The sequence below is a fragment of the Falco cherrug genome, chromosome 2 (assembly GCF_023634085.1).
Source record: "Falco cherrug isolate bFalChe1 chromosome 2, bFalChe1.pri, whole genome shotgun sequence".
In the NCBI taxonomy this organism is placed as follows: Eukaryota; Metazoa; Chordata; class Aves; order Falconiformes; family Falconidae; genus Falco; species Falco cherrug.
Genome location: NC_073698.1, coordinates 75,998,518 through 76,109,700, shown reverse-complemented (window position 1 = coordinate 76,109,700; position 111,183 = coordinate 75,998,518). Strand labels below are relative to the sequence as shown.

The 111,183-nt window shown below is 45.9% G+C and overlaps 4 protein-coding genes across 19 annotated transcripts; 2 read left to right on the top strand and 2 right to left on the bottom strand.

Annotated features, from left to right (window-relative positions):
- The first annotated feature begins 17,042 nt into the window (after positions 1-17,042).
- Positions 17,043-35,921, top strand: KCNE1 (potassium voltage-gated channel subfamily E regulatory subunit 1). 4 transcript variants are annotated; one of them, XM_027804479.2, is made up of 3 exons: positions 26,175-26,416; positions 27,678-27,900; positions 33,148-35,921. In XM_027804479.2, exon 3 carries the CDS (start codon positions 33,200-33,202, stop codon positions 33,578-33,580), a length of 381 nt encoding a protein of 126 aa, XP_027660280.1. In that variant the 5' UTR covers positions 26,175-26,416; positions 27,678-27,900; positions 33,148-33,199; the 3' UTR covers positions 33,581-35,921. The 4 variants fall into 4 exon arrangements, with proteins under 4 accessions (XP_027660282.1, XP_055559235.1, XP_027660280.1 ...); XM_027804481.2 differs by lacking the exons at positions 26,175-26,416; positions 27,678-27,900 and adding an exon at positions 17,043-17,327; XM_055703260.1 differs by lacking the exons at positions 26,175-26,416; positions 27,678-27,900 and adding an exon at positions 17,374-17,506.
- A 5,340-nt stretch (positions 35,922-41,261) lies between these two features.
- SMIM11 (small integral membrane protein 11) lies at positions 41,262-77,135 on the bottom strand. 13 transcript variants are annotated; one of them, XM_055702190.1, is made up of 6 exons: positions 76,808-76,960; positions 75,767-75,826; positions 73,725-73,938; positions 71,655-71,739; positions 69,805-69,984; positions 41,262-45,142 (listed from the first exon to the last, which is right to left on the bottom strand). In XM_055702190.1, the coding sequence occupies exons 3-5, from the start codon at positions 73,808-73,810 to the stop codon at positions 69,817-69,819; spliced, it is 339 nt and encodes a 112-aa protein (XP_055558165.1). In that variant the 5' UTR covers positions 73,811-73,938; positions 75,767-75,826; positions 76,808-76,960; the 3' UTR covers positions 41,262-45,142; positions 69,805-69,816. The 13 variants fall into 13 exon arrangements, with proteins under 13 accessions (XP_055558165.1, XP_055558169.1, XP_055558168.1 ...); XM_055702194.1 differs by lacking the exon at positions 41,262-45,142 and adding an exon at positions 49,535-49,774; XM_055702193.1 differs by lacking the exon at positions 41,262-45,142 and adding an exon at positions 51,659-55,580.
- On the top strand, positions 52,011-60,073 carry C2H21orf140 (chromosome 2 C21orf140 homolog). The gene is given in 5 exon segments (XM_014279436.3): positions 52,011-52,406; positions 58,482-58,533; positions 59,298-59,482; positions 59,484-60,029; positions 60,032-60,073. Coding segments are annotated over 5 exon segments (1,221 nt in total).
- A 1,721-nt stretch (positions 77,136-78,856) lies between the features above and the next one.
- On the bottom strand, positions 78,857-80,243 carry KCNE2 (potassium voltage-gated channel subfamily E regulatory subunit 2). Its single transcript, XM_005438540.3, has one exon. It carries the CDS (start codon positions 79,464-79,466, stop codon positions 79,089-79,091), a length of 378 nt encoding a protein of 125 aa, XP_005438597.1. The 5' UTR covers positions 79,467-80,243; the 3' UTR covers positions 78,857-79,088.
- Between the last annotated feature and the right edge of the window lie 30,940 nt (positions 80,244-111,183).

The following is a 111,183-nucleotide window of genomic DNA, read 5'->3' as shown; positions in this document are numbered from 1 at the left end:
ACATAGACCAAGTTCAGAAACTCACTAGGTCTTGGGTTCAGTTGTTGCATTTGTATCATCATGGCTTTTATCCTGGCTTACCCGACACACTTTAGAAGCATTTAGCAGAAAATTACTCCTGCTTAATGCTTTTAGTAATTCATAATTGGCTGTCTAAAAAGAAGAAAACACCAGTAAAAACAGATAAGACACCCCCCAAGGTACTGTACATTGTGGTCTTGCTTTAGTTGCTTAAAGGTGAGTTGATTAATGAGTAGGTGACAGGATGAATCTGGCAGGATTGAATTTATCTTCTCTGACAAAATTTCCATTGATAAAGTAGTGACTATTACACTTGAAGCTTTTTTGACACTTACCTGGTCTGTATTTATATACCTAAAATTATAGCATCTCTGTCATCTCGCCTTTATTTTTTAAGTAACCGCCGGTTGCATTTTACTGTGGTACACTCCATCTGAGGTATGAAAAGAAAGAAAATGATGGGAGTTTAAGGTGAAATGTTGAACAGGTGGAGGAAGAGACATAGGCTCCAAGTGGCACTTCGTCACTTCATGCAATCATGTCACCTGTTCAGTTTTGGACTTTCTGGTTCTCAAAGACCAGCTCAGGAAGCTCCAGTTCTTCCTAATGTTGCTTCCTGCTCTCACCCTGCCCTTCTTCCGTATGTTATTCCATGTTTCCTGAAGATCGAAAGTCCGAGGTTTCCAAGCATTTCCTAGATCTGCTTTCTGAAATAACTTTTTCTGTTATCCAAGGGTAGGCACAGCTCAGTGTGTGTGGCTTCAGAACGTTGCTACATGCTTTACAAAGGTTTTGTAAAGGTCTTGTATGCTGGTAGCACAGCATGGGGGGGCGGGGTGGAGCACCGATGGGAAATTTTTCAGTAGTTTTCAGTCTGGTGCTGCTCCTTCTGCTAGATTTAGAGTCTGTCAATAACCACTTCCGTATTTAGAGTGATTATGTATTTATAGCTTGCACCTCAATAGTCTCAATCCTTTTCATAGAATGAATTTGTTGAGGTGGGGTTTTTTGGTAGTTTATATTTTTGTCCCATCTTGAAATCTTTCTTCCACTTTACCTTTTTTTTGTCCTTCTTCCTACATATTGGAGTTTGTTGTGTGCCATCTACCAAGCAGGTCCTTTATGTCCTTAACTTTTATTTTTAACTTTGTGTGGACCTGCCTACACTTTGAGTGTCTGCATGTTTTCTTGCCATTGAAATTGTACCAGGAATTTGTTCTGGTTGCAGTTTCATTACTACCACATCCTGCTTGAACAAAACCTCTAAGTGCAACTAAGGACTTTTCCTATATCCACCTAATGCCCAAGGTGTGTTCCTTAGTAATCCTAATGAAATTATATCTGATTTTCTGTTTGCTCTGTGTTGCATGTCTCCTACTGTCACATATACATGATTATACTTCATTTATTTTACTGATGCAGATTTTGTACTGTGTTCTGATGCCGTGCATCTGTAACTCTGGCCAAGCCATAATCAATTCCCTATTTTACAGGGTGTGTTGTGATACCTTCTGTAGGCTTGGGAACAAGTCAGACTCAGTGCAGTGCTGGCTGCTATCTACTATTGTCCAAATCTCCAGAAATTTTGGTGGTGTCTGTAGTACTCTACCATTTCCCAAGTCCAGTGAGGAGAAGCTCGTTCAAGGACAAATATACAAAGAGCCTTAGAGTACTGGAACGAGTTTGACTTGTATCTCTCTCTTTTTCTTTTTTCTTTTTTTTTTTTTAATGTGTATCATTTATTAATTACTTTTCAACTTGTTAGTCAGGATAGACTCCTTATACCTCAGAGTCCTTGCATTTGATAATGAGGATTTTGGTGGGTAGCTGGTGTTTTGCTTACAACTCCGTTCTCTCCAAATCAGATTTCTTCAGTTTCATATCTGAAGCCTCACTATTCAAGTTAAAGTTTTGACAGAATAGGGCTTACGTTTTCTACCTCTTACTCCACTTTTTTTGCAGTACCTCAGTATCTGTCTTTGAGTCTTTTTGTGCCACTGTATCATTATATCTCTTGACTGACTGAATATTTGGAATTACTCCAATACCAAGCCTATAAAAGTGCTAAAGAGCTCCTTGAGATGTCTTTCAGGTAGATGTTACCATTATTTTATTTTGATTTCTTTTGTGGGAATGTGTTGTGCTTTTTGGGGTGCCTAGGGGTGCGGCTAGATCTAGGCATGTTGCGAAGTTCCCCTTGGAGCTCTCTGCATTTCAGTGATTGAAAGTTTATGCTGTGATCTGCCAAAATCCTGTCGTTACTCTCCCCTCTCCATTACATCATACACTTATGTCCCCTGATCCTTAAGATCTTTTCAACCTTTTCTGTAACAGTTCTTCTAAAGCTTTAAAACGCGTCTTTCAAAACCTGACAGCCTTTTAAATGGGTTTTGGTGAAGTCATCTTAGTGTTGTTTCCTTATAGTGTCTCTTGTCTGCAAAATGAAATAAAATGGTCTGATTTTCTCACAAAGTGCATCTGTCCTATTAAAAAACTAAAAGATGACCATCTCATAGTGAGTGGCCATTGTTACAGTGTTACAAGTCTTCGGGTAACTTTCACAGGAACTTAGTTTTTAAGCTTTAGAGACTTTCATGCTTTGTATTTTGTGATTCACTGCAGAAGTGAAATTGTATATGGTTCTCTGAGCTGCTAATTCATATCGAACTGTTCTAGGAGGTCTGCAGAAGTTCTGTAAGCTGGAGATCTTGAATTAGGTTGTAGCTTGCAAGTCAACTTTTGTTTGAGAAAGCGATCAGAATTGTGACTTTAAAAAGTCAAAACACTGCTTAATATACTAGAACTTGGTTTAAAAGAGTCAGTCAGTAGGAATGCCTTGGAAAATAAGGAAGTAATCTTGTATATTGTCTAAAATGAGATCCTGAATCTTTGTTTCATTTCTAAGGTGCAGATTTATGGGTTGCTTTCTTTTCCCCGTTTTCCCTTGTTCCCATCCTTTCCATTAACCAGTCTGTGTACTGTATGTTTTCAGTAATAACTTACGTCCTAACCTGAATGCAGTTCTCAACGGAATTGTGCAGCTACTTTTTTCTTTCTTTGGGGGTGGAGGATAGGGGAGACTTGCATGATTACAGCCTTAAGGCACAACTAACTTGTTTGATTTCAATGAATGGAAGAGGTACATGGAGGTGCCCGTAGGTGGAGCTAAATATCAAGCAATGTCATTGCATACTACTGAGTAAAACTGAAAACGCAGCCTCCAGCTGAGGCTTCCATCGCAACAGCAGATGTGGAAAAGAAATAATTTCACTATTAGATTGTGAAAGTACGGTATTCCTTGTCTCTGATCCCTTTGAATGTAGTTGATTTGAAACATATCTGTGGTGTATAGGAAATTTTGTCGTGAAATCCTATTAAAAGGTAATCATGAGCTGTGAGTTGCGGTGTGGCACACTGTGCTCTGCTTAATTTCATTGATATCACTCATGAGAAAAAGTTCATATATGCAAAATGTGCCCGCTAAGAAATCTTCATGTTCAGGGCAGGTTAACTACTGGAAGATAGCTAGCAGTTAGTTTCACAGCTCAACCTGTTAGAAGGCCACAAGGATGCAGTACAGGTTTTAAAGACTTTTGTTTCTGTTTGCGCTGTATAACCTCTAAAAAGGACATGGAAAGTGTAGCCAGTATTTCACAGCAATGTTGCTTCCAATACTTGAGTAACTTTGTGGCTATCCCTGTATGCAACTGAGCATGCATACTGTAACATGGGGTTAATCCAGATGATAAAGCATTTTGTATGTGGGCTGTTGATGCTGGAGTGCAGTGGAGAGAAGTTTTTCATCACTGAAAAAAGTCATCGCTGCGATGCTCACGTAACAGGGAAAGCAAGTTATAAAAGGCTGGTATGCGTTGCAGGCTTGCAGTGATGGTTAATGCTCGTAATTTTGAAGATATCTTTATATCATACCTTTTCAAACCAGTGTTAATCCGACCCTCCTATTTAAGCACACCAGCTCAAAGCATAACCAGCAGTAAGCTATGTGTTAAAAGTGGGGTATGATTTTATGCCAGAGGACAGAAACTATCTGGGATGTCCTGTTGGTATGGCATTATCATTCACTCTACCAGCTGCCTTGGACTAGCTTTGTGCCACATAAATGCGAGTAAAAATTGCTAGCCATTAGATACTTTGAAATTTTTCTCATAATACTTTAAAAATATTTTTGTCAACATTTCTTCTTAAAACCATTTGCTTTAAAAGGGTGTGTAGGATGCACAGTGAACAGTAGCTGGTTACAAATTTAAAAGGTGAAGTTCAGATGCCCAGCTCTTTGTGGCCAGTATATAAAGTGATGCTAATTCACAGGGTATATTTGACTTAAACAGGCAAATTCATCCAAAGGCATCTCTTAATTGTAAGTTAGTCAGGCAAATACAGGGAGGAGCAGCTACGTAAAGTGCCTTTAACTGCAGTATGGAATTTTCTTGGCCTTTTCCAGAATTGGAGCTGAACAGTGTTGGTTTGAGCCTTTGTTACGGTAAGTAAAATAACAGTCAATGTATTTAGGTTATTTGAACTGGGGACACATATGACGACATAAAAAGCAGTTGCACAGCCCTTTGTACCTCTTGTTTTCCACTCTTTAAGATTTTGTGCATTCTGTGAAGTGGTTTAATCATGCTTGCCTGGCATGGCTTGAAGCAGCAAGGTGCTGAGGCACTTGTTACACTCAGCACTGACTGAAATGGTTCAGGTGCTGAAACGCTTCTGTGTGGTAAGGCAGGGGGACTCACCCCTGTTTTGGCTCATCCCCTGCACTGTAAGGACAAAAAAATCAGCAGTCAGCTGGCACTTTACCAGGGCAAGTTTGTGGAGATTTTGTGTGTGTTTATTTCTCTAGAAAGCATCAGATCTTTCAGTGTTTGTTAGTATCTTCTTAATTTCCCTCTGGTATCTTATGTCCTGTTCAGAAGTTTCTAAAAATGCTGTTTCTGGTCTCTCGAGAATTGCAGAAACAGACAGCCAGTGAATGCTAAAGGCTACAAGGAAATTTCCGTTCAGCCAAGTAATTATTTCTCAAACATGTATTTTGGATTCGTTGTGTGTACTCTGTACCTCCTTCAAAGGAGGGAGAGTCTGCAAAGAGAATACACATGCTAATATAGGTCTTGAGAGGGAATTGCAGCATCATCCTTGTTCTGATACTGAAGGTGGAAACAGTTGCATGTCATAACCTGCAGTATTCTGGCTGAAGGCAAATGGGCTACTTTGTGATAAAGGACACCTGGAAGGACTTTTTTCTGCGGGGGGGGGGGGGGGGGGGGGGGGGCGGGGGGGGCAGGAAAAAGAAAGAAAAGCTGCAAGGAAAAGCCTTGCCTGTAATTTCTTTTCCAGTCTGTGTAAGGTGGCTCCGTCTGAAACAAGGTAGCTGCCCAAACTGTCTTAACATACACTTATACTGGAGTTATTCTAAAGGCTGAAAGGGTCAGGCTTGTATTTCCTCAGCCATGCACAGGATTTCATTCAAAGAGATGGAAGAGGCTTTCAAGAAGAGCTTTTATATGAGGAAGCCCATTGCTCCAGCTGTGGGTTTTGTCATTAAATTTTCTATTTTGAGATTTTAAGGAAGAGCAAGGGGCAGTCAGACTGAGGCAGAACACAGAAGATGCTGTGGCATGCTGTAATGGGAAAAGGTGGTAAGAGGCAGAGGGAGGGCAGAAGGATATCCTAGGAGCAGGTGAACTGATTTGGAATTAGGATACTAGGAGGAAGCATGAACACAGACTAGCTGTCACAGAATCACAGAACAGTCAAGGTTGGAAGGGGCCTCTGGAGATCATCTAGTCCAGGGGTCCTCAAACCACGGCCCGCGGGCTGGATACAGCCCCCCAGGGTCCTCAATCTGGCCCCCGGTGTTTACAGATCCCCCCCGTCCCGTCCCCCCTCGCTGAGGGTTGGGGGGGGGAAGCCAAGCAGCCGCAGATGACTGCCTGCCACTTCATCCACGTGCCGGCCCCCTGGTTAAAAAGTTTGAGGACCCCTGATCTAGTCCAACCCTACAGGTTCACCTACAGCAGGTTGCACAGGATCATGTCCAGGTGGGTTTTGAATATCTTCAGAGAAGGAGACTCCACACCCTCTCTGGGCAGCCTGTGCCAGTGCTCAGTTGCCCTCAAGGTAAACAAGTTCTTCCTCATATTCAGATGGAACCTCCTGTGTTGCAGTTTGTGCCCATTGCCCCTTGTCCTGTCTCTGGGCACCACTGAAAAGAGCCTGGCCCCATCCTCTTGACACCCACCCTTAAGATATTTGTATGCATTGACAAGACCCCTTCTCAGTCTTCTCCAAGCTAAACAGGCCCAGCTCTCCCAGCCTTTCCTCATAAGGGAGATGGCCCCAGTCCCCTCATCATCTTTGTAGTCCTTCACTGGACTCTCTCCAGCAGTTCCCTGTCCCTCTTGAACTGGGGCACCCAGTGCTGGGCCCAGCACTCCAGATGGGGCCCCACCAGGGCAGAGCAGAGAGGCAGGATCACCTCCCTCGACCTGCTGGCCACGCTGCTCCTAATGCCCCCCAGGATCCCACTGGCCTTCTTGGCCACCAGTGCACACTGCTGGCTCAGGGGCAGCTGCTTGTTCTCCAGGATTCCCAGGTCCTTCTCCGCAGAGCCACCTCCCAGCCGGTCACCCCCAGCCTGTGCTGGTGCATGGGGTTGTTCCTCCCTGGTGCAGGACCTTACACTTGCCTTTGTTGAACTTCTTTAGGTTCCTCTTCACCCAGCTCTCCAGCCTGTCCAGGACTTGCTGAGTGACAGCACAGCCTCCTGGTGTGTCAGTCACTCCTCCCAGTTTTGTCATTGGCAGGTGTCACTAGTGTCTTTTGCTGGTTTGCTGCTGTACTTGAGCTGGTTGTGTGATCTGTGACCTGATCCATGACTAGATCCAAGCTACTTCAAGAACTGCAAAGCAGGTGTGTGGGGAAGAAGTGGGTGAGCACAGCAGGTGCACTGTCCCTCTGTCTAGTCTGTGGTTCCCAGGTGAGAAGATGGCCTCACCAGACCACACCTGGGACTCCGCCACCATCATTTCCACTGACCGGGCTGCTCAGCAGGGTGGCCAAGTGTCAAGGGTCTCAGGTCACACATTGGCTTCTGCTACACTCTCACTCTGCCATTGTCCTAACTGGGATGGCCAGCAGAAACTGCGCTTGTTCTTGGTCATGAGAGGGTCACCTCACAGCTTGGAGCGCGAGGCAGCTGGATGCCTGCGCTGCCTCCTTGGCTTATGCCAGGCCTGTATGAATTCATTAGGAAAAGGAGAGGCAAAAGATTCCGCAGGTGGAGGTGAGGAGTCTGCATATAGGAAAGAACCAAAACAGGGGGAGTTTGACATAGGCACTAAAGCAAGCTCGGCTCACGTTTCTTCTCCCACCACTCTGTGCCTTCACACATGCCTCCTCACAGTGGACGCAGGAGTCTTCCAGGTTCTTCATACCCACTGGCAATATAATGTACTGCTGTAGGAACTGTCATACTGATCCTGTTTGTAATAATAGCTCTGATCCAGCAGCTGGACCTGTGCCCCAGCACTTCACCTTCCTCCCCCAGAACACATGCCGGGTTGGTCATGCATCACCAGGTACCTCTCAACTCCCTACCCTTTCCTGATTTTTGAGGTTCACAGAGAGTAAGCCTCTATTTTCTTATGCTCCAGTTGCTCATCTGTAATTCACTGGCCTTCCTTCACCACTTGAACTTGAACCAAGGGGACAGGTCTAATGGCCTTATCAGTCATGGTGCTGCTGATCAGGATCTCTGTGTTTCAAGGTTCAACCAAGGACAACTATGGTATTATTTTTAAACCATGAGCGAATATAATTTCTTAGATTATTTTTAAAGCTAAGAATTTAGGCATTTTCTGGGAAGTTTTTTTTTTAATGCTTTAAGGAGAATACACAATTCAGTCTGATAGCAGGTGCACATGCACATGTGTTCTATACTATATAGCTGAGCTCATCACCTGAAGGATGGTGTTACTACACCATGAGGAAGTGCATTGAGAAGCAGTGTGCTCACAATAAGCAGGGAAAAGGTAACCTAATTATTCTGGATGGCTACTAGTGTAAGTGAAGACTTCTACTGCCTCAGATCTCTTGAGGAAAGATGAGATGAAAAACTTCAGGCTCATGAAAATACTGCAGTTTATGCTGTAGGAAATCTTCGAGAAGGGACATGGGGCTGTTGTACCTCCCAGTAAGGTCTTGAATTTATTTGGGTGTGTCACAACTAAGTATTCAGTCTGAAGTCTCAGATATACAAAACAATTTAGATTATTAAAAAAATATATTTTAAAAATTGCTAAATAAAACCCCCAAGCAATCTGATGAGTAACCATGAGTTTTCTAGGTACCTTCAGCTCTGGATACTCTCTCCTTTCAGGGCAGCATTACAGAATGGAAACTTTGACGCAACCTTAATTATAGGTTAGTGCTGCTATAATACAGTTCCTGTAGGTGGGTCAAAAAGCTTCCCGAGCATAGTGTGGTGTTCCAGCATGTACTTGCTGAGGAGCGGTTCTAATGGCTTGCTGCTGATTAAGGAGAGTGGTTTAGCTAGCCGTCAAAATTTTTACATGAGATTAAAAAGGTGCAGTACACTATGCTGCTAATCTCTCTGCCAAACTGTGTTGTGTGGGAGAGACATTTGGTAAGAACTTTCCATGCTTTGTCTGTGGAACCATCCAGGGAATGAACTAGCACCATTCTGGGGGAGTGTTTTGCTGGTTAGTAGTAAACACCCTATCTGTCCTCTCCATAGAGCATGGCAATGAATGAACTCAGCTACATGTCCTGTAACTTCCTTCTGTTCCCAAAGGTTTCCAAAATGCATTTGGGTGATAGTACTGCTCATACTTGACCTTTCTGCCCTTGCCTCCCTTATACATCCAATGCACTGCCAGAGGTGTTTTGGGACTCATTTTATGCATAGCACAGTTTCCACGTCAGAGAACGTCGATACAGAAGCAAGGTGTTGCTGTGTTGTTTTAGGGGTACATTGCTCATCAGATATCAAGAGTTGCTGAGTGTTGTGGCAGATGTGTGGGCTCTGAGGAGGAGGGAAGAACTGCTCAGGTTAAAAGCTGTGACTAACTGTCGTTCACCAAAGTTCATGATGATGCGTGTGCTTTGCAAACACCAGGCTCCAGAAGGTCTCAGTCTCAAGCAACTTTGAGCTACAGTGTGAGCAGAGGATGAGACACTGAGGAGACCAGTCAGAAAGAATAAGACACTGAGCAGAAGTGAGGTGTTGACAGAAACAGCCCTGGTGTGTGGCTTGGCTCCGAGCTCCCCGGTGTGGAGGAACCTTTCAAAGCCTATGTAAGAGAACCCTTTAAAAATTAAGTCCTACAGGAGATCAGTTTCTTATACCCTAGAGCAGATGAGAATTGATCTAAATTCTCAGAAGTTGTCACTTCTGTAGGCTGGGCTGTGTGAGGCGGTGGTGAGTGGTAAGAGCGATGGTGTAGGCAGCAGATGCCAGCATGCTGTTCCTTTCCTCGGCAGTAGATGCCTTCATCGGCCAGCTGAGTCATGCAGAATTGTTTGTACATCTAAATAGGTGCTGCGGCTGGCAGAAAAGGAGATGCACCGATGAGATGCGTTTGCTCTGTTAGCCACGGGGTAACTTGTTATAGCTGGAGGACATGCCAGTGGAGCTGTCACCTATTGCCTAGGATGAGTGGGAAGTGAGAAGGGTTGCCATTTTGCGACCATTAGTCAACCTGAACAGCAGCACAGTCCCCAGTCATCATAAAAACAAGTGCTTCCTCAGCCGACATTGCAAAATCACCGAGCCTGGATCTGGAAACGGCAGACTTCTGCTGATGACACCACAGCTTGGCTGGCTATGAGGCTGCTTGCTATCTGCAGATGCTAGCTATTTTGCTTCCAAACTTGATTACACACTGCCAGATGGCGCAGCTAATTCTGCACCAGCTCCACAAACAAAGTCCACAAAGAAGCTTCAGATGGAAACCACATGGAGAGCTCATAGTGCAGGTAATCTTGCCATCTGGCCAGGTACATGGGACTTCCATGAAAAGGTGATAAGTCAGATGCAGGAGAGATGCTTGCTAGTGCCTCTAATGATGGCAAAGGAATAAAGAGACCAGAAAGTTGATGTGGAGCTTGGAAGCAAAATGAGGGAGGGAAATGCACACAAGAATTGTCTGGCCTTCCTGGAACACTTCTACCATTTTCTGGATTTTTTTGGAACACCAAAAAAATCCAGCTGTAGAATGAGTAGTCCATTGGAAAGCAAGTTTCCTTTGTCCTGCTGCTTGTAGAACAATTGGCTTAAACATATCTTATGGATAAAAATGGTATTTTTTAGTGATGAAGCTTTTAAAGTGCTTTCAAAGCATTTGGTAGAAATGTAGGATGACTTCTTGATGCATGTACAAGGTCTGTTCACAGATGTCTGAATTCTTTTCAAGCTCTGTGTCCCAGTCTGTCCAACATGGCATTAATATTTCCAGGGTATTACCAGAGGCCCATAAACACATCAGAAAACTGACTGCGTTAAAACACCTGAGTTCACCTACTGTTGAATCACACCCCAATAGCAGTTTGGTGACACAATAAGCTAAATTTTCATTTGAGTGAAGCCCAAACCTGCAAGTGTGTGAGCATCCAGCCTTTTGTGATCATTTCCTTTATCAGCAAACCAGACACCCATGTTGTGTGTCTTAGAATGGGCGTCAAAGCTCTATGTGGTGCAGCAGATGAATCCGCAAGCAGAAACAGCTGCTCTCAAATTTTCTTTTTCCATTATCTCCTAAGCAAGCACATAACTTTCCCCCTGGGGAGGAGAGTCTGTATACTTTGCCAGGCCCCTGGCATGTTCAGATTCCCTAGCTAGCACTTTTAACCCACCAGGCATTAAGCTCTTACAACTAGAAGCCGTGCTCACAGCTGCTGACAAAAGTTTTCTGGCAGTGGAAGCTGAACTGGACTGCTTGAAAGCCTCTTAATTGTAACTTGCAGATTTGGAGCTGCAAAGTGCTACTCCCCGACCTTCCCACCAGTGCAATCCAATGCTATGACTATTAAAAATGGAATTAAAAAGTTGTTTGGATAATTTCATCTAAAGGCTTTTCCAGCTAGGGAAACTCTATTTCCTTTGTTTCTTAACACTTCAAAGGGTCAGGGCTAGAGCCACAGGATTTAGCCCCACCTTCTTAACTTCAGCTGTGATGTCCTGACTGCCAGGTGAAAGAGTGTACTGAGAGCATCTTAATGGGAATTGCCTCATATCTTTGTTTCATTTTTTCTTCTCTCTACAATTAGTAGGTACAGAAAATGGAGCAGAAGAGATGTTTCTGTGCATGTGCAACCACAGAAATGGTGATAGACGCATGCTTGGGTCCTTGTGTTCCAAATCAACATATTTCCATGGGTTTAACCTCAGTTAACAGCGTATTATCAAACAAACTGAAATGCCAGGGGATTTTGCTTCGAAGACAGAACAGAAGGCTTTTGTGTTCGGTTTGTTCTGGGTGGAGTTGAGGAGGGAAACACTCTTTCCCCTTTTTAGCTGAAAAAAACCCAATTATTTGCATTGGCCTTGCTCTGAATGCAGCTTGCTTTGCCAGCCAGTTGCTGTTTGGGCATGTAGGTAAATTCTGAGCCACCTTGAAAGAAAATGTAGCTTTGGTTTGACACATCTGACCGGCATTAGCTGCTGGAAAGCTGGCCCAACAGACACAGACTTGGTGTGTACTCTACGAAGAATGGTGCGGGGTGTCAGCCTGCAAGCTGCCTCGTGCCAGAGGCTGGTTGGTGGGTGTGCGAGGCGCTTGCTGAGGGAGGTGTAGGTTCATGGAATGGTTTGGGTTGAAAGAGACCTTAAAGGTCATCTAGTTCCAACCCCCCTGCCATGGGCATGCCTTGTAGCAGGTGGCATAAGCACACAGCTCAGGGTTTTTTGTGTGGGTGGGGGGTGTGTGTGCGGGAAATTTGTATCTTGCAGACTACTGTATTGGTTTGTACAAGCATGGTGTAAAAGGCCCTTGCTGTCATTTGGAGGTACTTAAGCGCCTAGTGTCCTGCCTTGTTGAAAGGTTCCCCTTGTACAAAGAGAGCAAAAAGATCATCTCTGTTCAGGAAGTTTGGTCATGCCATGTTTCCTTGCTTGACAGTTGCTTTTGCCTTGTGGTGACCTTTATTTTGGTGGGAGTCATGCCTACTGGCAGCAAGGTAGCTCTCACTGAGCCCATGCTGAATGCAGCAGCTCAGAAAGAAAATCCACTTAAACACTCACTCGTTAAATGTATCTTCACAATCTGTAAAACCTGATGATAGTCATGCAGCAAAAAGGAAACTTTTAAACAGGAGGACTAAGCCATGTGAAAATGCTCAGGCAGAATTGCAGCAGCTCTTGGGACCGTGTTGCCTCAGTGCTGGGACCAACGTACACTGGCTCGACCCAGCCTGGAGTGGGAGATGTGACAGGATGGGGTTCTCACCATCACCAGCCATCTCAGATGTGGAGAGCTTATTGCAAAGAGAGTATCTGCAGTCCCCTCAGTGTGTGGTTGGTCTTGGCTTTAATATCATTCCCCTTAGCAGGTGACCTAGGACCCATATATTCCTTCCAGATATCCAGTGCTTCAGTTTTAAAAACAAAGCCTGCAGAAAGCTGCTGACCTCAGAAGTAGGCTAAAATACGAATTTTGTACTACTGCGATGTCCAAATAGTGATTTGTGTTGCTACCTGACGTGGCATGTCATTTCTTCTGTTTAGTTGTAAGGGCTTTTTCAGCTGGTTGGTTTTTTGGGGGGTCATGTATTTTCTTACACGTGTCAATGTTTGCAAGGCCATTTGACATTGATCTTAGTTAAAACAAAACAAAAACCCCAAAACAAAACACCACAAAACCCCCGCAACCAACGTAAAAAACAACTTCATGGAAATGCAAAAATAACAAAAACTCCATTTGACCGAACGTAGGGAAAGTCATGCTCATCAGGTTTTCCCCTTCTGGTTATGGATGCTCCTCTTGTTAGTGAAGATGCTTCTGTGAGTTACTGCAGTGCTGTCTGGTGCTGCCTGGGAGCAGCGATAGCGAAAGCAGTGGTACAGGGATCTCCAGATCCATGGGGCTCCCCTGAGCATCAGGGACTGAAAGACCTAGCAGTGCCTCCCCCCCCTTCCCATCTCAAGCCCTGCATATGCTGGAGAGGAGATGGAGGTAGAACAGGTTTCCCACGCCATGAATCTGCCCTTCAAAACTGTCAGGGTCCCCTGCCTTGCAGAGATGAAACCACCTCTGCTGAAACCTGCCTGTGCTGCTGCAGGAAGGGGGGAGGTCTGGGCAGCCCTTGCTCACCAGGGGCTTATTTTGTGGAGGGGAGGGACTCTCATGCATGAGCGGAGTGTCTGGTAGGGCATCAGGTGATGGGGTGCAAAGGATGAGGAACATCGCTGGTTTTGTTGGCTGGGTGTTGGGGGAGGAGCTGTGGTGCTGCATTTGCAGGGCACCCAGCCAAAGAGGTCGTCGGTCCCACTGGAGGGTTTGGATGTTGCAGCTTTAATTAAAAAGGAAAGCGTTGATATCTTGGTTATTTTTCCATGTGCCAGATAGGTACTTGCTCTGTCATTGTTACTGGAGGAACTGGGTCAATTTGAATTATTTCTTGTTACTTTTAAGCAATTTTGGTGTCCTGGTTTATTCACTAGTGTGATGCAGCTGCATTTAGATCATGAACACCTATTGATGATATAATTGTCCATATTACTTTTTGGATGAGATTCAAAAGGAAACAAACCATGGAAACATTTTTCTGTGGAAACATAAGTGGTTAATTTTGAACTTGAGATGAAGTGACAAAATGAACTGAGGTGTGATAGAGTAGGCAAAACTATTGTTTTCATGCTACTGCTTTGTCCTAGAAAGCAGTACTTTAAGGTACACTTTTCTATTTTACTTTTTTCAAGAGGTTGTCTCATCTCCAAAAATTAAATCAAGGCTGTCAGCATGTTTAATTAATTTGCCATCAGAAGCATTATTACGTTTTGTGCAGCACAAGAAACCCTAAAGATATTAAAGATCAACTTTGCTAAAGCAGAGCTGGGTGGAAAAGGCTTTACAAACAGCAGCCTCTAAGCAAAGTAATTCGGGTATTCATCCACCTCCCAGCTGTTACCAAGACAAGCCCCTCGTCATTCCTGATGCCACAGCGTGGGAACGTGGTTAAGGACAGAAAGGCAAGGGGCAATGCACAGCAAAGACCTGATTTCTCCTTCTCTGCAATGCTGGGTGAGACCTGCTGCTTCTGGTGCTAGAGGGGCAAGGATAATCCCAAGGCCACCTGCCTCTGGTCGCACAACAGAGATGGTACTAAGACTCTGAGTGGTGGCTGAGCTGGTGAGAGGTGCCTGCAGCCAGAATGGGAAGTGGGGTGGCCACCCCACGATGCACGGCCTTGGGGGCAGCCTCATCTGTCCCGTGCATCAGGGCGTGCATGGTGCTTCCCAAAGACTCACCACAGGGCATCTCAAACCATTTCATTTTTTCTCTTCAATGTACCACGGAGGAAAACCACCCAGAGAAGCCCAGCTGCTGTTGGGGTGGTGTAGGATGGGGACAGGCAGCTGGGTACTCACCTGCAATGCTCTGCAATACTCAAACCAAATGCTTTTGGTTCATGTGAAATACCCCAGCCTAAGGTGCTCAAACTGAGTAGTTTCCGGTGGTCCTTGCTGTCTAGAGCATTCCCGTGATGCTCGCAGGTAGCGAATCTCTGGCAGTTAAAACTCACAAATAGACAAGAATCCCACTTTTTAAAAAAGCATTTGGGTTAAAAGGTGATGCTGTGCGGAGCTTTTTGACATGAGTGTAGCTTTGTCATAACACCGGGAAAAACATCCCCTTGGTGAGATCTGCTGGAAACTATTTGGATGGTAAATGTGTTGTATTAATATAGTTTGAGTAACGGATGGCGTTTGGAAACGAAACTTTCCAAACAGAAGGAATAACGTACTATATCTGGTGCAAGAGTTGAATGACAGGAATTCACATTTTCCATTTCCTAGTGTGGAACAAACAAAGTAGGCTTAAAATTAGTAAATCTGTTAGTCATTGCATTATGAACAGCATGGTCTAGTAATGCCACTGCTTGGGGAAAATGTTTGTTATAACTATATACAGTTTTTTAAATGAAATGAACCTGCTGTTTGGCACATGTATCTCACCTTAGTAAGACGGAGCATTTGGCATCTTGCACTTGAGCATCTTTGTGACAGAGGATTTGGGCTTGGACGACCAACAGGAGTCAACAACAAGGAATCCCTGGATTTTGCTGCATTGGGGTGTGTCTGCAAAAGACATTGCAGGCTGAGCCCAGGACGGCACATTGCTGCCTGGGATGGCTGGCCAGGAAGCTAACAGGGCTCAAACGTATTGATGAAGATGGTGCTTCTGCAATGATGACTTTTTCAAAACTCACAGATTTTGTAACAGTTTAGGTTTTCAATGAAAGAACTGCTCTCATAGTAAGTTTGGGTCTTCCCAAATGTTTTTGTCTGGGTCTGAAACTCTATTATTAGCTATCAGCTTTTCATTTATTGGCAACCCGTTTTCTGAGGACATTTGCTTTTCAGTAATGAGAAGGCATAGGTTCAGCCAGGAATTTTTAAAAGCAGGAAAATAGAGTAGTTTTTTCAAGTATCTCCGTAATGAAATCCAACCCTTCTACAAACACTGCAATTAAGGTCACCTCACCATTTGCTTGAGGTGGTGTTATCACTGAGCTGCGACTGAGTGTGCCTTACTGCACGCAACAAGCAAAGCACAGGCAATAGAGGTTGCTTTTTCAGCCTAAACAGAACCAGTGTGGGCTTCAGTCTTGCTTGTTGACCGAGAAAGAATGGAAATTATAAGTTTAGCAATAGTCCCTTATTTAAAGCAAGAAGAATGCATGGCAGCCTGGTTTAAGGAGGGGCGGTTTCACTCTGTGTCTAGCTTATTGTTTTGAGTGGGAGGGAATTTGAAAACCTGGGAAGGCTTGTTTGCCTAGGAGGAAAAGAAAGGCCTAAAGTAATGAAAATATGCAGTCTGTGGAGAAAATGTCTCTGTGTGCATACTTAAGACATGTTTGTATAAATATACATATAAAAAGAAAACCAGGCAAAGAGGAGGAGTACAGAGTGAGGGGCCTGAGCAAGTGGTGGCCCTGGTGAGCCGGGCTGGTGAGCACGGTGGGAAGCCCACCAGGGGTGGCACCCAGCCCGCTGATCCACAGCATCCATGCTTGGCCGGCGGGTGATGTGGAGGTGCAACGTTTCTGTTCCCTGTACACATGTTTTTGACTTAGGTTTACTTTTCATACAGGGGGAAATTTTATAGATGGTGAAAGCAGGACAAAGCTTTTATTGTCCAACAGTTCCCCTCTTCAGAGATGGTAGCACAAGAAGATTCTTGCTTTCTTGCTGGTCTAGGAGCTGATGGTGTAGAATAAAAATGTTTCATGGTTCTGAGAAAGCCGCCAGGTTATGTGGGTGTGCCTTTCACGATCACAACTGTCAGACAGTCTTCTGAACTTCAGAGAGTTGGTTCTTTCTCCCGAGCTTTCTGCTGAACTTGCACAACTGATAAATCTCTGTCTCCCTTTCTTTCTTTCATGTCTACACACACAAAAAAATAGGACAGCCCTGAGGGGCTGGGTTTTCAGGGTGGCAGTATAGATACTGTGAATCATCAAGGCATTTATTTCAGTGGACTAGAACGAAACTTTTGGGCTATGCTTCAGCATTACTCTCCCCATCACTGCCTTTGACTACTAGCCATGTGAGTTGTTAACTGATATATTCTCCAGCTCTGTCTTTTTCAGTAGCCTTGGGCTCATGTCTCCAAATGACTGACAATAAAAGTTTGACTGGAGTGCTGACAACCTATCTACCACAATTAATCTCTTCCAGCATGCATCTGAGGTTCGCTTTTAGCAATGTCATTAGGTGGAGCTACAGCCTCTGGCGCTTCTGGGAGGTTCTGTCTCTGTCATTCATTAAATGCACTGAAGACAGATGATAACTTCAAAATTAATTAATTATTATCATCATTGCCTCTAATTACATCACACCTAAACTCTCTGAGAGGTTTTCTAGGTAATCAAGAGATGAGGTCTCTGCCACAAGGAAGTTGCAGTTAACACACGATGCTGATGGAGATAAGGAAGAGAAGGACTTGCCTTGAAGAACAGAGCAGTCCAGCAGCAGACCCTCTGTGTTAAGCTTTATTTTGCTGCTCTCCTCCTCACCTCAGTGTTGCAGGCCCTGCTCTGAGGTAAGGATTTAAGTGCTGATTAATTGAGTTTGCATAGCCTCAGCCCACAGCAAGGCTAGTTAAGCCTCATGTGTGCAGGCAGGCTGCTTCCCCCCAGGCCAGCATGTTCAGCTCCTAACCCCCCCACATTGCTGTCTGCAACTGAGCAGTCTGCCGGGAACTTGGGGCATTAACTGCAGGTAGGTGTTAAGTAAAGATCTGATTTTATTTGAAAGGAAGGAGAATTAATTAGTGATTTTTGGTAAACTGGGATTTCTTGTCCACTAGTTGAGCAGGCACTGGCTGCTCAAGCCTCTGCAGCATGTATTTCTCCTCCAGACCAGAGGACAAGCTGGGTAGCAGCCATGTTAGTATAGCTGATGGTGCTCAGGTGCTGTAGGGATGGACACGGTGTGAGATGCTGTACGGGATGGATCTGAGCTCAGAAACAGCTGCAATAGGAGTAGAAAAGTCTGTGGTCACGGTCTTCTCATTTTCAGTGCATTTACAGTCCAGAGGTACTGCGTGATACTGAACGAATGGGCTCAGCACCACAGCAAAGTAGGAGTTTCCAACCAGAATCATACTAATTCAATGCTACCTCTGTTTTGTTTTCTATGCATATTTTTGGTTAAGAAAAATGCCTTGGGTTTTTTTTAATGTGTTCTTACTTCATGTAGGTCACTATTGTCTCTAATTTCAGCGAGACATAAAGATTTGTCTAACAACATGTGGTGCGGTACAAGGAGCACCTGCTGTGGCTGCTGGTAGCTGAGAGGCTGTGCCAAAGGCTGCCTAGATTGATGCTAGCTTCTCACAGGTTCTGCCTGAACGGGTGCTCTGGCCACCTAAGATATTGGGTTAAATGGAATTGACAAGTTATGGCTGTTTGCATGTCGGAGCTGGTCAAGGTTTCCTGGAACAAATGCAACACGGCTTGTACCTTTGCTTCAAGGCATTTCAGGTGGTGAGCGCAGTGTCTGATATTAGCGTCCTCTGAGTCAGCCCACACCCTTTCGCTTTTTCTTCTGTGAAATGTGCGTGAAAGCCAAGACGAACGTGACAGAAAATGCTGGCTCCAGGTGGAGTAAAACCACTCTTAGGTTGACTTTTCTGTACTTTCTGTTCCTAAGCTGCAGGATTTAACTTCCTTCTGCTTGGTTGTGATCAGAGAAGAATGTTCATCTGTGTGTACTAACCTCACGTACTAACCAAGGGTTGATCCTGCCCTTCAGTTTATAAGGCTACAAAGAAGTTGTTACACAGCCTGAGCAGTGGTCCTGTGGCCCACTTCACAGGACTTTATTCACACTTCACTCAGGGCCCTGTGGGATGACTTCTTTTGAAGAAAATACGGGTGATGTGGCTCACACTTACTTTGGGTGCCTGGTTTAGTTTACAAATACAGAAAGCTTTTCCTGCTTAACCCACAGAAGGATTGAGCAGCAGGCAGTTTTGTTGCTCACCTCTTCCACATCGCAGGGATGAGGAACCCAGAGCTGTGGTGTGAGAGGTACCAACAGGCTGTGGGGTGCCAGGGTGGCCGGAGGGTCAGGCTGTGCCCGGCACTCACTCGAGGCAGAGGAGGGCAGGACAGATGCTGAAGAGCAGGTGCTACACCTTTTTGTTGTGCAGAGCCTTGTTGGGATGTTGGCAGCCAGGTTTTGTGCTGGCTGAGCTGTCGGGGTGGGGTGATGAAGAGACCTGCTCCACTGCCTTGTCCTTGCCAGGCTGATCATCTGGTTCCTCTGCTGCTGCTCAGAAAGGTATTTTGGGAACGACTGCAAAAGCTCTGGCTGCACCCTCGAGGTGATACACAAGGTCTGACTTTCCTTACACTGAACTGGGAGAAAATTTACTCATGCAAATGTGGTGAAACCCATGCAAAATTGGGGTAAGGAGAGGATGAGATGCTCAGGACAGTGCAAATCCATGCCAGTGTGTCAGTGAAGGCTGCAGGGGCATAGCTACACATCCAGAGAAAGTGCATCCCAGGGGTCGTCCTGGCCCTCTTGCTCTGTCATGGGTCAGTGGACCAGAAACACAGAGGATCTCAAAAGTTTCTGAAGGGTGGCAATTTGCTCGTACTGCTTGCGCCTGGTGTTTGCTCAAGGGGAAAAACAGCACACCAGGAAGATACGTGAGGCTGCTTCTGGAGTAAAGCTTATCTGTGCCTCACACTGTTAAACATGCAGCTTCCTTAGAAGAAGAAAAGAGGAAAAAAAATCAGGAATAGTGCTAGCTCTGAAAGACTTCCTTGACAACACAGGCAAAGTTGGACCTCATGTGATGTGCAGGCACAGGAAGCTGTGGGTTGCATGGGCGAGAGTGTGATCATATAGCTTTTGTTATTTTAGCTAAATTAATGGAAAGGTATTCTTCACTTTTGTTTCTCAGGATACAAGGTTTTCCTCCCCGCATGATCTGGGTCTTTTCCTGAATAGGTGCATTTTTGAGAATGTCCTTCCTAGCACAGAGAGGACCCTTGTTTTCCAACCTTACCTAGCAATTTAGCAAAAATTCCTGGGAGATTACAGTGGGCATTTGGTCAGCTTCCTCTTTCTGCACCATTAGGGGATCTTTGATCTTTCTTTCTTCTGGCAGTGCTGCCATTGAAATCTGTTTGTTAGCATAAAGCATCTCTGCTTCTCAGTGTATTGGGAGATCTGCTGATAAAAATGTGGGTATAAAATGTTCTCTGAAGTGGTTGGATTCAGTGGAGGAAAAGCCAAAGGTTCAATGTTATTTTTGCTTAAGCAACATACTGCCAAAGGATAACAATGCAAACCTGTTAAGTTTTCAATACTTTAAACATTGGGAGGATGAATGAACCTCTAACAGTGTGGTGATGCTGTGGTGGTTTCCAAAAGCCCTTCCTGCCCAATGCCATGGTTCTTTGTGCGTCACTGCCAGTACAAACCCTTTGCTGCCCACACAGGTTTGGTGGATGGGGGTGGGGGGGTGTGTTGTTTTTTTTTTTAAGATTCTATCATGTAATGGCTGTAGGCTTTTCAATACTGGGGATCTTGTTTGATTAGGTGGGCTTTGTGAGTATAACCCTTGAATTTTGCCACCTGCCTGAGTCGGGATTGTGGTTTATCAGGCCCACATTTCCCCCTGCAAGGGGAGGGGATGGGACCTGGGCACTGTGGAGGGACAGGGTAGTGAGGAGGGGCATCGTTTGGGAACCCACCACTCAACCAGGGGTGCTGCCCTGCTGTAGGGAGAGGGGACACCAACCAGTGACCGCTTTCCTGCTGCACAGATGTGCTGTGTCCTTTTCGGTGCTAAGATTGGGTTGTGATGGGCATGGAACAATATCTGACAGCCTCTGACTTACTGCTGCAGCAGAGGCTGCATGGTGAATTGCAGATATAACCTTATATCTAAGCAGGGAACAGGGTTTTTTTTGGGTTTTCCATATTATTTTGTCCTTATGTGGTTGGGTGGAACACGTGACAATGAATCCTGCTCACTTATATGCTCTCATTTTTTACTTAGTACCTCCTGAAACTTGAATCTCTGTGTGTGCTATATTTGGAAAAATGCCATTTTGATTTCTCAATGGAATATGACATGTATTTCAACTTCTGTGTACTGCAAAGGAGGAAAAAGTTTACAATATTTTCCACTCACTAATTAGTGTTAGCATGACCCTGACATCAAAGTATGGAGGGGTCTGTGTTGCTTTTCCATTGCATTGTTTTCGTAGGTTCTTTTCTTATAGTGTTTTATTTTTATGAATATATAGCTTTTGTAATTCCACTTGGTTTAAGTGAGATCTTCAGACAGCATCTTTAAATTCTCCCCCAAAATACGTCTGAAGTGCTATTTTAGCTGTACTTTGCTCAAGATAATTGTTTATTTCAAAAGATGCATATAACCCCACCTTTCTGTAATCCTTGACAGGACACAAGTACCTAACCCCTTAGACAACCCGGGAAAAAAGTGTGCAGAGACTCTGAAGCAGAGGGCTCCTTCTGGCTGTGCACAAGCAATGCAGACCTCCACAGTGCTCACCCTGCACACCAGTAGAGGAAAACGGGGCCTTCTAGTGTGCTTAACCAAAATGGTGATCCAAGTGAGCACCGCTGGCTCCTGCAGAGCCTTGGAGGTGGCCAACCCTGGCCAGGGGCTTCCCGAGGAGATCTGCTGCTGAGCGCACTGGCGTGAGCCAGGAGTTGTGCTCCTGGGGAGAATATGTCTGAGATTCTCACCTTCCCCCTCTTACCTAAATCTCGGAGATGTGGCCAGCCCAACAGTACTGCAGGAGCTGATAAACATGGCTTGCTCTCAGGAGGCGTAGTCTGGAGTGGATGTGAATTTGTAGTTAATGGTATAGCCTTCCCACAACACCTGGTGAACAGTCAGAATAAACTGCAGCACTGGTCACTGCTAAACTGAATTTCCCGTCTGGCCATTAAAGCAACGAGTGCTGGCTGATTGGAGATGACTCATCTGAATCATCATCATAACAATATAACACTCCAGCCTTTGTGCTTCTGCCGGCATCCATGAATTACCCTTCAGTAAGGGAGCTGCATTTAACCTTGTTTTGGGGGTCGGAAGCATCTCCATCCAGCATTTCTTCCAAACGCTGCAGGTGTCAGCACATTTTTAATTTAACATTGTGGGGGTTTTCAGTCTAAATTGTGTTTCAATGGCAGGCTGCAAACCGCAAGCCAGTTTTCCCAGCTGGTGTAAATCCACACAGCTCTGTTTACTTTGCTGCAGCTCTGCCAACTTGTGCCAGCTGCATCTCTGACCTGTGGCATCACTCCTGCTGCTGCAGCCAAGCAAACCTTTATTTTGTGGCTGCATAATAGCAGAGGTTGTGCAAATGTGGGGGAGCAGGTGGTCCATGTCCTTGCTTTTAGGAGCTGGGTGTGCTTGCATTAGTGCTGGGATATCAGCAAGTGAATTAGTGTTATCCTCTTGGCCAGGTTTGCTGAATGTAATGGGCAATTCTGAAGTGCTTTTATTTTTGACTGTCTGACTCAAGCTTCATTTGCAGAAAGCCAGTGCTGTAGTTTTCCTGAAAGCCCATCCTTTTTAAGGTGACTTGGATAACCAGCAGTTCAAAGTCACTTCTACAGCATTTGGGCTGAATCAGACATCACATCCCAAAGGGGCCAGCCAAGACCTTTAGCAACATAACTGTTTGGTGGGAAGACATTCTTGGGATGGGGGATGGAGCTGGAGTCAAAGCCCCAGTCTTCCTCCCGTCCCCTTGGCTTGGCCTTAAAGAAGCAGAGGCAAGTAGGCAGCCACAGCTTGGTGCCTGCCATAAGGTTACCAGCTCAGGTCACTGTGGGACCAGAGGAGACCAAAGGCACCTTCTGAGTTACTTCTCTCCCCCTGGGCTGCCCTGAGCAGCCCTTTTGTTTCATGCTTGAGACCCCAGCAAAACTCTGCAAGTAAAGGTTTTCATAACTTTCTGGTGATCTCCCCTGATCTTGAGGGATTAGCATGACATGTATGGGAAAGTGCCAAAGATCATGATCTGGGCAGAAACACGTTAAACTTCATCTATTTATGTGCAAAACTCACAGCAGTAACCTTTCCGAGAAAAAGCAGCAATTCATTGAAAGACTAAACTATATTCTCTACTCCCCATACCTACTTCAGTATTTCTTTCCTCAAAAAACCCCCCAGTAAAACCAATTTTAAAAACAAAAGACCTCTCCACACCTCTACCAGGAATATGGTTTCAAGAGATCTGCAAGCTCCTATGCTTGTGAAATGTCCCTTATCACCTTCCAGAGAAAACCTGCGTTTGTTTTCTGAGGGATCCCGTCACTCTACATGTCGTCACTGTGCTGAAGAAAATGAAACCTTCAGCTACTGACAGATACGGGAGGGCAAAAAAACCTTCTTGCCTGGAGTCATTTATCCAGTGCTGAACCTAGCCTTTGTATATTGCTATATAAAAACAATAATCTCCCTGTCAGATGCACTCTCAGGTCCCACCAAAGTCAAACAGAAGTTACATGGGCACTTCTAGAAGAATGAATCCGCTCTTGCCCAACGAAGACATAATCTTCCTCTCAGCTGCAGCGGGGCCGTGCTGGTGTGATGGCAGGGGAAGTGAGGTCTCACACAGACACTGAGATCTTTTAAAAATCATCTTTGCTCTGGCTTACCCAGGCACACGGCTTACCCCCTCTGCAGCTGCATCAGCTGGAGCAGTTTCACCAGAGGTCACCCCAGCACTCAGTGGTGCAAGGACGCCACAGAGCAAGGGAAAGCAGGGGTTAGTCACTGTATTACATTTTTCTTCCCCATCAGAAGATGCTAGCCAGTGGGATCCTGTTCATAGATCTCTTGCTGATTTTTAGGAATGTGACTGTGAATACCTGTGATATAACAGGAACAAAGCAAGAGGCACAATGGTGTTTCTAGAAGGTCTAAGGGACACCCTGCAGAAGGGTCATTCCCTGCTAGGTGCCCATCCTACCATTTGGGATGGTAGGTTGACACCCCACCCTTTGCCTGCCCAGGTGGTGGCAGGGGGCTCGTCACCCACCAGCTGCTCCTCCCTGTGATGTGCTCCAGCCTTCCCCAGGGAAAATTGTTTTCTTGTTTCAGCGTGGGTTTGCTGATGCTGCCCCAGCGTGGGTTTATGTGATGTTTCTCAAGTGCCCTCTGTGGCCTGTCATCCTCTGTGCCAGTGGAGAGCCCTGCCTTTTGGGGAGGGGACAAGACATGGGGCTGCTGCCACTAAGCCTTGGCTCAAGGTGCCTTCCTTGGGTGCCAGTGCCCAGCTTGCCAGTACCAGCCCTCCCCACGCCTGCCCCTCTACCAAAGGAAGGATGTAGCCACCAGTTCCACACCAAAGCGATGCTCTTCTTCCCCACCACGTTCCTGGGTATTCAGCCATGGGAAGGAAGAGGAAGGCTGAGCCAGGAAGCGATATGATCTAATTTTGTCCCATATTCACCCTATGAGGAAGAAGCAGGGCCTGACTGCTCCCTCTCTGCTGTCACTGACCACGCATGCTCTCCTCCCATCGTCGTCGTCGTCCTCCTCCTCCTCTCTCATCCCCTTTTAGACCCTCTCCAGGTTTGAGAGGCACTTTTCAGCATGCTCAAGCTGCCCCAATGTGGTGCGAGCCTTTGCTGCCCTAACCCTATTATTGATCCTTCTGCATTGCTGTAGGTTTTAATCGTTTTTTTTAATCGAGCAGTGCAGTTTTCCTAAGTAGCCACAGCCCATTCTTACCACAGCATCCTTTCCTGGTAATGCTCATGTTCGGTTAAACTCTTGGGACATCCTTCTGCAATTTGGATGAGATCATGCACCCAGGCACACAATTTCTTTTTATTCAAGTGTTTTGGTGTCTGTACTCAGCTTCAGGCTGGTGCCTCCTGGGGAAGGGAAACACCTTCCTCTGTGCTGAGGGAGCAGCCCCACTCTGCCACTGACTCCTTCTCTGAACTTGGGCCATCACTTCAACTTCTCCGTCTTCCTTGGCCCTACAAGCACCATGCCTTGTGGCGGGCGTTGAAATGCAACTAAAAAATCTCAAAGAAGGATGCTCTGTGGGTGCTAGGGCGTGCATGAAAGCAAGAAGTACCAGATCTGGCTCAAGGCTTCCTAGAACCAAACTGAAACTTAATTTTGCTGCCCTGGAGGAAAGAAACTGAGCATGCAGGAGCTGGACCAGAAGCAAACTGGATTTTGAAGCTGCTGGTGCTGCCCACCCCCTCCTCTAGTGCAGTCTGCTGTTGTAGGTATCTCTGCCTACAGCCAGCCTGGGAAATTATCCTGTCTGGTTAACAGCCTGCTCCCTCATTTGGATGCAGCAATGTCATGGGCAATGAAAAAATGGGCTACATCTCCCACTCCATTGAAAATACAGAATAAAAATCCTGAAAGTGGGCATGTAAGAAAATATCAAGATGCTGTTGTCATCCATTCATTTCAATGCCTCAATCACTGTCTAAATTCTCTCCGGCAGCTGTCCTAGCAACAGCACCAGTAAAGCCAACGAGGGGCCATCCTGTCCCAACTTGCAGCGGGCTGTTGACAGTCTTGGGGCAGGGAACTGCTGGGGGCCACACAACACACTGGTGCAGATCTGCCACAGACCCCAGGATGCTGAGGGCATGCTATCCCACATCACTGGCATCCTCTGAATGAGTTTAAATGCAGCTTCCTTGCAAAGCTAATAAATTAATTTTATAAGTTCCAGGTGGGCTTTAACGAACCCTCCCTTTGGCTAACTGGTGACATTTTTTTTCCTAATGAAAAATAGGTTTTCAGGTTAGTTTTGTGGGTTTTGTTGTTTTGGCTTTTTTTTTTTTTTCCCTTTTTACGTGATGGATAGGAGTTAGCCAGTGCCACCTGTAGCGAGCTGTTTGTGTTGGGTTCAAGGGACAGCCCTGGAAATGGCTCACCCCTTCTTTCTCAAACTCCAAAGACTGTAATGACACTGGAAGATGGGACCTTATCTTACGTCATCACAGCTCCTAATCCCAAGGGGTTCTGCTGGCATTATTGCTGTTTCTACAAATGTGTCCATATATGCCTACTTGCACAGCTTTGGTCCCTCGTCTAGACGCAAGGACGCGTGGGGCATGGTGTGTTTGTGTGTGTGAGCTTGCAGGGCAGTGGGGAGGGAAGTGCCAGGGTGCAAGGGCAGCTCACGTGGGGTCAGGACAGCAGGACTGGTGATGCCTCGACACCCCAGCATCCTCCTCCTGCCCCCCCTGGGCTGCCCTGCTAGCACCCTGCCGTGCTGGGGCCCGTGGCACCCACAGGTGCCAGCATGGGAGCTGCCCCCGTGCCCCCTCAGCACCTCCCACCTGTGTGCCCAGGGCTGGACCCGGCACCTGCAGCGGGAGGCCGGCTGACGGCACCCACGCCACGGGCTCCTGCCCTCCCCCAGCCCGGTGACTCTGGGTGTTTTCCTGTTTGGCTCCTACCTTTTGCACTGATCCTGGGGACTGGGGACAGTGACAGCTCAGCTGCTGTCCCTGCAGGAACCAGCCTCTGCCCACTTACACCCCAGAGATATTACCCTGGGGGCTTTCCAGGGCTCACATCTTCCTAATTCTCTCTCCCCAGGAGGGGCTGGAGCCCTGCACCCAGACGTGCTTTGCTGCCAGGTCTGTACCCACACTCGGCACAGAGGGGCTGGGGGTGAGAGTGGAGGGTAGCAGGGAATTGTGAGGCTGCAATATCCACGGAGCTGCCGAGCCACAGAGCTGAACTGATGGAGGAACAGGGGGAGCTGGGGCTCTGCCTGCCGGGTTTATGTGCTGTTAAAGATGTGCCAGTGTTTGCCTGCTCTTTTGGGCTGAGTATGAGACCAAGGAAGCTGCATCTGGGAGGATAAACTTGGTTGCGGATTGTTTGGGGGGCACTGCTGGATTTTCCACTTCAAAGTAGTATGATACATATACCGTGCATGTAAGAGGACTAAATTTCAGTCTTGTCATCTGATAAAACTGATGCTTTTGGGCAGAAATGAGTGTGCCTCACTGCATGAGAGTTGCTTTTTAAAGTGGCACAAGGACCTGAAGTGGCTCAGGTGGGTAAGAATGGATAGCCCTAAGACTGGTTGGGAGAGGCTACAGGTTTTCTAGAGAAAGGTGGTGACTGTGGAAGGTGTGTGCATCTTGCCTATAACTTCAAATTTATCCATACATCCCTGCTTGCTTCTGGGCTGCGCTGTTGTCCAACCTCTGACAGGATCACAGAGTCCTGGTTGCTGTGCTGTTCCAAAAGTTCCAGGAGCTGGAAGGAGGAAACGGATCTACCTTGTGCAATGCTCTGGCTTCCAGAAAGTTGTCTGACCTATTCATCCCTGTAACAAACAGCCAGGGAAATGAGCCAGGGAAGTCAGCAGATTCATTGCTTTATGGTGGTGGAGAAGCACATTGTTGGCAGAAAATGTGGGGAGGTGGGCAATGTGCTGTGCTCACTTTTGCTACTAGCGTAGCACAGGCTTTTTTGTGTGTCATCAGTTCACGAGAAGTGGCTAGAGTACTGTATATTCTGAAGGTATGTATTCCTCTAGGCTCCCTTGGTTTCTGGTGCTTGGTTACTGATGCTTCTGGCAGCAATGTGAGAGAGAGATTATTGGAGATGTTTGCTTAGTATAAATTAGAATATAGGTCCTTTGATTTGTGAGAGCTGGGAAAATTGTGTTAGGAGATGAGCATCTGTTATTTAACATCCACCCCCATTTACATGATAAATATCACATTTTAACCTCAGCAGCGAAGAAAAGTATAGCTAACCAAAGCAAATCAGTTTGATCACCTAGTGGTTGAGGAAAAATTCCCATTGAGCTCCAAAGATGAGTATCACACCCGTAGGTACATTACATGACAGAAAATTTCCTCTTTTCTTTTTAAACCCCAGCAGTCGACTGGGACCCAACAACATCTTGCAGTGTGTGCTTCACTGAAGATCAGCTGTTGGAAATAAACCCAACTCAGGGGCAGAAAGGACCGTGCTGGAGTTGGTGGCTCCAGCTAGGTTGGTTGCATTCCACTGACAGCAGCATCCAGGCTCACGGAGGAGCCCCCAGCCTGCTTTTGAGCAACAGACCCCTTCTGCATTGCCTTTGTTGGGAACCAGCCAGGTATAAGTCACTTCTGATATTTATAATGTAGACAGCAGTTTTATTAAATGCCAGATGCTTTGCAGCTGCAAATTGCTCTATTTGAACTCAAATGTCAATTTACAACTCTGTAGTGATATCCCCGTCATGGTCCTACTCCCTAGCAGCAGTTGGTGCGGCTGCCTCAGCACCCGGACACACAGAGATGCTCTCCAGCAGCACAGCTTGGCTTCTCTTCAGACCCAACCAGGGTCAGATTCCGCATCGCACAGGCAGTGTCATGGAGTTGCATTTTGCAGTTCTAGCTCTAGTTCAAGAGATGAGGATTACGAGTAGGGCTCTCATATCATGGTCATACTGGAGAGACACGGCCTCAGCCATGCTCAGGGATGGTTTCTGAGATGGCAGATAGACACAATGTGCATGGAGCCCATCCACACCACTTGACCGTGCATCTCCATCCTCCACCAGTCCCACAGTATGTCCTGCCTTATAGGTCCAGGAGTAACTGGGTCTTCCCTGAGCTTGGCCATCACAGCCCTCCATCACATGTCCTTTTTTAAACCAAGGGACCTTAGTGGCTTAAAGCTTTCTTCCCTGATTCCCTGTTAACTGTTAAAATACAATCATAACATTCTTTTCCTTCAGAAGGTGGCTCTCAGGGTTGGTGCTGTGCCAGTTTTCCTTCCACCCCAAGAGACAACATACTACCATGAACAAAGTGGCTGCCAGAGGTTTATTTTTCACTTTTCCTTCTAGAGACCTGTTTTCCATCTGTAGGTCTCCCTTCCCTCAGCTGTGCCCCACAGCTCTTGCCCAAGCCACAGAGATTTGGCGGAGCAGCAAGTACTCCTATGGGGGGTGGGGGTTGAGCAGCGTGAGCACACTCTGGTGTGCTTAGGAATAAGCAGAGTAGGACTCATTCTTCTCCATGCAGGGGCCTTTGGGGAAAGGGGTGGTGGGTTTTGGTTTTTTTCCCCACCGGTTGAGTGTCACTATTGCAAGGAGCAGCTCACCTGTGTAAATACTCCCTAAGGAAACTTTTACATAGAGCAATGTCCAGGTTAAAGGCATCCCAAGCAATGACAGCCAGCTGACAGAGAAAATAAAGCACTGACTAGAATCCTTGGATCTTCACTGAAGTTAGATCAAATGCATGTTTTTACACCTGCTGAGAACCTGTTCCTGTATAAGCAATGTTTTAAAATGCTTTGGAAGGGGTGGTTAAGCTGCCTTCAGATGCTTTTCCTCTCTTCACTGACTGTAGAAACTGTAGGCCATACCTATCTGACCACACAGAAACACTTATGGTGAAGATCTGTCTCCTGGAGTCCTGCTTTTGTCTGTTCCTCAACTCCAGAAACCTGCCTGTGGCATCTTGCTTGCCATCCTAAACCCATGCTGTCCATGAAAATATCGCTCAAAGGAGGTCCCTCTCCACCTCCCATGAGATTCCCATGGCACAAGAGAGAGCAAATGACAGATGACAGTGAGGAAAGGGTCAGTGAGTGAGGGCCGCCTCCAGTGGTGCTGCTCAGCACCATGGCCCACGGCCAATGGAGCAGTGGTTCAGGTCATCATTGACACTTGACATAAGATGAGTTTGGGCGATGGCAGCAGTACACCTGCACTGCTGGGAAACCCATGTGCTGGAAGGCAACTTGCACTGAGCCCATTGCTTTTGCATTGGAGATCTGTCACTTGTACTTAGTGTAATGGACGGAGAAGCAGCAATGCATCTGAGAGCTGGATGTGGCCCAGGCTGCTGACCACATTAGGGAATTCCCTCTGAATCACTGGCCAAGGAAAAAGTTGCTGAACTATTCAGTTTTGCCCCAGGTAATTTTTAACATGGGACATTCACTGCTGAGTGCTTGCTCCTCCCAGGAGAGGTAGGAGAGGTCACCTCCTGGCGTGCTCTGAAACCTCCTGTGGGACAGTGTAGGATGGGGACCATCATCCCAGGTGAGTTCCCAGCTTATCAGGTTGTAGCTTGGGTAAACCAGGATGTTGATTTTGGGCTGGGCATGATTTTACTAGAGGTCCTCAGGCGAGCCCCGCGAGGGGGACTGATGGTAATTGTCAGCCCATCAGCAGTTGTCTGGGGAGGTAGTGGGGAGCAGAAAGCTACTGTGGTTATGGTCAAAACAGAGAGCTTTTGGGATAGTGAGATGTGACTATCTGTCATGGAGTATGCCAATGACACAGGTGGCTCTTCCCAGTCCCGTGCACTCCAGCTCTAAACTGGTCCCAGTATGTGTAGAGGAATGAAGGCAGTGGGTTGATTAGCATTGATAACATGCAGCTGTGGCCTTGTGTCAGCGGCAGTGGGTTGATTGACATGGATGATGTGCAGCTGTATCTCATTCCTGCTAAGTGGTTAAATAGCACTGAGGATTGTGGGAGAGGGTGTTGGATGGAGGAGCAGTGTGGTCTGGTCTCTGGAGGGAGGAGCTACAGCACAGACAGTAGAATCTGACCAACGGTAAGGTATTGTTGCAGCAAGTATGAAATGGCACAGGGCTTGTGCAGTGGTGGGTGAGGTCTTTGGGCTAGTTGAGATCTCGGGAGGAGACTTCCTGGGGAACAGGAGTGTGCCCATTCCCTCCCTTAATTTCTCCTGTTATTGCTGTCTGATGTGGTTACGGAGATGGGGCTGCTGAGCTCCCTGCCGGCTTCCAGCCCAGCCGCTGTGCAAGCAGCCCAGAAGCGGGCAATACTTTGCAACCCTCCAAAACATTTCAAAAGACTACAGGGAGGTAGCTGAGGCTGTCCATCCTCAAAATATCAATTCATCAGCATCTGAAGTGTCTTCAGTGCTACTGATAATTATTAGAAAAAATGATTGCCTGTCTTTCTGGGAAAAGTTGAGAGATCCAGTGAAATTCTTCTTTGTTTTGGCTTAAAGTTATTGCAAGGACTTGTTTGCAGTTTTACACTTTACAGTGTCGACATGTTCTACATGCTTAGGAGGAGTAATCTCAGATAAAGGTTTACACTTCTTTTTCTCTTCCTTCCCTTTTTAAAGGATCTGAAAACAGCTGTGAAATGTGAATAGATTTTAAGTATTAAGCCCAAGCTGCCAAGATGTTGTTTCCTGTAGCTTTGACTCATGCAACTGAAGAAATACATTGGATCAGAATATTGTTTTGTACTGGCGATATTTGTCTCACTCTGCCACCCCCAGGCTCGGCTCTATTAAAAGCCCAAATACCGAGGCACGCTTTCAGGCATGCTCATTTTTTTCCCACTGGCCGGGCACCTCATCGCAGGAACTGCCTGCTTGGAGCAGGGAGAGTCGGAGACCATAGGAGCCTGACCTGGGCTCCCGGTGGTCACACACCTGCCAGGGGAAGCAGTCTGATGTCATCTGGTGTGGGCTGGTGTCACTCAGGTCCCCCAGGGTTGTGTGGTGAGGAGAACAGGGCTTTCTCCCCAGAATTTATCATTCTGGGCTGAGGGTCTGACTTTCAGTGAGACATTGTCCATGTCTCCATGACTGCCCAGCTGGGAGGTCTAGCAAAAGGGTTCAGACTAAAATTGTGTGACTGCTTGATCATATTCATGTCTACGTTAACTGTGTGTTTCATTCAGCTGCCAACAGCACCTGCTAGCACAGAACACACCAGGTAAACAACTGCTCTTCATACAAGGGATGGCAGGGCATAAGATCAGTGTCCTCTTCTCACTCCCTCTGTCTTGACGTCTCCTTCTACAGCATTTATGCCATACCAAGGTGCAGACCGTTCAAAGAAGCCTCCAGATGCATCTCATTTACTGCAGTGTCATTACCAGCGGCTGGAGGCTGTGTGCACAGCTAAACTCCCTCCCATGCAGAGGTCCTGCACAGCATCTATGCATCATTAACATTGCCCTCACGGAGGGGTGTAATTGCTGCCTAGGCTTTTCAGTGGCTTTCTGCCCAAGGGTTCATTTAATTCTTGATGTATTATAAATGTTTATAATACAGTACCTCTTAAAAAAAAAAAAAAAACAACAAACAACAAAAGGTAAGTATGCTGGAGAGGCTTTTGCTAACGTGCTGGCCTGGTCTCACAGATTTAAAACTGTAGAAAGCACTGACAGCCATCTTACATGATCAGAAGATTGCTGTCACAGAAGTCACCTTGAATAACAGTACCTCATTCAGATGTGCTGAGGGCAAAACCAGAGGGAGGCTGTTGTCTTAATTTTCTAGAGGCATTTAAATTAGACACTGCAGTGAGATTGTCAGTCATGTTACCAGGCTGCTGAGGCTTTGGGACTGCAGTGCTGATAGCATTGTTCTTGTTAACTGATTTACAGCTGACATTGGAAAGCAGAAAAGGACCCTTCATCTTCTTGTATAAGATTGTCACTGCACAGTGCCGTGGCTAGGGGGCTTTGGGTGTCCAGGTGCTTCTTGGTGTTACCATCTCCTGCCCTGTTCCTGACTTGCAGTGATGCTAGTGGAAGTCCTCCTAATCAGATGATAAACCACCGGTTGCATAATTATTTAGTCTGGAGGGGAAAGTGATGGACTGTCTGGGGAAGGACTGGTAGCCTATAGGAGGGAGGATGGAGGGAGATACTTTTCCTTTCCACTGCTGGGTAGGCAGCTACTGTATAGTCCCTCTGCACCCACTCCCTGGGCAAATGCCCACTGGGAAGTTGCATTAAATTTGTGTGGGATAAATTTCTGTCAGAGGTTTGGTTGCTCGGTTTTGCATGGTGTATATCGCTGAAGGCAGCAGAAGAAAGGCAAGACTCTAATGGGGTGCACAGGAGAAGCTTGGAGCTTGCTGCAGGTACTGAGCGATTTCTACTCACTGAACAGAAGTTTTGCTTCCAAATTCAATCCTTAACCTGAACGTAGAGGAGAGAGGACTGACAAAAGCAATGATGACAATCTTCAAAGCCAGAAGCAGCTGCTGCAGGGTGGGAGTGAGGCACTTCTCATGCTTGTGGGGGCTCAGGGGAGAATCATGGGCTTAAAATAGCACGGGAGGCCTGGGTGAGCTATCTGGGTGCGTGGCCAACAGCTGGGGCAGCTGCGCACTGCGACAGACCATCTGTGGAGACTGAGGAGGTTTTCTAAGGCGAGTGTTTATGGGGGATGGACCCAGCCTAGCTAGACCGTCTTGGAAACAGGAGACGAAGAGGTCCCTCCAGCCACCCTGCCTTTGCACCAGCCCCGAGGCAGCTTTCTCACTGGGCAACCAGTAAAGGGAGATGGTGGGAATTGTGCCTTTATCTGATGGCATGCCCCTTATTTTTATTATTTTCTAGCTAAACTATAATTAAAGAAGAAAAGTGTGAAGGACAAGTGTGGAAAAACAAGATGTTGGTGCGGTCTAATGACACAGCCCTGAATTCACTCCTCTCCAAGCTGCTTCAGGACTGCCTGGAGCAGATGAATAGCTCAGCACCTGCCCAGGTCAGAAGTGCCAGCAGCAGCCTGGAAATCATCTACGTGCTCCTGATGATTGGCCTATTCGGCTTCTTCACCGTGGGAGTCATGCTGACCAACATCCGCGCCAGGAGGCTGGAGGACTCCCGCGACCCCTACACCACCTACATTGCCTCAGACATTTGGCACAAGAAGGACAGGCAGTATTTTCAAGCCAAGCTCATAGAAAATTACAAGCTGTGCTGTGTCTTTGAAAACCAGCTGGCTGTGGAGCAGCCAAGCATGCAGATTCCTGAGGCAAAGTCTTCCTAGCAAAACAGGAGAAAGGATTGGACGTTGCACAGGGACAACCCAACCGATACCTGGTATGAACCAGGCCAGCTTCTTGCCTGCCTGCAGAGCTGCAGGCAGCGGCCTCAGTCAGGCTGAATAACTGTGAACTGCTGGTGAAGCTGATGGGTCTGTGATGGCCCTGGTGCTGCAAAAGTGTCTGGTCACCAGTACCTTGTTGTAGTCACTGTAGGGCTGAAGACAGAGGGAGTATTATGGACTCATCAGCTTCACTAGCAAAAAACCCAAATGTCAGCATTGCCACTGTGAACACTTGCAGTAGTCAATGTAATTAAAACCAAATTGGATCAAACGCAAGCTACAGAGGTGTTAACTGCCAAGTATGGTTTAGACAATCATTTTCAAGTAAGACCAGTTTCTTCTGTGAAAAAGTAGCTGAAATATTTCACTTTCATTTTTGTCCACCATAGAATGATCATTTTATAAATCTTGCAAGGTTGTGGATGCCTACTTTTTTCAGAATCACATACCTCTTTGGGATAAAATTTTAGAAAAATATTCCCATTTTTGAAAACCATTTCTGTGGGAAAATGCATACTTTGGAGGGAAATTTTTTAGTGACTGTCCTTAATTCCTTAGCAGGTCCCCCAAACTGGACCTCTCTGCTGAGCTGCAGGAGCACGGTGGCAGCCGAACTCTGCTTCTGCGGCAGCAGCTATCATCTGCCTCTGTTAAAAGGGAGAAATACGGCTCCCCTGGACATTGTGTTACTCAAAATAGCAGCCTCGCCAGCTTGAAGGCTGTTTTCTTGTTTGGGATCAAAGAAGCAATGGTCTGGGTAGGAAGGGATTTTTATTTCTGCTCTGCAGATACACATCCCATTTTTAGCTTCTGGAGAGGAAAGAGAAGTGGGAAAGGCTTGAAAGAAAGTCGTGCAGAGCAGCCACTTCAAAGGCGAGGGCAGATAGCTACCCAAGTATTTGGACAGGCACATGATACCAGTCACAGCATATCCCTTTTCCATGCATAGGTACTTCTTTAGCACTGCACTTTCATTTAAGTAATATTCCAGCTATGTTTGTGCTCCCAGAATACTTAGGACAATTAAAAATGCAGGGTATTTTTAAAGATATTTATAAGGTGCTTACCACTAAGCTGAGGACAAGATGCATGTTTTCAGTGTCTTGAACAGCTTGGAGAATCTCCATCAGCTTAATTATCCCAGTCACTTTTTCCTCTAGAGGAATGTAAACCAAAGCCAAGCTTTGGAAAAATGTTGACTTCTCAGCTTGGGCACTGCTCTTTTGGGATCACACCATGCAATCCGTTTATTACTTGCATTTCCCTTCCCCTGTGAGGGTGCAAATGTTCTTGCTTGCTGGCTCTCCAGAGGCAGGCCTGTGCAGCATTGCTGACAATGTTTAAACTTGCATCAAAAATGCCCCTTAATTACATTAAAACCTTTGAACATTAAGCCTCTCAAAAGGGGCTCCCTCCTGCAGCTCTCTCTCCACCCCAAGTGTTTTCAGGTATTTTGGGTCTAGGCATTTGTTGGCCACCTCATTTTAATAGATCCTGTGTAGATATTTGCAATAAATTTACTTTTATTTTATTGCTATTTGTTGTTTGTCAGCATGAGTTGGCTTCCGCTTTATTTTTTTTTTCCAGATCTGCCATTTTATTTAAAAAAGAGGGGAACCACTGTGCCTTAGTCATAATGCTCTTCGGTGCTACCAGACTACAAATCACCTTTCTCTGGCAGTTGTAGGCTCCCACTGTAGGCTTTCACATTACCTCTCTTGCAGTCCTCTTTTTTTACCCCTATTTTTTCACTTGTACAAAGCAACAAAATATGAACTACAAACTGCACTTGTGGTCTGTCCTGGTTTTGGCTGGGATAGAGTTAATTTTCTTAGTAGCTGGTGCAGTGCTCTTTCAGATTTAGTATGAGAGTAATGTTGGAAACACACAATGTTTTAGTTGTTGCTAAGTAGTGCTTATTCTAAATGAAGAACTTTTCAAGTTTCCCATGCTCTGCCGGTGAGGAGGTGCACAAGAAGCTGGGGGGGGGGACACTGCCAGGATGGCTGACCCGAACTAGCCAAAGGGATGTTCCATACCATAGAAGAGGCTCAGTATATAAACTGAGGGGGAGTTGGCCAGGAAGCACCAGTCACTGCCTGGGGTCTTGCTGGGCATCAATCAGCAGGTGGTGAGCAACTGTACTGGGCATCACTTGTGGTTTTTTTCCCTTGAATTTTATTCCTCTCTCTCTTTTCATTACAATTGTTTTTATCATTATTATTACATTTGACTTTATTTCAGTTATTAAGCTGTTCTTATCTCAACTCATGGGTTTTACCTTTTCCTGATTCTCTTCCCCATCCCACCGCGGGGCAGGGGGGAGTGGGTGAGCGAGTGGCTGTGTGGTGCTTGGTTGCCAGTTGGGGTTGAACCACAACATGGCCTCAGATTTTTTTTTTTTTCTCCTAACCTGTTTCACAAGCTCACAGAAAGAGTGCTAATACTATCTGACAGGCACCCACTCACCCGTCCCTTTTCTACACCCTATTAACCAGGACCAGGCCTGGGTGCTGGGATATCTCTCAGTACACCTAGATCTGGAGAAATACCAAAATGTCAGGAACAAATTCCTCACCTCAAGTAAACTCCCAGGGTTTGCAATACCCGGGGCAAGCTTGGCTCTGGCGTTCAGTGCAGTGATCCTGGCTGCAGCCTTTGGGCATGCGTGGTGCACAGCTTTCCACTGTAGCCCCAGCAGCACCTGTCCCTGGGGAGCCTGGGTTTTGTTGTACCCCCCAGAAACTACACTGGTCTTGGCAAAAGGGGGGAAATAGCTGTGGGGTAGTGGTGCGCCCAGCAAGGGAGGAAGGTCCTGTGCCCACTGCGAGTCCCGTGGCTCTGCACAAGGCATCGGCTGGGTAGATAGCCCTCATGGGATGCTCTGTTGATGCAGATTTTTTAAGGCTAGAAAGGATCATTCAGATCACAGGAGATGTAGGAGTACCTATCAAGAGATCTTATGGGTTCAGGTCAGCCAGGTCTCTCTGCGTGCACTCTGTGAGAAAGGCTCTGAAATCTCTTTCTATATAGCTCTGGATTATGTAATAACAGTTTTGGAAATGTAAAGTGTGAGCTAAGCTGCAGCCTGCATTGCTGAGCATCCTCCAGGGGTTGTAAACACAGCTCCCGCTTCCTCTGTCATTACCACTGACTCATGCAGGATGGCTGACATGGGACCCATCTCTGACTTCATGTAATAAGAGAAAGAGCACTCACTGGCCAAGGAGTGCCTAGAAATGCGTGATTAGTTCACCCGCTCATCATCTTTGCCATAGACCAAAGGCTAGCAACAAACCTGCCATATAATTACCATCACACAGAGCTCATGATTTCCGATTTCCTGCTTGTTGGGGAGATTGAAGAATCTTAAACTCATTAGGTAAGTATTGTACTTTCTGTGGTCCAAACTTTAAAAATCTTTTGCACAGGAGACACAAAATAGCCAGGGAAACTGTTGGAGGGGTTTTTTTTTTCTGGCCCCCAGTAGCTAAGGTCCCTGCCTTCATCAGCTGTGCCTTATTCTAGTTGGTAGCCTTGCTGCCAGTTGGCCTAACACTCTAGGCACAGGTATTGCTCTCTGGCTACTTTTGGGATTTATAATAGACATCACGTTACACAGAAATGCCAGCATTATACAGAAAGGGCATTTTGAATTTAAGTCCTACATCGTTAACAGCAATGTGATGGTAATGCACAAAGGTCTCAAGCAAAATCAAAGCTCAATATAGTAGGTTCTCTCCTTTACACATTTTGAGAGGTTCTGTTTTTTACAGTTGTAGACTAACCTGGAAGTTGTGAGGTACAAAGCCACATAGATAAAATATTTATGAATAACTGGTACAGCACAAATATGGAAGAGATTCTGTGTTTCTCTTGGAGGGGAAAGTCAGTCCTCATGCCTTGGAGGATGAAGCTCCAGGGAAGTTTTTCCCTAGGTTACGTGGCCACTGACTTATGGGAAGATAAGGCCTCCCTCTTCTCCCCTTTCCTGCCTGCCCTGGAAACCTGTCTGGGTTGCCCAGACTCTGGGCAGCTCTGTGACTGCTGCAGCCCCCCAAACTTAAAGCATGTCTCCTTGGGTCATGCCAGCCAAGCTGTTGCAGGAATGTCATCTGCAATGCTTCTACTGGAGGCTCGCCAGCCATGTGTGGAACAGGGTTGTGGTTTAACCTCAGCCGGCAATTAAGCCCCACACAGCCACTGGCTCACTCCCCCATGACAGGATGGGGGAGAGAATCGGAAGAGTAAAGTGAGAAAACTCATGGGTTGAGATAAAGACAGTTGAATAGGTAAAGCAAAAGCTGCATGCACAAGCAAAGCCAGACAAGGAATTCATTCACCGCTTCCCATCAGCAGGCAGGCGTTGAGCCATCTCCAGGAAAACCAGGCTCCATCATGCATAACCCTTACTTGGGAAGACAAACACCCTAACTGTGAACGTCCCCCACTTCCTTCTTCTTCTCCCAGCTTTGTATGCCAAGCATGACATCATATGGTATGGAATATCCCTTTGGGCAGTCGTGGTCAGCTGTCCTGGCTGTGTCCTCTCCCAATTCACTGTGCACTCCTAGCCCCCTCGCTGGCGGGGTGGGTTGAGAAGCAGAAAAGGCTGTGTGTAAGCACTGCTCAGCAGTAACCAAATCATCTCTGAATTATCAGAACCGTTTCCAGCACAAATCCAAAACATAGCCCCATACTAGCTACCACGATGAAAACTAACTCTCCCCACCCAAAACCAGCACAAGGGTGCAGCATGCAGCAGGGCACAGCTGCCCTTCTCTGGCAGCACGCAGTCATTTGCCAGAGTGGGAGTATGTTTACCTGAGGATATGTCTGCATGGGCTCACAGGCAGTACGGGTGGGCCAAGCTCAGCTTTAAGAAAGCCAGATGCCAGCTCTAGCTGTGAGCAAGGATGGGTGCAGTGTAGTTGAGACCAATATGCCCTAAACCGTGACTAGAAGTGGTTTACATCCAGGCAGCACAGAGCCCTGGCAAGCAAGTCTGTGCTGATCTGTAGCCACTCTGTAGCCTGACGTGCACAACCTCTCTGTAGGAAGCCCAGACTGAGAGGTCATCCTTTGCCTTCACCTTCCCTTCCCTCTTGCCAACCTGGAGAGCTTCAGGCCCTGGTTCTTTTCCCATCTCATGGAGAACTTTCATCTGCAGCAGCTGGCATTTCGTTATACCCAGCAAAAATCCTTAGAGCTGCAAGTATGAGACATCAACCCCCTAGTATTAAGCAGTCCATCCGGAAAATACTTTACAGTCAAAGGCAGCCTGAGTGTGCAAGTTTGAAGTGAGCTCCCCCTCCCCCACCCCCACCCCCGTCCTCACTTTATAGTTATCAGTGTTATCTTTATTTGCAGTTGGTTGGGTCAGACCTGCTACACCGGGAAACGTGCACAAAGACAAGCAGAAGGAAGCCGATAAAAATAGAAGATATGAGCAATCAGAAGCAAGCAGAACATTCTTTACAGCCGATAACGGGAATTATCTTATATAATATTTCTATGGCATCCTGTTTCATTTTCACACGTTATCACTATGCCAAACTCACTCCCTAATCTACTTATCCAGCTGGAGCCATCAGCTACGCATGTGAAACCTCCACGAAGCCTTTCTCAAGAAATTGCTCAAGGGACCAGCACAAATGTGATTGCTTGGCAGAGGAGGCTGTGAAAGGTCACGCCACGCTTCACCACTGCGGTGGGCAGGAGGCTGCTCCCTGAGACCGGAGCTGTCCACGCAGCTGGCTTGGTGGACACACTCAAGCAGGGAAATGAACCCTGTCAACTGCCTTCAAACGACAAGAAGCGAAGGCCCATACCATGCTGAAAGAGGCAAGCAAAGCACCTAATTCTTGGGACTTCTAAGGCAGGGCTTACAAGGACAGCTGTTTCTAAAGCCAGCTTTCAACTGCACCTGTTGACTGTCCCTCAGATCAAAGAAAAAAGATGTACACAAATATCAACGGAAAATGCAGGAATGCTAAGTCCAGAAGTGAACATTGTGACCACCTGATCTTATTTAGCAGAAAAAAGGCCAGAGACTAATGCAATACTTTCCAGGCAGTCCCAGAGCTTCTGGTTGGGCTACAGTGCTTTATTTTCAGAGGCACACTGCAGCTCACCAAAGCAATTCCTTTGCTTAATCCACAAAATCCACAAACTGGACCCGGGGCCACCAGCCTTCCAAGACCAAGAGCCAAGCAAAGTAAAATGTGACACCCTAATGTGAGAGCACTTGCTCTAAAAAATGCTTAATTCAGTACTGATCTGATGAGTGTTTTACCAGTTTTATGACAGGTACACCACACAACCCAAAACACAGCTGACCTTCACAGATCAGATGCCGTTTGATTTTGACGGGCACCCAGTAAATGGATTCTCAGTATATGATGGTTCCGATTTTGTTTCTAAATGTGGTAGCTTTCCTACTTTTATATGAGAAAAGCATAGCTCGTTAGCCCAGCTGTGAGTATTCATTGATTCAATCCCAAGGATCAGGGACTGATCAGCAGCCGCTGTTCAGCACAGCACACTTACCTGCTGGGGAGGTAACACTCGTTTGGCACAGCCCCATCAGCGGCATCTCTTCTGCCTCCCCCACCGCACTATTCACCCTTCTCTAGGTTCCCCTCCAAATCACAACCCCTGGCCCTCAGACCCCCTCCCCAGCCTCCCCCACAGGTCCTCACTTGGCAGAAAGGAGCATAACCCCTCTGCCTCTGCCGAAGGGGGCCATATCAGCGGAGGATCTAACCCATTGTTCCCAAAGTCTGAGCTCCGATTTCCTTTTTCCTTGTGACCTCCAGCTTCGTGTGGCAGGGTAATTTGTCAGGAGAACAGTTGATTCAGCAGCTGTTCTGGTTCACTCTTGTGCACATAAGCCTCAAGCCTGTGGCCTTTATTCAGACCCGTGGCAACAGCAGGCTTAGGGACCTCCAATCTGATGGGACTTTTTTATGCTGGCAATATTTTCTCAAGCCTTTATTATCAGTTTCCCACCTAATAATGTAAAACAAATCTGGGAAAAGAGTGCAAACAAGAATCTCATACCAAGTGTGCACCTGCAGGCAAGATCCGTTCTCTGGGCTGATCGAGCTGAGCTTACCCCACAGGTGCCTCCGCAGCTTCACCCCAGAGGTCCGGCTCCCAAGGAATCAGGGGGGGGATCTGACCCTGAGCTGCATGCAGAGCAGAGGGATAAACCAGCAAATCCTCCCCATACTTTTGTTTATTTTTCACCTTAATATGCAGGAGTTATGGTGCTGGAATAGGCAAACCAGCACCCTCATCAGTCAGGCACCCTCTGCCAGCCAAGGAGCCACTGAGGTTTACCCTCAGGCAGCCCGTGGCAGGAGTGGCACCTAAAATTAATCCTCTGCTGTTTTTCTATTTATTTCCTCCTCTCAAAAGAACAGAGACCTCTCTCTTTAACAGCAACATCCCTACAGTCTTTCCATCCAAATCCTGACCTTGAGAAAGGGATTGTAACAGCATAAAATGCAATTTGTATAGAAGTAAGCAGATAAGAAACATACTGGTTCATGCTAATCCAAATTCCTGGCGGTGCTGGCTAGCTCACTGTAGATACAAGCAATAGAGGCAGGGTCCTCTTTGTTTACCACAAATTATTTAATCCAAAGTGCAAATTAAACAGTCTCTTCGGGATTTTTTTTATGCACGTTGCTCCTTATTTCTGCTGATAGAGGTCACTGAAATGCAGAAATTTCCAGGCCCTTTGAGACTATCACCGGGTATCTGAAGGGAGACTACCCTGGCTCCGATTTCTGACCTATTTTTCTCTCATTTCCCATGTTCCTCCAAGGGAACATGACTATGTCCATCCCGGCTATGTAGGGCAGCCTTTCTCCCTGGAGAACCTCCTGGCTAGGCTTGGGCATGAGTAGAGGTAACAATAATGTCTCTGCTGATGGCAGTGCTGTCATTCACAGCAGTGGGAACGGGATCTAACCCTAATTTGGACTCACCAGGGTCAAAGAAAAGGGCATCACCCTATAGCATAAGGCATCACCACAGCCCAGCGTGTCATCCTAGAGGGAAATTATCTGGTCTGGAGAACGGTGTTAGAAGATGTAAATGGATACCTTGTGATCTAGTAGTGTAAAAAAACAAGCAAAACTACCTTGCCACGGTGTGTGTTCAGCATTTTGTGGCACAGCATGTGGAGGCCAAGACATAACTGCAATAACAGCAGAGGCAATCGTTGGGCAAGTTAAATGGCAATGAATACATCCAGCAGGTGCTCACACAAGTCAGCAGCTATGCCAAAACCCCTGACCTGTTCCCACCTCTCCCATTAAGACACCCAGGACCTGAGGTACGGGGGGCATCACAGCTGCACTGGTGGCACCGGCTTTTCCTTTCTTCCTCCACATCTGGGCAGCTTTCCTCTTACTTCCCAAACTTCCTTCAGTAGGAAACAACACAGGCAGTGCCCAGGTTCTCCTCTTTATTTATCTATAGGAGCCACTGGCACTTTTGGGGATTTGCAGACAATTAAGTAGTCTGTGAAATTACAGAAAAAGAGAACAGTAATGTTACAAACTGATGTGTTTATCAGATGTGTTTGCAGTTTTATTCCACATTACAGTTTCCATTCAACAAGGAGGGCATGGCGATACCTACTGCAGGGACCAGACCAGTATGTACCAGATGGTGGCCAGCCGCACAGGTGCATGCTCCTGGCCTGCTCTGAGGAAACACATTAACCCCCAGTGCAGGTGGGTCAGGCTAACATGTTTTATCTGGAAATCTTTAGGGGAGGGGGAAGAGGAAGCAGGCAATTACAGTGGCGGGGACAACGTGGGGCAACCTGTCAAACTGCCTGGCCCACTGCCATGGTGTGTGGCCGTACCCAGGTGCCTCCCTAGATGACAGCCCTAGGTAAATACTCCTCCTCCTTCCATTTTTGGGACGTTATGGGCAGATCCCAGACAGCTGTTCCCAGCTGCCCAGTCTACGGTTCTAGAAATGTCCAACTCAATGTCAAAGTCTGAGAAGCTCATCACAGTGATGGTCCAGAAATAACTCCCTGAAGTGTAACTGCCCTGCCACAGCTGCATCTCTGCCAGCAGCTGCAGTCACAGGGCAGCAAACACAACTTCTCTTCCAACACTGTTAGGCCTCTCTGTGCTCTTCTTGTCCACCTGTTCTGATGGCTGACTGCAACCAGGAGTGAAACATGGGAGAGAAAAAGGTCTTTGCAAAGTTTCATGGGTATTTTCAGCACTCATCACAGATTATGCCAGTTCTTCAGCGTCCCATTGCACTCGGTTTTCCTGCTCCAGCTTGCCATTTCCTGTGGGGAGGGCACGGCTCATCCTCTGGTGTCACCAGCAGCCAGCAGCCATCGCCACTGGCTCAGTTTGTCCCAGGGTGATGTTGTCCTTGGCAAAAGCTCCTTAATGTGTAGCCTGTGGTGGAAACAGGATGTGAAGCACAGGATGGGAGTGGCAATTGCTTTTATTGCTGTCCTGAAGGTGATACTACTCAAATCGTATTACCATGTGCTTGGACAGGAGCCAAAAATGTGAACATCGGACCACAATAAATGTGAATCTTTTTGCTTCACAGGTGCAATTAAAGGGCAACATCCAGAATTCTACTGTTAGTAGGTGAGTCACAAGCAGCAAAACCTGGATGTGGCTCTGATACAACCAGCTCCTGAAGCAGTTACATCTGCACAGAGCCTGCACGTGAAATTAATTTTGGCAATGCCTTTGGCTGAAGCACACTGTTGCGAGAGGACAGGTCGGGCGGCGCTGGCTGCCACAGCTGCTTCACGGTGATGCAGGGTTGCAGCAGCACTCAGGCGGCATTAGGAAATGAAATTTCCTGGCGAAGGGAGAGGCTGAGCATGGTGGGAGAGCAGCAAAAGCTGTGGAGGTCTGCTACACTGGAGTACTGAAAAATCTAAATACATTTAAAAGGATCAGCCAATAAATGTTGGAAAAGCTAGAAAAAAGGAAGAAAGAAACAAAGAGCCTAAACTTAACTACCTGATACTTTTATCATCAGAATAACTAATAATACAATGTCTAATAGCATCATTTTTGCCATCTGACTCACACCGCATTATCTCACAGAAGGCAGGAGCTCTTTTCCTTCATCTGATGTATTCAATGTGCAAGTAGCTATTCAGGGTTCACCCCTATTGCCTGAGGAGGAATACTGGGAATATCTAAAGGTCCTGTAGGAAAAAACAGTTAAGAAGGAACGAGTCACGTGACTGTGGTGCAGTGCATGGGCACAGAGCACAGACTTCTGAGCAGATGTGCCAGCACTATGCTGTTTCCACTTAGCCCCAGCGTACGATCAGGGCTGCAATAATGTTCTGCATAAATACTTAAATATTCAGGCAAGCTTTTTCTCACACCTACACTTGAGCATGGAGGGAGAGAAACAGGTCACCAGATAACCAGGACTAGCCCAAGGCCTGTTATTGCAACAGCAAAATGAAAGCTCTGGCTCGTTCTCAGCCACAGAAACTTGGGCAATGCGATGCGTGACATGGTCTGACCTGCACAGGAGGCGATGTGCACTGCCTCGCACCGGGGCCGCCACCTGCAGCCCTCACCCTCAGCCACCACGAGTGAGTGCCCCTTCTCAGCCTCTTCAAGGAAGCCAAGGTGACTCAACCACCACCGAGAGGAAGCTGGGAAAGGACACGGCAGATTATTGCCCTGCCCAACCAGGGTCCTTGGAAGGGGTTTCCAGAGCTATTTCTGAACAGCTCGGTACTCTAACAAACCCTCCCCAGCTCTTGCCTAACTCTCTGCAAACTCAACATATTTCTCTTCCAGTGCTGGCTCCTCCAGTTCCCCACAGAGCAGGTCTCCTGTCAGTGCCGCCACAGCATGCCAGCCTCCTGGGCGTTGTGCCCTTGCCTCGTGAGGTAGACAGGTGTGCCTCTGAGACACCTTGGGGCCCTCCATCCAACAGCAACCCCCAGGAGGACTGCTGGGAAAGGGGCACCCCTCAGCATCCCTGTCTTGGGGATGGCTCATTCCGGGAGTAAATGCCTGTCAGTGCATGACCTAGATGTTTTTTGAGGAAGTCACAGGAACCACATGAAGTTGAGGTTCTCAGTACTCCACTGTCCCCGATGACCAGTGTGGTCTGTCTGCAGGACTCAGCCACGTGAGGAATGCTCCTTCACTCATCTTAGCTCCAGACATTCCTTCATCCCACTTCCTCTAAGGTAGGCAGGTTGCCCTGGCTCAACAGGAAATATCACTTGAAGACATGATCCACCTTATATCCCACAGGGGTGAGAGCATGGAAAACAAGCTAGCACGCTGCAGAGGAAAGTGTGCATGGGAAATGCTTCAAGTCTGAGGCTCATCTGGGCTTGTCCAGGTGCTTCGGTAAGTCAGTGAATCTTCTGTTCCTGGCTCATTCCAACCCATAGGATTGTAAACACGTCTGCCTGTCTTGGTCATGTCCCGCATGTGTTTCCAGGTGTCCTTGGTCCTGGAAGAGGGGAAGCACAGAGATTAGTTCAATTTCCACCCCCACCAGGGCTTTGAATCTCACTATAGAGTTGGCAACATTCTAAAATCCAACTTTTGTGCAAAAATATGAGTAAAATAGCCTTGCTGATGTCTATTGTTTCATTTGTTACCTTTTTAAAAAAGATCTTATTTTAAAAATAAGAGAATCAGATCCTCCCTCAGCTGACGTGCCCTGGCCTATCTCCTATAAAGCTGATAGAGACTTCCCAGCTTATTCTGGGGTCCATATGCCTTCACTGAAAGACTGCCAGAATTACTTCTTCTGGCCCTGCTGTTATGTTCATGCTCCAAACCCATTCCCTCATCCTTCATTCCTTTTCAAAAGAAAGGTGCCACCTGGCACCGGCACAGACTTCCAGGGCTGTGGGTGGAGGAAAGAGGCTGTCACCATTAGGAAGGCACTGAATACTTGTTCCTGGTCAAGGGACATGGTTGTGGTTGCCTCTCTCCATCCACACGGCAATGTGGACTCCCATAATTCCACACCCCACCCTCTCACCCCCTCTACACACACTTGGACATCTTATGGTACCCCAGGTCCTTCATTATCATTATTGGGAATGGTATCTGGTGCTTCCTCTGGGTGATGTGGGGTCCTTGCTGTCCTGCCCTGGGAAGAACAAGCAGGAATCCTACATCCTTTGCCTTGATATGACTGAGGGGGGAGTCCATCTCACAGCACTTTTACTGTCATCTGGTTAAAAGCTGATGCTAATCACAGTCATTAGAAAGCAAGCTCCTCTTGAGGGCATGTTGTGCTGAGGGATGGACTCATCACCCTTCAGGGCTATCTGTCCCAATGCAGCATTGAGCAGGAAGCTCCCCACAGAGACCCAGGCAGTGAAACAAACCCCATCTTCGGTGTATGCTTGAGCCTGTGTCGCTCATACTTTCATGTTGTGCAGGGGTCAGATGGCCACCATCACCAAAGGGTTTGTTACCAGCCTTTATAGTTTCACATTTGATTTTGTTTCCAAAATAGGACCATCAAATATAGGGAAAAGGTATGAAAACAGGTGGGTCTTCCATTTCTGCACCACAGCTAGGTAGAGGGGTGCAGACAGGAGCCACAAAGGAGCTATACTTGATGGACCAAAAGGACAAGATGTGAGTCTCACCCTTCCCTAGCCCTGACCATGCTTCCTCCGAAGCTGGAAACCAGACAGCAACTTCGGTGTAGTGCTGGGTCTAATCTGACAGCCCCTGCAGAGAAGCTGGCTAACTAGCCGTGCTCTAGGGCCACACTGACCCAGCTACCCTGCTCCCTGGCCCTCGCTGGTATCTCCACCCAGCTCAGTGCCATGTCCTGCCAGCTCATTCACAGCCAGCCCGGGTCGGCGGCTCTGGCCAGCGCAAGACCAGACAGACAGGCCTGCTGGTGTTTTGCGCTCTCTGCCGGGTCTTGGCTTTTAGGTGGATGATCACTTTAAACCAGCAATACAGTTTTGCTCCAAGGGCTGGGGCTTAGCTCTAAAACAGCTCACCAAACCTCTCTTTCCCCATCATCCTTGCTGTCTGGGAGCCCTCAGGTCGCTTTTCCTCCAACCAGTAGCTCCCTGCTTCTGATTTTCTTCCTATTTCTGCATTTGTTAGCCAAAGGTGCAGCTTGCCTAACGAGCTGCTGATACTTCCAAAGCACTGTGTGTTATCCAGCGATTAGACATGTGAAAAAATGAGTATTTTGAACCGAGTCCCATAGCAAGATTTATGAATCTGTCTGACCACAATTTTAATAGCAATAGCTGCTGCCGCTTCCCAGAGGCAGACATACCCTGCTATCATGGGGCCCTGATTACCCTCGCCTTTAACAGTCCTCCTCCCTCCTGCTTTCCACGGAAGGAAAACCAGCTGGCTTTAGCACGAGCTCTCCTCCTCCCTCAGTTGCCTTCAGTTGTTCTGCTTGCACAAAGTAACCCCACATCAGCCGTCATCTGTGGCTCCCATGGCAAAATATGAGTTAAATTAGAGATGTTGCAAGCCACGGCTGGTGTTATGTGTTGATCTTGAAAGGGGACTTGGCTGTGAAGTGGTGTAACTCATGCTGTTTTGCCATGGAGAGGGTGCATGAATGGAATAAAACACCCATGCCTGGCTGGCAGAACAGGATAGAAGAGGTTGGGGCCAGAGGATGCAAGATGAAAGATAGCAAGATTGCTTCATCCAGCATCCTTTTTCCTGTTCCTGGCTACTTTCTTTCCCCATCCTTTCACCAGAAGGGTAAAGCAGGACGAGCAGGGATGTATGTGTGCACTGAACAAGGCGGCAAAACTGCGTAGCCTCTTTCCTTTGGTGTGACAATGTTGCATCAACAAAACACATCGGGGGGGGCACGAGGACACTGCTATTTTCTTTCCCACTTCTGAGAATTGCAGACTTTTAAAATGACAGATCTACGATGAATAACCAAAAACAACCCCAGGCCCACAATCTACTCTTACATGGGCTCTGTCCAGCAGTAAGCACCCTCCCAGAGCAGCTTTTATGTTTATTTCACCCAGTATTGAGGCAATTGAGTGCTCATCCATGTTATTCTCAACCCCTGCACGATAAGGGAACACACATGGCCACTTGCCTGGAGCCCCCATGTAGTAGGAGCCTCACAGGCCCATAGTATCCTGTTACCACATTGCGTTGCTGACACTCCCTCATGCATAATGTTCCTGTGATTACTTGCTAGAGGCGAAAAGCAGAGGCCACTCCTCTCCTATGCTCCTTAAATAGTTAAATGCATTGGTCAGCTGGGAGCAAGCCTGACAGCTGAAAGAGGTGCTGCTCCCAGGACAGAGCCAGGTCTGCATGTAAGTAAGCTGTTTGATAGGTACAGCATTTCATAGCTCTTGTTATGGTGCCTGGGGTGTCTGCAACTTCCTCTACATAGTGATAAGTAGGCACTGGCTTGAGTTTTCATTTCAATTTTTCCGTTATATTGGATACATTTACTGGATATTTTTTTTTTTCCCTAAAATGCAGTTTTCTGAAAATCAGCTCTGTTTAACACTCAAGCTACTAGCCATTTTTTCAAAAATTACCTAGATATGGCATTATACATGTGGCTCTGTGGGTGTTTTTATATTTTAGCACGTGTTTATGTGTATAGGGAGAGGAGAAATTCATGCATACCTATCTGTGTGCATGGATTTATGCCTACTTATGAGAAAGACTATAGTGATGTATACCGCTAGTTGATGTGTGTGGGACACAGCTTTGCACACACACACACAAATGATCAAAATGGAAAAAACAAGCGTTAGGTTCTGGAAAACCCTGGAGAGGGGAGCTGGTAGAAATGGGATGAGTCCCATCACGGAAAAAAGGGCTGATTTTAACCTATGTATCTAATATGATGATGGGCGGAAAACTAGCAATACAGGTGTTTGAAGCCCGGAGGAGTGCTGCTGTGGTGTTCCAGTATCTTTCCAGTATTGTCTGTGTGTGGATGGGTGTGTGTGTTGGGGTGTGAGTGGGCACATACACGCAGACAAATGACACAGCCTTAAATGTATAGAGCCATCTGAAGCCTGTTTTCTCTCTTCTTGAGGCCTGGTGGGGCACAACAGCAGCCACCAATCTTTCCCCTGGTTGCCACCAAAGGCAGATCCTACCGTAGACTTCTTTCTCATTTTGGGGTGAATACTCATGTTCTGCCTTTCAGTGGCATCACACTTGCGCTTGGTCCCCACAGCCTGCCAGTTAAAAACCCCCAGTGTGCTGTGTGCCTGGCCTAAGGAGGATTAGGCAGCTGTTAACGGGCAATACTCTGCCCTTTCGGCTTATGTCATTTGCCGCAAGCCTTTCATTATTGTTTTCTGGGGATTTCTGGGTACGTCATGTTGTTTTTCTGTCGTGTTTTGTACGAGAGGGGAAAAATGTTAGAAAAGCAAAAAAAGAGGAGTGGCACATGGCTCAGCGATACTCACACTTGCAGGTATTTTAAGTGCCAGTCTAACATATAACTAGTTTCACTGCTCTAGAGCAGAAAATACTGTATTCCTTAGAAAGCAGTGTCCTAGGAACTGCATGTCAAAACACCGTGCTTTTGTATTTAATTTTAACCCAACAATTTGTACACATCCCTAAAGGACCAGCGCCACTCCAGTGGTGGCAGGAGCCAGGGAGCCCATGCCAAGAGACTCCAAAGGGCAGCATGTGGCTGCGGTTCCCAACTGGAGATCATCTTCCCGAACGTGAGAAGGACAGTCCATCTAGTCACTGTCCTGTCTCAAGGGGTCTGCAGAAGTGAGGTGACCCATGAAGCAAGACAATGAGTGCAGAAGAAAGCCCTTCAACAAAATGCAGGCAGCAGGAGGCACTGGAAGAAATAAATACAAACAAGAGCACTCAAAGCTTAGCCTTACTTTTATATGATAGCAAATGAATATAGTTGTGGCAACTGGGTACAAGATTTCTGCGGGTGGGCAGAGGGTAGGCTGTTTGGGGTCTCTTGCAGTGGGAGTGCAGAAAGTTAGGAAGTCTATCTATCAAGAAGAGTACGGATCACTGGTATATCTCTGAACTTTGGTCCTCTGTAACGTGTTGTAGCTCCTCATGGCATTAGTCACAAACCCCAGGACAGCCAGCATAGCAGAACAGGCTGGAGAGGCAGAGAAGGGAAATGTGGGTTTGGGGAACAACAGAGAAAATCTTGTTATCAGGAAGTCAACTTACTTTCAGTTAATCTTTTTCAGAATAAAACTTTCACCTAGTGTTCAGTCAGTTTTAGTGTTCAGCCAAGGTATAGATCACTTTCTTCACATTGTGCCCTCCGAATGGGTTACACTAAAGAGAGATTTCATTCTGCGGAGTATTGTGATCACTGATTTCTACTGCAGCCTAGAACATGTAGCCAGATTGGGCTGGGGCAGAGAGAAGAGGAATTTTGTAATCTACGGGGAGTTTACTTGTATCTGGTTTGGCATCTGGAAGGAATCTTGCCATTCTGTTTTTCTGTATAGACCAAAAAATCCTAGTTGGCTAAAAGCTATACCCTACCTGAACTGTGTGGTCCCACACACCCACTGTTGCTGCAATTCATTATATTCCACTGGTACATCTCCAGCTCCTGTGCTGCAGCTGTAAATCTCCACACGCCTCTGCGAATGGGTCCAACGTAAGCTCAGCACTCGGCTCACGCAGCCGCCCGTCGTAGTTATTGGGCTATTAATAGATTCCAGGCAGACCAGTCACAACTCAGCCAGCAGGGTAAACAGATTCATTAAAAGGTAATAGAAGGAGGAAACCTAACCAGGAATAGCTAACCTTAATCACCCAGGATGTTCAGGCAATTTCAGAGACCCAATGGGCACTTCAGTGGTCCAGTGATGGGCTCATCCTAGCTGGACCAGAGAGGAAATGCCTAACTTCCCTGAGTCAGGAGTAGTGAACATCCCAGTGTGAGGCATGAGGAGGGAAGATAAAACATCTCCTGCCACCAGTACCTGCAAGCAGGATGAGAAAGGGAAGGAGGCTGCGAGCCAGGGATGCTGGCTGCCCTGACCCGGGGTTCAGGCCACTATCTTTTCCAAGGGTAACCCTCATTTTAATACTACCAAATGCGTCTGGGGTGACTGGCAGGCAGAGCTGCTCTGAAGGAGCTTTCTCTAGTCTCTGTCAGATTTTTCAGAGCTTTTTATCCTGTTATTCATATCTAACTCTTTAAATGGTTTCTTGTATGAGACCTAAGGGAGTGGTCAAATCCTCAGGTATTGTGTATCACCAGAGCTCTTGTTGCAATACGTGGGGCTGCAGTCTCAGTTTGTACAGACCCTTTGCAACAGGAGAGCTACACAAGTTAATCAGTACTGGCTGAAAAGCAAGGAAAACTGCAACGAGGAAAGTGAATGACTTTAAATCAGCAAAAGTTGCATGTTTGGGATGAAATTCTTGGCTTCTATTTACAGCTGAGCAAGACCTCACGGGCAGTTTTCCACAAAGCTTTTCTAAGATTACCACACACTTCCCAGAGAAGGGGATTTCAGAGACCCAAAAATTATACATAGATTTGTATCAAAATTGGAAAATTGTCACTGGCAAAAGAAAAAGCTTATTTTTCAGATGTGGGATTGGGAGATGGAGTCAAAACTTTTTATCTTGAGATTTTTCAGAATGGAAGGATCTTGTGGTTTGCTTAGAGGCAATGATTTAAGTTTCTCTTGTGCTAAAAATTACTTTGAAAAAAGCTCATAAAAAAAAGACAACCTCAAGAAACATAAATTGGCAGAAAATAATTTCTCCCTCCATGTTTCCTTCTCAGCAAGATAACACACTTACATCAGTTTGTATTCATTTAGTTCCTTCCCACAGCTCTTTTTCAATTCAGCAGGTTTTACTGTGGATGATTTAGTGCGAACAGCCCTTCCACTCAGGAGCTAGGGCTATAATACCGGTATTGTTCTCCTGTCCCCTTAGCGGTGTTATTGTTTGAATTATACTGGTACCTAGGAACGAGTCATCCTTTTTCCATTGAGATAGTTGCTGGAATTGGCAGCGTTATTCCCGTGTCCTGATTTTGATGCTACGTCACCAGCAAAACAAAGTCAGCCTAAGGGAGTAGTACGTGCCCATGCGTGTACACACACATCTTTCAAGCAGAGAGCAACGGCTTTTGATTCTCCAAGTTCTTGTGCTAACTTGCTACCGACTTTCACCGTGGCTCTTTGCATGCAACACATGCGGCTAGAGGATGGCTGAGTGCAGTCAGCTACACAGCAGAGGAGAGGAAACAGTGTGAAGGACCTGAGCTAGACAATGTGAAAGGACAGGTGTGCATTAACCAGCTAAGTTGATTCTTTTGTTTTGCTTAGCTTTTGCAGCCGGAGTGGCAGCGCAAGATGGCTTTGAGCAACCACACGAACAGCAGTTTGGTCATGCCAAATTTACTCCACATGTTTGTGGGACAAAAGAAGACCCTTCGGTTCAATAATTTCAGCAACCCAGCCTTGGAGATGCAAGAGGAGATAATGGCCTCGTTTTATATCCTCATCATCGTTGGGTTTTTCGGCTTTCTACTCTTTGTCATGATGCTCAGCAATATTGTTTCCAGCAAGCCTGAAAACTACATTGACTATCTCTATTCTGGGAAGCTTAACCCTCACAGAAGCATTGTGGAGCTTCCAAGAAAGGAAAGCAAAGACACTTTCATTATTATCAACAGCACTGCCTTACTGGAGCTGCAAAAGCAGGATGGCAAAACCAATCCTGGGTCTGAGGTGCTGAGCACAGATGCAGTACTAAGGAATGTGTGAAATTGGTTTCTTTTTATTATAATTCTGTTGTGCATACGGAGCCTAAACAGGGATATTTTTCCTTCATGAAAGCAAGAAATGAGGAGCTGTGCCAGGACAGATGCAGACCGCTCTTGTGCAAGCTTCCCACGTGCAGCTGTGAAGGTACCCAAGTGCAGCCCATGTTCTTTCAGCCCCAGGCCTTTGGTGAAGACGCTGGAAATCAAATCCTTGCTGGCCTAGCTCTTTCATGGCTGTTTCATCCTATCATGTGCTTTCATGGCTTGCCTCTCGGGAGAACAGAAGGCCTTCCTTTGCATGCTGTTGCTTCAAGAAGGGCCAGTACGATTCCCGCTGGCGCACTGTTGGTGTGCCTGTTTGCTGTTGTTATTTATTCATTTATTTATGGGGGGCTCGGAGCTGCCAGTGAGCCCATTGGGTGTGCACTCTGCAAGCAGACACAGCGGCTGGAGCCTCTGCATCCACCCTCACTGCCATGTCAGACACCTGGAGGTGGAGGCAAGCTGACCCATGTCTGGCATTTCTGGAAGGAAGGTTATTCCAAGGGTCTGGAGGCACATGTCAGACTTGGACTTGTTTGCTCGCTTGGCAGGCTTGGTCTGCAGCGGGTTTTTGACAGTGGTCATGCATTTCTCAGCAGCTCTCTTCCTGCATGTCAGCCCTTTACCAAAGCCCAAGACAATAAGGAGGGCAAAGACATCTTGACGTCTCTCCAGGGTCCCTTCCAGCGCCCACCTGGACAATATCAAGGCTGACAAGCCACAGCTGTAGCCCTCAGGGTTGTGCCACCGTTGTGTCAATAACCCCCAACAAATTCGTTCAGTGTTTAGTGCTAACCCCCTCACTGTGAAATCCCATTGAGTCCTCATCCCCTGCTGCTTCTTCGGGTGGTACGCAGTAAGCAGAAGGCTGTCACGGTAGTTTTAGGGTGTCTTTTGCAGGCCACCAAGCCTCAGCAGACACAAGAAGAGCTTTGCCCACCACGTGGCTCAAGGGTGTTCAATCCATGTCCTGTGGAGCCTGGGCATACAGGGGTCCAGGATGGGCAGCTGTGGACAAGCAAACGCTGGCAGTGGGCTTCAGCTTGCTATATTTGGTCCACAAATTCATTGGAAAAAGCTCTGGAGTCTGCAAATCAAAATGATTGGAAACCAGTGATGCAGATACTCCAAGAATTTTAAGGCAAAAACCCTATGAAATCCTACAAAATTGTATGTCCGTGGGGTGGTTGTTGTGGTTCCCTTCAGCCTCCTTTATGTTGCTTTGTGTATTTGCTTTATGTTACTGATAGGAAAAAAGTTCTCAACAATTTTGTACCTAGGAAACATTATTTCCTGACTTTTCTTAAACAGTTTTTTGCTCTATCTGTAGCTTCACGTTTTCTTGCTGCAATTTCTTTCTCTCTTTTTTTTTAATGTATCTTTTTCTGGCATGATATAGTGTTATTGTTATGGGATTTTGACACTGCTGGTCCAAGTCAACTGCCTGGAAATGATTTACTTCATGTGGGCCATATCCTTAAAGGGAGTTTCCAGAGCCTGATCTGGTAAGACATGTTCCAAGGCTAATACTTCCAGCTGATAGCCAAGATGAAATCCACACCACCTTCTTGGCTTTCCCCACTTCTCTGAATTCCAGAGATTCAGCTTTCCAACACAGACGTCTCCTTTTTTGGACAGGTGCATATTCCCCAGACACCGTCTCCAGCAGAGGCCAATTAGGCAGTCAAGTTAGTTTTGGACCCCATTGCCTTTGGCTTCATGAACGTGTCTGGTTTATTAACTGCTCAGTTTGAGCCAGGATCCACTATTTATGCTCACTGCTCCTGACTGTACTCGGTAACCATGCTCCCATTGCTGCAGCTCAGCTATTCATATCTGAAAAATAAGAGGTGTTTTGAAGGTAGAAAAAACATTTACAGTTTCAGGTTTTTTTCCTTCTACCCAGTGTGGCTGTTTTCCAGAAGGCAGTGAGTATCGCTATCCGTTCAGAAGAAGGATCAATTTCTGCCCAGCGCCAGCACTGAGAGGAGACTTCAGCCTGACTTCTAGCAGTAGCAACAATTCCTCCTGCTCTGCAAACCCAGTTTATCATTTTTTCCAGTCATGCAACAGCACCAGGAAGCAGGGTCAAATCTCTCTTTCCATTGAGAGTGTCAGATACAGGTTTTAGACGTCCATCAGTCACATTAGTGTGCAGTGAAATTCCACCTCCCGCAGCAGCGGCTGCAGCTTTTTCTAACAGGCTGATGCAAGGGAAGCGCCAGGCTGGAGAGTGAACCCCACAGCTGCGGGAAGTGCTCTCTGCCTCCTTGCAAACTGAGCTGCTGGAAACCAATTCACTGCTGATGTATGACAGAAGTCTACTGATATCGCCTTCGGTGTCCCCTTGGGGATGAGCCCATTCCTGCTCACAGCCTGACAGGTAATCAGCTTTTGTGGGCAGTCTGTGGTGGGGGCGAGGGGAGCCCTCCCTCTCCCTGTGCTCACCGTGCAGCAGGGGCTCTACACCCTGTATCGAGAGCCAAACCCAGACCTCGACCGCTCAAGTAACAGACATAATGGCTCTGTCCCCTTCCCAGACCCAGGCACACCCAGCAGCTCTATGCCACCTCGACCTTGAAGCTTTTCCTTTTGTTTTACCTTCCCCACCTCAGCAAGACGTATATATGTGTACATAGTTTCAACCACATCCGATAAAAAGCTTCAGCTCCTAAGGATACTCTGTTCCTACAGAGTCCAGGAATAGATGGCCAAGTATTTCCACCTGAAATAGTGGCCGTGCTTAGGCAGAAGCCATGGTGCGATGCCACCAAGAGGAAGGCTGATAAGCTCAACCTTGGCAGCGTCCCTAATGCTGGAACCCAAATTTCATCAGTTTTCACAAGGTGTCTCACCAGTCTTTGCGGGAAACTGCCAACAGTTGTACTAGCTCTGTTCTGAGAAGTTTAGGGCTTGCTTTTTATTTATTTTCTGAACTTTCCAACTTTTTCTGTTTCCATCCTGAGGCCATTTTTGATTTTGGCAAGTGCTTCTCTTACTGGTTCCATCACAGATCGAGAGTTAAAATTACACACTTTTGGGGAGCCTTGTCTGACACCAGAAATACTACTTTGGCATGGGACTTCAGTTAGTGTTCAGGACTTCCATCAGGCAACTAGGAGGGAAAATAGATATCTTAATTGGGTACGGTATTTGTTAGAAAAGGAATCCTATTTTTTGTCACTCCATGTATGACTGGAAGAGAACCAAATTCCCTATAGAATAATGTTCTGAAGTGTTGGTTTTGGAAAAACAAAATTCAAACTTACAAAACATTTAGATTAAAAAAAGAAGTTAAATTTCAAAATTAGCAACTTAATTTTGGCTGCTACATGTAATATAATACAGCAGTAGAAACATCCACTGTTTGCCTAACATCATGACTACTGTTTATGTGTATTTCATTATGTTCTGTATTTCATTATGTTTTTATTTGGCATTTTAAAATAAAGGGTTTGTGATGATTTTTACCTTGCCTATAGAATGTGCTGACTGGTAACCTAATAACATAATTACTACTGAAGTGGGTAATCGGTATGTAATTGATAATTGGTATCCTAATTATCATTAATAGGGACTTTGTTCATGGGTAATTGGTAAATTTGTTATTTAGCTAGGTGGTACAATGGAATTCAGTGAAGCACCAAAAAAGTGCTTTTGGGGGGGGAGCGTGCCAGGTATGGTGTGTCACTGCTCAGCCCTCACATGTGTGCCCAGGCAGTGATGGAGGAGCTGGCAGCAGACAGGGCCAGGCCTCCCACCTCCTTCCTAGGGGGAGCAGGAGGTGGCTGAGCCTGGGCATCCCTGTGAAATACTTCACATGCTACTGAGCCCACCCTCCCACACCGGCAGACACCCAGGATGCAGGTACCCCACGGCCGGTGCCCTGGGCATGGGGTGCTGGGTGCATGCTGCATGTGCTGGGGGTGGTGGAGGAAGAGGGGTGGCCCCAGTGCTGATGCCCAAACCCCAACCTTCAGGGCACTGCCTTACTGCCGGAGGCAGGTCTTGCTGGTAGGGCAGCAGGGTGAGAGCAGAAGACTCCGGTGCAGTGGCTGAAGGATAAGAGAGCTTTTCCCAAATCCCAAATGCACTTGTGGGGCAGGGGCTATGCCCAGAGATTTTGCATTGTGTGGCCTTGCTAGGGAATGTCAGAAGTCTAAAATTACAGAAGAAGGAAAGGTCCCTACCCCAAGTCCTCACTGGCTATGTAGACATAAGGTGGAAGGGAAAAGAGGCAACAAGTAACACAGCAAACTAAAGGTAGCAGAGGAAACAAAATACTTATTTTTGTGTCTCAGAACAGCACTTTATGTCTGCTGCCCAAGTTTTTTAAATTGAGTCGCTGGGACCATGAATAATTGTTTTTAAAGCAGGTTATCAGGTGGTTTTATGTCACAGATCTATGAATGGAACATAGGAGGATCCACTCATATGGTTTCTCTGACAAGGACATGAAAGCAGTCCATCCCTCCCATCTCACTACATATCAGCTGCTTTATAACTGGTATTTTCATAAGCACTTAGGCTCAGATAAATTCATGGGGGTTGAAGAAGCCAGGGCCAGCCAGAGACGCAGGCACATTGACGCCACCTGACAGCATAAGAGCATCACCCTGTCCTTCTGAGACAGCATCACAATACAGCAACAGACCTTGCCTGTGCCTTAAGGCCTTGCAAGTGGAAAGACTGGTTTGCACCTCCTTCATCCACCTTGCTAAGCCCCTTCATGGGCACATGAAAGCACAGACAAGCGCTCAGCCTGCAGCAGCAGGCTTTCTTCATCATTCGGTATTTGCCTTGATGCTGCAAAACCGCAAAAGCCTGGAGTGATACAGAGCTGGTTTCAGGACGGTTCACTATAGGGGGCTCAAACTGAGGAGCATCAAGCCTAATTTTCCTGGGCAGTCCCTGCGGTACCTACACGCGTGGTCCAGTTCAGAAGAGGACTGTGTTTTTGAACAGGGTTCAAAGGGACCTCAGACCCTGACCAGGCCTTTAAACACATGCACTTTTCAAAACTAATAAGCACCCAATAACTCCAGTAGGACTACTCATGTCAGGTTATGCTCCTGGCATACATTTATTAAGGACAAAAGCTAACACTAGAAGAGAAAGGTGTATCGCAGTGTGAAATGCCAACAGAGATGAATCAATATTATGTAATTTCATATGAATACGTACTGCATATTTAAGGATTTTTCTTGATATGTGCAGTCTGAATCTCCCACCATTTTGCACCTGGATAACGAACTATATGGGCTTCTTTCTGGGGGTATACCCTTTCTATATCAAAATTTCAGACTTCTGCTCTCCATGTGATGCTACTAACATGATGTGCCCCGTCACTTATTTGCCTTAGCCTTGCTAAGGCGAGCATTCAGACAGCTGAGTTAGACCCCACTGGCCATATTCATCTTCAGACATTTTTTGGCTTCAGAGTTTCCCACTCTGTTAGGGGGAAAGAAACCTCTTCCAGAGGGGATGACATGGACTGTGGGGGGGTCTCAGATTCAGAGGTGGGCAAGGAAATGCATGCTGTAATCAAAGACTGACATGTTTGTGCTGTTCAGCCCAACTGATACTGCTGCCAGTGTTCACTCCCAGCCTTGGAGGTACAGCTAAGTGTGAGCAGTTTTACAGTCTTGCTCTGACAAGCTTGCTCCTGCGGTAAAATTCTGTGTGCGCATTTGCAGTGAGGAGGAGGGACAGGTAAGAAACCAGATAAGTCAAAATAGTTTTCACTGCTTCTGCTCCACAACCTTGCCCAGCCAAACACTTGCTGCCCTCAGTGTGTGCACACACCCACACCCCTTCCCCTGAATGTTCCCTTCTCCCAGGGCAGCCGCAGCCCTCACTTGGCCATGTGCTCCTGTGCCCCTGTTTGATTTGCCGTGGCAGCAGGATGGTACCTGTCCAGCCTTCTGCTCTGACCTTCACTTCAGCCTGTGTGTTCACATAACAGCACACGAGAAATTTTCCTTTCTCCCCCTAATGGTGTTGCTCACCCTTGTAGAGTGTAATGGTGCTGGTGTCAGGCTCAATGCGGGTGCCTCAGCGGTTCGTCGGTACAGCCAGCACAAAATAGAGAAGTGACTGCACAAAGCAGGAACTTATGAGGTCTCTAGAAACCAAATCATTCCTAAAAATAATTCACCCTGAAGCGATGTCTGAGGTATCACTCACTTCTTCCCTCTCTAAGGCCTGAAGCTGGGCAGGCTGAGCATGGTGGACCTTGCACAGGCTGCTGTGCTGTTAGGCACCAGGCAGCACCTCGCAATGCTGCTGGGACTGAACCTGCCCATCAGGAGGCTCATGTGGGGGTCCAGAGGTCCTCCTGCCCCCCATAACAAGACACCCAGGGTTCAGTCCCCTCCTCCACCTGTCAGAATTTTAAGGCTGCATCTTCCATGAGGCCGCATGCTTGCCAAGGAGGGAGGGAATGGTTCCTACCACTGGTCTCAATGCTCTGGTGTGGCTCACTCTCCGTGCTGACTCTGAGCAGCTCCTTCATCCGCATCTCCATCCCTCTGGGCTCCTTTTGGCAGTGCGTGACTGGCCCACACACGTACACAGGGCCCAAGCACCCACCCAGTGCTGTGAGAGGAGGAACCACAATGTTCAAGACGAGCAAGGTCCTGATGCCAGAAGCTGCTAGCTGCACAGCTGCAGCGTACCCAGCCTGATGGGGCTATTGCTTTCCAAGGTGCCTTCTGATCAGCCACTTGGAAGCTCCTGCTGGTGCTGATGCTGGTTGGGTGTGACACTGCAGAGTAATGCCAGGGCAACGGGCACATTGCAAGCTCTGTGAACATCCTTCATGAGCCTTGAGACAGCAACATACAGCACTTCGCAAATCTGCTCCTCAGGCATATAATTCACAGGGTTTGCTTTGATGCTATTTCAAAAAGGCAGTGCCTGCTGTATTTGAGAGCTTTGAGGACACTGCAGCTCAATGGTTTCAGGACTGTTTTTTTAGGGGAAGCAGATATTCCAGAAAGTCTTATAACAGGAGAAAAAAATAGCTGAGGAGGCCAGCCTGTGCTGGTCAGTATGGACACTTGTTCACACTGGCAGTTGCCAAGTGTGGGTGCCCTGCCTCCGGTAAAAACTTTTATTAAGAGATGAGCTGCCCATCCACCAGCAGAATGGTATCTTTCAGGAGTTGTGTGAATCTCTGACCACATCCTGTGGGAAGTGTGTAATTGTGACAAGGGATAAAAGGCAGCTGATGTGTGTGTGGGCAAAAGAAGACAAGGAGCTGGAGACAGGAACTCTGCTGCCAGTCCCACAAGTGGTCTACGTGGGCAGCATTGAGTGTCACCCTTAAGTTGCTAGAGCCCATGGCCATAAGCTTCTGGTTGTGTCTTCATCTTACAACTATCTCTATCCCATGAATGTCACCTGGTCTTCTTTGAAATGGTTTATTATAAAAAACAGGAAGGACTTTGCCCTGAGGTCTGTTCAGAGGACCCACTCCTTTAGGTGTATCCTATTCAGTGACTTGATCGTTAAAGGAATAGAGAAGATGACCCCAAACAAATGGAAGGTAGCGATTAAAACTGAGTGAAGAGATGGGATAACTACTATCTTGACACACTTTCTTAAACAGTTCTTCCTGCAGTCAGGCTTCAGATGTGTTTTGGTTGGTGTTGAATGAATTACCCTGCTGCAGTCCTGCTGAGCCATTTCTTTCAAAGGGTATAAACCTAAAACCCCATGTCAACAGCGCTTGTAAAAGAGAGAATTCTAAATCCAAATCTAAATACATTTTAGTGTATTTAGTGTAGATTAAGTGTATTCCATTAGTAGGTTGATATGCATTATGCTTGCCCTGGGAAAGGACAATTAATTTGCCTTTTCACAAAAATGGACCAAAGCATGCCTAAGATCCAGTTCAGCCACCTTTCTGCACATATTCCTCTGTTACGGGAGTTGTAAGACCATGCCTCAGATGTAAATGTTCTTAATTTCAAGAAAGACTGGGCTGCAAAATGAATTTGGTAGGTCAACCCTGTCTTTAACCCCAATGGGAGATCTGCCTCTGAGCAAGTAATATGCTGGACCATGACTGACACTAGAATTCATGACCTAAAGAATATTCAGATTTTCTGAAAAAGATTCAGACCTCTGAATAATTTAATGCAGCTTTCCCATCAGCTCAGCAGTTCACTACACCGAGTACCTTGCTTCCAAAGTGGTCTGCGATAAACATTTCTGTGACAGGTAAAAGAAATCTTTCTAAAAGGGAAGTTCCTTTCTGAAGCCTAACAATTAGTAGTTGGTTCAGGCTTTAGCATGAAGAGTTCAGTTTCTCAGGATAAAATATGGCACTCATCATTGGAGATTTTCTTTATCCATGACATTGATTACTGCGATATAATGATTTCTCACATAATTGCATTCAAAAGATTATTTATGAGTGATGCAAAGTAGTATTTTTTAACAGCAGTTTTTTTCAAGTTCATTGAACACTTTCTTGGTGTTGTTTTTTGTTTTTGAAAGTGGCTCCCAATTTACATTCCCTGTGTTATTCATTACTGGGTATGTGTTTATTGTGTACTTCTAAGAGAACTAAGACCATAAAAACATGAAAGAAGTAAGTTATGAGATGATTCACAGGTTCACTAAAACATTTCCATACACTGAGACAAATCTGTGCAGTTTTTCTCCTGTGTGTGGAAACCAACTAGATGAGCATTGTAATTTGGTGTGGCAGAGAGATATCTAAAAAAGGGAGTCTCATCTACCTTCAGAAGAATCCTCACATAGAATTCTCTGGAGCTGAGATGTGAATATACAGAGAAAAATAACCATCTTTTATCAGTTTCATATTCATCAGTGAAAGCATCTGCTCTTTTTTTGACAAATATGGATGTAGCAGAGAATGGAAAATTAGGTGCTTCAAATGCAAGGAGGAAAGAGGGGGCAGGGAGGAAAGGGAGAGACTGGAGAGGGGCTATTGTCCTAGTATCATGGCCCCGAATGTAATTTCACATTGGCTTGAAGCAGCAATTGCTCCACTAAATATCAAAGAATATGAAGTGGTGTGCAATCAGCGTAAGGAAAGAAATAGTTCTGGTGCTGCTTTACCACAAGGATAGGCAGTAATTGCACAGTAGCCTGGTTTTCTTAAGAAACAAATGATGCACACCTCATAACCCCAATGCCTGTTTATCTTCACCCAGCGACGCTGGACTACACTACTGGGGAGAAGTAACAGTGCACCACAGTCAAATGAGCATGAACCCGATGACTTCATTGCTGCATTCTGAATTCACAATAAAGAAGAACAAGCCCAGACCTAAACAGAGCAGAGTCCTGGACTGCTGCCTCACTGCAGCTCAGCCTTACTGGTCGCTGCTGCCATGGCTTATGCAGCTGCAGGTTTAGGGCCACATTGCAATACTTCTTCATTGGTAGGGTGTGTCTTCTGCCATCCCTAATCTGCAATGGAGTCCATGGGACCAGGTACAGAATCACCTGCTTTCCATCCATTTTAGCAATGAGGAAGTCTCAAGAGGAAGTAATTTGTGTCACAGGGATTTGTCAGTCTTTCCTGTCTTGTATCCTTTGGTAAAACAAGGGTGAAGCCTTTGGGAAGGGTTTCCTGGAAACAAGCATGAGGAAAGAGGAAGAGTTTGGTGCCACATCTTCCAGAGAGCAAGGGAAAACATCCTGTGCCTGCAAAGGGCCAGGAAAGCCTCACTAAACACCTTTACTCTTCCCAGCCTCCCTCTGGGAGGCTGAGGGCTGGTCAAACTTTTCTACTCAGTCCTATTTAATGTGTACAGAAACCTGCGGGGAGGAAAAAGAACCAAGTCTGAAATCAAATGAACTTTGGTATTTTATATAAAATCCTCTGAGATGAGTCCTCTTCTTTCTTCCTCCCTCCCCCTTTGCTGCTGCATAAGGGTAATTACAACCCATGTTTTCTACAAAACGTTGTAACTCTTTGTACGAAGAAAAATATTGTGGCTCATACAGTTCTGACTCAACTGGTAATTTAGGATGACATGCAATTCCTTTAACATATGACTAAACAAGCTAATAGGAGGATATTACCAAATAGCATGCACCTTATTCAAGAGCACTTGAAATAGCATGCATGAGTCTAGTATCTTCTTGGTAGGATTTTAAATACCTATTATTTTATTAAGGTTTGCTAGCAATAGCTCTTGTAGAGAGGCTCAGTACACTTGACCATTGCAGGATGTCAAAGCAAATCTCTTTGCTCCCACTCATGACTCTTTCTGTGTGATTGAAATACGCCACTAGAATAAAATGATTAAAGTATCTATGCATAAAGAAGAGAGGCAGATGCAAATGCATATGTTGATGAAGAAGCTATAACAGATGTCTCTTTGCTCTAAGCTAGCTGGAATGCAAATCACCTGAATTTTCATGATGTCTCATCGACTAATTACTTGTAAATGCTTTTCCAAGCCTCGTCTTCATAAAAAACCCCACATTTATTTTCCTCCAGCTCACGAAGCAGGCCTGTAATGATTGGCTCAACACGTTTTTTTCCTTATTTTCAAGTCTTGTGTCCTAATAGCACACTGCAACCCAGGATACAGACAGGACAAATGCACTTGGGGCAAGAGCCTACAGAGGCCCAAGCCAGGGATGTAATGATGTGACACAGGTGTGAGCTTCTGTGACTGAGCAGGCAGAGCTGGGTTCATTTTGTGCCGTGTCTGAGAACTGGGAGAAGACTGCCCAGGTAGTGGAAAGGCAACAACATTGTCAAAGCCCAGCCACTGTCTCTGTGAACTTGTTCCTTGATATTTTCTTCTGCAGTAACCATGTGGTGAAGGTATGGAGAGAAATGCACAGAGGAAAGGAGGAGGGATACAGGAACAATGTTCTATGTAAAAAATGCAAAAAAGAAAACCCTTTTAGAAAACAAATACATGCAAGGGCCAGAGTCATTTATATGACTTAAACTGCACTTAACTGTCAGTGTCTGGCATCTCTTGTTGGCAGGTCTAAACCTCCTCAAATCAGTGAGAAACAGGAAGCCAGGAAATCAGCCTGAGCTTAGGCCAGAGGAATATGAGTCACAGCAAATCAAAAGAGCCATAGGACTGGTAAAGTGCCACGCCATTAGAAGCTGAGGCATTGGAGAACAAAACCAACTGATATGAGGAAGGCCAGGAAAAAAAGAGCCCAATAAAATAGGACAGTCACCCATGCTGCGTTTCTAGTGATCAACAGGAAGCAGCTATATACATTCTCTGCTCTGTGACAGCCATCTCAACAGCCTTCGGATAGACTGGAAACATCTTGCGGTGAGGCAGTCTTTGATGCTGGTACACACAGGCATTTTCAGTAGCGCTCTCATCAGATTCAAAGAGGGAGAAATTGATGCCATATGGAGATAAATGTGAATATACGCCTAATCACTTATTTGTGCCTAAACAATTTTTTTCTGCAGGAACATATGAGGAGTCCATTGCTATGGGGATAACTGTTCCCGCAGCTACCAGGTATTTCTGTTATCAGCTGGAGAAGAGCTAGCTGGTGCTCTGATTATCCCCAGATTGGTACACACATGCCAATCAAGGTCCAGCTGAGCCTACATGATATGCTGGGCTTGCTCCAGCAGCTAAAAAAAAACAGCTTCAAAAGCCAAAGCCAAACTGGAGTGACATGGGTTGTGTGTAAACATCCAGCCACCTCCAAGTCCTTAAACCAGGTAGTCAATTACAGACAGCCTATATGAAACTAGCTTTTGGCACATGTCCAGGGGGGAAACACAGGTTTTAGAAATTTCACCTGTCTCCAAACACCCACGTGGGTTGTATATTTGTTCGTTCTCCATGTGATCAGGAGCATATTAAACACAAGACTGTCACAGGGTAGTCAACTCCTTCATATGAGGCCCATCAGCTCCTCACTAGACTTGAAGGCTGAGATTAGTACATAGTTAATAAATACGGAGAGTATGCCACAAGTTGGTGCACCTTCAGAAGCACCTTTGCAAAGACTGGAAGAACTGGTGAGGGCTGAAACAAGTAAGGTTTGTTTCAACTGCCTACTGGTTTCTCCCATGATGGAGCTGGAAAGGGGGCTATGAGAGTTCGCCGCAGTGCTTGTCTTTGGCGAGTTGAAACCAGGGGCGCTGACAGTCAGCAGGTAGGCAGTGATGCTGAGCGTCGCAGGTTAGAGCTGGGATCAAGGAGAATCATGAAGGACTCTACCCCAAGACAGAACATTTGCAGGGCCTTTGCTGAGAAAAGCAAGAAAAAACAGCTGGAATTACTGATCCCTTAGAGGAAAAGCAAGGAAGAAAACGTTAGAAATAGTTGTTTGCATGTGAGGCTCTTGGAAGAGCTGAAAAATATTTAGCTCCCTGACCTGCAGCACACTGGCGTAAGGGCAATCTCTCCTGCCCTGGGGCATTGCTCAGGGAGCTCCGCCTTTCACCAGCACCAGTGCTGTTGCATTTCTGGTAAAAGTCTTGTGGCCTCCAGAATTTTAAAAACATTCAGAGGTGCTAAAATCAAGCTGAGTTCATTTCAGCCAAAGTCTAAAATGGATAATGAGAAAACAGTCCTGTTGAATGTTTCTTCACTTATTTTTCACTGTAAGGACCACAGATACCCCACAGCCACCGAGCTCCTGCAGGCTGGAACAGCCCTATTCCAGCAGCCACTTAAGTCATCTCAGAACCTGTGAGAGTTTACTTTTTTCCCCTTAAAATCCCAACAGCTCCTTTCTTTATTACTACACAAGGATTTCAGCTTTTGTTTAAAAACACATGGCCTTTGTGTCACTAAATGAAAGCCTAAAGGTGTAAACACTAGAAGTTTAAAAGACAGTAATACTTTTATTTTCTGTCTTTGACACTTGGCACGATGACAATAACAACAACCAATAGTGAAAGACCTGTGCAAGTGAAGTACTGCGTAAGGTTAAGTTGCCCATCCATACAACACAACGGCTCTTTTTGAAAAAGAGTAATTTTATGGAACAGGGGAAATGGAGAGACTCTCTAGTTTTGTGGGCACCAGAGGAGTGTGACCTGGCTCACTTTCTGGGATGGGAACATCTACAAGAGGATCCTGTGTAGATCCCCTGCTGTCTAACAAGCTGCACACTCATACACGCTGAGCACTTCAAGGCTCTCTATCCTTGCTGCTTCCTCTCACTTGCAGAAACTCAATCGAATTGAACTCTATTCCTCTTTTACACTTGCCGGGACTAATTGTACAACCCTTCTTTCAGCAAGAAACAAGACTTCAAGGTCCCCAGCTGGTTTCTGAAAAAGAAACTGAAACAAATCTGAGCTGCTGTCTCCCCCCAGTGTCAGTATATTTTCTTGTTCAAGGCTGCAACCACAGCACATAGGGTGCCCGAGGGTAAAAAAACCTGCTATAACCTACCCAGTGATAGCACAGATCAAAACTCTACCCTGGTATGAGAGAGAACAGATATCGGTTCAGATTTGGGAATGGATAATAATGGAAGGTCTCTTCTTATTTTGGAAGGTCTAGAATATTAGCGTGCTATGACACCCATCAAAAGCTCTAGGGGTTACCTGTGCTGTAGCACTACCCCAAAGTTAAGGAAAAAAGCAGCTCAGTTGGACCAGATTTGAAGTCTTACATGTACAAAGAGGTTTTCTGTTTTGGTTGTAGAAGCTCTTTGCCTGGTCATGTGGAGGACTTCTGAGGAGTCACAGACTCCTCACAGCTGCTTTCTCCCCCATTGAAGAAAAAGGGACAAAGAACAGGCTTCTTGTATGAATTCCTTTCTTGCACGTGTTTGGCAAGGTAGGGCCCCCAGATTTTAATGCCAGTCTTGATTGCTTTGGGTGCTACATGGTGCCCAGTTGCTTTGATGCTAAATTACTTGCTTTAAAGGGAGATCATGTACCTTTGACTGCTTACAGAGCAACTGTATTGAAGTAGAGAATACATCTGCTTTCAGCTTAAAAAAACCCCAAAAACCAATATTACTATTGGTCTAGAAAAATCTACTCTTGATTGAGAGGCTTAAAAAATCTAGATTGGGGCCAATACTCAAAAGCAACTGGTGACTGCATGGAGCCAAGACATTGCTCATTTTTGAAGCTGGTGGACACTATACAGGCCTGACATCTGCCTGTTAACGTCTGGGCATGTGGCTTAGCCAAGTACCTTGGTGCATTTCCCTCAATAGCTGTTTAATGGAAGTGGTTAGCAGAGACTGTTCTCACTGAACACTGCAGAGCCATTTAATTAAATTACCATTCAATTCCACCTTTGCATAGACAGATGACTGCTGAGATCGTAGAGGGAAACTGCTGTTTTACAACGGCACTACAAATTCCCTGAGGCTGCCATAGCAAGGATATTGCTCTATCCCAGGAATGGTTTTCTGCAATACTTACATTCCCCAGTCACCAAGGTGACCGCATGAACAGTGAGATTTTAAAAATCACTGCAGTACCCGATGAGTAACTCCACCACAGCAAAAGATCTCTGCGCATCAGCTGTTATCAGATGCACACAAATTTAGTCAGGTAGCGCTTGCGAGACCGACACTGCAGCAGCGTGCGCTGGTGTGACCACAGCAGGCACCTCGGCCCCGCAACCACAGGGAAAGGGAAGGAGCAAGCCATCCCAGAGGCGTCCCACATCCTGCTGGACTCCCAAGGCTTTTCCAAGGGCTCTCCACCTCTCCTCTTCCCTACTCACCCCACTCCACTGTCAGGTTTCAGCTTCACCATAACTTCCAGAAGATACAAGGATCTAGGAAGTGCTTTATAATGGAAACATGAAGGAAAATGTGAAGGCAAACGTACCTGCTGGCACTACTCCACATGTCTAAGCCTTTATTTCTGTGAAAAAAATCTACTCTGCTGATTAACCTACCATGACCAAGTTAGCTTATCCTCCAGGATTTGATATTATTGCACATGCAGAAGTAGGTAGCAATGGTAATGAAAACCCACTCTGCTTCATAGGCCGTATAGTAAATAGACAGCCATACACAGTTCTCAGATACTGTGCATAGCAAAATCTTATTATAGACCCCCTAGCATGAAACCGCCTCAAAGGTGACACTGTAATTTGCATTAATCTTGAGACGCCTTGGGTGCAGAAAGTGGTTTGAGAAAGACCTGCCTGGAAAAGCTCCTCTCCTGTGTTTGTTCACCTGGATTCAACAAAGGGCCCACAAGTCTCAGATTTACACCCTTGCAGGAAGCAGTTTCTCTGAAGAAGCTGCAGAGCCCTTCCCGTTTCCCGCTGTCTGTCCATGAACCTTATACACATCCATGATACATTCAGGGTGTTTTCTCTTTTGAACCAGCCATGTCCTTGCAGCTAATATTTTAAAAACTACCTCCCCTGCAGCTTTAACTGTAGCAATTGAGTAAGCAGAAACCAAGGCCATTACTTTTTTTTTTTTTACAAAGGATTTTTTATTGCATAAATAGAGGCTTTGATATTTTGCTGTATGTATAAAAAGTTGAGATACAGTTTAAGTGAATGTTACTCTTAAGGGTTTTATTCCTTTGACACATCCTTCATCTACAGGAAGGCTTCACTCTCCCAGAAAAGGAATCCAATGCAAGCTGCCAAGTGTCAGAAAATCTGCATGGTGGGGAAACAGCAGTGAGAACAGCAGGCGTGCTATACTGGCAGCACATGGGCTAAATCTGCCTGTGCACGTGGCACGCTGCAACTGGAGCTAATCCCAGCTCTGCAGTGCTGACACTGGAGAACATTTTTAGGGTAGGAGAATTCATCCCTTCTTGCAATCCCATTACAGAAAGACTTGGCTGACAGCCCGAGAGAAGGCAGAAGTTAGGAAGGCCTGGGCCTCTGGTGGGTAACACTGGGTGACTGGGCAAGTAGGGTATTTTCTGTGAAATCAGAGATGCTTTAATGCCAGTCATTCAACAAGGTCAATGTCATATGCTGAACACAGAGGTCTTGTGGGATGAGCTCACTACCCTGGGGCAGCAATCCCTTTGGCTATGAACTCTGCCAAAGAGAACTCACTGGGACCCAATGCTGCACACACAGCACAGTCTCTTCATTACAAGCAGCAAGCTTCCTCACTTGCAGGGCAGCGACCTCTGATTTGTTTAGCAATAAAACTCCATATAATTTTCTCTGACTTACTCTGTAAAAACAGAAAGAAGAGTCCTGACAGCATTTCCCAGTGGCTAATGAAACTGATTTAAAATAAAAGTTTAAAATGGCACAAGTCTGCCCAGAGACAAGACTGTAATCTGATGTAAATAGGAGACTGAGAAACACCTTTGGTTTTGTTGTTTTTTTCCTATGCAAATGAACCGCTTTGTTCCCACTGTTAGTTCCAGGGCTCCATTTCTAGTCACAATTTCCAACCCTTGTTGCATGAAATAAAACAGTGACAGGTTTGAAAGCAAAACTAGTAAACATTTCTAAGAAATGAAACTCTCTTCATATGTGAGGCGATGACCTTAAAAGGGGAAAGTAAGTTTTTTAGTTTAATAAAGAGTAAAATTACATCAAACTCCCACTGAGCTTGCAAAGGGCAGGCAGGAATAGAATTCCCATTTTGCTGCAGAACACAGAGATGTGAAACAAGTAAGATATCTAACAAGTCAGGGAGTATAATCTTAGCACTAGGCAGCACCCATTTTGCTAATGGACTTGAACCAATAAGGCAATGATTGCTTGAACTGTGAAAGCAGGAAGGAATTCAGCACATAGGGAATCAAAACTCAAAACTTTTAAGAAATTCTGTAATGTTCATTTTGCTCTTTTATGCAGAAAGATGTCCATTTTCCTCAGTTAATGATATATGGTGGATATTACATAGCATAACCTGTAGCATTTGTGTTACTTTGGGAAGTTCCATGGCATGAAATTTGGCCCTTTCAGCTAAACTATCTACAACTTGTCATGTATTTAACTAGTATGAAATGGCTGATTCTTTCTATCTTAATTATGTGACTTAAGGCCAAGAGGACTTATTGCATCATCCTGTCTAGCACACCTCTCCTGCATTTTTTGCCCAATTTAACCATCTTCTATGCATCAGGACTTCCTGTGCAATTGGTTGGATGTAAAAATGCAGGGAGATGAACTGCTGAAGAGGAATACTGTGCTAAGATCTCCTACATCACAAACCATAGCTGCCAAGTTTTCTGGTGGTAACTGCAATTCCTACAAAGAACGGGCATGATATGGGTGTACAAATACACTGAAACACCACAGAGGACAAATATTACAAGAACACAAATAATGGTGATAGTTCTAACTGCACAATCCAAAGGCATCCAAGTCAAAACGTAGTGGCATTAATATGTCAGTGCCACTATTGAACACCAAGATGTCAAATAAATTCTATACCTGAGAGACTCTTCAATCATACTTCTTCTCTGCTTCTGTTTTCTGCTTCTCTTCACGTTCCCTCTTCAGTTTTTCTTCAATTTTTTTGCTCTGGTACATTTTTACTCCAGCAAAGGCTAAGCAAAGAATCAATGTTTTAGCTGCCAAAATGTACATCAGCAATGGGAAATTCTCCAAAGCCTGAAATGCAAAATAATATATTTAGGTAGTTACTGGAACACTTGGACAATTAAAAATTAATCTACAGAGATGCTATACAGCTTCCTACAGCAACAGCATTATTCAAAGCAATGGTAATGTTCCTCTGTTCATGCGGGATTTTTCTGTAGAAAACTTCAAACTAGGCAGATCAACATCTGGGGAAAGGACAAAACCAAGTTAATTCAAGTTTGTATATGAAGCCCCTTTGAACAGGTCTTTGTTGCTTTTGCTTGCGTTACAGCAAACAGAATATTGGCACGATCTGGAACTGAAAAAGGGGAAGAACCGAGTATCGTAGGCTAACTGTAAAAGTAGGAATGCTGCTGTACAATTCTCACATCAGCGATGGATCTGTGCATATCAGCTATCAAATGTGATCCCCAAAACCACTTTTGTGCTCCTAGAAATTTTAATCCATGGTAGTTTTGCAATTAACTTGCCCAGATCTGGAAGGTATAGATAAATGCCTTTCAAGTAGAAGAAAAGTAAAAAAACCCAAGACTCCAATGATGAAGTTTCAGGAGTTTTTAATGCCTGGAACCACTGAAATTGCACAACATATTTAAATGTTATAAAAGCATCCTGCCATAAGTGTATGTGGAATAAAAAATAAAATGCAAATGGGTAACACTGTGAACACGGAATACAAATATGAGTGGCACAAGCACTCAGTGAAAGATGTTAGTTCCAGACTGATACTGAAGGCACATGAACTTCCCAGCCCAATATTTCAAAGAGCCACCTGGCCAGCAGGATCAGTCTGGGCTTTCAGGGGAGCACAGTAGGTTCACAGTGCCAGCTCCTCCTTAGCAAGCCTTCCAGTACCCTCCTTGTACCCTTAGCAGGCCTTCCAGCACCTCTAAAGTTGTTTGGTCATTGTCAAACTACTGAATTTAGAAAAAGCCTTGTATCTATACACCAACTAGTCTGTCCCCTTAAAGTCCACAAACCAGAGGCTAAAGTGAGGTCTTTTATAATGCTGATCTCTACAAGCTGCAATGTTACATTTGACATCAGACCACTCCCCTCTAATTTTGGAAAAAAAAAATAATCATGCTCTGTCCATCTCTCAGCATATTAGAAGTGGCAATCTCTTTAAAGCACAGTTCTGCAACACCAGAAAGGTAAAGCCAAGGCTTGGGGTTAGCATTGCTTTCTTGAGAAACGGTTTCACATGTTAAAACTGCTAATGCATGAGGTACTTGCTCAGACACTTCTGTGCCTTACACATGTACCCTACAGAGTGTTTATGGCCCCAATACACTAAAAGACACAGTGGAGAAAACACTCTCCAGTAATGAAAGGAATTGAGGAAAGAGGAGCTGGAAAGGCCTGGAAAGAGGAAAGCCAGGAGGAGCAGAGGCAAGCAGAGCAGAGCAGAGCTTGTCTACCAGCCTTGTGCTCAGGTAGGCACTGTGAGGCCCCAACAGCAAGTACTGGGGCCAGCCCGCAAGATGCAAGCATGTATAGCAAGAAAGGACAACAACGAGTCCTCTGTCCCTGAGCTGCAGACACTGTGGTGGTTAAACAACCTTCACCTAGGCAACAAAACCATCTTTATAAACACAGGACCCACCCCATCCAGACCTTACATGCATTTGCTTGAAAGAGCAGAAATTCACTGCTTTATGAATGTGAAACATCCTCACCTTCCAATTAAATGCCACCATCTTGGCTGCGTGATATTGCCTGTCCCACAGCAGGCTGCGTCCAGCACCAACGAGCGTCACACTTCTAAAGGCACAGATCAGAACAGAAGCATCTTGAAGAAATGGAAATTAAAAAAGAAATAGCCAATCTGTTTCTACTCAGCACATCTACCCTGCACCTTACTGACAAGCTCATCTGCTGCGCAGCACCTGGCAGCATATCAGTGCCACATGGTTCAGGAATGACCTGCATGGGCCTTTTTGGAGCTGAGTGACAGAAGCAATGTCCGTGCTGCTGAAGGACAGGGTTTTGACAGGCCCCGGGCAGGTGTCATGCTTGCGCAGAGCAAAGGCTGGGCTTCCACCATGCACAGCACATCCCAGCAGCTGCTCAACCGAAAACACAGCACCGGCTGCTTTTGAAAGCTTGACATGTGTGCACATCACACTGCCTCACTGATGTTTGAGACCTAGCAGACAGAAGTGCACCCAGAAGAGCTGTCTTGTGGTTTTCAAGCCCACCTGCCCTGTTCAGAGCCTGAATGCTTAATGAATCCTAGCATCTAGTATAATTTACCAGTTCTCTCTGATTTACTAATAAATTAAATTCTTCATGAAGCCCATAATAACACAGAAGTAAGCCAACCACTTGCTGGATTCCTTGAGTAGTCAACAAACATTTCAGAGCTGAACTCTGGGGCTGAGAAATGTCCAAGGGGATCCTGAAGGCTGCAGCACACGGCCACAACACTGCCCTGTGGGCTCAGCTTGCTGCTTCACCAGCACTGACACTGTTTCAGCTGCTGGATTTCAAATTAAGCATGTTTCCCTGCCTGACTCCCTCGAGGTGTTTCCTGTATGTGTAACAACAGAGTCACTGTCAAAAGGCAGGAGAAAACACTACAGCTTAGTCCAGACAGCTGGACTTCACCGGCAGCTGGGCTGAATAAATCACCGCCATACCACAATAGTTGCTGCTGACCTTTCCTCAGAAACAAGGAGTCAAGTAAATGTTCTTGCAGCTCCTGTGCTGCTCAGCCAGCTTCATAGATGTCCTTATTTCTCCAGCTAGGACATCCTCTTCTCTCCTTTTCCCCCAGCTGCCAAATCCTTACTCTGCAGAGACCACCCTGGAAACATCCCCATGGAGAGACATCACTAGAGATCTCTTACTGAGATCAAACTACACCAAAGGAGTGGCATGGCCAACTTGTTTGTCATTCACTATTTACTGTGTTGAATCCTGAGTTGTGCAGCTCCCTTCTGCTGACAAATTTTGTCAGGGCAGCTGCGAACTAATGAGTCAGTAGCGTTACACCTCCAAAAAACCGGCATTTTAACTACTGATGTTTCCTCCAGAATTTCAACAACCATTAAGATCTGAAGACCCCTGCAGATGATCACAGCAAAAACCTCACCATTCACAATTCACCATGCACAATTCAGAGCAGAATCTGGTTCTCAGTGCATGGTTCAGATAGCTACATTCCTCTCAGTGAAACCCAAGTTACACAAGTGTGGCCTGAACTGAAGGGACTGCAGTGTCCTCATCTCAGAACACTGACTTGGGTGGAGGCTTCATCAGACGCAGTCTTCACTCTTCTAAACTGCTATAAATTCTGTGCTTCAGTTAGAATCAATTTTGCAGCACATTGTAAAAAGGCAAGAATTCAGCTATTCAAACACATGCTAGCATCTGGCATATGATGCTGAAAAGGGGTTTTTTATTATTTTTTTAAATGCAGAAGTATTTTACTCAGCAAACGTTATGCAAACCCATCTATGGGGTCTGATTGCAGGGTACTGTCCCACCAGCAAGAAGCAGTGTATAATGTGTTACCACGGTGTGCACTCCTGTGAATGCTCTTGGTTGCAAGTCAATTATTTAAGCACTCAGTGCAACACTTCTGTAATACTTCTGCTCTTCTGAGACACAAGTCTGAATCTGCCTGAACTGTGTAACCACCAGGAGTAGCTGCAATGAAGTCACAAAGGAAGGGAAGTAAAGAAATTCTCCCTTTGTTCTGAAGAGTGGTGTTTTGATGCAAAATGTTTCCTGTGAGAACTGACACTTTTGATGGTCTGTCCTCACAATGTCTTCTGCGGTTGGAACTGAGCAGGGAAGCCACTGCTCTCTCCATGGTGCATTCCCACATCCTGTGCCACCAGCCTCCAGTGGTCAAGCACTTGTCCCCATTTCATCTCTTGACTCTTCCAGTCTCCATCTTCATCCAGACCTTATTAAATACAGCTGAAACTCCAGGACAGAAAAAAATAGGTGGAGCTGGGGCACAGGACAGGGAGAAAGTGGGAAGAGGAGAGAAAAAGGCAGGATTCGCTTCACATTTGGAAAAACATTTTTTAGTGCTGAGGTCGTCAATACAAAAGCAAAAAGCTCAGACACTGTACTTTTCAAGGTTGTGATATCTTAAAAGCATGCACGCAAACAGACAGCTGAAATTTCATGTTTGCCTTTTTAGAAGCAGATAAGGCACAGATAGGAGTTCAGAACACATCTACAGTCAGGCATTGTTCATTCCCCAGGAAAATGCAAGTTCCCTTAACAAACAGTGCTACTGGCAACAGAGGCTGGGCCCCATGGAAGGTCAGTATTACCTTCACTGAGGAGCAAGGAGGTCTCGTGTTGAGGCACGTGAGAAACAAACAGGAGCACTAGGCTCTGCCTGAAGCCCTGCTGGAGACTCCGTGACAGACACACCATAAGCTATCCATCACACACTTGCAGACTGCTATGCAGGGTAGGGATAAAATGCTATCACTCTCACATATATCAGTAGCTGCCTTCACTGTGGTTGCACCTCACAATTGCTAGCCTATTTACACTCAGACCTTCTCTGTGAAGTAGATCAAACTACTGCAGATGGGAGAGGAAGAGAGGGTCTGCCCATATCACACACCTCAGCACTGTACAAGCAATCCTGTGTTATCTCCAAATGCTGTGGTCTTTTGGATCCAGAGCAGGCAGAGAGAGTCACCAACGCAGCCCTAGAGGCTCGCGTCCTCAGCAAGGCTAAATTGCTCCCAGGGACAGCTGCACCAAGTCCCAGAGCTAGACTTCAGCTGATACCATCCCTAGAATCTCTACCCCATGCTGTGTTGTGCAACACAGACCACCCCAGACAGACTAAGGAGTTGGGCCCCAGTCAGATGGGAAGTCTGTGGTGGAGAACAGAATTGAATTCCTGGTCTCTCAGCCGCTGAATTACAGTTCCAGTTCACCACAGCAACCACATCACAGCCCAGCCACTCACGCCATTGTTTGCTTGTGCAGCAGCAGAGTATTGACTGGCCTGCACGCATCAGAAAATGTCTACACAGGCATCTGGGTACTCACAAACCCACTTGAGTTGTCTTGGCTGAATGTCTCACTCAGCCTGCCAACAACTCCATCTACCCGACAAAATGGGACTTGAGATACTCTTTTGTCTACTGGGGATTTCTGAGCAACTTCATTTGATCCACTTTGTGAAAAGCTATAAAAGTCACCAGCCACAAGGCCTCAAAAAGCAGCGAGCTGCTAGGGTTATTTGACTGCATTTAAAATGGAGCAATGGCTGAATATGACCTGAGCTAGAAAAGGGGTTTCACTTTACCTGTCTCTTGTTGCTGCTTTCTTTAACGCACATATTTCAGGAAGCAAAATGCATGCTTCCCACATGGACAGCTACTGGAGGACCCACCACTACATGTGACCTGTGCTGCATCATGCATCAGACTGAGCATCTGCAAGGATGCAAGGATCAAGCCTCCTCAAAAAAAAAAAAAAAGACTACTGGCTCATGGGAAAATATAGTAATATGGCAAAGCCCAAAGGCTGCAGAGAAACACAGTGGAAGAGACTGTAAGCCAGAGCTGCTGCACTAAGAATCTGTCACAAACCACTGCCACAAGACACAGCGGTTATATTAAGTCAGACAGACATACTCAGACCTGTGCACATTTATAGCCTCTGTGTGTATGTGGGTCAAGACATTACTCCATAAAAAGACCTGTGCAATCATTCAGTTCATACTAATGTCACTGATGAAGAAATTCCTAAACTAACAACTCAAGGAACATCAAAACCATAAAGCCATGTACAATCTTCATACCTGAAGAAGCAGAAATGAAAATATTAGTGATTCCTCTGGCAGCTCCTCACATGTTCCAAACTGTGGAAAATAAGAACAGACCAGATCATGGCACCTGGATTAAAATCAAACCAAATCAAACCCAAAAATGTTAGCGGCACATCTGACTGTCCCACCTTGGCTCTCAGGGCATAATTTCAGCCACGTCCCAGGGTCCTTGCTAGTTGCAGGCCCTTGCTTTCTACCACCACCTTGCCCCAGGAGGGTCTGCTGGATTAGCTATGTCCCTGCCGACCCCAGCTCTGCCCTGGTCACCTCTCCTGGTCCCTGCAGCACCAGTGCCTGGCACAGCCAGCAACCCACACACACACTTGAGGAAACCAAACTTCTTCAATAAATGATAACATCAGATCCCTCTTTCTTACTTATTTACTTCATTTTTCCTTCAGAAAACAACAAAATTCGGCAGACTCATAGGCTGAAATGCACACTTCCAGGCAGCCATGCATCTTACCCTGCAGCAATATGCAGGGAGACGGCTGAATCAGGCCTGCTCACGGCTTACAGCCAGCGAGGGAGTCTCTAGCAGCTTTTAAACTCCTCAGTTCCTCGGCTGAGAGGCGGCTGGGAGGCCGCAGGTTATGGCGAGGGAGCTTCTGCTGCTCCCGGGCACGGAGCTGGCCCCAGGGCGGGAGCCGAGGCTGTGCGGGGCCCAGGCCGGCAGGGCGCTGGGCGGGGGGGCGGGCAGGCAGCCGGGGGACGGCGGGGCAGGGCGGGCAGGAGGGCAGGGAAAGGGGGCAGGAGAACGAGCAGGGAAGGCTGGTGGAGAGGCAGGTGGCAGGGCAGGCAGGAGGAGGCAGAGGGGCGCTGCGGGCTGCGGGGCTGGCAGGCAGGGGAGCAGGCCGGAGGGCAGGCAGCCATGCAGGCACAGCGGGCCGGGCCGCGGGGCGCCCCGCTCCAGCCCGATCTCGGCCCGCCGCCCCCGCGTCCCCCCCGCAGGGCGCCGCGGGCGGCCGCGCTAAGGAACGGTGTGGGGGAAGGCCCAGGAAGCGCGTCCCTTACCTCCCGGGACGGCCATGGCGCTGGGCGGGAGGGCGCGACAAACTACATCTCCCAGCAGCGGCAGCGGCAGCGCCCGGCGGGGCTGGGCCCGGTGAGCGGCCGCGTCTCCCCGCCCTGCGCGCCTCGGGCGCCGCTCCCGCACACCTGCCGTGCCCCGGGTTTGTTCAAAAAAATAAGATTCTGAGGTGAAGCAATTCTCACATGTCCCAAGGGTGCAGGTCCGGGGGCAGCACGGTCCGAGGGCAGCTCCACTGTGCAGCCTCACAGCCGCCCGCCCGCCACCGGGAGCAGGGCCTGGGGCGGGCCTGGCGGCTGCTGGGGGTACTGAATGCACCCGAACAAGTTCTCCAGGGGTGCTTCTCCGACTGTGCTTTGCCAAAAGGGGCTCTCCGTCACCATAGCATGGCCACAGCACCAGGCCCAGGTGGTCCCAGAGGCCCGCCACCCGCTCTATTACTAAACTCCTAAGTGGAAATGATACTGAAATGATCCCTCTCTCCAAGCACCACTTAATGCTGCTCCACGTCACCCGTCCTCTCACATCATACTTTTTCACGTCTTTCCTCCCGTAACTTCCAGTCCATAAGTACAGATGAGTTATGTCCCCTGTTCCCTCTTCCTCCTGTTGCTGCGATAGGGTTCATTGCATTCTCCCGTGCTGCCCCGTGTGCTGGAAAGGATTTCCTCACTGGTACTCACAAAGGTACCTCAGTGATCTGCCTTCAGTTCCTTTGCTGCTCCTGCTCGGTGCAGCACAATATTGCGCTTTTCCAGCCGTGGGCCGGGTGTGGAGCAGCAGGAGCAGGGGAGATGGCGGACACCCACGGGCCACCCTGGGAGCTGGGGGAAAGGGGGTAAACTGCGTGGGGAGGGGCTCACCGGGCTGTGCTGGGGCCTGACGAGCCTTCCCCAGCACTGACGGGCCGAGATTATTTAAAGGCTTGTTACTGTGCCCGCAAAAGGCACATCTGGAGCATGAGGGCAGCTGCTGTGCCAAATCTCAAAACCAGCCTCCAAGGCAAGCCAAAGCTCCCCAACAAAAGAAGCCCTTTTCTTTTTCATTTCTTTTTAACATGAGCAAAGCAAAATTGTCAGAAATGCAGCACCAGACATGGCTGAAGTGTTTCAGCCAAAACTTTCTAAAAACAAACAATAAGCCCACACGATAGACAGCCAGCATGGGAACTTTTAGCTTAAGCGATTTAGGGCTGGCAACATGAATCGGAGCCAAATCCCAAGTCTCAAAAAATGAAGCACGTTTTAATACGAAAGTGTCACCAGTTCTGCTTCTAATTATTCCGTGAGAGCCAGCGCTGTGATACTTCAGCAGCACAGGATAAGAGAGACCAGCTTGAAAACCCATTTCCTAGCCAATATAAACTGGTACCAAATGTGGGAATGCCTTAGGAAGCATGGCAATGGGACAGCCTTGATAGCTGGGGTATAAATCCCTGCTCTGAAAGCCAGAAGGCAGGATCTCAGTGGTTTATGCTGAGCCCTGGTTGATGGGATGTAACCAGTGCTTCCATCTCCCAGCTTGCATCCCAGGTAGACAGATTGTTCTGGAGAACCAAGGAGCAGCAGAAGAGGCAGCTTGGCCAGCTATGTACTTGAGGACAAATGATGAACCTCTGGAAGCTGCCCTAGATAACCAGGACATGCTCCTAGATAAGACTGCTAGTTTAGCAGCTCTTCTTCTATAAAACAGGCCTTGTCAGAAGGCCATGAGTCAGTCTTTGCTGCCAATGAATAATGAAATCAAAATGGGAGCCAGATCATTAAAAAAATGGTTTGGAATGAATGTGTGTAGGTAGAGGTTACCTCCTATGATTCATCCCATAACACATTGTTCAGTTGATAGGTGGACATTTTGATATTTTACTGTACATTTTCAAGTTATTTTTAAGATGGCCTGAAGTAACACAGTTTGGATCTAAATCAGAACTTTTGACCACTTAATCACAGTTATTCTGAGGTGGGAACATCCACGTCTGCTTCTGGATTTAAAAAATGCTAAAAAAATCAAGTTACTCATTATCTTCGTTTTATTTTCCTGAAGAACAGAATATCAAAGCAAAACACAATAATGCAATTTTTTGGGGTGTTCCCTGAGCAGCTGTGCCAAAGTCTTCATGGGAAACAGTAATGTTGATTTCTTCAGCACCCCATTCTGCATTGACCTGTCTGTTAATGTAATGAACAGTTTCACAGCTATTTGGAATTCCAGTGAGTTCCCTGCACGTGGCTTTATGATGTCCTTTTTGCTGGTGTTTCCAAAAAGTCAAGGTGATCCAGGGGTTGTTTTGTCCCTTGCACCCAAATTTTCATGGATCACACACTTGAGATCGTCTCGATTCAGAACCTGGGTTTTGTACTTCTCACCCCAGTCCTCAACAATGTACTGATGATAGGGGTCATTGGAGTGCTCTCGCCTCTTTGATTTCACGGTACTCACCAAGATCGCCACAATGATGAAGGAGAACATCCCAATCATCACCATCAAATAAAGGATAACATAGTCAAAGTTTTCAGCATCAACCTTGGCTTGCAATTTATCTGCTGCTTCCGTCATGTTTTTCCTCCAGCCATTCATGTAAGTGAGAAAGGTTTCCTTGAAAATATCTTCCACTGCCCAAGTGAAGTTTTGTATTTCAGCCATCCTTGTGAGTTACAGCTACTAAAGACAACATGATACTTACTTTAATCAAATACCTATACAGTTACATTGATTTCTTTTGCCTGCATTATGACAATTAACTAATAACACCTGCCACCTGCCACTTGAAAGTGCAGTAACAATTTTAGATCAGCTGAGAATCCCCGTCTCTGAGTGGTTCAATATGTTCAGAGACCCAGGGAAGCCTTACTCCTGTCCTCACTCATGTCACTTTCAGTCTTCGGGAAGCCAAGTATACCTTGGTGAAGACCAGTGAGCATGGGCTCCCATGACCCACATTACAGAGGTCAAGGCACACTGCCTTCCCTACTGAGGCAAAACACCAAGTGAAGAAGCATTTTGACACCAGAAGAATACAAAGTACATATCGGATCCTGTAAGAGCTGGCACAGTGGCACTCCAGCCAGCTGCCCAGGATCTCTTAGGGATGGAGGTGACCTGACACCCTTTCCCATTTGGTCTCAGACATTACATCTGGTGTGAAGGCTGTGGTACCCATGCAAGCGCAAATGAATCTGTGGGAGCGTAACAGCCAGACAGCTAACTCCTAAATGGTAGCCTGATAGACTGGGGAGGGAGAAGGAGGCAGAACCCCCATACCTGGAATAGCCTCATTGGTCATTAGGGCCAGCTACCTCAAAGCATGCCACAGTCAGACCCACCTGTTGTTCAGAAAAACATGAATCAGATCTCCATCCCACAGGAGACGTGACCCTCCAGCTCACTCCTGCCACAGAGCTTAGTCCTGCTCAGGGGCAAGGCTGGTCCAGCACCATATGGACACAGTGAGGGTACCCCTGCACCGGGGAGTGTTAGGAGCTGTTGTTTTTAATGGTCTTTCTCGAAGGCTGGGTTTCAGCGTAGATAGTGTCACTATCAGAGGGGAAAATGGTGGGAGAGGGACCCTGCTGAGGATGCCAGGCTGTTAACACTTCAACAGTTCATAGGGGAGGGGGGGGGGGCCGGAAGAGGGATAGATGAGGGAGAGACCTGCTCAGCAACTGATTACTTGTCAGTCCACATAGTCCCCTGATCCAGTCACTGTGCTGATCCATCTGGTCCTGCTTGTACTGAGCTAGGTCTGGGGCAGAAACTATCACATACCGACTCCAGTAAATGAGCTCTCAATAAGCTCTGAGAAAAGCCACTGTCCTTTTCTGTCTTTCCTAAAGAGGAGAGTGTGACGGGAGTGCAGTATGCTAGCCTGCAGAAAGCAAAAGGTGTGGTACAGCATTTCAGTCTGATAACTGACTGAAAATTCACCTTTTTATATAACACCTGCCCTTCAATGCTTTTGAGCCAACCAAGCCCTACAACATGTGGCAAAGCTTCCAAAAAAAGTCACTTAATCTCAGTGCAGTCTTCAAGCAATGAGAAACTCACTGCAGCCTGTGGTAAGAGGCAGTGAATTTTCATCACTAATAAGAAATTGTGGTGTCTTTCGAACTGGAGTTCAGCAATCTACCTTCCTCTGCCTGTTGGACTAGCCTTGCAATATCAGTGTGCATAGAACAGGCACATGCACATAGAAGGACACAGGTACAGATGCACGTAGGTCCCTCTGCAATTCTACACTTACACATACTCAGACATAGGGGATAAAGGTAATTACTGAAAGTAAGCAAGCTATAAGCAAAATACAAATACAAGCTGCCTTGAAACTTTTTCTCTGCTTTTTCTTTGATTGAGAACAAAAATTGCTATTCTTTTTGAGTAGGAAATAAAGAATTACCAAAAGAAACTTACCTTTCCTGTGCCCTTCGCTAATGAGATTCACGATAGCACTCAGGGTTTTAAAACTCCACTGGATAGTATGATGATACTCTCAAACGGAGCAGAGATATCTTAAACTTAAGTAGCCTTCAGCCTGCACAAGGCTGTAGGCAATTGCCTGTTAAATAAGTGCCTTGTACTGCATGCTTTATGTTTATATTGCATTTAATGCCAAATCTAATCTCACCTGGAAAGTCAAATATTGGCTGACAGCTTACATCAGTCATCCTGTCAGATGTGGAGTATTATTCTTTATGCTTATTACTGCAGTTTTTATATTGTAAAAGAGCACTGCTGTGCTTTCCTAGGGGTAAACATTGATGCAGGTCAGTCTTTATTGACCCAGACAGAAAAGTAAAGATGAGCTCTGCAAAAGAATGATGATGATGATTATTTTTATATAATATTAACAATATTAACAACAACAACAACAACAATAATAATAATAATAATAATGATAATTCCCTGGGCTGATATGGGCACGAGAGGCTGAGCACTGAGCAGGCAGTGCGAAAGGCCTGTCAGGTTGCTTAGTGGCCATGGTTTATCTTTGCTTTTTCATCCACCAGGATCATGATGCTTGTTAGTGACCAACCCCTTGCTGCCAGAAGCAGGTCCTCATACACAGCCAGGACCACCTGGCTCCTCATTCATGATCTGGAGCAGGACAAGACAAAAACTTACTAAAAAAAAAAAAAAAAAAGAAAGCAGAGTTAATTAATGTTGATTTTATTTCTAGCAAATAGCACATGCTGACACCTAACTGAAAGACTGAGTCACACCTTGGAAAATCGCAGTGTGCTCAGTGAAATGAAACAACTTCAACTTCAGTCAGCAGCGGTTCCTGGCTATGATGGGGACATCCAAGGGAGGAGGATTAGGGTAAACTTGTGATGCAAAGTGCTCCATACGCACATGAGCTGGGACAGACTCTGTAAAAAATATTTTCATTTTACAGGTAGACCTGCCTAAGCAATTTGCAGAGAAAGCAATTTCTCAGGTAGCTCTGCTTTGGGGAAGATAAAACAAACATGGACTACCAGTGAATCAACAGTGCACATCAGAAGAAGGGAGATACGCTCTCAGTACAGAACAGTGTTAATCCCTGAGGAAGCCCTGCTAGTGCCATGCTGCTGACATTGTCATGGTTACTGCTATCATTTCTTCTGGATGATTTTCTGTGCATGAACACCTCCCAGCACGGGAGTGAGCTGCTGGCAGCATTTCCTCTCTGATCACTAGCTTCTCTCTGGCAGTTTCCCACATGCCCTCAGTTCAGCCCCTTGAAGTCAAGGTAGCTGGCAAGCTGCTTCTGTTTGCTTTGATGAAACCCTTAAGCCAGAGGAACCACAGCAAGTCCAGCCTCCTGCACTGCACGGCCAGAGACCCAGCATGCTGTTAGAGGAACTCCCAAATGCGGCGCTGCGAGCCTGGCTCTGGAAGTAAGAGCAGCCATAGCCCTGGAGGTTCCCAAGCAGCGTAGCTTGGGAACTGCTGCCCTGGACTGCCAATAACTAGGTGAAAGGGCTAATCCCTGCTTCAATGATCCTCTTCTACCATCTGTTGCTGGCCAGTCCTCTTCAGCCAATACTGGCAGGCGTATACTCATGCATACACACAGATATACCTATATATATAAAAGATGCATATGTTGTCAAGCAGACATGAGACTTAACTGCAAACTCTGTTATCAACAAAACCAGAAGAGTACTTGAATAATCCCGTTCTGCTCGTGTCCCCCTGAAGGTCACATTTGCTCAGGCTTTGCTTAGTCTTTATAGCTATGAGGTGATCAAGGACAGATTGTGTGGAACTAGTTTAAAAGAAGGAGAGGCAGCCAAACATCTTGGGCAGGAAAGGGAACTGCCTTAATACTAGTCTCCCAGATGGGGACTAATGTTAAGCAAAATGCTCCTGATCTCAATGGAGAGAGGTAGGGATGGCTGGTTGAGCCTCCTGTCTCTACCCCAAGAACAGCTAGGTCATGGCAAGCAGGAGTCGTCCCTGGTGACTGGAAAAAGGCAGATGTCATGCCCATCCTTAAGAAGGGCAATGAAGGCCCAGGGAGCTGAAGGATGATCAGCCACACCTCAAAACATGTGACGATTAAGGGGCAAATCCTTCTGGAAGCCATTATCATGCATGTGAAGAACAAAAGGTGATTGGAAACAGCTAGCATAGATTTACCAAGGGCAAATTGTGCCAGATCAGGCTGATTGCTTTCTATTGTGAGATGCTGGGAAGACTGTTTCAGTGGATGAAGGCAGAATGGTAGTGGTGATTCACCCTCATTTAGCAAGGTTTCAGCATGGTCTCTTATAATATCCTTGTGGCCAGTTTGGAGAGATATGGACCAGATGTGTGGACTCCGGACCTAGGTGGACCACTGTCATGGGCAAGATAGGGTAAATGACAACCCATAGCAGATCTTGATGCTGGGCTTTATGTAAGAACCAAGGAGATGAGTACTTTTACACCCATCTGCCAGCCCCATTGCAGCAACTGACCATTCACTGATGAGGCAGTGCTGTGGCAACATCTGCTTTTGCCTCCCAGGTGTTGTGGAGCTCGTGAGTCCATGCTGTGACAGGGTGTTGTCATCAGCAGGAGGTACACCACATGTAAACATGCACAGTATTTAACAATCAGTATAAACAACATTACAATTGAACATATTTTGACATGCAGCGGCCCTGGGGTCTTGAAGGCACTGTTAGAAGAAAACATTCTCTTTTTAGATGTACAGTAGGCTCAGAAATGAATAATGTTCAATTGTTCATAACCTTCGTGATTGATAACACTTCTGTGACTATATTAGCGAGGTATTCATTTGCTGACAATTTTACAAATCCTTTGTTAGTCTCACTAGTGAGACGGTGAAGAAGGTAGCAGACATACTGAAGATCTTTGTGATTAGACTCAGATCTCATAGGAGGGTTTATGTGAGCTCATTAACAATTCATCTCTCCCAGTGTTTTGCGGTATCTATTGTAAATGCATAAAGGGATACTTATAAATAAAACCAAACATGCATACACATAACATACATAGATCACTATCTATAGGATTGGAACGAGGTGCTCAATTTTCTGTTTCCTTCAGAAGAGAAGATTACAGAAGATTGTTATTAATAGTGAACTTTGTTCCCCAGATATTTTCCTTCATAGGAGCTTCCAGTATACTTAGCCACTTTTTTCCAATCCTCCATTAGTTGTTTCCTCATATTCTCTACAATAAACAGGGTAACTTTATACTTTTTAAATCAGCAGCTGATACCTTTATACACACTCTTTGCCATCTTTTCCCTTCCTTTTCTTTAAAGTAAGGAAATTAATCATACATAATACATTAATTATAGTGTTCATTACCCAGGATCATGAATTTTATAGGGTTAATTCTTAGAAACAAAAGAATATAGTTGTAAAGAGTGGTTATTGGAGAGGTATGAGTATCCTCTAATATGTAGGTAAGTAATTTTCCTTTGGTATTTCTTCTGTTGTGGTTAAATCATAATATTGTACTGTTCACTGTGCCTTTCAGACCTCAAACCTTTGTATACACAGACTTATTCCACAATCACCTCAGCCTTTAACTACTGATATGCTATGCTGCTAACTACTGATACTTCAGTGCTGATAGCACTTAATTAGTTTCCCCACTGCTTTAAACTTTTTGCCTTCTTGATAGCCCTCCTAGATTCCTTCTGGTATTTACACATTTGCTTAAAAGAACATTAGTGAAATCGACAGTTCTATCCCTGAGTCTGGCTACTGCTTTTCAAGTTGTTGTCTGTCAGTCGATCACCCTGTAAAACAAAAAAAATCTATCAAGGCCACTAGGTTTTTATAGTTTGGTTTTAATGGTGACTGATGAAACTTTTCCTCTTAAGATTACTCAATATTACATCTATGAATTAAGTTTAAACTGTTTCTTTATGTTGGTTTTTCTCTATAAACCAATTTTTACTACATCTTGGGACACTTTCTAGCTCCTTCTGCTTTCTCATGTCAGTGTTGGTAATTAAAGATGCAGGCTCTTTATTTTTCTGTTTTGCAGATGTGCTTCTAGGTGTCTTACCTGTTTCTTGCATTCTTGTGCCAAGCCTCTGCAGTGGATCAGCATGCGTAAGCTACCACCTCTCCAGGAGCTTTGACTTCTACCTCTCGAACATTTAATTCTTCTGCATCTGTTTGCCATTCCTCTAAGGAAATCATTATGTTTTCATTTTCTTTCTGCATTCAATCCATGCATGATGGATGTTATTTTCTTTCCCATGGTAAGGGAGTTAGGATTTATACATCATTTCCTCCCAGGGCTATGGTTTTCAACACAACCGGGAGTTTTGATATCTTGCCCTGTAGAGGTTAGGTTTTCTTTTTAAGTGAGGAAATCCTTTTGCAGTTGTTTATTTCCTATTTCTTTCAGGGAGCAGTATTTAGAGATTTCATCCTCAGCCTCTTTTCTGGGGCCTTTATCTGCTCAATGGTAAATACATTTGCTGGTTCAATGGCTGGGATATTCTGTTTTTCTGAGAGACTCTGAGACTTAATTGCATGTTATACAGTTTGACCACCTATTATAACACTTCGAGTATGCTTGCAAAAGTATTAACCCCCATCTTTTCACATAGGATCTGACATGAGCACCAGCCAAGAGGAGCAGCTGATCTGCTGGAAGGTTGGCTACTGTTCAGAGGGATCTTGATAGGTTGTCCCTAAAATGTTCATAGCCGGTGAAAACCTCTCTTTAAATATTAGAATAACTTAGTGTCTGAAGATTGCTCCCTCGTCATATCAGAGACCCATGTCAGGACGCACTATCCTTAATACCTTGTATAGAAACAATAAAGAGAGTGCAGGCAGTGGAGAGGGACGCCTGGAATGATCGCTTATGACTAAATGAAAATATGTTTGACAATGCAACGTTTGCCAGAAGTGAGAGGAAGAGCATTCAGAAGGAAATGGGTAATGGTTTTAAGCTGAAAGAGGATAGATTTAGATTAGATTTTAGAAAGAAATTCTTCACTGTGAGGGTGGTGAGACCCTGGAACAGGTTGCCCGGGGAAGCTGCGGATGCCCCATCCCTGGGAGTGTTCAAGGCCAGGCTGGATGGGGCTTGGAGCAACCTGGTCTGTTGGAAGGTATCCTTGCTGACGGCAAGCGGGTTGGAACTAGATGATCTTTAAGTCCTTTCCAAGCTAAACCATTCTGTGATTCTATGATTCTGTGGAAGTGAATTTTAACCATATTTTGTTATGCAGTACAAGTGTAAGCAAGGTTGTGAAGGAAAACCTTTTGTGCCTATGAGAAAAGATTGTGTATCTCATCAGGACGCATTCGACAGTGGAGGACTCCAGCCTAAGCAGTTTCTCAACCCTGAATGCTTCATAAACCAACCAGGCAGAACAAGTTGGGTCCCAAACTCTTGATTGTGTCTGGTGCTGAGACTGCACTGCAACTTGGATACCAGCACCTGCCACCCTGCCAAGAAGTGTGCTGTTCCCTTCAGCCCAAGCTGCAGGGATGGAGAAATTGTGGCCAGGCAGAGACTGCAATCATTCAGCTTTGTTGCTATGGTTTTTATGTGTTGCTGTTGCAAAAGCTTTAGAGGATAAATAAGGGTGTTGCCTGCACATAGCATTTAAACGAAAAAGCAAACACTAATATTTCACGATGTCCAATGCTTGGCTTCTAGTGACTTAAGGAAATTCACTCCTCATCCTCTTTGAGATCACCCTTCTGAAAGCAAGACGGAAAATAAACACCTTTCCAAAAAATGACCACAGGGATGGCTCTTGCTGGGAACAGATAGTTCTGAGGGTGTTCTCCAGCACACTACAGGTAAAGGACATCCCCACATCAGTCCTGGAGAACATGAACTGCTGAGTGACCTCCATTCCCAGCACGGGCAATGGGGATGGTGCCTGCATGCACCACTGATAAACTGCAGCTCTGGCGGCACCACCCCCCTCCTGGTCTGCTAACAGCAGGGTAAGACTAACGAGGGCTACACATCATGGCCTCGTGCCTGTTAACACCTCAGTGTGTCCCTGCACACAGGCTTATCACCTCCCATGCGGAAACCCCAGTCCTCACTGCAGTCCAGGCAGCCAAGGGGCTCCTGAAAGGCAGGTCAGGCTGTCAGCGGGATCTCAGTGTGACCTCTTCACACTGCCCCAGCCTAAGGACAGCATCCTTCTGGCTGGGAAGGTAAGATGCGGCACTTGGAATGCATGTACGTGTGCCTCTCAGAGAAGAGAAGAAACCTGAAGTGCCCACCCAGGTTCCCTCCTAAATATCAGATGGATTTTCACCATAATTTCAACATTAAAATAATGTCTGCAGCTAAACTGTGGTGCACCACCTGCTGTTATCTGAAGGCAAGGAACTGCTCAAGACCAGTATCGTGAAAGGTGAAGCTAATGGTAATAACTGACAGCAGCAATTTTGTTCCTAACAGGTTAAGCTGAATCTGGCCTTTGGATGGGAAGCTGCAGGCCAGTTGCCTGCTGGGTTGTAGATAGGAACCAAAAAGTTCTGCAGAGGCACCCACACACCTCCCACATGCACAAACACACTTGGTACTACTCAACATCACTGCCCTCTGCTCCTCACCCACACTCCCCAGGCCCTTACGGAAGAATAGTCAGTAGCGCAGTCAGAGCAGTTAAAGAGCTGGAAAGAGGTTAGTAAAGAGTTGGATGCGGAGTATAAAAGTTACCCAGGGCAGCGCACACAGCAAGGTACTGGCTGTGCCCACCTGTCCTCAGCTTCCATGGAGTATGTCTGAAAACCACAGTTCATTTGTCATCAGTGGTTTGAACTAGCATCAATGGTGGTATGGAGGTACCACTGTCCCGCCCCCACCTAGCCTGGCCTCTGGGCCCTCTGCTCTGATGCTTATACGCTTGACAGCTACATTCCTGGTCCTGGAAATAAAATTGCGTTGTGATCCATCAGCCTCAAGTGGGTTTTTTTGTCCTGGCATTTGCTCTGATAAACTCTATTTGTGCAGCTAAGGGCTGGTGAAACTGTGTGCTGTGCACTTCAATCAACACACACAAGAAGACCCTTTGAGACATTAAGGTTAGTGACTGCTGCTCTCATTCATGCCCTGTGCGGAGTGCCAGCCCAGCCTAAAACTTGGATATCATCTATACCTGCACCTCAGTTTGACTTCCAGTGATGTCCACAGCTGAACACGATGACAGATGAACATTTCTTCCTTCTGTGTGTGTTGGCTCTTTAGGTGCCTGGGCTGGGGAAACGAAACAGCTCTTTACATGTTCTCTCCACTTCCCCGCAAGGCATCCAGAGACAGGCAAGCCAGACCTGAGGTGGTGCGAGAGGGCCAAAGGTACGTGCTTTGGCCTCGAGCTGACCTGAGGTTTTGTTGGGAATTGCACTGGGCAGCAGTTCACAGAAATTGCAACACAGATGTACAATGGTAGCAGGCATCATGCCACACCTGCTTTCTAACAAAAGCCATTTCTCGCAACCAAACTCACTGGACCCTAGGGTCTCCTTAAGGGTGAGCTGCTAGTATCGAGGAGTTTCTGGGAATGGAAACTGGGAGAGGCACCCTTGCTGAAACCACATTTTATTGAAAAGTCCTGTCCTCATAAAGCAGAGGGAAAGGAGAGTAGTAGTTACAGCAACAGGCCATGGGTTTGGCAGGAGGTCATCGTGCTGACAAAGGTCACTGATTGCAACAGCTCCTCTGGGCAGGGGCAGCTCACAGCTTCTGATGGGGCTGAATGCCCACAGCAACACCAGTGGCTTCAAGTCTTGTTTCTTCTCCTTTCATATCCTGACCGCAGAGGGTGGCCTGTAAGCTGGATCCGAATCTGGACTGAGTCTGAGTCTTTACAAAATCACCTTGTCCCCTTCTTCACACAGCGCACTGCTAAGCTGTGGACCTTCTTGCCGCAGGACTCTGTGGATGCCAGCAGCTGGCAAGCATTCAAAAGCTATTAGATTGATTCAGAGAAGAAGAATGTATCAAGAGTGTTTGAGTATTTGCGTAAAAAGACATCATGCCCTGTCACAGCAGAGTGCTGAGGATTATTCTGGTGAGTTATGACTACATGCTTGCCCCACTTTTATGTTCTTTCTTAAGCTTCTAGGTTTGTCCATTCCCTTGACCGATTTCTTCACTTAACAAAACCTCCCTACCTTTTCTGGTAAAGGGGAGGGAGAAGCATGAAGAGGATGACGGGAAAAGAAAAAAGGCATGTAGGAATTAACCTGTCCAGTGGACAGCAGAGAAAACAAAGGTCACCAGGATGCTCCCACCAAACTTCCCCTCTGAGGACAAGGGTGCCATGATTTGATGGAGCTTCAGGTGGGATGAAGTAACTAAAAAGAGGAGGGCAGGAGAGCAGCCAGAGCCTTTCTAGGAGGCTCTGCAGGGGTCAGAAGGGGTCACAACCTACCACCCTCAGGGTGCTTGTGTGCCAGGGTGTCCCATCTTGCCACAGAAGCTTAGACAGGCTCATGGCTGACCACTGGTGCTCCAGAGTGGGCTTCAGCCCAAAGTTTGATGGCAGCAATGTAGAGTCACAGCTGAGAAGTGGATCAGGACAGAGGTTCAGGGGCACTCAGGCCAGCTTTGGTACAAGCCTTCCCATGGGTTGCCCCTCTAGCACAGCCCAGATTGGAAGTGAGCTAGTTCTCCACTCCTGGCTCAAGTGAAGTCCACAGAAGCCAGTGGGGAATTTGGATGGAGCGGAGCAAGGAGAGCCTGAACTGGAGCTGGAGATACTGCCAATACCCACTTTTGCAGCACCTGATGTTATAAACTCACATGTAAGTCTGCAGACTTACAGACTAGAGACTTGTTGCTGAAGAGTGGCATGTATGAGTGAATCATCTGTTTTCATAACTCCTCAGCAAAACAAGTGGTCTGATTCACCCAGGCAGGAGAGTTCAAGCATTTCTTCAGGAGGGCTGCTGTGACTCCTTAGGAAGGATACATTTCAAGACAGGTTTTAAAGCAATGCTGCTTAGAAGACAGAGGACCAAAGTCTTAGGGATTAAATTCTAGTTTCCCCTGGTCTCTGGAAAATTACAAGACACTTCTGAGCCTTTCAAGTTCTGTTGGAAACATTTCCTCGCATTACCAAGTGTCGCAGCACAAACAAACTAGCCAGCTGCAACAAGGTCTTTTACCACCTCATACCAACATACTCTTCATACAGTCCCTCTGCTGCCCTCGCCTCATCCAGGGTGCATGTTCTCTCTCCTCTTGCTTCTTCCTCTCTCTCCTCTTCTTCCTCAGCTGCTCTCTCTTCATTGGCTCTCAACCCCTTAACAGAACAGCCACGGCTGCACCTGATCTACATCAGCCAACCCGCCGCCCCTGAAGCCAACCCACAGTTGTTTATTATCAATGATAATTAACCCAGCTTCATTCTACTACAACCAAGCACTGCAGATCCTGACAGCAAATCTGTTACTCGTCCGGTGGATAGATCCACACAGATGACTCCACCTGCTCCAGAACAACAAACTGTGCTGTGCTTTAAAGCAGCTTGCAGTGATGTGTAAAAGAATCTGCCTTACCTCACACCTGATCTCTCCCCTAGCAGACACACTTAGCCAGTGATCAAGACCTGCCTCCTGCACAGTCCTGAGATGCTTCTGCTCAGGACAGGCCCCCTGTGAAAGTCTGGCAGGTAGCTAGGTACCACTGCCCCATTTCTTGGAGGCCATGAGAGGAAGCACTGTCAGACCAGCACTCCTTCCCAGTGGGTATCCTCAGGAATCGGCAAATGGCAGAAGCTAGGAATTAAAATGCTTGCCAAATAGCATGCCCATCTCCCCCTATCCAGAGCCCAGTGTAACGCAGTCCTTTTTGCGGAGGAGCTTAATGAAAGTGCCTGCAACCAGCACAGTCTCACGTTAAATGAATTTGTACTTAAAACTCCACCTTTGACTGTATGCCTACAGGCAAATGTGTGCCTACATACAAATATACAAAGTTATATATTTTAAACCCATCTATTTGTAAAGGCTATATGAGTGCTTTACTAAGGAGCTGGGGAGGAGACCTCTCCTCCAGGAGACTGGAGACCCCAAGATACAGCCTGAGTCTTACAAAGACTGAGCTTAAGCTGGAGAAGTCTGATCAGAGAGCAATTCAGTGTGCAATGTGGTATTTTAATGCAGGAGCAGAACAGAGCTCATCTCACTGATTCATCCACACCTATGTAGACACAGCCCTCAGTGTGAGCTCAGCTTTCACTGCACTTCTTCCAGGAGTGCATGAGGCCTCTTCTCAAGCAGGTACCTGGTGGACAAATGCTGCCAGGCTGTGGGAGCTGCCTGGCCCTGGATCTCACACTGGAGGAAGGCTGCTAGCCAGCAGTGTGCTGCCTGGTAGGGCCCTGTGTTCAAAACCTTGGTGCTAGTGAGCAAACATTGCTTGAGTGTGGCAGCCACTCCTCAGCCACACAAGCCCATATGGCTCTGCCTCCTGTGTTGGGAAAGAGGAGATCTGAGAGCTGCTCTTCTTATCTTCTGGCACTTTAGCAGCTTTGTTACTGGTGGGGTCCAGGCACCAGCAGCCTGTGCAGAGTGTATGTTGTGCAGGCAGGAAGAAGAGGAGACCACCCAGCATGGGTCATGCCAGTATTAGCTGGTATGAGCACCTGGTCACTGTGGCTGGGTCCAACCTGCTGATGAGCTCAGCATTTTGCCGAAATCTCAAGTTAGGTCTAGAGCTGCTATATATTTTGAGTTTAATGGACTCCATCACCGCATGTTAAAAATAGTACTGTTTATTTTTCTGAGCCTGTAGACTTCGATACAGCCTAGTAGAGATGCTCATTGCTCATACTTGGGACTTTATTGGAGTCCTGTGATTGCGGCACCAGTCGATACTGCTCACATGGTGATAGTGGAATGGGAGGCAAAGGCCAGGTCAGGACATTTTATTGAAATAGAAAACTAGAGCAAGCACCCTACACAAGTTCATGCAATGGAATTTTCTAAACCCAACTCCACTGTAAGAGAAAGTTACATTACACAGATATTTATTTTGGCAGAAAAAAATCTATTTTTTACACACAGAAATCCATAGAGGTCACTGAGGTCAAGACATATCCCAAGGCTCCACATAACCCTGAGAGCTCTAAAAAAGTAAAGATGACTGATTGCTTGAAGCCCACTGACAAGGAAGGAAAACAAGTGTGTCAGCACGTGAGTTAAGAAATAATTGTTCATTTAACCTGGAATATGTTGCGTGAGCATAGGCACATTTCTTGTTTCCTCAGCCCTCCTTGACCTTGGACCCATTTGATTTTATGGCTGCAATCCAGTTGCGCAAAATCTGGCCTTGCACTCTGCCCACATTCAGCTCCTTCTTCAAGCAGAAAACCCTCGCCTCTGGAGCAGCAAGCAGAGGCCACCCATGTGTGCATGCCTTCCCCACACCAGCGTAATTCCTGCACCTTCCCTGACACCCAGCCTCAGCACCACGTCACAGCCGTTGGCTCGAGGTGCTGGGCTGGTGGTGTGCAGGGAGCCCCAGCACCCTTGGCACCAGCCTGCTCTGGATTTAGTGCTGACCCTGCTCTGAGCAGGGCTGGCTCCCTGCCATCTCCCGTCTGGCACCAGCTCCCCAAGGAAGGTGCTGGGAGGCAAGGAGAGCTCCTCATGCTGATCCACCAGGCCACACATCTTCACAATCTCCTGAGACAGCTTCCAGACCCAAAGGAATGTGTGATTTTAGATATACCATGCACTGCATAACTCTGTGAGTATTCCCATGGTCAAGAAGCGCGGTGACTGTGTGAAGATGGCAGCAGCCTCCTCCCAGCCGGAACCTTCCCATTGACATTAATCTCAGTTTAGGAAGGCAGATAGGGTACAATTAAGTACAGCCTTGTTGGAAGTGGCTCTTGCGTACATGCCTAACTTAAAGCCAATGCTTAAGTGCTGCTCTAAATAAAGATGATTTCCTGAACCAGAGCCTTGCTGGGAGCTGGAGCGGACCCATAAGAAGGTTATTCTGGGTAAGGTGCCTGAGGGATTTCAACAGATAATTTTGTGCATCTATATAGCACCCTATCTGGAGAACAGAAGAGTAATTGTCTAATTGGGTTCCATCCAATTAATTACCCTCCTGGATCTGCTAATGTCCAGCGTTCTAGAAACTGTATTCTGGCATCTCCATCAAGGGCTCTGATAAAATCTGCGGTAAAGATCTGTGGACTGTTGATTCACCTTAGATTTCAAAAATACTGTGATTGTGGTGGCCAGAAACATATGCTGCAAGCATTGTGTCATGACATGTACATTTATCCCACCAAAGTCACGAAAGTGCATTTTGGTCCTGCTTTCTTTTAGTTCCAGGACTGTATAATGTGTGGTTCCTCAAAGCACCTTCTTTGAGAAGGATGAGTTTAGCATTTCTGTTGCTGCCTTCCACTGGCCATTTCTGAGACAGATGAAAGAGGAGAAATTACTGTTTTCATAAAAATTCAGTCACTTTTAAAATGAATCAGATTTTTCATAGTGCCCAAGAATGTCTGCAGACCTGCACGATTGGAGTATGCACACCTTTTTGTGTGTATGTGATTGTTGTGGTTCATGTAAGAATGTGTTGACAAAATTCCCATCTCATGTTGGTACCTTGCCCTACTTTTGCATTGACGCAGATCTGAGGTCTCATCGTCTCAGTGGGGTAACAACAGTCCTCATGCCGGCACCTCCTGGATGGGGCTGAAGTGGCCCAGAGCAGCATGGAAGGCACCAGGGTACAGCAGCCAGTGTGCAGGCTGCCGAGGGCACATCTGGGCTCAGTATCATGAGCTCTCTAGGATGAGGAGTAGCTTCATATTCCAGTCTAACGTGTTGAATCAAACTTCTGTTTTGTGCTCTTCTGCAGGGATTGCCATACCTCATGCACTTGCAATGCAGAGATTTAGCGTTACCATCATTCTCTTTGCATCACCAGAGCTAGCTGCAAGCCCAGTGTTAAGTGCAACCCTCCAGACCAAAAGCAGCACTGTACCTGAGCTTGGACCCTGGTACATTCAACAACATGCCAGGCCCACACAGTGGTGTGTGAACTAAGGGACTAGGTGTATCAGCCATCAAGGTATCTATATGATGGAGGAGAAAAGCCTTAAGACACTTGTGTGTAGTGTAACTATGCATTACCAAACTCAGTGGGGGTGATCCTGGATCTTCATCTTAAAGTACTTACTGCTATTGTAACAACAGAAAAAACAGTACAAGGTTCCTTATGCAAATTTGTTATAATAGACACAACCAGATTTCAGCTAAAAGTTGGCAGTTTGGTCCCATAAACATTAAAGAGAATAGTCTGGAGTCAAGTGGGTGTTTATTTGTCTGTTTGTCTCCTCCTCATCTGCTCCAGATGCTTTCAGAACTGACAAACGTCAGCTTGTCCTTGGAGAGCTGGGAACCAGTAGACTACTAGGGACAGGCTGCCTGGTTTTGCGCATGTATGTGTGTGTCTCCACTCAAGTTAGCCTGAAAGATATCCCAAGTAAAAAACCATCACTCATCTCTCCAGTGACATAATGCAGGAGCTTTGCTTGACAAGAATACAGAGCTGACCTTTCTGACCTCAATTCCCTCAACTCAGGCAGCGTTCAAAATATGAATCCAGACCTGGATTCAAATGCTGCAGACCGTTCGTACATCTGTATATCTGTATAAGAAGCTGAACTTCACTGTGCATATTCCTCCATGTTAATACGTTCACGTTTGACCTGAGATCTCAGTGCTGCACCATGAGTTCACTTCTAATCCTAGCCTGCAGTGAAAAACGGAGAGGTTCCTTACAGCAAACTGATCCTCCTCCAGAAGGACCCCACACATTCAAAATCCAAAGGTAATAATGTGGACGGGTTGGCTGAAGAAACAGGCTTGAATTGGAGGGGTCCCCATCTCTGGGTTTTGATCTTGCCAGCCCGCACTCAGAATTATCATATTCTGCATAATTTAAAAAAAAAAGACCCACAGTTTCCACAGCTCAGGGCTCACCTAGAGTAATTTCATCTTCTCAGAAGGGAAGTCTCAAACCTCTCATCAAAGACAGAATTTCTCTTAAAACTGATCTGCAAAACTTACCCAATTTTTTCTGCTTTCTCTATTTAGATTTTACTTTTGATAAGTATTCTGCTCATTGCTGAGAATTACTGTAAAGCTAATACACCAGTGAAGTGCTCAAGAATGGGTTGAAGAGTGATGTGTCAGTTGCGTACCTACTTATCAGGAGGACCAAACCTGTGGGGAGAAGATTTCTCGTACTTCTTACTTCAAAGGCTTCATATCAGTCTGCATTTGGCACACAGCACAAAGCCATTTGTTTGATCTACAACTCTGGCTAAACATAATGATAAATGAAAAGGAACCCGATTAGATATAAAAATATCTGGGTCACTTTTGCCAGTGAAGCAAAATCAGATTTAATCTCTTCCAGAGACATATTTTTCCATAAATCAGGACAATGGGGCATCCCTTGCTTTTTCTCTTGGAGCACGTGGGACACCACAGAGGGTATAGGTCCCACCAACTCCAACTGGCATCATTGCTCTAAATATCATTTTCTCTTTGAAGGGCCAACTGAGGTCCTATTAAAGAAGCTAAATGTTTATCTTTACCTTCAGATGCCAGTCCTGTAACAGAAGTCTGGGTCAGCACCCTATGGTGACCCAAAACCACCATCTAGTTTTTTTATGTATGCAGCTGAAAACTATGAAACAGACAAACAGGTCATGAAGAAATGACCAAATAGGAAAAAAATATGCTCTAAGTTATGCGCATTTTGCTTATTTATCTTGTACTGGTAGACACGCTTCTGTCTGGAATTCTCAAAGGTGCTTCAACAACGACACCAGCTTGGTGTTACAGTGACTGCTCTTTTTGCTGGTATCTCTTGACAACTTCAATGTATTTTAAAGCTCACATGTTTTTAGAAGATATTTGCTGAAAATACAGATACAGTTTTGCTCATGTAACTCTAAACAATCTGGAAGCTTCCAGACATCCTGCATGTGGTGTGAGATTTTTCTTTAACAAGTTGAAACTTTGAAGGGAGCCTTATCTCACCAGGCGGGAACAGCATGAGCCATACCCTGCAGCATCCTGCAGCTGATAGGAGTCTAAGGAAGGGTTAGAACATTGTTTCTGAAGGACACAAGCACATACAACCCAGAGATAGAGCCTGGCTGCTGGCACAGAGCTGCCTCTAGGTATGCTGTCTCAGGAGGGCTGGGTTTGCAGGATTGCATGCAGTGCTCTCTCCTAGTATCTGTGGACCACCATAGACCTGATCAGTTCAAATGAAAACATTGATTTGCTGACTTTCAGGAAAGCAACTGAAAGTGCAGACCTTCAAGGGTAGTGAGGTGTGTAATACCTAGGATCTAGGAAGGAAAAACAGCTTTGAGAAGCTGAGTAGTTTGTCCAGTCACTGAATGACTCTCTGATGGGACAAGAGACTGAACCTAGGTCTTCTCAGCTGTGGCTGTCTCTGCTTGACCCACTGACTGCTGATACCTTTGATGCAGAGACTGAATTATGAACCCCATTCTCCACAGAACATGCATCAAAATTCTCATTCTTATACAAAGCCCTTCCTTACACCTAATATCCATGCTACCTGCATGATGAAAGTCTGCTTGAGAATTCCCACAAATGTGGCTGTGTCCTAGAACTGCACTTTCTCTTTTAAACAAGGATCCCTATTATTAATTCATAGTTGAGTGGTATTTGTAATTGGTCACTAATATCACATCATAGGTGGCTGAAACTCACATAATGAGATGAGTAAGGACCAAAGGCTCATGTGAACAGTCCTGGATTTGTGGAACTGGAAATCAAATGCTGTGTCAAGAATCATTAATAATGGACCAAAACCAACTGTCCCATCTAACAGAAGGAATTCAGGAGCTCGGAGTCATCTTTGCAATAGAACCTGATACTGATTCATATCATTGTGTATCTGAGTTCTCCCTAGGTTGACCAGAACCCCAGAGTTCCTCATAAATTTTATGGCATCTTCAACTAACATCAGGGAAATGCATGTGCAAGACCAGGATCAAGATTCACAGCTTGCACAGCATCACAATGAGAACTAGGCAGAAAACAGTAATCCCCTTACGAAATCTAGTTGCCTTCCACCCCAGGCTAAAATTCAAACATCCCATCTTCCTCTTGGAAAGGGAACGGAGTCTCAGGCAGGTGGGTGGGGAGAGGGAGGAGGAAGCCCAGGACCATTCTGCACGGTGCCTGGGCTACTGAGTTGAGAGATGGGTCTGTCAAAACTTCATTCAAACCTAAAACGCTTGACAAGCTGGTGAACTCCTTGTTTTGTTGCTGTTTCTTCAGCCAGCTGTCATGGTGATGGATTCAGTCCACAGAGAGCGTGCTAACGAAATCCTGCTGTTATATTCTGAGGAGCACTACATGCTCCAGCACAGCACTCCCCCTCTGCCCCTACCACTGGCTGCTGCGAGAGGTTTGACAGGAGCTCCTGGGTGCGCATATGAACAAGTTCAGAGACAGACTAATCCAGAGGTTAGCCCATGGACATCAAAACCATGTCCCTCCTCAGGGTTTACTCTAATTCAGAAATCAAGGTAGCAGTACCTGCAGTAGGTAAGCACACATCTGGGCTTGTCCCCGTTGAGTTAATGAATAATCGTTTGCTGACACAGTAACACATGATCATCTCTCCTGCTAGATGATAAAGCATAGGGAACAAAGAACAAGTTGTTGAACTTCAGGTTTGATGTATGTGTTATCTATGTATTAGTTATCTGTTGAAGATGGGGCCTGAATCTAGAGGAGTCTGGTGGAAGAGGTTCCCCTAGGAGGGCAGTTGCAGCTGTACAAGCATGCTGAGAACACTGCAGTGTATGGAGAGGAGCAGTTTGCATGGGGATAACTCTCCCAGTTAGGTTAATGCTCACAGAGCTTACACACGTGGGGTTACTCTGGAGGCAAATACCGAGCCTAGCCTGGTATCATTCACAGATGGAGCCAGGCAGAAGGAGGCATGATTTGTGCTGGCTGAGATGCCCTCGGCCTTTCCTCTGAATCTGGCAGAACAGATCGAGGGCAGAGTTACCAGGGTTCAAAGCACAGAAAACTGAATCGATATTTTTCCTCTTTGCAAGCTGGTCAGCATTGGAGTTTGGCCACCGAAAAGGCTGGCACCGAGGGTTAGATAACCCTACGAGTTGGCACTTCTGTTCACTTGCCCACGGTGGCATGCAGGTCGGTCTTTGCTCTTGCTCGCTGCCTACACGCAGCGGAGGAGAAAGCCCGAGGCTCTGCTCATCCACACCGGGTGCCGTTTTCGGGAGCGACCACACCGTGTCCCCACAGAGCTGTACTTGCATCCCTCCACCTACCAGCAGGAACGTGTCCAAATGGTAGCTCATCAGCATGCCCATAAATAACCCCCCCTCCAGTGCTGCTCTAACCCTTACTTACATGGTTAGAGCTGGCAGGAAAATTATTCTGACCTTCAATTGCGACCAGTCCACTCAGTTCAGGCAAGTACGAGGAGCTGTAAAAAAAAAAACAAACCCACAACAAAAACCCCAAAAAAACACAACAAAAAAACAACCAAAAAACCCAACCAAAAAACCCAACAACATGTAAAGGTCAAAATTCAAGGTCTGCTGCTCATTACTAAGAAGTAACACCAGAAACCTTCCTCGTTTGCATAATACATTTCATGCTGAGACGTGAAACATCCCAAACCCAAAGCTAAGCACTATTCTCCTTTCACAGACAGCCCAGCCAGCCGATGGCTCAGCCCAGGCAGAGGCGCATAGCAGACCTGAGCCCAGTTGGGCTCCAGTCTGTCTAAGGCTCACCCTGCTGGCCACACTCCCAAACCCATGCAATAAGGTGACAATGTGGGTTTTGTTTCTCTCTGCCCGTAATGTCTCCCTTGAGTCCTCCCAGTAGAAGGCAAGGAGTGGGCTCTAGCTACCAAATCCGATGAGAATTTTTCTTTCAGGTCATCCTACTTCCCTGCAGATCAGCATATTTCTGCTTTGATCAGGTCAGTCCAACAACAAGCTCTTGAGGACCCATGTCCATGGCTGCAGGAAGTCAGCCAGGAGAAGTGGTAGGAGACAGTCTGATGTTCTCAACATCAAGGCTCAGCCCTTAAACCAGAGGCAATCAGGCTACTAGGGTCAGGGAGCTCCTTGAAATGGGGCCAGCAGGGTAACTGAGGGTTACAAGCATAAAAGGAGGTGTAGCAGGGCGAGGGCTGACCAGGCTGCACATCTTCCCTGGGGTAGTCCTCTCACCGCGGAGCCAGGGGTCCCAGACGTGTAATACAATGGGAGTCGGCTTTCAGGAATGACTTCTCACCAGAAACTTCTCTGTGTGAGGCTGATGCAGATTGCTGGCCCTTGACCAAAGAAAAAGCCTTTTCACACTTTTCAGCCAGAAAGTATTTTTACAGCATGTGCCTTCCTTAGGACTCATTGGCCTGTAGGAGGGTCCTCACTTCTGTTCCTTTGTGTTTTGCCCAATGGACAAAGCATCACCACCGTGTCCCATCCCTGTCTTCTGTTGAGCAGGACCAGCTGCTGACCCAGGTCTTGCTCTCAGCTCATCTCCCAGGCAACTCAGGCACCAAAAGACACTTTGGGCAGGAACTCAGGATGTGACTGAACTCCCCATGGTCATTTGAGTGGAGGTTGTGGAGGGTCACGCAGCGCTAATAAAGATGAAAGTGGAGATAACCACATCATGGAGACCGATAGCTCATGTTAACAGCTGAGAGAGTAAACACTTGGCACAGGTGGTGGGTGGAGGACTTCCAGGAAGCACAGGTACAACACAGTCAGTGCTTCTGATCAGGATGCACAAGGCCACCTGTGGCAATCAGAGAGGCCGAGGTACAACCAAACCTTTTGTGATTGCCTTATCTGGGGGAAACCGTAGGCACCCTGCCTATGAGCTCAAAAAGAGGGAAATGCTTTGCCATGTCCTGGACAGTGGGAACAGAAGAGTAATCCATCCAGTGTATGGCTCTCCTGACCTCCACGGTGACACTGGACACACTGCAGTGACCTGCTATGTCACGCGGATGTGGCAGCATCGCTCTCCTTACCAAGCTGTGGGGCAAAATCAGACAGCAGGCCTGCTCTGCAATGCAGTCATGGGATCACAGAATAATCCATGTTGGATGTGACCTCAGGAGGTCATCTAGTCTAACCTCACACTCAATCATGGTCAGCTAGAAGGGTGTGCATGGGGCAGATAATTCAAGACTGAGAATAGGTGTTAAGGGGGTCTTGACTGAAATGCTGTGGGGATTTGTGGAAGAAACGCCATACATTATGGATTGTCATACAGGGAGACAGATAGGGTGTTCTACTCCTTCACTGGAGCACCTCAGAGAGCAATGAGGATACAGCCAGGGATACCTTCGTTTGTTCATTCACTGCTCCTGCTCTGAAATTACTGCTGGAATGACTCACTCCCGCTGAAAGCATGTGGCTTGATGGCTGCAGGACCACTCCCCTCTCCAATCTCACCAAGCACAAGCATCCTACCAGAGCTCCCAGCTACAACTTCTTAGCATTTCCACTGCTGCTGGAAGCTACTAATTTCTGACTAATTGCTTATGACTGTTCATTAATGCAGACAACCTAAAAGTGCCTTCTTAGCAGTGGAAGCATGATATTTAGTTTTAAAGCTTCAAACATTTTCCATGCATGTCTTCCTCCCCAAAATAACGAAAAAACCCCCCACTTTTATTTTACCTACAACTTGTAATCACTCTTGGCCCTAAGCAAGCCTAGCTTCCTCAGCCTCCCATGTGGTGGGATCCCAGTGAGATCTCTGTGACTGCAGCCTGCACTTTCAACAACGATGATCCTTCTGGCTCTTTTGACTTGCACATTGTGTGGATGTAGCCTCTTTGTAGCTCAGGCGTTATTTCTTGAGGAGTTCCTAATATGTCAGCTAAGAAGTTGCTCTTGTGGAACTATTGTATTTATTTTCATCTTTGTTTTCTTAATGTCTTGGCTGTTAAACTAAGACAGCTTCTTTATGCAGGTCATAATCAAATAACCAGGTGTAGTCACACAATAATTATCTCTATAGCCAGACTTCATGTAGGATTCATAAGCTACTACAGGCCAGCTCCAAGCTCTTTACGCAGATCAAGTAGATATCTTAAGCAGGAAAAAGAAAAGTAATGGCAGAAGAAAGACACCAACTCTTTCAATAGCACTCAGTTCTCCTTGTTTAACTGGACAAACAACTCCTTTACATGCAAACTTATTATACACATTCCGAGAAACTTGAGTTAACATGATTAGAAATTTAACTTTAGCCTTTCCAGAGCCTTGGGGCCAGAGCTGTTAATACAGCTCCTAATTTTGTGCTTACATGGGAAAAAAGGGACAGGAATTAGTTGCAGGCAGTTGGTGTGACTGGTAGTTTGTGCTCTCATCCTGCAGACTGTTGAACACAAATAGTCCCCTATAGACACCAGGAGATATAGAGATGAGTTCAAAACACAGGGTCTGTCATATGTGACTAGGCTCTCCACTGATTGTGCCTGTCAAATTTCAACTCAGCAGATTTGCTGTCGCCCTTCTTAGAAATGTGGTTAGACATTTTTCTTCCCAAGCTGGAAAAAATGTAGGTGTTTTTTTTCCACTCTCCCATAATGTAAAAGTGACTAGATGTCTTGCTAAAACTTCCAGTCACACAAGCAAATCTAACCTCCAGGCAAACACCAACCATGGAAAACTCCATCTCCAAAGGTGAGTGTTTTGGAAAGTTAGGAGAGTGTGAAAAATAGGGGCCATAATGGAAACTATTTCTGCAATAGTAGGCAAATGATTGTATTACCATATTGGATTCCTTCTCCACAGTGTTTTGTGTTTCAGGCCAACCCTGTAACGCACAGTACACCGAAGACAAACAAAGCCAATAATGAACTGACCAAAATTCAATGTTATTCCAAGAAACATAGTTGAGGTGAAGTAAGTTATGTGGAATGGAAGTTGAGGTTAAGGGTACAAAAAGACAAAGGAATTTTTGCAGTTTGGGGTATATGTAGTAAATATCTTTGCCTTTGCATCTGGTAAAAATTGGAGATTGCCATGCAGAAAGTGCATACCCTGGGCCAAAACAGTGGTTGGTCTTAAAAATATTTCAATTGTCTTCGAAAACTAAATATTGTTTCTCTAGGATTTGTGTTTGTGTAGCTTCAAGATATTCCATAGGGAACTCTGTACAGTGCCAATGTTAAGATAAAATTACCCTACTATCTGAGGCAGAGCTGAAAAATTTAAAAGAAAGGCTACTGGATCTCTGATCCAAGGTCCCTGATGAGACTCGTGGAGATGGCACTTCCAGAGAAAGGTGTTGGTTGAAAAGTGCATGCTCCCCATTCCACCTTTCTAACAGACTCTCTTTCTTGATAGCTGTCTGCTTGATGGCTTTTTTTTTTTTAACTATGCTCTCTGCCATTTGTTAGTTTGCCCTTCCCTATACACTCCTTCATCGAAGGGGAGAGAAAGGGCAGAGAGGGACTGCAGAGATCCATAAGCAATGGCCAGAATGCTGTTTCAAATGGCAGATCCCTTTTAGGTGCACAGCTGAACTGAGTAACTTTTTTCCCTTGGGCTGAGCACTCCTGACTTTGCTGTTAGTTGTCCTTCCGACTTTTGCAGTATTTTTTACTGCACAGCATGAGCTGCCTTATGATCAGTAGCTGAAGAGATACTTGGAGCCAACCATTCTGGGCTCATGCTTGAGACAGCGACATGAGGAGATGAATCCTGTTAGCTTTAGTAAATACAGTATGGACACCTGCATTTAACTGCTCACACTAGGTAAGAAAGAAACAAATGTTTTTAGGGTGTGACTCATCTGGCCTGAAGTAGATGATTGATTTAAATTAAGATGAACTGTGCTCTGCAAGTGCTTATTTGGCTTTATTGACTATGAAGGGTATGCACGGTGACTAGTCCTGCTGGAAACTTTGAAGCGAAGGAAGGCTGTGACAGCTGGGTAATGTCTGCTGGTTTCTAAATGAAACTGCGGGGCATTTTGAAATGATCACTTCTTGATGATTTCTTCAGCAAGACAAGCATCAACATACCCTGTTGATAGGACCGCACTGATTGCTGTAGGAACCTGGCCTCTGAGTTCTGAGTGAGACAGGAAAACCTGAGCCCAGGAAGAAAAAAGAGAACTCGTACAGTGCAAGAGCATAAAAAGGAGAGATGGGAGGAAGAAATAAGAGATATATGGGAGCAAATAAATCAAGAGAGGCAGGAATGAGACAGAAAACCGCAGAGAAACATGAAAGGACTGTCTCTGCCTAAGCCTTTGCTAGTCCCAGACATCTGGTATTTCCAGAAGGAGTAACTTCACAGGCTGTACGAGGAAAATGGCAGCATGCTCTTAAAATGTAGCAGGGTTGCCACAGATCAGAGAGTTCCCCATTTGCCACTGGTCCTCACTGTCTTTATCAGACACATGGGATGTCAATGTGCTCTGAGATCCTGATGACCTTCTCTCCTTTTCACCCTGTCCCTTAGAACTTTTTCTCCCTATTTTATCTGGGTTTTCAATTTTTCTCTGCACTTCGTGGGTCCCAAAAGCCATCAGATTTGAAACCATCGCTACAGCAGGTCCCTCTGTCCTATACAATGCTTAACTCCCCGAACCCTCCCTGACAAAATGGGTGGCCGTGCTTCCTTTCTCAGCCTGGCAGGCCACTTCCTTGCACCCTCACGGGTCTGGGCATCAGGCTTACAGGTACTGTACATTCACCAATACTTGTTTCTCTCTGTTCCCCAGAATTAAGGAGCCCCCCATTGCTAAAGAGTTGGATGAGCTAGGAAGTACCTCCCCACACCTTAGGGATCCCAGATAGTAAAGGATGAAAATGCTGCTTTGTCCCATGTTAATCTCACTGCTGTTTATTTCTAGGCCATTGCAGATCCTTATGTATCCTGTTCCCTTCTTCAGCTGCTTTTTTGTTCTGCCTTTGGTTTCCACATCTCTCTGTGGTGAGAGATTTGCTAACACAGAGGTCTTACCTGCTCAGACACTCCCAAGCCTTCAACTCATGCTGTGTCCCCTTGAGGTGGGTGTACAGCTGTACAGCTGTTCAAACTGTGTGTCAGCACCCCAAGGATGGGAACAATGAGGTTTGGGGAAACCGGGAAAGGTTTGGGAGTCTGTGAGAAGTTTGGGAGACCTCTTTCTCTCTCTGTCCTCTCACTAATTCCCCTGCCCTCTATTCTGGTACATCTGACTTTCTTCAGTGACCTGCACAAGGAAGGACTCCACTGTACAATGATGGTACAAGTCACTGCTGGCCTGAGTCCCGTTGTGCACACCCTGACATCTTCTGGGCTAACCATACTGCTCTGCACAGATTGCTCTCACTTACCAGAGTCTAGTTCAGGATAATCTTTTCCCATCTGCAGTCACTGTATTTTCTTTCAGGGTTGCTGCTGCTTCCTTCATATGGGGTGCCTGCCATTTGAGTTGAGGAAACACCTTTTTTTCCTGGTTCCCAGGGGACAGCAAGGGGGTAGCAATGGCCAGGAGCAGATGACATTTTCTCTTCTGATCTTCATCTGGTTTAAGATGTGTGCCTTTTCCCTTGCAAAGGCCAAGGAGATCTTGCCTTGCAGTTGAGTGTGGCTCTGACAGGTCACTGTCCTTCAGGTCAGTGGACTGGCTGTACAGAAGAGAAGCCAGGATCAGATACTATATATAGCTTGTTTTACACCTTTTCCCTCTCTTGGACCCAAACTCTGATGTCCTGACTGGCTGCCAACTGCATGTTTGCATTCCCTAAGCCTCTCAAGGAACTTGGTCCCTTGTTTCCATGAGCGGATAACATCCCAGGGCCTCAGGAAATCCATGCTAGCTGGATGAGGAGCAGAACAGCAGAAACTATCTCATGGACAAAGTTGTGAAGGACTAGAAGGAAAAAGGGCTGATTCAGCTTCACAGTTTGTTGGTCAAGGCCAAACTCTGCCTACTCACATCCATGCAAGTTTGTGGGATCCATGAAATTCAGCACAGCACTATGCTTCAGTGAGGCGCAGGATATAAATATCTTGGTTTAAGACTGAAAAGACAGACAGACAGATAGAGGCTTTCAGCTTAGTTTTCAGTGCTGCAACATGAGCTTCCCCAAGGAGTCTGTCTGAACCTAGAAGAGTCGTTGGCTACTGCACTGAAAGATAAAACAGTGAAGAACTAACATGGCTTATAATGATTAGACTGAACCCAGATGAGAATTTAAATGCTAGTTTCCTGTGAGCCCAGCTGCAGGGGACTGCTGGGATGCAACACATCAACTTTGGCCCATCAACACTAAAGTTCTTCTGAGGCTATCTGGCTCATATTCACTCACTGGTTAGCTCAGCCATTTCTGAGCCCAGGAAAATGCCAACTCACCTCTGCCTCCAATTCTCAGAAATGTTAGCTAAACAAGACTCAGAAAGCATTAAATTGAGAGCAAAATGAAAACAGAACAGGGCAGGGAAAGGAGTTTGTTGTTGCAAACAGACTACAAGGCAAGTAAAGCTTGATTTTTTCAAAGTGTCTATTTATTGTGAAAACTACATGTGATAATGTATGAGCTTTAAGGTTATTAATGATTATCCTTCTAGGGAAGGATAAAAAAAAAGTAGGCCCTGCCTCTGACACAGTGACTCATGATGCCAATTGAATGTTACTGAAGTCCAGAAAATTACCTTGCACGGGTAATCATAAGGAACAGCAATGGAAATAGGGTCATCATAAGAAACCCACCATGCGAGAGTGCTGGGTCCACTTAGTTCAAGTTTGCTCACTTGCAGTCACATCCAGTGACACTTTATGTGCTGATCAGTGTCACCTGAATCCTTCCTTACTGCAACTTTACATGGTAAGCACCAACATTCACTACTGTTCTACCTATCACAGGACTAAAATTATACTGATGCTACAACTACCGTGAGCAAAGGTAGATAAAATCGTGGTAGCCATGATATGCTAGCACCTTTTGGGGAGATTTTTAGTGCCACAAATGTCAGGTAAACTTTTAGTTCCCTCTCATTTTTTTGATAGCTATGTAGCTAAACATCTGTTTGTGCCTTTGAGTCGCTGACACTACTACTACCACAAGAAGAAAAATTAAGAAACAAAGACAGGCAGACATCTTTGCACATGTGTCTTTACCTTCACACATCTACCCCGTGTTGATGGCCAGAAAGGCGTGTTGGAAATATAAACATCTGAGGAATGCACTTCATGTTTACCTTCTGGAAATATCTACTGTCCTGGAGCCAAAAATCATTATTTTTCTGCTTCTTTCCCACCATTTTGATTACACTTACAGTGGCTCTACAGCTGGCACAATTTAAAATAATACCATTTCCAAGGCATGACAATGGCTGTGGTAGTTCATTGCTGCATTTCTAATCATGTCATTTTGCCCTGCATCTACAGGTTTAGAATTCTTTATGGTGTTCTTATAAATGGGTTTCCATTAAGTAAGTCATACAAATCTTTTAACCTAAGGTCAATGTTTCGATTACAGTGACTGTATTTAAATATGATTAGTGGAACTCTGCATTCTGATTAAGCAATTCCATATAAAGTAAACTCACTGTAATTTAATTTTTTTAACTGTAGGCAGAGTATGAAATTCATATTTCTTTAGTAAAACTGAGAGAGTGGGAATGTGATTTGATTACAAGAGTAAATATAAGACCATATAACTGAAAAATTAATAGCTTCCCCTATTCTGATTTAATCTGTTAAAATACCTTTAGAAAAGGCTCAAGGCCTGAAATATTTTAGTACTATTCAGTAAACCAGCCAAACAGCTTAGCAGAATTCCCCATGGAAAATCCTTGATTGACTTTCTGCATGATAACTGAATATTTAGGTTTTCAACCAATAACTTTGTGCAGCATTTTCTTAAACATTCTTACACATTTTGAACAGCTGAGAATTTATTGGGCTTTTTCCTGTTGAAAAAAATCTTGTGGTTATTTCAATGGAGTGTTTATTGTTCACTGAGCTCAGGCTCCAGGGACAAATAATGTTTTCTATCCTAGATAAATCCACATTGAGAATTGGACATTGTCACAACCGAGTCCCATCAAATAGATCACAATAAGTCATTTACATTTGGCGAGGAAAGATTTGTCTAAGGAAGTCTTGAGTTTAAGAAATTGTAACTACTACATCTAGTGAAAAATATAAAGCATATTTTCCCTAAAAAAGTAATATGTGCAAGATCCATTGAAAACTTGGCTTGAAAATCTTTGTTGAGTGGGTGTGGAACATCTAAATTATTTAGAGAGTTTGGCGGTGGGAGATGGAGTGCTATTCCACTGAGATATCAAATAAAAATTATTCCAGGTCACTCCTGAAAATGAGTCCTGCCTAAAAGTGCTGAAGGACAGAGTTCAAAAGAGCCGATAGTTTGAAGTTCAATTGCCTCAAGTCCTATACAGCTCTGTACTCCTTCACATACTGTTGCCATCTAGGTAATAATGATCATGTATTCTATTGCAGGAGACTGAGTTAAGTCTTTAGTTATTTCTTCTGGTAGAGCCTCATGCCTCAAAAGCTTCATGGGCAATTCAGTACTCTGGATTGCTTTGGGTCAGAGCTGAATGCACTGAAGGGCTATGGAGTAACTTGTGCTGCCATTGCAAGAACGTGCCTGTTTGAAGAAAGTCTCCAATATTATCAAACACATCTTCTTACCTTTAAATGCACTTTAACAAATTAACACAAACCCCAAGGTGTTTCTCTGCAGTCTTTATTAATTTAAGCCCTGGAGACTCTAGTAATAGCATTCTGTGTAATGACAAGCCACTGTCAGAGACCAAGGATACGTCCAGACTTAGAGTAAGATCTCCCCTGTGCTGTAGAAGACAGAAACACACAGAAACAAACACAAAACCTCCAGTCATCATGCATCCTCATTATTGTGATTCCTTACAGATTCTTAAGCATCTAGCAGCATTTAATAGTCTGCATTACCACACGCTGAGGTAGACCTCCTTGTGGACACAGCCACTTATTCTATGCAAAGAAAAATGACAGCATAAGCAGGTATTGTCAGAAAATCTTGTACGTAACAAAGATACACACTGCAGTTAAATCTCTGATGAGGTCTTAACGTCAGTCTCATTGTCATGAGGGCTACCTCCATAGTAGCAATGACAATCTGTGTTTGTCCTAATCAAGGTGTTCAACTACAGTATCTTCTCCATTTCATAGAAACATAGAACCATAGAATGGTTTGGGTTGGAAAGGACCTTAAAGACCATCTAGTTCCAACCCCCCTACCACAGGCAGGGACAGCTGCCACCAGACCAGGTTGCTCAAAGGCCCATCCAGCCTGGCCTTGGACACCTCCAGGGATGGGGCATCCACAGCTTCACTGGGCAACCTGTGTCAGTGCCTCACCACCTTCACAGTAAAGAACTTCTTCCCAATAATCTAATCTAAATCTAGCCTTTTTCACTTCAAAGCCTTTACCCCTTTTCCTATCACAACAGGCCTTTGTAAAAAGTCCCTCTCCAGCTTTCTTGTAGGCCCCTTTAGGTACTGGAAGGCTGACTTAAAGTCTCCCCAGAGCCCTCTCTTCTCCAGGCTGAACAACCCTAACTCTCCCAGCCTGTCTTCACAGGAGAGGTGCTTCAGCCCTCTGATCATCTTTGTGGCCCTCCTCTGGACTCACTCCAACAGGTCCATGTCCCTTTTATGTTGAGGGGTCCAAAGCTGAATGCAGTACTGCAGGTGGGATCTCCTGAGAGCAGAGCAGAGGGGGAGAATCACCTCCTTTGACCTGCTGGTCACACTTGATGGAACCCAGAATATAGTTGGCTTTCTGGGCTGCAAGTGGACATTGTCAGGCCATATTGTTATTTCCTGTAAAGTAAGTAGACCTGTAATTAATGTTCAACTTGTTCAATACCAAACCCAGTAAAAGATTGTGCTTATTTCTCCAATTAACTCCATGGTGATTTCATGCAAGCCATAGATAGCAGAGCACTGAGTTTTCATGCTATACAGCCCAGGACACAGGTTGTAGATATAGGTTTACCTGTTCTAAGTTGATCAAAAAGGGAATCCAAGAAACCTGCAGACACAAATACAACTGCTCAAACAATGGTGGAGTCCTCAAGAATGGCAGGTTTGCCTCAGGGACTGGCCTGAGCCCTCCTTTCAAACACCTGCCTTTCAAAGGCAGAGCCTGCTCCTGCTTACAAAGCTGCCATGCCACAGTTTGCCAAGAGAAGGGCTCAAGATCCTTGTCCCCACTAGGCATCCACAAGCTGAGGACAGCCTTGGGAAAGTACCTGTTCCCAAGAAGCTGAAAATATTTGCTCATGACTTGCAGCTACTTTTTTGTGATGCACACGTTATTCAGAGTTCCCCTTGCAGAAGGTCTCTCCATGGCATGAAGCGGGCAATACCCCTGGAGGGTAAATATTCAGACTACCTGCAGCTACTGAAACAGTCATTAATTTCCTGCTTCAATTGTGCATATCTTCAAAACTAATTTATGCAAAAGGTCAAATAGATGTCTGCAAGAGCTGGAGAAGGAAAATACACTTCCTAAAACTCTCTTACACAAACCACTTCTTTACACCAAGTTGAATTTAAACGGAATAGTATGTTTTGCTGGATCTGAGCAGCCTGCTATCTCCAATGGTGTCAGAGGTTCATCTATGGAAAGAGTGTAAGAAATAGGGCATGTAACACAGTTCTTCCCCTGACACACCTGCATTTCTGGCAATTGGTGATTTATCACGGGGGCTGGAGGATGTAGCCAGTGTTTATTAGCTACAAACAAACCTATTCTACATGAATTTGTCTAATCTCTCTTCTAACTGATTTAGACCTTTAGCCTCCACAATATATTGTGATTAAGAGTTTCACAACTTAATTACACATTGAATTTAAAAATCCTTCCTTTGGTCTGTTTTAAAACCTCTGCCTGATACTTTTATTAGCTTCTCCTTACTTCTTTTATTACCAGAAATAATGAGTAATCCTTCCCTGTTCCTCATTCCTCATGATTTTATGGACCTATATTACCATTCATCTCTTTTCCAATCTATTAGTCTCTTCTACAGAAGACATTCTATATTTCTTATCAGCTGTATTTCCCTCCTTTCTGTCTTTTTCTAGCTGTGGTAGTCGGAATCACACATAATGGATTTGAACAGAGGCACAATCTATTTCATCTTAGTTCCTTTTTAATCATTGCTACCTGTCTGTCTCTTTTTTTGACCATCAATGAACACTGAGCTGGCTTTTCAGGGAATTATACAGTGACTCCCAGACCAATTTTCTGAATAGCAGCAGCTCAGTTAGATGCCCACTCTGTTCATAGCTAGGGTAGTTTTTTCCCTCGTAGGTATTACCTTGCATGTGTGAATATTGTACTTCATATGCCACTTCATCACTTGGTCCTGCACTATTCTGAAACTCTTTTCAGTTCACTTTAGATTGTGTAAAGCCATACACAATTTTTGTACTATTTGTGTAGGAATGGCTGTGGAACTTCAGTAGTGGTCACTGCTAAGTGTGATGAGTAGCACTGGTCCCAGCTGACATCTTAGTGGGGTCCTACTGATGAGCTTCCTCCATTTTCCCCTCTTTTCATTTTATCCAATGACTCATTTATTTATTTCTTTAACAGCCTGTAAGACTAGTTGCATTTCTCTAACACTAAGAAAAATAAGCATATAGCCCTGTATCTGATAACTAGCAGGCCTCTGCTACCAAAGATTAGTCTATAAATCATCCCAGGTAATTACTAATATATCACTGCCTTTCTGTATCCAGCATACAACCACTGTAAACTGTTGTTCTTGCAGCCAAGCATTTTCAGTTCCATCCCCCTCCTA

What these genes read in the sequence shown, in the direction of transcription:
- KCNE1 (XM_027804481.2), top strand. Translation starts at nt 33,200, where the DNA reads ATGTTGGTGCGGTCTAATGACACAGCCCTGAATTCACTCCTCTCCAAG.
- SMIM11 (XM_005438602.4), bottom strand. Translation starts at nt 73,810, where the DNA reads ATGTGGGAATGCACCATGGAGAGAGCAGTGGCTTCCCTGCTCAGTTCC. An exon ending in GAGGACAGACCATCAAAAGT is followed by an intron (nt 71,740 to 73,724) that starts GTCAGTTCTCAC and finishes CTGTGCCTTTAG; the next exon opens with AAGTGTGACGCTCGTTGGTG. An exon ending in TGGTGGCATTTAATTGGAAG is followed by an intron (nt 69,985 to 71,654) that starts GTGAGGATGTTT and finishes TTTGCATTTCAG; the next exon opens with GCTTTGGAGAATTTCCCATT.
- KCNE2 (XM_005438540.3), bottom strand. Translation starts at nt 79,466, where the DNA reads ATGGCTGAAATACAAAACTTCACTTGGGCAGTGGAAGATATTTTCAAG.